The sequence below is a fragment of the Rhinichthys klamathensis genome, unplaced genomic scaffold, assembly GCF_029890125.1.
Source record: "Rhinichthys klamathensis goyatoka isolate OS25496 unplaced genomic scaffold, OSU_Roscu_1.1 h1tg000959l_1, whole genome shotgun sequence".
In the NCBI taxonomy this organism is placed as follows: domain Eukaryota; kingdom Metazoa; phylum Chordata; class Actinopteri; order Cypriniformes; family Leuciscidae; genus Rhinichthys; species Rhinichthys klamathensis.
In genome coordinates this window covers 83,503-227,681 of record NW_026607277.1, presented here as the reverse complement: position 1 = coordinate 227,681, position 144,179 = coordinate 83,503, and the positions used below count along the sequence as shown (strand labels likewise).

Genomic DNA, 144,179 nt, shown 5'->3' with positions numbered 1-144,179 from the left:
AAACTGATTTATCCAGGTGTGCCTGGCCTCAGTAACAATAACCAGGCACACCTGGATTAATCAGTTTGTCCAATAATGGCAGACAGGAAATAAAGGAGCTGGCTAAAGTTCAGGAAGTAGTGCAGCTGTGCATAAAGCCAATTGTTTTGTAGCCTAAAAGGTTTTTTTTTTTTTTTTTTTTCATGTTGAGTTTTTCCTGCATTTACACCGTTGTGACCAGCAGGGGACGCCAGTGTGTGGCGATTTAAAATTGATTCAAAGTTTAAAAAAGTTTTGTTTCTCCCATTACTAAGACCATTGTGTTGGTGCATTGTTTTTTCTTTTTGTTAGATTTAGGAAAGGGTGATAAAACTAACAACGTTTTATTAGTTATTTTGGCTTTGTCATGTCTTTCATATTGCACCCTTTTCCTTAGATGGGGTGCAGCACTGAGCTATAAAAGCCTTATGTATCAAATATGATCCAAAAAGCTTTGCAAACTATTTTTAGTTTGTTTTTGTTGTTTTTTTTTTTTTTTTGTCTAAAGGTTCAACAAATTGTTCCAAGTTTAAAATGTGTGTGTGTGTGTGTGTGCCTGTTTAACTATATTTTGGGGGCAAATTTGTACCCAGAAGTGACCAAAACCTCCATTTAGGCGTCCTCATTTGTAAATCTGGTATAGAAAAATAAAGTAATTAAAAGGGTTTTTTTAATGCAGAAAGTTGTGTGATGGGTAGGTGTAGGGGTAGGGTTGGTGTAAAGGGAGAGAATATACAGTTTGTACAGTATAAAAACCATTACATCTATGGTTGTCCCCATTTAGATAGCTAAGTAAACGTGTGTGTGTGTGTACCTTGTGTATCCCAGAGCTCTTGCGGTCTCCAGCGCAGTGAGGCTGCGTATCCCTCTCACACAGTACAGCACAAAGTCTGAGTCTTCTTTGTGAGGCTTTGTGACGCCGTAGAGCTCTCTAAACTGATCTGGGCTCAGTCTGAGGGCCTGCTCCACCTCTCCCACTACATCAACAAAAGTACTGTCACTCATGAAGTGTGTGTGTGTATAGAGCTGAACTGTGTGACTTACAAGGAATATTGGTTGCTCCTGGAATGAAACCTGCTTCCAGCTCATGCGGCTCGCGGACATCGACGAGCTGGACGCTTCCAGTGGACATCATGAGCTTCAGCTGCTCGTACGTCACCACACCGTCTGAAACACACGACGCGTGAGTGTCCACAATCTACTGCTGATCATTCATATCCAGTCTGTTCTATCTATTGTATATGAAACAGTCATTACACACTCATCACTGGGTATCTGATATTTTGGTTATTGATAAATCCAGATATATGAACTACAGCTCTAAAAAGGTTCAAGTGATTTGCCAAAACTATATTTCAAACCTAACAAATTTTTTGGGGGGATGGTAAAAAAAAATTCAAAGAAGCCTCTTCTGCTCACCAAACCTGTATTCATTTGATCAAAATCACTGTAAAAACAGAAATATTATGATATATTGCTGCAATTTATTTTCTACTTAATTTATTCCTGTGATGAAAGCTGTATTTTCAGCATCATTACTCCAGTCTTCAGAGTCACATGATCCTTCAGAAATCACTCTAATATGATGATTTGCTGTTCAAGAAGCATGTATGATTATTATTATCAGTGTTAAAAACAGTTGTGCTGTTTGATATTTGTCCGTTTATTGTTTTAGGATTCATTGATTAATAGAAAGTTTAAAATAACTGTATTTAGCCTATTTAAAATAGAAAAATCTTTTAAACATACACTACCGTTCAAAAGTTTGGGGTCAGTGAGAATTTTATTTTTATTTTTTGGAGGAAAGAAATCAATACTTAATTTGATCGAAAGTGACAGTAAAGACATTTATAATGTTACAAAAGATTCTATTTCAAACAAATGCTGTTCTTTTGATCTTCCTATTCATCAAATAATCCTAAAAAAAAAAAAAAACTGTACAATTGACAGACCAACAACTGTTTCAACATTGATAATAATAATAAATGTTTCTTGAGCATCAAATCCTCATATTAGAGTGATTTGTGAAGGATCATTTGACACTGAAGACACTGACACTGGTGATGCTGAAAATTCAGCTTTGAGAAAAGGTCCCCATGGAAATGCCCCGCTGAAACCATTCTGCCACGGTCCATGGCTGCAGAGCTGTGATACAGGTCTGCGTTACCTTTATCAGCTGGCGGCCCGTGGTCCACGCGCGGTGAGACACACGGCTCTTCAACCAGAGCTGAAGCGAGCGCATGCGCAGTAACCCCAGCTGGAGCACCGCGGAGGCTGAGGCCATGTAACCCAACGCCTTCTGAAAAGTTTTTAGCGGTGTGAGTCTGTTCATCTGAAAAGATGCGGCAAGACGCTGAACACGGCGCGCACGCTGTGTTGACAGACGAGCCGTCAACGTGACCGAGTCTAGCTCTATACCCAAGAAGGAGATAGTCTGACTGGGTTGTAGTGCGCTCTTTGTCCAGTTGACAGAGAGGCCCAAAGCTTTCAGATGGTCGAGGAGAACTGTATGATGAGACAGTAGCTCTCTCTGTGATTGTGCCAAAATCAGCCAGTTGTCCAAATAGTTCAGTATTCGCAGCCCCTGACTCCGAAGGGGGGCGAGCGCCGCGTCCATGCACTTCGTAAATGTGCGGGGTGCTAGGGACAGGCCGAACGAACGGGAGGACGGTGTATTGATAAACGTGGCCTTCGAAGGCGAAACGTAAGAATGGCCTGTGAAGGGGATTTATCTGAATCTGAAAATAAGCATCTTTCAGATCTAGTAAAATGAACCAGTCCCCCTGGCACACGTGCGCGAGGAGTTTTCTCATAGTGAGCATTTTGAACGGTCTCTTCATGAGAACTTTGTTCAGAAATCTGAGGTCTAAGATTGGTCTGAGGCCGCCGTCTTTCTTTGGAACCAGAAAATAACGGCCGTAAAACCCTGACTCGCTCATAGCTAGAGGAACTCTCTCTATAGCCCTTTTGCACAATAGTTTTTCTATCTCTGAACCGAGCAGAGTCACTGCTTCTGGGTTCACAATAGTTTCTAGCCGCGTTTGGAAACGTGGAGGGCGGCGGTGAAACTGTAAGCGAAACTTTGACGGCGGTCCGGCCGTGGCGGGAGAGCGCCGTCTTTTCCTCAGCTGTGCTAGGCAGACTTTGAGTGATCAGGTTTCAGCGTGATCCTGGGCCGAGGCCCCCAGGGAGGTGGCGGTCTGTGGCGGCTGTCAGAGCGAGAATGAGGGCGGCCGCACTGGCGTCGCTGAGAAGTCTGAATGTGCTGCGCTGGGGTGGGGCTCGTGCAGGAGGCTGGACACGTGAGCGGCCAGCAGAGGAGCTAGCGCGACGAGGCAGAAAAAGATTCATGGCCTGGGAGGCTTTCTACACTTCGGAGAAACGGTCAACGATACCCGTGACACCAGATCCGAAGAGGCCGGATGAAGAGAGCGGGGCATTGAGAAAGGCGGCGCGCTCAGAATCTCCCATGTCGGCGAGTGTGAGCCACAAATGTCTTTCAGACACACAAATGGCGGCCATGCATTTCCCCAGGGCTTGAGCAGCAGATTTTGTAGCGCGAAGGGCGATGTCCGTGGCACTCCTCAAATCCGCGACTGAGGGAGGATTTTTTCCGCTCTCGTCCCATTCACGAAGTAAATCGCCCTGTAGAATCTGAAGGAAGGACATGGAGTGGAGTGCAGAGGCTGCTTGGCCGGCGGCTGAGTAAGCGCGGGCGTGAAAGCTCGGAGTCGCTCTCCAGGCTTTAGAGGGAAGCACAGGTGATGAGCGCCATCTCGTGGAAGGCGGGCATAAATGTGCGGCGACCAGGTCCTCTACAGGGGGAATGGAAAGATAGCCCTTTTCTGCGGCTCCGTCCACAACGCGAAGCGGGCTGGAAGAGTCAGAGCGAGTTCTGCCAGAGAGCGGGGCATTCCAGGACTTCGTGAGTTCCGCGTGCAGTTCAGGCAGGAAGGGCGCGGCCCGTTTAGTGACGGGAATCGAGCGCTGGCGGAAGTAGCTGCCGTCCATACGGTTGATGGTCTGCTCGGGGGGAGGGGACCAATCGAGCCCGAGGCGTTCGACGGCCTGTGAAAGGAGGCGCACTAATTCCTCATCGATTCCAGCGCGGGTCCCAGAGGATTCTCGGGCCGAGGAGGCGTGAGAAGCGAACAAGTTTCCTTGAAGTCCGCGGCGTCATCGGAGGCGACAGAGCGGCCACTCGGCGGCAACTGTACGTCCGGAAGCGGCGGAGAAGGAGAGCGGGAGGCGACAGGCTCCGGCGGGATGAACGCTTCCAGCTGGGGTTCCGGCGGCCTCTGAGAGCGGCGTTTCTTCTTCCGCGGCAAGTCAGAGGCGGCGCGGAAGCAACTTTAGTGGCCTGAAGTCGAGCCCGCAGGGTCGACAACGGCATCTCCTCGCAGAGAACGCAGCTGCCATCGGCGAGGGCGAGCTCGGCGTGCTCCAATCCGAGGCAGTGAGCGCAGATGACGTGACGGTCTCCAGTCTCAAGGGGAGCGCGCCAAGAACCGCAGGAAGATTTACGAGACATCTTTACAAAGACGCTCGGCTCTTTCAGATACAATACAATACAGGAAGCTTTTTCGTAAAAAGGATACAAATCCGTCGGATGGCGCTAGCTCGCAGGACGGCTGAAGGTGGCGAAGACGGCCGGCTTCCTCAGTCTCCCAGATACTCGCTAGAGTTGCCTTTTCGACGACGGCGGCTTCTCTCAGGATCAGTGTAGCCTCGCTGAAGAGATGAAAATCAGTGTTTACAGCCTGAGAGGCGAATTTATACTCTCTGACCACGCCCGTTTTGGCGGGCTCTGACGTGATGAGAGCATTTCAGACTTTCATTGGCCGAGAGTTCATTCGCGTCTCCTCATAGGCTTAAGCAGTTCTCTGTGAGCGAACCAATGAGCTGCTAGCTAGCCCGCTCATGGTCTGCTGCAGCTGAACTGCGTTGACAATGGATACAAAATTATAGGATAATTTTTTGGCTTCAATTTCTCAGAAAAGATTAATCTTTCCCGTAGCGTAAGCTAGCTTACGCAATACGAGAGTACCTCTCGTAAGAGAACAGCAGTATACGCGCGCAAGCGTGAACCACTAGTGTTTCTTCCACTAGCTCATGGCCTCAAGGGGCCGCGCGAGGATGGCATCCTGCACGCTCACTGTGCAGAAACGCGCCCGTGCGTGGATGGCATTCTGCGCGTGTATACTATTTTTTTTTGCCCTCGTATCCTGTGCGCGAGTTTTGAGACTAAATAAACGACGTAGGGCCGTTCACATATTGTGTCTTTTGCGCTCTCAAGGTCGCTATTTCAAGGCGCGCGGCAAGCGCGTTCATAATTGAAGCGATTTTTTCCAGGCGCTGTGAGATGAAAACTCTTCAACTTTTCAGAATGCCGCAAGCACACCGCATTTCATGTGACAAGAACCAACCACCATTGAAAGCTCAGTAAACATGAAGGATGGGGGGTGCACCCAAACACCACCGGTGTTTTTCTCTTCTCCGTAAATAAATCTTGTAGCAGAGCTACAGAAAGCGTTTTGCGGTGGTGAAAATCTATTAGGTACTACTTCTTTTTTTCGTTGTGGAGAGCGCAGTGCATGGATGCTTAGCAACGACAGACGCCACGGAAAAATCGGATCGAATTTTACTATTAATAATAAAAGATAAGCTAATGTGCATTAATGTCAAGTAATTTTTTTTTTTACTCATTCTTTTTATAAAAATGATTTAAAGGCTGAAATATGGGAGGTTTATCTTTTTACACCTTTTTGTGTGAAAAATGATTTAAAGGCTGAAAGTGAACATATTTACTATATGTGTCTAGGGTTGGGCCGGGGATGACGGGTTGGTGGCAATGTAAGTATCTGGATATTTTCCGCGGGGCGAGGCCTTCGATTACCTCTCTCTTTTTTGACCATACATGTGTTTGCATCCCTGTAAGTTGCTGTTTATAATATTCGAGAAGAAAGTCTGTCTAGCTTTGCCTAGTTCCATATTAAAAGCATGGATGCTGTCTTTGTAGATGTTATAATGGACTACAAGTTTTGTCTTCCGCCACATGCGCTCTGCTCTTCTGCATTGTCTTTTCATGTTTTGCACAGCTGTTGAGTTTCTCCAAGGTGCTTTTTGTCTACCACTATTTTTCCTGACTTTCACAGGAGCAATATCATCAATTACACTTTTAATTTTTGAGTTAAAAGATTCAAGGAGAAAATCAACAGAGTCAGCAGATATGCTTGGTTTTAAAGATATAGCCTTCATAAATAGCACACTAATGTTCTCATTTAAGCATCTCTTCTTGACAGACACAGATCTAGCTTCAATGGCAGGAGAGATCAATATATCAAAGAAAATACAGAAATGATCAGACAGTGCTACATCCTTAATAACAATCGATGAGATGTTTAGACCCTTACTGATAAGTAAAATCTAGAGTGTGTCCACGATTATGTGTGGGTCCATGTACATGCTGAGTCTGATCAAAAGTTTTGAAAACAGTTTTGATTTCTTTTGCCATATTGGTTTCTGCATTATCTATGTGAATGTTAAAATCTCCAGCAATGGCAAAACAGTCAAACTCAGAGGAAATTGTTGATAACAGTTCTGTAAAGTCCTCAGCAAAGGCTGGAGAGTATTTTGGAGGCCTATAAATAAAATAGTAAAATACGTGGAGCACCTTTTAACACAATACCCAGATATTCGAAAGACGGGTAATTCCCAAATGATATTTGCTTACATTGATAGACATCTTTAAAAAGAGCAGCTAAGCCCCCGCCTCTCTTACCCGCTCTGCAAACACTCATAAAAGTAAAGTTAGGAGGGGATGATTCATTGAGGACTGTTGCACTGCTGCTGTCTTCTAGCCAAGTTTCATTTAGAAACATAAAGTCCAGGTTACATCTGGGGATTGTGCAGGAGAGCTCAAAGATGTCTTCACGGACATCTTTAATATGTCTCTGAGCCAGGCTGTTGTACCTACATGCTTTAAAACTACTACAATAATACCAATTCCAAAGAAATCAACCCCATGACTATCGTCCAGTCGCACTGACTCCTATCGTCATGAAGTGCTTTGAACGGATAGTCCTGCAACATATCAAACACATTATTCCCCCTTCCCTGGACTCTTTCCAGTTCGCATATCGGGCCAACCGATCCGTCGATGATGCAGTTTCTGTTGCTCTTCATTCAGCTCTCTCTCACTTGGAAACAAAGAACTCTTATGTGAGAATGCTTTTTATAGATTTTAGCTCGGCTTTTAATACCATCATTCCACAGCAGTTAATACAGAAACTGGAACAGCTTGGCCTAAACAACTCCGTGCAACTGGTTGTTGGACTTTCTTACTGGAAGGCCACAGGCAGTTCGGGTTGGTATAAACACATCGAGCACCATCATATTGAACACAGGGGCCCCCCAGGGATGTGTTCTTAGCCCCCTGCTTTTTACTTTGCTAACCCATGACTGTTCACCAATGTACAGCACAAATCGTTTAATTAAGTTTGCGGATGACACAACTGTGGTGGGTCTCATCAACAATAATGATGAGACAAACTACAGAAATGAAGTGTGCCAATTGGCCAGGTGGTGCAGTGAAAACAATCTCTGTTTAAACATAGAGAAAACAAAGGAGATTGTTGTGGACTTTCGGAGAGCTCATACCCAGCACCCTTCCTTGACCATCAATGGTGTTGCTGTGGAGAGAGTAAGCAGCACCAAGTTCCTGGGTGTGCACATAACAGAGGACTTCTCCTGGTCTACAAACACCACATCACTGGCTAAGAAGGCCCAACAGCGCCTTTATTTCCTCCGCAAACTGAAGAAAGCTAGAGCCCCGGCACCCATCATGTACTCTTTTTATCGTGGTACCATTGAGAGCATCCTGACATGCTGCATCACTGTGTGGTTTGTTAATTCCACTACTCACAACCAGAAAATGCTGCAGCGTATAGTGAATGCAGCCGGAAAAATTGTAGGTGCTACATTGCTTCCCCTCAATGATATTTATAACTCACAACTAACCAAAAAAGCACTCAGCATAATGGGTGATTCCACCCACCCCTCACACGGCTTTTTTAGACTTTTACCATCTGGGAGGAGGTTTCGGAGCCTGCAGGCCCGAACCACTAGACTGACAAAAAGTTTTATCCACCAGGCCGTCAGGAAATTGAACTCTCTTCCTCCTGCCTTTTTAGTACTTCCCTCTTTGCACTGAACTTTGACTCTTTTCATAATAGCAAATGGGTATGCACACATGTATATATTCACGCATACATATAAGCATGCATACACACATGCACATACACACATACAAACATGCGCACACACATAGATGCATACATACGAACACAATGCACAAGACACTTTAAAACATTTTTTTGCTGCTTTTATACTATAATTTATTGAAACAATCAGGTGCCAAATGTTTGTATTTTGATTTTATATATAATTTTTGATTAATTGTCTAGTGTTGTGTTAGGGAGTTTAACACCATGGGTCTGACTGAAACGGAATTTCAATCCTCTTTATGTTCTGTACATGGAGTAAGAATTGACAAATAAATTGAACTTGAACTTGAACTTATATGTGGTTATTAAGTCGTTGACTAGAAGTGATTTATTTTTAAGTAAGCGGATGTTTAAAAGTGCTAACTTAACAGTCTTACTTTTTATCCCCACAGCGATCTTAGTTTGGCGTGTAATAGGCACCAGATTAGATGGGTTTGCTGTACGGCTTTTGAAGGCCTTAGATTTTCTAGCATGTAATTGAACAGCAATAGAGAAAGATTCAGGCACACTGGGTTCCCGCTTGTTTTGTAAACATTTAAGAAAGTTACTGTTATCATAGCGGGGACCCGACACATATCACTGAGAGTTGGTATCAGTTGTTTTTGGTTCACCGCGAGCCGCTGGAGGATGGTGTGGGCCCTGGCGCTGTGGCAGAGGCCGAAGAGCTCTCACAGGAGGAGGAGGGCGAGCTGGGCCCGCAGGCTTTGGTGGTTGTGGGCCCTGGCGTTTTTTGGTTGACATCTGGCGGCTTGCAGCAAAAGAGTGGGATAGTTTGGTTCCAGCATACACCAGTTGTTCCATTTTCTCTGAGAAGCACAGAAGTGGAGTTGCTGGAGAGAGGGATAACGTGTCTGGTGAGAGGGGCTGTTGTTCTGGTGTTATCGGAGGCTGTAATATGCTGTCCTGTATTCCCTGGCTGTTTTCCAGAAAGTCGTCCTTGGGTGCTGAAACTTCTAGCAGTTCTAGTATGTCACAGTCTGTTTGTGGTGAGCTCTGTGGGCAGGGCTCAGCTGAGATTGTGTCCGTGAGCAGAGGTTGTTGTGGCGGAGTGGTGTTATCATTGTCCTTGTGTGATGTGTCAGCCGCATGTCCATTCAGGTGCAGAAGTGAAGTCCTGTGGTCATTCATACTGTGTCCAGGTGTGTGTGTGCCATTCAGGTTGAGTGGATTGGCACACACTGCAGAAGGATGATGGAGGGAGAAGTAGATATTGTCCTTTAGCACTCGTCTTGAGCCAAGTTTGTTTGGGTGGAGCCCATCCTGTTGAAACAGTTGCCTCTGACTCCAGAAAAGATTGAAGTTGTCAATGAAGTTCACTCCTTTTATATTGCAGGTTTTTTGCAGCCATGTGTTAAGCCCAAGCAACCGTGAAAACCTGTTTGTTCCTCTTGCTGGGAGTGGTCCACTGATGAATGTCTGAACTTTCAGTCTTTTAAGTGTTTCAAAAAGTTCATTGAAATCCTTCTTAAGGAGTTCTGACTGCTCTTTATGAATATCATTCTTCCCCACATGAACAATGAGTCGATTTGCAGTCTTATGTTTCATCAGAATGTTCTGAAGTTCCCTGTTTACATCAGAAGTCGTTGCTTGTGGAAGGCAGCACGTAGTTGTGTCCCTGCTAATAATGTTTCTTATTATCGAGTCACCCACTATCAGAGTCCTGGGCTCGGCTGCGCTGTGAGCTGAGTGCCGCTGTCTGCTCGACCTTGAGCGCCAGTTAGCATTAGTGTTAGCTACTGGCTTATTCATTCTGTGTTCGATTACTTTCATCACATTCAGGGATTCCTCATTCATTAATACTTCAAATCTGTTCTCAAGATGTATAGCCGGTGGTAGGAGACCAGTGTTTGCAATCCTTGTCAGAGCCGTATCTGGGGTAGAGGATGCTACTGCGGCAATGTGTGATGCTCATGACAATCTGATGTCTCGAGTGCCTTTGGGTTTTGCTCCCTGTTTGTGCCATCGATTTGTAAGTCGATTGGCTTGTTTCTCTACACTTAGTATGGCCTGTATTGGAGCACTAGATTCATGGGACTCACCGGCTGTATGCTGAGGGCGTCCATGACGAAGCTCTGTTGTGTGTTCCGTCTGGTTTGGTGGTCCCACAAGTAACTTTGTTTCAAGAACTGCAATCCTTTGTAAAAGTCTGTGGCAGTTAGTGCAGCAAGTAGATTCCAGAAGAGGCATTTTCTCTTATCCTTATGAATGTAGGCAGTTGTGTTTTCTCTTCCCCGTAATGTAAGCTTTCAGTGGGAGGCTGGTCGGAGAAAAGAATTCTGCTTTTTTCTAGTAATCAAGCGTTTGAGCACTGTGCTGATTTGCTGAAGTTAAAATTAGGTGATAAAAGGAAATAAAATATAAAAATATAAACGATAGAGCAATAAAAAATATAAAAGCGATAGAGCAAAGTGCGGAGCAGTAAGCAAGAGCGTCCGAACAGTAGCTGAGCAGGAAGTTGTCTAAAAGATCTGGTTAAATCATTTGATTGAACAAGAATTCTGATTTTCTTCCAAGAACATGTTGCACAAGTTGTTAGCACTATTTGAAGACCAGGAGCAAAACATTACCGACAGAAATTCAAAAACAAATTGCCAAAATACTAATTTCGTGGATCAACCACTGTCTGTAATGTGGATTGTAATTTGTAATCGACCTGTCATTGGGACGACTATGAAGGTAAAATTATGTCTAAAAGAATCGCATGCGCAGGGTAAGATTTGTGAAAGTGTGCATAATGGTGTTAACCGAACGCGAATTTAATTATTTGCGCGAGTAGATTACATGCAAAGTCAATGCAAAGACGCGAATAGACGCATCATTCACGCCGGGCGTTGCGAATGACGCGAATTGGGCGACGCGTTTGCCGCGAATGTCTTCCGCGCAAGTTGAAAAATTTGAACTCGAGCGAATGTTCAAGCGTCTAACTAAACGCGATAGACGCGTATTTGACGCTCTATTCGCGTTCGGTGTGAACACACCATAAGATTGCAAGCGTAAATTACATTTGCATGCGCAAGAGAAGATTTGTAAAGGTGTAAATTGTGTTTCAAGCGTAAGAGAAAAAAAAACTGCAACATTTTGCTGGTTTTCGCAAGTGTAATTAAGGTATTGTGAAACTGCAGCTTCACGTTAACGCAAAATAAACATTATCTGTACTCTTCTGACTTCCATTTTTCCGCGCTTACACTTTTGCCACGTTTATTTCGCCTAAATACGGCCAAAATCATTGCCTGTGAACAGATTTGCAACTGTAAACAACAGTTTAAAGAACTGCAAACCGGATTGAAAGTGTAAAACCAATCTGTAGCCGTAAAAAATAAAATGTTGCACTTGTCTAAATTACTTGTTGTGTGCGTATAGGGACGGGTAAATGCTCCCGAAGTAATCTGGTTTGCACAGTTCCGAATTCTGCGCTCACAGTTTCGACACGATTCTCTCACTCACTGAGTTTTGCAAGCGCGAAGAGGAGGGCGGGTCCACCTTCATCATGTAGCCAATCAAATGAGCTTCTCACTGACACTCGATTTACTCTGATCTGATTGGTTCAACAAACACGCCAGTCACCAGAACACATTGTAGAAAAGGCCACCCCTTTGAATTGGACTCTCCCGATCTCCCCCGCCTCTGTTCGTGAGTTGGACTGTGCGAGAAAAGTTTCGGGAGAGTTAAGAAGTCAGATCGTCTGAATAGAGGATGTTTAGACGTGTTTATAGTGAATAACAGTTAAGTTCGATCGAAGTGCTGTCGTTCAAGGATTTAAAGATTATGTGTGTGCGTGCAGCTAATAGTAAGTACATTTGCATATTTATCGCATAATATGTCCGTGAGGGAGATTGAAGAGCGCTGTCGCAGCATTTTATCTGAGTATTCATATTGTTGGTTATGTTTGCACTTTGTATTGTCACTTAAATAGCAAGTTATCCTCCTGTATTGTTATCAGCATAGTGTTGATATATTCGTATGTTGTGTGGACTTCGATTGGGTCTCGGGGAACATGTACGGGCATGTCTATCGGGCGCGTTAGATGTTTTCGCTGTTAGCACTGCGTGAATTAGACATATAGTGTGGAAATAATCATTGATACAGAATTATAAATATATGTATATTATCATATTGCTTTATTTCTTTAAGACCCTTTAACCTTGTTGATTATATTTATACCAGTATTGTAATACTGTTGTAGATCTGTGATTTGTAATTAGGTTTATTCATATTCTGTATATTGTTTGTTGCAGAACCACATATATGGTCACATACATGGTCGCATACATGGTTACATGCCTGACCTTTGCACAATAAAGCATCTACAAGAACCCCCTGGTGTGAGACATACTGTTCTAACCGGACAACCTGTAGCCGTTCAATTAATCCGAACCAGAAAATATAAAAGAGTGGTTAGCAGTTTTTACATGGTCCTTCGAGCCGGATGAGTGGACTGCTACAGCTATGTCTCATCCAGGAAGAGAAACCCCTGTCGCACGACCAAGGAGACGAGTTTACCCTCCAGCTTACTTCGAGGATTATGAGCGCAACCACTGTCGTCTAACTACCAAGCTGTACAGGAGGATGAACCGCTAAGTCTTACAGGTCATTCCAGATCCACTTCACCAGTCAGTCAAGCATCAGATTGTTCAGAATGGAGATTGACTGACCGCTGGGACAGCACTGCTGTAAAGCTGAGAGAAGAGAATGCTACATTGCAACGGCAAGTGCAACAGTTACCAGAGTTTACAGCCATGTTTGAAGAGATTAAGAGGGAGAACGCAGCTTTGCAACAACAGGCCAGCCAGCTTCCTGAGATCATCACAGCATTACAAGAGATGCGTCAACAGAATGCTGTACTCTGTCATGAGCTTCAAAGTCTGAAATCTGAGTGTAGAGCTCCAACTGAGTCAGTCACTTCACCAATGCCATCACCACGGTCTTACTCTCCAGCAGTCAACATTACGACTCCACAGTCATACCGCCCAATAGCAGCCCCACGCTCCAAGTTGCCATCACCTGCTGTTAAGAGACAGCCATGCTCAGCTGTGCCAGGAGAAAGCTCAGAGCTGAATGAGGATCTAAGAAACATGAACATTTCTTCCTCCTCACAGGAGAGAATCCCTTTTACAACACAGTACAGTGACCCACCACAGATCAGGTATGGCAACTCTACCCCGTATTCTCTTCCACCTCAGCTGCCTGATTATTTGGTTCCATCACAGGACTTTAGGAGGCCAGCTCATGCAGAATACAGTTCAGAGCATCTCTTCCCCTCATCTTCCAATGAGAAAACTTACAGAGGTCCAGCCCCTACCATCCCATTCCTTACGTCTCCTGACCCTAGGGAGTTTTCAAGGCTGAGAATTGCTTTGGAGAACATCCTGCCTGATGATGCTACAGAACACTTTAAGTTTCAAATCCTCACAGACCATCTGAAACTAGAGGAGGCCCTCCTAGTGGCAGACTCTTACAGCAATTCGAGATTTTCCTTCACGAACACTATGAGAGCTCTGACTAAAATGTATGGTCAACCTCATCAATTAGCCCTGCAACGAATCTCTGAGCTGATGGATGGATCCAACATACGCAGTGGAGATGTTAAAGCCTTTAGGATGTTTGGACTGCAGGTACGCTCTCTTGTCAGTATGTTGCAACAGCTGGGCCACAAAGGTAAAGTAGAGCTGGAATGTGGATCACATGTTTCTCGCCTTCAGAGTAAACTGCCACATGACCTTAGGTCTAGTTTTAAAAGATATACTCACCCACTGCAAGTTGCTATTCCTACACTGCTAGACTTTGCAGACTGGCTGGAATACGAGCTTCAAGTGCAGGAGGACACTAGTCAGTATACATGTCGACCGAAACAGGATTCCTCTGCACATATCAGAGAGGTGAGAAGAGAGCCTAAGCAGTTTCGCAGACCAACTACAGTTCTCCTTGGGACTGAAAAGTCACCGTCCACACTGATGTCGTCAGCCACGTCTAAGCCAGATCCAGCCCGAGCAGAGAAGGGAAAGGCCTTTTGTCCATACTGTGACAATAACAAGCATTATTTGAATAGCTGTGATAACTTCAAGCTTCTCAACAAAGACAGGAAGATAGACTGGATAAAGACTAAAAATCGATGCTGGCGTTGTGGTCGTGGACATCAAGCAGCCAACTGCACACTAAAGACTCTCTGTCCAACTTGCAACAGGAAGCACCTTCTGGTACTGCATGAAGTCAATGATCAAGTCAAGCCATATCAGCAGAACGCAGTTCCGTCTAGTGCTGTTTTGTATGTTGACCGCTCAACGTCCGGTAGCAAAGTGCTTCTTAAGGTGGCAAAGGTACTAATTCGGAATGGTAATAGGGCGATTGAAGCTTATGCTGTGTTGGACGATGGATCAGAGCGGACCATCATTTTGCATGATGCAGTAGAGAAATTGGGACTTGTGGGAAAATCTGAGGACCTTATGCTTCGCACCGTGAGACAAGATACCCAGGTAATTCATGGAGCAGCAGTGACTTTTACGGTGTCTCCAACTGTTAACCCCAGCAAAGTCTACAAGATCGGTAACGCCTTCACAGCCAATGTACTACCCGGTTTCCGGTGAGAGTACGCTGTGCGCGCTTTGCTGCCGCTTCTCGCTTGAACTTTTTGTTGTTGTTTGTTTGTTTTCGCGTCTACTGTGACATCTTCCTTGCTGAACTGCTGAACTGAACTTGCTGAACTGTCGTTTGCCTGGACTGTATTATTGTAATTTCCCTGTGGATTTTACTTTGGATATCGCGCGGATACTGATGACTTTCCAACTCATCACTCATCCAACTCACACTGCTCTGTCTGTTTGCTGATCTTCGCGCTACCCCACTGTACCTTCTATGTAGGTGGCTGTGTGGATTACCACATCTCCTCCCGGTGTCGGCCGAATCCTTCCTGCACTGTCGCTGGAACATTGTTGCTTTGCCACTGCCGTATCAATCCGTGGATTAATGTTACAAACTTTGCTACAAACTTGCTCCTCCAGTTCTGTTTGCCACTGTCCGGCACGCCTGCTCTTCCCCTGCATGAGCTCTCTTCCTATCTCCCCTCACAGTGACTGCTACAGAGGTGAGTGTGTTTCTACCCGCTTGCCTCTTTGTTGTCCTCAATCTGTTCAGTGGTTGGCGTATTAAACTGCGCTGATTACATTGCGGACTGGGTTGTGTTGTGAGCCTGGTTGGCTAACATGTAGTATTAGCGTGGTGTTGCTGTGTCACTTATGGTAACTTTACTGTGTCGATGTCATGTTTCCCGCTGGCAGCTCGATTAATGTCCTCGCAACTCGCCTTATGCTGTGCTTGTGTGTTTTTTGTAACTTGGAAATGGAGCCAGTTTACACCTCTGCTGCTCTCAAACTTTATCGCTGCCACGCCCCCCTAGAACCGGCGCTGTATAAACACTGCTGTTCGCTTGGAATTATTCGGCGTCCACGTTATGTTCATCGCTTCAAAAGACAACCGACTCTTATCTTTGGACATGATGCTCAAATCCCAACTGTTTACACACCCGATCGTTGCCGACGATATCAGCCAAAGATCAGGGGAATTAACTTTGACAACCTTCGTCGCCCTCCTAGGCTGCCTCCTCCTGCCTCGTCATCATGTCAGAACTTTAACATTGCCCACCTAAATGCACGCTCAATCACAAACAAAACGGCCATAATAAACGATATCATTGTGGACAAAAAATGTGACTTGTTTTGTCTCTCAGAGACCTGGCAACAACCCAGTGACTGCATTAATTTAAACATGCTGACCCCCCCTGGCTACTGCTACTTATCCAAACCTAGATCTGTAGGGAGAGGGGGTGGGTTGGCTGTAGTGCACCGCTCAGATCTGACTGTTAAAGAACTTAGGCCATTTGAAGTGACATCCTTTGAATATATTGCTGTGAAGGTTGTTTCTACTCCACCCCTTATACTATTGCTGATCTACCGTCCCCCTAAACCATCTGTACATTTTCTGTCTGAATTGAATGAACTTCTCACTGTTATTTCATCTCTTTGTTCGGCTATGATTATGTTAGGGGATTTTAACATCCATGTGGATATAAATTGTTCTTACACCTCAGAGTTTAACTCTGTATTGAACTGTTTTAGTTTGACACAGCATGTTGACTTTCCAACTCACACTCATGGCCACACTTTGGATCTGCTCTGCTCCACTGGTCTGAATGACATCTCTGTCTCTGGTTCCATCTCTGGTGTTTCTGACCATAAGCTCATTGAATGCCGCTTTCATATGATCACTCCTCCTCCCTCCTCAGAGAAAACAGCTATTACAAGTCGTAACATTGGGTCAATAGACCACAGCATGTTTGCTGCCTCTATACAGGCCTCGCCACTGTCTGACCTTGACGAGCTCTCGTCTGCGGATGACTTGGTTGCTCTGTACAATGGCACCCTGACCAGCCTGCTTGATAGCTTAGCGCCAGTTAGGACTAGACTTGTACCAGCAAATCGTACATGCCCCTGGTTCACCCCTGAGCTCAGGCAACTTAAGGCCGCTGGCCGCCGTCTCGAACGGCTACATAAGAAAACTGGCCTTACAATCCACTCCATGCTTTACACCGAACACACTCAGACGTATAGGGATGCCCTCGATGCTGCCCGCTCAAACTATTATTCATCACTCATAACCTCCTCTATGTCCAGGCCTAAAACCCTGTTCAGGACCTTGGACAAACTCATTAAACCCCCTGTCACTGCCTGTCCTAAGACCCCTGAGCAGTGCCAGGCCTTCTTACACTTCTTTGATGACAAAATTAGCCAAATCTACCAATGCTTCAACCCAAATGCTATCTCTCACTCTTCTTCTCCTTCCTCTCTGGGCCCTCAGCTTTCCCATTTCACTCCTATAGACTCCCTCACTGTCACTGACATTATAAATAAGTCTAACTCCACATCGTGTCAGCTTGACCCTGCCCCCACCCCTCTACTTAAAACTTGCATCACATCCTTATCTGAACCCATTGCATTTATTGTAAACACCTGCCTCAACTCTTGTGTTGTGCCTGCTGCCCTTAAGACTGCTGCAGTCACACCCATTCTCAAAAAAACGGACTGTGACCCCACATCACTATGTAACTACCGCCCTATCTCCAACCTCCCCTTCCTGGCCAAGGTATTGGAAAGAGTGGTGGCCTCACAACTACACACCTTTCTGAATCACCATGACCTGTATGAGCCTTTTCAATCTGGTTTCCGTTCTTGTCACAGTACAGAGACTGCCCTTCTGCGCATCGTTAACGACCTTCTACTGTCTGCTGACTCTGGTTCACTTAACATTCTCATACTCCTTGACCTTAGTGCTGCCTTCGATACCATCAACCACAATGTTCTAATCACCCGTCTGTCTGCTATTGGTGTTTCTGGTACAGCCCTCATTTGGTTCCAGTCTTACCTCTCCAACAGAAAGCAGTTTGTGACGCTTGGTCCTCATCAGTCTTCCAAGTCCCCTGTCACCCGTGGTGTCCCCCAGGGTTCGGTACTTGGGCCCCTCCTCTTTCTCATATACATCCTCCCTATTGGCCCGATCATACGCAGCCACGGTCTTAAATTCCACTGTTATGCAGATGACATCCAACTCTATTTGACCACTCACTCTCCAACTGATTCACCACCGTGCTCCCTCACTGACTGCCTCTCTGACCTAAAATTATGGATGCAAAACAATTTTCTTAAACTCAATACAGATAAAACTGAAATTCTGCTGATTGGCCCTAAAAGCATCCTTTCTAAATCTCCCCGTCTCACTCTCAATATTGATGGTTCATCTGCCCACCCTACCCCTGTTGTCAAAAACCTTGGCATTTTGCTTGACTCCACCCTTAGCTTTGATCCTCATATCAAATCACTCACTAAGACTGCCTTCTTTCACCTCCGCAACATTGCTCGCCTCAAACCCTTCCTCTCTGTTAGTGATGCACACACTTTGGTTAACTGCTTCATTATGTCCCGTCTAGACTACTGCAACTCACTTTTCCTTGGTCTCCCTGTGAAATCACTTCAAAGGTTACAATATATTCAAAACTCGGCAGCCAGACTCCTCACCCATACCAGACGATCAGCACACATCACCCCCATTCTCTACCAACTCCACTGGCTACCAGTTCCATCCCGGATCAAATACAAAGTACTACTACTCACCTTCAAAGCGCTCCATAACCTTGCTCCCCCCTACATCCGCGACCTCCTGATCCCGTACACTCCATCACGCTCACTCAGATCCTCTGACCAAAATCTCTTGGCTATCCCCCGCTCCAGACTTTCCACCCTGGGTGGCAGATCCTTCAGTGTCTTGGCCCCCAAACTCTGGAACAGCCTCCCTCAATCTCTTCGTGACTGTCCTTCACTTTCCCTCTTTAAAGCTCATCTCAAGACCTTTTTGTTTAAGGAACATTTTTCCACACCAAACTCATAGCTTCACACAGATTACTTGTCTTTGTTGTATTGTTTTGGTTGTTTCTGGTGTGTATACTTGTCTTTCCATTATGTAAAGCGACCTTGGGTTTGAGAAAGGCGCTATATAAAATAAACTTATTATTATTATTATTATTATTACTTAGCCTGGCAGAACATACTCACCCAGTCAGTGTGCTGCAAAGAAAGTTCAAGCATCTTGCCGGGTTACCACTACAACATCTGAACAAGGTGCAACCCGTGCTTCTCATTGGCTCTGATTGCCCACACCTTATCACACCTATACAACCAGTCAGACTGGGGCCCCCTGGTGGTCCGGCAGCAGTGAGAACCCGTCTGGGATGGACACTGCAGGGTCCAACTCAAGAATTGAGCAGTCATCTTTCCTCTGATCAATGCTTCTTCACCTCACTGCGGCCTGTCAATGACCTTTATGCAAACGTGGAGAGACTGTGGCAAATGGATGTTCTACCTTACCAGAGTGAAAAGGTGATCACCAGGTCACGCCAAGACAATGAGTGCATTCAGCTTCTGCAAGAAACTACTGTGAGAGTGGATATTGCTGGTGTTCAACGATATGCTACTCCTCTGCTCCGTGTCAAGAACATGCCTCGTCTCTGTGCACCTAAGGAAGCGGTTCTACCCCAGTTAAGAGCAATTGAGAAACGACTTGAAAGGGACCCTGATCTGGCTGCAGTATACCAAGAGGAACTAACCAAGCTAGTACACGCTGGGTATGTTGTAAAACTCAATCAGGAACAGGCGAACAGAACAAAGGAAGCCTGGTACATCCCGCACCACATGGTGCAACATAATGAGAAGAATAGGGTGGTCTTCAACTGTTCATTCTCATACCAAGGGCACAACCTGAACGAACTCCTACTACCTGGTCCAACACTTGGTCCGTCACTTCTGGCAGTTCTTCTGCGTTTCCGGGAGCACTCTATTGCCATCAGTAGTGACATCCGTGGTATGTTCCATCAGGTACGCCTCTTGCCAAAGGATAAACCACTGCTGAGATACATCTGGAGAGATATGCAAAGAGACCGAACCCCTGATGTCTACGAATGGCAGGTACTGCCTTTTGGGACTACTTGCAGCCCGTGTTGTGCATCTTTTTCTCTCCAGAAGCATGTAATAGATCACAGCCAGCCTGGAGAGGACACACGGATTTCGGTGGAGAAGTCATTTTATGTGGACAATTGTCTTCAGAGTTTTGCTTCCCGTGACATGGCCAAGAATTTGGTTGACAAACTTTGCAGCCTTCTAGCATCTGGTGGCTTTGAGCTACGACAGTGGGCTAGCAATGACCCTTCAGTCATCAGCCATCTGCCAGAGGATATTCAATCTCAGAGCAGCATCCTCTGGGTCCGTGAAGGTCACCAAGAGGCTCAGGAATCAACACTTGGCCTGCATTGGAATTGTCAATCTGACACTCTTTCGTATAAACAACGCAAACCTGACTGTCAAGTGCCCACAATGCGAAGCATATATAAAATTCTTGCTCGCCAGTATGATCCACTTGGCTACATTGTACCATTCACCACTCGAGCTAAGGTGTTAGTACAGAGGTTGTGGGACAAAAGGAGGGAGTGGGATGACCCACGGCTACCAGAAGACCTAATAGACTCTTGGAAACTCTGGGAGAGCGAGTTGGAAGGCCTGCAGCATATCACTCTGCCCAGATGTTATTGTAGTAGGGAACTAGACTGTTCCAATAATAATAGGCAGCTTCATGTCTTTTGTGATGCCTCAGAGAAAGCCTACGGATCTGTGGCTTACTTAAGAACAGAGAACCCTCAAAGTATAGTGGAGGTGGCCTTTGTAACAGCCAGGTCTCGGGTTGCCCCCAAGAAACAACAGAGCATTCCTCGTCTGGAGCTGTGTGCCGCCCTCACAGGGGCGCAGCTCGCTAAAGTCCTGAAGACCGAGTTAACATTACCACTCAATAATGTCACTCTATGGTCCGACTCAACTACGGTACTGACTTGGCTTTTATCAGATTCCTGTCGCTTTAAGGTTTTTGTGGGGACCAGAGTGGCAGAGATACAGGACTTAACTGATTCTGACACCTGGCGTTATGTACCATCAGGTGACAACCCTGCAGATGCCATAACGAGAGGGAAGTCTCCCTCTGATCTCAACAGAGACAGCATATGGAACCAAGGTCCAGCATTCCTCAGACAACCAGCAGGAAACTGGCCAGAGATGCCACCATTAGCTCACATAAACCAAGACAGTGAGCTAAAAAAGTCAACTTTCTGTGGACTGTTAACCTCTACTCTGCCACTGCCAGATCCTCAGCAATTTCACACATTCAAAGACTACTTAAAGGCTCTTATGCAATCATCCAACGAGAGCCTTCCCCCTGTTGCGACTGCAGAGGAATATAAAGAAGCTGAACTCAAGGCCCTCCGTCAGATCCAAGTAGATTCCTTTCCGGAAGAGGTGTCTCATCTGCAATCTGGTAAACCTCTACCAAGTAACAGTAGACTGCTGTGCCTAGCTCCTGATCTGGATCCTGATACCCATCTCGTACGTGTTGGCGGTCGTCTCCGACAGATCAGTGAATTAGAAGAAGAGACTGTTCATCCTATTGTTCTTGACCCACATCACCCATTAACCAAGCTGGTCATTAAAGATTACGATGATCGTTTGCATCACCCTGGACCAGAGAGGGTATTTGCGGAGCTCAGAAGGAAATACTGGGTATTAAAAGGACGAGCGGCAGTCAGACAACATCAGCGCCAATGCACTGAATGTCAAAAATGGAGGGCTAAACCGCAACCCCCAAGAATGGCTGATCTCCCACCAGCAAGGTTGAGAATTCACCAGCCAGTTTTTTATTCGACTGGCATAGATTGCTTCGGCCCTTATCTCATAAAGGTGGGACGCAGAAATGAGAAACGTTGGGGGATCATTTTCAAGTGTATGACCGTCCGTGCAGTGCATATTGATCTTCTCGCAAGTCTGGACAGTGATTCATTCCTTATGGCCCTTCGTCGCTTCATTGCTCGGCGAGGCAAACCCTTCGAAATCCTTTCAGATCAAGGAACGAATTTCAAAGGTGGAGAAAGGGAAATTCGTGATGCCTTCGCAGCTCTTCAGCCTGAACTCCAGGCTCAACTGGCAAGCCAGCAAATTAGGTTCACATTCAATCCACCCAGTGCACCACACTTTGGTGGATGCTGGGAGCGGGAGATTCGATCTTTGAAAACAGCCCTGCAGGTGGTCCTCGGAGCACAGACTGTAACTGAAGAAGTGTTGCGGACTGTTCTCATTGAGATAGAGGGTCTACTGAACGCTAAACCAATTGGCTATACATCTTCAGATATTGCTGACCCAGATCCTGTTACACCCAACATCTTGTTGATGGGGCGGCGGGACGCCTCACTTCCACAGGTGACATACCAGGATTCCGAACTCCTTAGCAGAAGGAGATGGAGACATAGTCAGCTGCTAGCTGATCACTTCTGGAGACAATTCATTCGCAATTACCTACCTAGTCTTCAAACCAGACAGAAATGGATGTCAGAGAAGGACAATTTACGGGTAGGCGAAACCGTCATGATTGTGGATCAGCAGCTACCTCGCGCACTGTGGCCTGTGGGAAGGATAACACAGGTCTATCCAGGGAATGACAAACGAGTCAGATCAGCTGAAATCACAGTAAAGAACAAAGCTTACACTAGACCAGTGACCAAGATCATCAGTCTACCCCCTCTGCCTGAGTAACCTACCGATAACTCACCACTTAGCACGGCCTTTTAGTTGTTCAAATTCACGTTGTGAATTTGGGGGCGGCTGTAGAAAAGGCCACCCCTTTGAATTGGACTCTCCCGATCTCCCCCGCCTCTGTTCGTGAGTTGGACTGTGCGAGAAAAGTTTCGGGAGAGTTAAGAAGTCAGATCGTCTGAATAGAGGATGTTTAGACGTGTTTATAGTGAATAACAGTTAAGTTCGATCGAAGTGCTGTCGTTCAAGGATTTAAAGATTATGTGTGTGCGTGCAGCTAATAGTAAGTACATTTGCATATTTATCGCATAATATGTCCGTGAGGGAGATTGAAGAGCGCTGTCGCAGCATTTTATCTGAGTATTCATATTGTTGGTTATGTTTGCACTTTGTATTGTCACTTAAATAGCAAGTTATCCTCCTGTATTGTTATCAGCATAGTGTTGATATATTCGTATGTTGTGTGGACTTCGATTGGGTCTCGGGGAACATGTACGGGCATGTCTATCGGGCGCGTTAGATGTTTTCGCTGTTAGCACTGCGTGAATTAGACATATAGTGTGGAAATAATCATTGATACAGAATTATAAATATATGTATATTATCATATTGCTTTATTTCTTTAAGACCCTTTAACCTTGTTGATTATATTTATACCAGTATTGTAATACTGTTGTAGATCTGTGATTTGTAATTAGGTTTATTCATATTCTGTATATTGTTTGTTGCAGAACCACATACATGGTCACATACATGGTCGCATACATGGTTACATGCCTGACCTTTGCACAATAAAGCATCTACAAGAACCCCCTGGTGTGAGACATACTGTTCTAACCGGACAACCTGTAGCCGTTCAATTAATCCGAACCAGAAAATATAAAAGAGTGGTTAGCAGTTTTTACACACATCTTTATCTTGATTTGGCTCTGAAATGTTCTCATTGCTGAAATGGTACTTTTAATGCACACATACATTTAATACACCATAACTGATTGATCATTCTCTCCCTTTTTCTTATCACTCTCTTACTCACATTTTCTTTCATTGTTTGTTGCTTTATTTTGTTGTATATACATTTATTCCTTGTAACGTTAGTCACCGGTAAACCTATACGTAGTATTCCTTTATATTAATTTATTGACTCTGTCTGTTGCTCATATTACAAAGTCCCTTAAATATTCGATATTTACATTTTACATTTACATTTAGTAATTTAGCAGATGCTTTTATCCAAAGCGACTTACAACTGAGGACTAAACCAAGCGAGTCATCGTGAAGAGGCAAAAGCAACGCAAGAAGTGCTCAAAATACAAAGTTCAGACATTGCTCGGAGTAGCATAAGACAGATAAGCGAGGATTTAAAGGAAAAGGAAAGATTTTTTTTATTTTATTTTTATGTTAAGTGCTCACGGAGGAGATGAGTTTCCAGTTGTCTTTTGAATGCTGTCAGGGTCCCTGACAGCATTCAAAAGACAACTGGAAACTCATGACTCAGGGATTCTGCATTCCGGATGAGGGTGGGCAGATCATTCCACCAGCATGGTACCGTGAATGAGAATGTTCTGGAGAGTGATTTTGAGGCTCTCTGTGATGGTACCACGAGCCGTCGCTCATTGACTGATCGTAGGCTTCTGCATTTTGAAAGGAAATAATTTTCTGCTACTATGCTATACTGTACTTTTGTTTGTCCAATTCCATTTTATTGATTTTTATTTTAAGTTGTATTATTGAACATATGGACTTTTAAATGATGAAAAGATGGAAAAAGAACATTTAGTTGAACATTAGTTAATTTTCTGCACATTTTTGTGTAGACTTGTTCTTTTTTTAGGCTTCTTCTGGTCCCGGATCCCTGGTGTTCTTTCCACCGAAGCTGGATTCCTGTCTGTTCGTCCTGGTGCCTGGTTCCCTGGTCCACTGCCTCAACTAACAGCGCTGCAGCGGTTCCATTGGGTGGTTTGATATGGACGCTAAGTATTGAAGGGGTGGTTGGACAGTTAAAATATTTGAGTGCACTCAAGGTTAACTAATTTTTCTTTTGTTTTTGTTTCTTGAGATCTCAAAGGTTGTGGCTGATTTGTTAACATCAATGGTAGCCTACTAATGCTGTGTGAACTGAACTAAATATTGAATTTTGAATAAGAAAATAAGAAAAATAATTTGAATACGAACTACATTCAAACTTTAATCTATTGTCCTGTGCTTCCTTTGGAGTGGAATCTATGAGTCTTTTGACCATATGATTAGTACATAACCCACCTCCTCATCGAATCTAGATTTAGATAACTCCTACAATAGGTTCTTAGCCTTGCCTATAAGCAGAACTACCACTGTAGGGTTACAGAAAGAAAGCGTATTCCCATGAAATAAAGCGAAAATGAGAGAGAGTTGGTTCTGTCTGTAATCCCAGCACTCACACACACCGGTATAAACTATAACAATACAATTCAACCAGTTCCACGGGTCTCTGAGGAACGTAAAACCGTGACATCTACATGTTTTCTAAAGTGGACCAGCGTGATTATTTCACGTCTTGCCGTGATACCAGGTTGGGTGAAGGGTGGTTGCAAATGGTCCTTACAATATTTTGTACAGTTATACCTGGCCACACATTTGCACTTCAGAGCTAAACACTTTTCTTTTGCAGGGGAAATAAAAAATACAATATCATGTGAAATATTTTGTGCAAGTATTTGTGGGTTTTGTTAATTTAATTTTTAAAATGCTCCTCTCGTGAACACTGACTGAAGAAGAGAAACTGTACAGGTTTGTAATGAAGTGAGTTTGAGATGAACAAGATTTCAGTTCATATAATACATTTTGAAAATACAGTCTGTATATTGAGAAATGTTTTAAAACATACATTTAGACAGTCAGTATTAAAATAAATGAGTCGTTCACGGCACGCTTTACATAAAAAACGGATGTTTCCTTTTAAAAGAAGTCATTCAGACAGTCAATTACATCTTACAATTTGAAAAATTAGTCATTTTACATTATTTTACTTCTTGTTTTTTAAAATATTGGAATGAGGATTTTAGAAAAAATTGATGTTTATTATTATAGCATACATTTTTTTAGTAAGTGAATGTGGTGGTCACATCTTCATATAAACACACTGACACATTCACTGAGGGTTTGAATATTGAGTTTAATATTGAGGAATAAAACAGTTTTCAATAGTTCCTCTATACAGTATGGCAGCTCATTGTGTGTCAGTTATTATATCAGACAGACTATATTCTGCATGCGGTTAGAAGTGTGTTCGGAAGGGGATCAGAGGGTCACTGCAGGGTTTAGGGTACTGGACTCTAGTCACAGACAGTCCCCCTCCATCGCAGGGGAGATCTTGAAATATCATTGCATGAACGCACACATGTTCTCCAACGTCCACCTGACAGAGAGAGAGAGGGAGAAATCCACATGGATTTATAATTGATCTCTTCCATGTAAAAGCCTGTTCACATTGATAGTGACGTAAACACATTCATTTTGCATGAGAGCAAACAAATTCCCTCAAATTCTGCTACACAGTGACATTGCCGACTAGATTTGGGTGTCCAGCAATGCTGCAATATTGAGAAAAGTTTTCTCTTATACAAATGCAGAGAAACTTTATGCGATTTGATGAATTTTAACTTTCAGAGAGGACAGAAAAATTAGTGGACACATCACATCCATTTAGGACACACTGCCAAAGTTGGCTTGTTGAAATTGGAAATACAAATTGTGCATTGGAAGAGTTTCAGTGATAAAAAAAAAACATCAAACTCAAAATCCATGAAAAACAAAACTCATTTACCTTGACCAGATAGTTTATTCCTGCCACAATCTGAAACCTAAAGCTTTTTGGAATGAAAACAGGAAAATTGGTTTGAACCCTCTTCTCTATGTCTGGCTTCACCTGAATAAACAAACACACATTTTATATATTCATCTATATATATATATATATATATTTTTTTTAAGTGTATTACTCTCTGGGAGTTACATCTATTATTCAGAAATCAGAAAACTCATGTGAAATGTTTTGTGACTTTGAGTGAAAAGTAAAACAGTCATTTTAAAAATGACAATTCATTTCCCCAACACATTTGACAGCATCGAAATAGATCATTTTACTAGGCTATGTTTTAACAAAAACACATTTACTATTTACTACATGAGTGATTTTCTGTCTCCTACCTCAATGCAGATGTTCTCCACCTCTTCAGTGACAGGCATCACTGGGCTCCATCCTCCAAGGATTGACAAAAACTTGATTGACAAAAAATGTATAATAAAAAAAAACTTGACACTTTAAAAAAATATGTTCCACAGAAGAGCCACACAACTTTGAAACAACATGAGGGCGACATATTGTTATTTTTGAATGAACTATCCCTTTAAAACAACCCCCCAAAAAACTTACTGTTTTTCGTATTGTATTTAGTAAGCAAAATACAAAGCAATGTTTAACAGTTTAGAGATTCTGAGATAAAGAACTACTACAAATAATAAACATTGTAAAAATATCTCATACACACACGTGTGGTTCGCTATCTTTGTGGAGGCTTTCCATATACGTAATGTTTTTATACTGCCCAAACTGTATATTCTGTCCCCTTACACTAACCCTAACCTAAACTTACCCATCACACACAACTTTCTGCATTTTTACATTTTCAAAAAAAAACTTATTCTGTGTAATTCATAAACTTTAGTACCCATGGGGACCGCTAGCTGGTCCTCACAATGTGGGTGATCTCAGGTTTAACTATCCTTGTGGGGACATTTGGTCCCCACAATGTAACACAAACACACGATCGTCTTGTAGTCTTACCCTTTTGAGGTCTGTCTGTGGTGTGACCTGAGAAGTAACGGCAAGGGCACAGAGCAAAACTCCCAGCAATCCCAGTATGGTGGTTGGCATGGCTACGGCAGAGCTCAGTCGGAGTGTGTGTGTGAATCTGGGCCTCGAGGGGTGAATTCTGAGCGGAGTCCCTCAACACACTCTTATATAGCGCAGCCCCCCGTTACATAAACTCACACACTTAAAGCTTGTACCTTGGAACCTGTTTCATGGTTTGCGTTCTCAAGCCACCAGGAACTGTTTTGTGTAAATGAGCGGCGAATCGCATTGTGGGTTTTCTGTTAGAACAGCGTTGTGTTAGCGGCCCCTAAGTTAATAACTAATGATCATTGCGACGGAAGTGAATCAATCAAACCTAACTTTAGCTGGACAATAACTTTATTCTAGAGCTGCTGTAAAGCCAAAACAATCTCTGTTACTTTAATTTCCTATTATCACTGTAAAGCTATCTATATTGTTAAAAGCACAATATAAATGAAGGTGCCTTGACTTGACACACACACACACACGAATGCACACATATAGTAGCTACCTAACTGTTAGCTACGACTCTCGAGATAGTCTAGGGGTACAGGGGTCTAACATTTAAATGAAATTAAAGAAAAATAGGTATAGCTACAAAAATTATAAATATGAAGACCGCTTCAGCACTAGCTTCACGATCGAGTCCCGAGGTGACCGTGGCAGAGCGGCACGCCCTGTGTGACAACAGTTCACCCCGGCCTGCTGCCAAACCCTCACCGACTGAGGGGCCATGTATAAAGGGCTTGCTTTAACGGAGCTCAGTGAATTTCATCACACTCAGGTGTTGAGAAGAACTGCTCCTGAAGCTCTGTGAACTTATCACACTCAAGTGTTGAGCAGAGATGCTCCTGAAGCTCAGTGATCTTCACATGTAGTGTTGAGCAGTGCTCCTGTCTTGTGCGCGCATGTCGCTTGCACCTACTGTGCTAAAGTCAGGAGTGGAACAGGTCTTGATACCAACCAGACCTAGTTCCCCTCGACAGCCTTCCTGACTTCCCCTGAGTACATTTCAGGGACGGGGCATGATGACACCCGCGTTCAACCCCTGGATGCGGAGGTTCAGGTGGCTACTGCAGGAATATGTGGTAGTTACCATCACTTCGGCGAGCACTCCCTGAAAAGAGGAAGTTGTGCTTACGCCCAAATAGAAGTGGAACCTATTCGTTGAGTGAGTCTTCTTTCCATTGAGAAGATCCTGAGTGCGTTCGATCATTTCAGTGCTCTCTTTCCTGCAAGATGGGTTGGAGTAAGCTGTTTTCCTCCACCCTCAAAGTGGTGTGCCTGTTTTACTTGACGCACATCATGAAGCAGAAGCATGGGAAGCACGCCCTGAGTGTCAGGTTCCTGATGGAACAAGGATATATGAAGAAAGCCTTGCGCCCCTCTTTGGCCATGTCCACACTAATACGTTTTCGTTTGAAAACGTATATTTTTCTCTCCGGTTTGGCCTTCCGTCCACACTGAGACGGCGTTTTAAGTCAATGAAAACGTGGCTTTTGGAAAACGCTCTCCAAAGCGGATAAATTTGAAAAAGCCGTTTCGCGTTGTAGTGTGGACTGTGTAGCCGGAGGTATTTGAAAACGATGACGTAAGTTTAGTCATGTGATCCATGTTGTACCAATAGATATTCGTGTTTACCGGTATTGTGCCTGTTATGTGCTATTCACTTTCACACTGTTGCTAAAATATGTTACTTTGTACACTCTTCATATCACAGTCCTGCACAGATGACAGGAAATGTACTCACATTTGCTGTCCTGCGGGAAAACATGAGAGCGGTTGCGTTTTAGACCAAACATATGGTGACTGAGTGTGACCTGGACGCATCAGTGATGGTGAGATATTTTACTAAATAAAATTATCCTGTTAGAAGAATTGCGTGATAACTTTATTATTTATTTTTCCATCTGTATCATCTCGGTGAGCTTTTGTGAGGTTTCACGCATGCACAGTAAGGTGAATTTAGACATGTCTCATCTACACTGAAACGTCGGAAAACGCCTGAAAACCCTAGTGTGGACGGAGAGCGTTTTTTAACGAAAACGCTGTTTTCAAATTTATCCGGATTAATGTGGACATAGCCTTTATCGTCTTGGGCCAGCCCTCCTACGGACTGGATACGTTCGCCATTTTGCTCAAGTAGAGTTCCCTTAACCGAACCCTGTTGAGTTCCTCCGCACCCCTCCGACATCGGACGTGGCAAAACGCCCAGTGTTAGGCTTACCATTTGTAAGCAGTGTGGAATCTGTGTTAGGCTGGGTCCATATGTTGCAATCCCTACAGTGATCCCAAATGTGTATTCTTCCACGGTACGTCTCCCAATGGTGAGCCTGTGTCTTCCCAGGCTCTGCCGTCACTGGTCGGTTGAGTCTCCCCCCTGTCTAGGCTGGAGCCACCCCAGTGACGTTCCATATGTTGTACTGCCCGGTATCCGCCCAGTTCATATGTGTATTCTCCACGTTACCTCCCTTCGGGCAGAATGTGGCTTCCGCAGCGTCCCTTCCTTCCTTGTCAGGGAACGCTTTCCCAGTGGTCCTGTAGGAACAGCAGTGACTTCCCTGGCCTAAAGCCCTGTCCCTTCTCCACCTTAAATTGCAGGGGGCTCAAGAGGCTTTTGTCTAGGCACTGGAAGGTGGCAGCTTTAGTGGCGTTTTCAATGGTTGATCCCATTTCAGTCGACGTCGACTACGTCTGACGTTCTCAACAGAAAGGGAACGTCCTGGTCCATGCAACTGACCATGAAGGAGGGAACATAGTCCCCTTGCCACTACCGCTGGACCACCGCTGACTCCGAGTTACGCTCAGCTCCTCAGCGAAAAGCAAATGGTGCGTGCATCTACTTCCGTATTTATACCCGCGTATGCAGGGCGGAGTGTGAGATGCATATTTTGCACGCCAATGTGCATCGGCTCGCTCCAAGATAATCGAAGACAATAGGCTCCCTAGCGGGATCCCATTTCAGTCGACTACATCCTCCGTTCCCTCCTTCGTTTTGACTGGAAGGAAGTAAGGAACCACGGACGATGGTTTACAATGGTGTGAAGCCTACATTTAGCAATAAAAACAAGGATGCTTTTTTTTTTATTAAGTCAAATATCAGATTAAATCAAATGTTGAATAATGTAGCGCTTACAGTTTTAAAAAAAATAATGACAAATGAAGAAAAAAACAAGCTCCAGATTGGCAGAAAGAAAAACGTGGTGCAGACACGAAATATACTTCCTCTAGAAATACATTAGATTGAAAATCGTGCTGAGTGACACGAAAAAGTGGAAATTCGTGTTCACGATCATGAATCAATAGACTAAATTTCGTGACTATGTCACGAACTGCCGTGAGACTGGGTTAATTGTACAACAGTTGGCACAGAGCCTCTTAACCAGAGGCTACACACACACACACACAGGGGTCCAAATGTCAGAGATTACTATTAAAAATCTACTATTGCGCAAAAAAGGTTCTTTCAGCATATTGGGATGTTCCAAAGCATCTTCAGCGTCACTAGAAAAATGTCTGACCTTCTGTGCAGACTCACATGAGTAAAGACACTCATTTACATGATTTACGTTTCATTCATCACCTAAAAATAGTGCATGTCCTAACATTAGGTTGTGTTACATTAATCAAAATAATAAACATTTCAGTGATAAAAATGTAACCAACAAAAACTTTGTAGAAAAAAAATATTATGCCAGCTTTTTAAAGAGGGTGACATCGCTAATCCAAGACATCAAAATATGTTTCCAAATAGTTAACAAGTTAAAAAGTCATCTGGCTTTTAATTTTTAATTTACAAGAAATATGTGATTGAATTCAACGACAACTTTGGACCAAGAGGTTTTAATATGTGACAGTCCCATAAACAACAGGTGTGATCTCCTGTACCGTGCATTTGAAGAAGAGATATGAATGAACTGAATTTATTAGGTGTGATTTGCAAGCGGTCTAAGATATTTAGCTTGTCCTATTATATATATATATGTATATATAGCCCAAAGTGTAAATCATTTAAATGCTGTTTTGTTATTAGAGTCTGTTAATACAGACACTTAATTTTGAATCATATAATTTATATCACCCGCTATATAATTCAATTTGAACATTTTAGGTGGTTTGGTAAGCTTGCAGAATTGAACTAAAAGCTTGTGAAAGTGCTGCAGAGTTACTTATTTTACCATCTCACCATGTTTCTAGCCATATAGAGCATTGTGTGTTTTTCAGAAAAAGTTTACATGCATTAATTCATGCCTGTCAAAAACAAACATAATACTGGGTGAAGTTATGCAGGCTACCATATGAGAAAGCAATAGAGAATGAGAAAATAAATTATCACCACTGAAACTTTATTATGGTATCACAGATAGCTTACATTCATAAAAATGATCAAATTAAATTTTAAAAGACCAAAGCAAACCCGAAGTATAATTAAAACAAACAAACATACAAACAAACTCGCAATACTCGCGTATCTTTGCTCGATGAAGAATGAGTCAACACAATGAATGTCTCTGTTGCTGGATGTCGTGAAGTTCGAGAGTTTGAGAACCTCTGCTTTGGTTATTTTTGAAAATGTGCTGAAAAAGTAGCTTGTCACCAATTCTCACAACATATCACATGCACATTCATTTTAAATGATTGAAATTAGGTGAAGATTTTTTTTATGAATTTTAATTTTTTGCAGACCATAAAGTTCATGTAAGCTCTTGCAGAAACAGCATTCTGAATTTCACATATTATTTTGTAAATCCTGTTATTATACTCTTCTTCCATCATCAGTGTGGTCAATGCTCGATCAGGAATTCACCGTCTTATCGTCTATTTCAGAGTGTGTGTTTCAGTTAGTTGGAAAAAACATACATGAGCAACAAATCATGTGTCGCTCGGTCCATTTATGGTGACAAAATCATATTAATGATTTAAAGCATTCAAAGATGTATCATTCAAAGCATTAAAGCTGCAGAAGGGAGTTTTGAGAAAACGTTGACTTAGCCTGAAAATTTGAACAAGCACAACTTCCAGGTCCCACCCCCTTGCTCTCTGCTGCGCTACAGCCCTCTCTCCACAGCTCGTCCTCCACAGCGGAGCCTGTCGTGAACGCGCAGGCTAGTAAACAGGGCCACCGATAACAGCGGATAAAAAGTTATGTGGCACATTCACTAATAGGGACTAAACGTCAATAATATGCTTTACATTGACTATGGCCTGCCCATACTTTGACTACAAACTTGGTCCTCAAATCATTATGTATTTTGCAATAGCCTACATGTAACTTTATAACGTTGCACTCTTTCTATAAGTTATAAATAGCTAGTAAGATAACGTTAATATAACGGTAACTAACGTTACAGTATGTAAGTAATTATTCTAGCGATATATAATGCTAGATAAGGTGTGCTAGTACATTATTTCAGCAACATGACAAGCCAGTGAATTAGCAGGTTTCAATTGTTGCTTAGCAGAGTGCGTGACATTTTATCTACATGTTATGCGGCTAGAGTTTTGACACCGAGTCAACTGTGTAATTCTTTCTTTTTCGCTTGTTTATCGTCATCGGTCTTTTTCCCTTTACCTCTTTGTTTTATGAGCAGGTGTCACTCGAGAATTGGCAGTTTAGGTTGTTTCTCCGTCATAAGCACAGCTGCAGCTCGCCGGCAATCTTGAGTTTGAACGACGGCTCGCGCTGTGCAAGAGAGGGGTGTGATCAGCGCGTACACGAGCGTGATTGACAGTGCTAAGACACTCCTCTCGGCTCTGATTGGTTGTTTCTGACCGGGAGCGTGTATTTCTTGCAAATGGCAATAGGACCACTGGGAGGAGCCAGAAGAACTTGATTTTTACACAGATTATCTGTCTCATATTCTACTGTCAGGACATAATGACAGTTTTAACAAATACATGTTTTCAAAAGTTACCTACAGGAGCTTTAAAACAAACAAAGTCTATCATAAACAATCCAATATTTATTGAGTCTTTGTGAAATATATAAACACATCTGTTAGATTTGATGAATACATTTTTGGTCTCTGCTGTAATTTTAACAGTCAAGTGCCGTATAAATTCATAATCATAGTCTTTTAGGTCCTTGACGGAGCTGAAATAAGCTTAATTCCTCTGTTGTCAAGTTTCATGCTCGACTCTTTCTGTTCACAGATCTTCCCGCTGAAGCCACTCGCTGAATCCTCCAGCGTAATGACGGGCCCTGAGAGACACACAGAGACACGGATGCCTGACTTTAGTGTCTGTGAGTCAGTGAGGATGAATCCAATGAATAATCATGACTTGCTTAGGTTTTCCTGATTACCGGATGAGGATTTAAATAAAAAAAAATAAGTAATTGCAATATTTACAGAGCTTTTTCTAACCAATTAAATCATTTTTAGAGCAAAGCATAATTGATCAGGCCATTGACCATTTCCAGGCCTGACATTTTTTGTAATTCCCTGATATAGCCAGGTTTTCAATGATCAAATGAAGAAAAACAAACATAAGTCATAATTGTTCAAATGCATTATATTCATACAACCATTTATACATTAAAAAAATGGAGGGACACCATATCATAGAGGGAAACTCTCTTAATGAACCCTATAATATCAAATTTGAATATGCAAAATATAATAACATGATCAAAACTCGATCTACTACATTCCTTCTGTGGTCTGATTGATAGTTTATTATTTTTAGCAAGTAAAAGGCCTTTTAGTAAAATTGTACAAAATATATCAATAATAACTTTGATATTGTTAGTAATATTTGAAGATGAACAATTACTGCACTGTAGTAGTTTAGGTCAACTTGATAATCCATTCGATATTAGAAAAATCCTGTTAAAATGTGAGTCTCACACTCAAATATGATCATTAGGCTTTTAAGGAAAGTTTATTTGTTCATCTCTGTCATCTTTGAATTATGTGTTTTAAAACTACAGAGCTTTGATCATAAAACTTTTTTAAAAGCATTTAAATATCATCTTACTAAGACATATTATTGACAGAACTGATGTTTATATGCATTTTGATTACAAGTATCTGCTGTACTGTTATGAAGATCTCATTGATTTACATTACAAGCATCAGAATTTCATCTTACTTTTTGGCCTTATAAATAATCAGCATCTGCAGCAAAATGAGAATTTCAGCAGCAATTGTTAAATGTGTTTTTTTCCTCCTGAAGTGTGAGATCCATATTCTCACTATATCATGAGTGTTATGACCCTATGGTTTGTTTATGGGTTTTGTTTTCTTTGTAGGAGCATCTGATTGGCTCCTGCAGGCTGATTGATGCTGTGTCCTGATTGGTGCACTGTACTTTAAAAAGCACATCATCACTTCCTGTAGAGACAGCTTGTGTTGTGAGCAGAGAGAGTTGCATTGGAGGCAGAGTTTGTATGTGTGTGTGAGAAGAGAGTTTTAGAGACTGTGAGTAATGATTGTTTGTGTTTGGTGTATTTGCTTATTTTCTGACACTGATTTCAGATTGCTTTCTCAATTTGTCAATAACACGTGGCTTTGTAAATATATTGTAAATATTGAGGATTTGAAAGTAAGGAGTGGCATTTGTTTATTGTAAACTTTTCTGGCGAGGCAGTTTAGTGACGGGCACTTTTGAAACGCGCTTCATGAAGATTCAAAACTTTTGCGAATCATTTGTTTTGAACCAGTGAATCGAAAGTGTGTATCAAGCTGCCAAAATCACATGGCTTCAGTAAATGAGGCTTCATTACGTCATACTTTTTGAAATTTCCATAATCTCTGTGTACGTTGTAGTTATAGGTCTCTTATTGATTACTGAAACTGATTAACCAAACTCTCCATAGAACAAGCCCAACAATTCAATGAAATGACACATAAAGACAATTCATATTTAATGGTATATGATGATTGTTGTATCTAATAGATTACCTTAAATAAAACATCTGCAATTGTTTTGTAGCCTAAAAGGTGTTTTTTTTTTTTTTCATGTTGAGTCTCGCTGCATTTACACCGTTCTGACCAGCAGGGGACGCCAGTGTGTGGCGATTTAAAATTGATTCAAAGTTTCAAAAAGTTTTGTTTCTCCCATTACTAAGACCATTTTGTTGGTGCATTGTATTTTCTTTTTGTTAGATTTAGGAAAGGGTGATAAAACTAAGAACGTTTTATTAGTTATTTTTGGCTTTGTCATGTCTTTCATGTTGCACCCGTTTCCCCAGATGGGGCGCAACACTGAGCTATAAAAGCCTGATGTATCAAATATGATCCAAAAAGCTTTGCAAACTATTTTTTGTTTGTTTTTATTTTTTTTGTCTCAAGGTTTAACAAATTATTCCAAGTTTAAAATGTGTGTGTGCCTGCCTGTTTAACTATATTTTGGGGGGCAAATTTGTACCCAGAAGTGACCAAAAAATCTCTTTAAGGACCTCCTCATTTGTAAATCTGGTATAAATAAAGTAATTCAAGTTTTTTTTTTGTGTTTTTTTTTTATGCAGAAAGTTGTGTGATGGGTAGGTTAAGGGGTTGGGTTAGTGTAAAGGGAGGGAATATACAGTTTGTACAGTATAAAAACCATTACATCTATGGTTGTCCCCATTTAGATAGCTAAGTAAACGTGTGTGTGTGTGTGTGTGTGTGTGTGTACCTTGTGTACCTTGTGTATCCCAGAGCTCTTGCGGTCTCCAGCGCAGTGAGGCTGCGTACCCCTCTCACACAGTACAGCACAAAGTCTGAGTCTTCTCTGTGAGGCTTTGTGACGCCGTAGCGCTCTCTAAACTGATCTGGGCTCAGTCTGAGGGCCTGCTCCACCTCTCCCACTACATCAACAAAGGTACTGTCACTCATAAAGTGTGTGTGTGTGTGTGTGTGTGTGTGTGTAGAGCTGAACTGTGTGACTTACAAGGAATGTTGGTTGCTCCTGGAATGAAACCTGCTTCCAGCTCATGCGGCTCGCGGACATCGACGAGCTGGACGCTTCCAGTGGACATCATGAGCTTCAGCTGCTCGTACGTCACCACACCACAATGTTATAATATACATAACTCAACTTTCCGTGGACCAATACAATGCAATTTGGTCATTGTTTAAGTAAACATAAACGGCACGTTGAAACCTAAAGTGTCCATATATTGACATATGAATATCAAACTGCGCACTATACAGTCCTCCCATATAAACCTAACAAAGAATTAAGTGTAATGCAATGTGATGTATGCCTATAGTGATAACAGTCAAGTCATATTCTGCTGATTATTTCTTTATTTATGTTTTATTGTAGAACCACACACATAGGCTACCTCACACAGAGGAATGTGTGTTCTAAACTGAGACGAATTCTCAAGGTGATGATACACAGCAGTGGCGTAGGCAGAAATTGTATTTTGGGTGGGCCAGTGAAAATGTGAGTGGGCCTATAGTTTTTCCTAGAAAAAAAAAAGACTTAAATAATAATTAAACCTTAGAGAGTAGAAAAATTCATAGACAAAGTGCAAAAACAGTTACACCTTTATTTTGCAATATTCGGCAAATCATCATGTTCAACCAACAGAGCTTAATAAAGGCTGGACAAACCAGTATAGACAAATAACCTGTCTATTTTATTCAGGCTAGTCAGCAGTGCAAAGATAGTTCACCCGAAAATAAAGTAAGCTAAAATAATAATATCGCAGATAGATCGGCGGGTAAACCCGCGTCAGGCTGACCGGGAGAGAGGGAGCAAGAAGCAAGAACCACCAGCACCTGACTAGCCTTCTTGTGGGTTAATGAGTCTGAAGAACTGGGCTGGGTGGACTCGGAAGATGAAGGCAGTAGCGTGTCTTCTTCCTCAACTCTTGCTTTTTTTCAAATAGCACATTAAAGAAAGTTGTTTAGCCATTATTGTGGCGCCGGCGCCGCTGAGAGTTTTCCTGTCGGAATCCCATAGCAACCATAGCAACCAATAACGTTCCGGAGGGAGGCTTTCTACAACTTGCTTCAACAGTTCCATTTTATTCGGAAAACAAATTAAACACACACAGCAGTCAACAATAAATCAGGTATATATTAATATATTTTATTAAATAGATTTGAATAATAAAAATAAAATAAAAATGTATTTTTATCAAACTTGCCTGGGCGGGCCAGTGAGTAATGTGGGCGGGCCAGTGCCGCCCTGGCCCAATACTGGCTACGCCCCTGATACACAGGGCAACTTTTTGAGCAATGTTGCTGGGCAATCTTGGCGAGCGATTGTTGCTGGCACTTTCCCATTGAAAATGGGCAATACATTTCTATCTGGATAATTCAGATCGGGCGTGGGCCCTGTCTCATCTGGTTGCCTGTTGACGGCAACATTGCCCAGCAACATTGCTCAAAAAGTTGCCCTGTGTATCATCACAGTTCATTGGAATAAACCTCTTTGAATCAGCCTGCCCTGATCCATTCCTGTGTTCTGATCGGCACACCAACCCAGATAGCAAATGACATCTGGCTTAGTTGTGGCCCACATCTCTCTCTTCTGGCCCACATGGAATGACGGCGATGACTAAACCTGAGTGTGGCTGGTGTTATATATTTTCTAGTTATTTCGGATCGAACCACACAGACACCAGATTTAACTTCCATCCATCCTTTATCTCTACTTTGTACGTGATGACGTCGATGACGTCACATCAATACACAACATCCCCCCTCTACTTGAATATGAACTTACCCCAATTAAACATTCACATTTTCTTACAGATTAAGACCGTTAAGAACATTCAAAGTACAAGTAACACTGTACATCTTGATAGAACATCAGCAATGCTTTCTGAACAGATGCACCCATAGACAGTAAAAGAAATGGACAGAGCCATCTCATTGGAACTCAGTTGAGTCAAACTAAGCTTGATGACGTGAGCAACCTATCTGACAGACGTTAATCTTCTAGTAGCTGTGCCAAGAGGAATCTGAATCATTCCCTTCCGAAACTTGCAGAGCCGGAGATCGTGAGTATTAGCTGTCCATGAGCTTGCAGCAGGAGCAGCTTTACAACTCTCTATGGGCTTCTCCCTTGACTTTATGCCTCGACGTCCCCCCGATTGCGCGCGAGTTTCTACTTCTGTCTATACGGTAATTTCTGTACAGCGCGACAGAGAGTCGAGTGGTTATGACGCAATCGTTAGCCTATTTTTACTAAATCTGTTTCTACGGGGCCATAACGTAACATAGAAGGTAATGGAGCCTTTTATACATTGTCGTGTTTCTTTAGAAATAAATAATGGACAAATGGAGTCTTTAAACGCCTCAGATGTAAAGTTATTCGCTGTCAAAGTGACGCCAAAATGAATGGGATTCAATGGAAATGCTAACGCAAGTGAAGTTCTGCTACAAGATGGCGGCACCCGGCCGACTTCAACTTCCGGTCGATGGATTACCCCCTTGGATGCACCGCACCACAACATAACTCTTAATCTGATTTTTACTTGTTTTCCTTCTTACATAGCATATCCTTTATCAGTCACTCAACAACATAGTCTCTAAACCTTTCAGGCAATTTGATTTGTCTCTGGGGTCTGCAAGGTTTAGGAATCTGTTCCTCTCTCTGAAATGTTTCACAGTTCCCTTTGCATTCCTCTGCACTTCCCTTTTGCTCCTTATCATTACTTGGCTCCTGAGCACATATCATCTCACCATCCAATGTTTGTGTTTCCGCAGACAGAAACTTCTTGACAAATGTCGTATTCCGTGCGTACTTTGCTCCAGTGGGTGACTGAACAACAACGCTGTTGGGTCATTCTATGAAAATGGTGGCTTTTTGAACAGACAACTTTTAAAAAATGTAATTCTTTTTTTTATACCAAAACTTATAGTCAAATAATAGTTAACCTCTTAACATTATAAATCAACTTAAATGACAGCTTAATGTATTTTTATATTTTTACTACATTACATAAAAAAATGCTTGAGCTGCCTTTTTGTCACTGGTGTTACCTATATTTTAGATGACAATTCAGGCTTTCCAGAATGTAATTTGACCATTTAATTTGCATACATAATCAAAGACAGAAAAAGTTAATGTAATATAAAGAAATTGTCTTGATTAGTAATAATTTGCTTTAACCAGGTATGTGTAAAGTTCTATTGTGTGACATTTTTCTATTTCTATTTTCATTGTGTTTTTTGTTGTAACATTAGAAATAATTGAGGTTGAGTGATCAAAATTGAATGATCATATCCTTAAAATGCTTACTAATGAACGCAGCAACAGTTAGGTAGATACAAAAACCATATTCTATAAAACTGGGCTACTCTGATGCCAGAACACCAATATCCCATGCAGTAACACCAGTGACGCAATGTAACACCAGTGACGCAATGTAACACCAGTGACGCAATGTGAGACCAATGACATAACATAAGATTATTTAAAACAAATTTTTATCAATTTATTAGTACTATTTATTGTTGAGGCTTTTATGAAACCTTATGTTAAGAAAAACGTTAGTGGTGTTATTGATTGTCACTGGTGTTATCGTCATGTCACTGGTGTTACCAGCAGCAACAGTAACACCAGTGACGATAACACCAGTGACAAATCTGCAGACAAGATAACATATCTAAGATGGCTACCACAGTAGCTCAAACCACACTTCTTAAATTGTAAATAAATCACTTAATCATGCAATTTGAACAATTATTTTAATCAAATTTCCTTTTCCCTTACTATAATCTGTAGAACACCAGTGACACATCTTAAGTCCTCGCATGAAATTATCAAATTATTTATCAAATTGCTAAAAGATGAAGAGAGAGTGCAAACTCACCATGTGCTTTTCAAAACAGCCCCGCCTCCAAATTAACCTTTGACCCAGAAAGAAGTTGGCAAGTATGTTGCATTATTTCAAAGTAGTGGTTTTTATAAATTGTAACACCAGTGACATGAAATTGCGGGACAGCTATTCCCTGTAAATTATTTATAATATTTAGTTAATATTTTAGTTTTTTAAGTTGTCCACTAAATAAATATACTACTTTCCTTTGTATTATGACATTTAAAGGGGGAGAAAAATATATTTTTTAAATCAAAATACGTCACTAAACCACGACTCCTGACCAGAGGGACAAGCCAATTTCATGGTACTGACCGTGTTCTACAATATATTAAAAAAATTGTTTGCAATATAACTGTCTAACAAATGTTTTATTAACAATAAAACACTTCAATTAAAACAAAAAACATATATTTGGTGTCATTATCTAACATTTTTAAGTGTTTTTCCTGGTGGTTAAGGCCGGGACAGGAAAGCCACCATTTTCGTAGAATGACCCTGTTACCTTCTCTGCGTATAACCTCGTGAGGAGTGCTGTGAAATGTTGTTGTGAATTTGTCTGTTTTATCCTGTCTCACAAGCACCTGATCTCCAACCTCTACGTCTGATGTCTTAGCATCTCGTCTGTGGTCTGTGTATATCTTGGCTTTTCCTTTCTGCTCCGCGTCTTTGTCTCGAGCTTCAAGGTCACTATGTGGAGTTGTGATGTCTGGTAACTTCCCTCTGATCTTCCTCTGAAAAAGAAGTTCCGCTGGGCTTTTGCCCGTTGTGGCGTGTTGTATGGACCTGTAGACAGTCACATATTTGCGTAGCTCTCTTTTCCAATCCTGGCCCGAAGCATGGGCAATCCGTACTCGTTTCATCAGTGATGCGTTTTGTCTTTCCACTTCTCCATTTGCTTGCGCCCACTTTGGAGTTGTTCTGATATGGTGTATTCCGTTCTCCTGACAAAAAGCCTGAAACTGACTAGACTTGAATTGTGGGCCACAATCTGACCTGATCGTTAAAGGAAGACCGTGCCGACTGAAAATGTCTTCCAAACGGTCAATCACTTTTTCCGCTGTTGTTGACTTGAGGATTGCATATTCATAGTACCTGCTGTAATAGTCGACAACAACCAGAATCGAATGTCCATCCGGTAAAGGACCAAGTAAATCTGTGGCTAAGTTTTGCCATGGCCCTTCAGGCATCACTGTGGGCGACAGTGGTTCAGGAACATCTGGTTTCGCTACCAGCTGACAACCATGACATGTCCTCACAAGTCTCTCTGCGGCCCTGTCCATTCCGGGCCACCAAACCTTTGTTCTCAGGTGTTGTTTTGTTCCTACCACACCGAGATGACCCTCATGTGCCAACTGTAATGCTCTTCCTCGCAGCGACTGTTGCAAAACAATTCTTGTTCCTCTGAGTATTATTTGGCCAATGACACATAGCTCACCTGCAATATGTCTGTATGCAGGACAGTCATCAAAACAACCTGTTTGAATAGCAGTTCTCAGTCTCTGTAATTCCACATCATTTGCTGAGATCTGCTCGACTTCCTTGGTGGTCAGGGCACTGGGTGTCGCACAAACTGCTATAAACCGCACATATTCCTCTGCTTTATGTGTGTGCATCTCACCTTTGGCTGATGGGCCCAGCAGACGTGACAGAGGATCTGCGATGTTGTGTGTTCCAGGTATGTGAATCACACGGAAATCATAAGGCTGTAATCTCAAGACCCACCTTTCGATTCGTGCTCATGGTTTTGAGCGAGGGCTATAAATTGCTTCCAATGCTTTGTGGTCTGTGACGAGATCAAACTTCCGACCATAAACATAAGGGTGCAATCGTTCCCATGCCCAGACCAGAGCAAGTGCTTCGCGCTCTGTTTGCGAATACCTTTGTTCGCACTCTGTCAAGCTCCTGCTCACATAGCAGACAGGAACCATTCCTTCACTTTGGTCCTGAACTAGTACTGCTCCAACGCCCTTTGGTCCAGCATCAGCAATGACTTTAGTTGGTGCGTCCTTGTCAAAGTAAGCCAGTGTTGTGGCCTCGGCCAACTTATCTTTGAGAGTTTTGAAAGCTTTCTTCTGATCAGTTCCGAAATGAAATTTGGTGTCTTTTTTTGTCAGTCTGCGCAGAGGTTCTGAGATGCTCGCAAACTGAGGTATGAAGCGGCTACTATAGCCAGCTAAACCGAGAAAGCTTCTCACCTCTGAAACGTTTTCAGGCTCTCTTGCCTCCACAACTGCTCTCACCCTCTCTGCCGTCGGGCCTATGCCTTTCACTGACAACAGCATGCCCATAAACACCAATTTGTCCATGTTAAACTGGCACTTCTCTACATTCAGAGTCAAGCCGCAGCTTTCCAGTCTCTTTAGTACTGCATGCATTCTTTTCTCATGCGACTCTTTGTCAGGTGCATGGATGATGATGTTGTCTGGTATGTTCTCTACTCCTTCGATGCCAGCTAGAACAGTGGCTATTTCGTGCTGGTGCTGCTCACTTCCCGACGACACTCCAAACACCAGTCTTTTGAACCTATATATGCCATTATGAACGGCAAACGTGGTGATGTCTCTTGATTCCGGGGTCAATTCCAGCTGATGGTACCCGCATTTCAGGTCTAGTTTGCTGAAAACAACTGACCCATTCATTCCTTGCAACAGTTCATCCACTGTGGGGATCGGGAACCGCCCACGAATGATTGCAGTGTTTGCTTGTCTCATGTCCAAACACATCCTTATTTCCCCATTCGCTTTGGGTACAATGACAACTGGGTTCACCCAAGGGGTTGCTCCATTGACTTTTTCGATAATGTCCATGTGGAGCAGCTCATATATTTTTTCCTCAACAGCCTCTCTGAGGTGGAATGGGACATGCCTAAGGGGCTGTGCAACTGGTGTCACTGTGCTGTCTATGTGCAGACTAATTTGTTTTGTGTTTAGTTTGCCTACTCCACAGAACAATTTGGGGTACCTCTGCCGTATCATGGACTTCACATCACTCACCACTGCAACATTAGCTCCAATCCTCAGCACTCCTAATTTAACTGCTGTGTCTTTTCCGAGCAGTGGCTCCCCTCTCCCGCAAATAACTGTAAACTCAGCTGTTGTGCCGCGTTTTCCGATTCCGACCTCACACCAGAAAATTCATTTCACTGGTAAGGGTTCACTTGATGAGTATGCATACAGTTTTTTTGTCTGATTTGGCAGAGCTGCACTTTATATTTTTTTCTTTCAGCATTTCCCACGTTCCTTCATCCACTATGTTGCTTGTTGCTCCTGAGTCAACTAACATGGGTAGTCTGACACCTCCAACTGAAAATGTTATTCTGTCCATGTTGCTCTCTTCTCTTACAACAAATGCAAAGTCTTGATTTTTCACATCTGATTCAACTCTTTTCACTGTCTGTCTTACACTTTCCTTTGTTTTACACATTTTTGCAAAATGATCTCTTCTATTGCACTTTCTGCATGATTTTCCACGTGCGGGACATTTATAATCTTTTGCAAAATGACCTGTCTGTCCGCATCTGTAGCAGGATTTGTTTGAATCAGCTCTACTTTTACTACATTGCATTCGTTTTTTCTGATCTCTCACTCCTTTTCTGGACACAAGACTCACCGTCTCTTTCACTTCAGTGTCTGGAGAAATGTGCAACGCCGCCATCTGCAGTTCAACACGTTCGCACTGCGCTGCGATTTCCAGAGTGCGAGCAAGTGTCAAAGCCGTTCCTTCCTCCAGCAATTTTCTACGCACGTATTCAGAGCTGCACCGACTCAGAACAGCATCCCTAATTTGATTGTCTTTATCAGCTCCGAAATCACAATCTTTTGCCGCTTGCCTTAAACATGTGCTAAACTGTTGCACGGTCTGTCCCGTTTTCTGCTTTAGCTGATAAAACGACTGTCTTGCAAACGCCGTGTTTACCTGAGGCACAAAGTATGCGTTCAGTGCTGTTACTACCTGCACGTAATCTGTTGGCCCTCCTGTGTCAGCGAGTGTAGAGAAAATGTCCTGCACATCTGTCCCAGCGTGATGTAAGAGCAAGTCTCTCCTTCTTTGCTTTGTAGCGTCAGGTGCATCGTCAGTCAGGATCAAACCCTTTCCATCGGCAAAAAGTTAGAATGCATTTAACCATCTTGTCCACCGCGGACCCAACGTGGCTGGATCACTGTAGCAGTCGAACTTAGGAACAGTACCGTCCATCTTTACCGCACGCTGTATCTCCACTAAACTTCAGTTAACTGAGATAAACTAGTCGGCGTGACGCACGTCTAACTCACCTTCAGATTTAACTAACGAGTGAGACCTTGTTGTAGCATCCTCGTCGCCAATGTTATATATTTTCTAGTTATTTCGGATCGAACCACACAGACACCAGATTTAACTTCCATCCATCCTTTATCTCTACTTTGTACGTGATGACGTCGATGACGTCACATCAATACACAACAGCTGGCAATAGCATACATATCTGGGCCTCATCTGGGCCAACCATCGCACATATGGCTCAGTTCTGGCAGCGGCAGAGGTCACATGGGCCACCTCGGGGCCACACACAGCAAGCCACAACTCACACTAAGGCCCCGTTTACACGTACATGGTTATTGTGAAAAACTGAGACATTTCCCTTCGTTTGTGCCCTTCGTTTACACGCAAATGGAGAATTCGCCTCTGAAATGATTCTTTCTATAAACTCCGGCCAGAGTGGAGATTTTGGAAAACTTCGTTTGCACGTTTGCATGTAAACTGAGAAAAACTGAGTTTTAGGCAGCCGACGTCACAGATGCGACAGAACTTGCACCTGCGTCAAAAGTGCGACCTATGTATAGTACATTTTCATTTGGCTTTGGTGATCATGGATGCATTCAGAGTAGCAGTCGCATTTGTTGGTGCAAACCCTTTTCATCTGTTTGCATTTGCAAATACAGCTGCTCTATCATGTCGAGGAGCTGTTGATGTTTTCTGGATTCTGATTGGCTAACGTGGGCTTGAGCTTCTCGTTACACTGCCACCGACAGGTCTGGCATGCTCTTGACGGCATATATACACGGGTTCGTGTAAACCAGGGGTTTTCAAACTGTGGGTCGCGACCCATTTGGAGGTCGCAGATTGGGAAGAGGTGGGTCGCGTGGGATCACTATATTAGCTGCAGCTGAATTTACGTTTCATGAGTGACACATACAAACAGGTTGCACGATGAACCAACGTTAAATAGAAATCGCTATATTGCTTAGAGCGATTTAAAGTTAGATAAATATGTCAGTATTGTGTTTCATGAAGCGCGCGAATTGTTGTGATAACAATCCCCCCCCCCCCCCCCCCCCCATTCTGTCACCTGATGGAGTTTTGGTTCCTTGCCACTGTTGCCTTGGCTTTTGGCTTGCTTAGTTGGGGACATTTAATATTCAAAAATATTATTGATCTGGTGGACGATGACGCAATTTTTTTTGTTTCTTCTAGTAACAAACTTTGTTGTATTATTTTCCTGTTATCACTGTGAAGCTGCTTTGATACAATCTGTATTGTAAAAAGCGCTATATAAATAAAGGTGACTTGACTTGACATGTGTGTGGCCCATATGACCTTTGCCGCTGCCAGAACTGAGCCATATGTGCCATAGTTGGCCCAGATGAGGCCCGGATATGTATCTGGGAAGAGGCAGGCTAAAGACATTAGAACCACCTAGAACACAATCCTACTACTTAACTTATTTTGTTAGCCTACCTACACGATGTCTATTTCTGACGTGAATAAAATATAGTGTCAAATTAGAAGTTTTAAATGCCGCTTCCATTGACATCAGTGTGTATTTTACAATCTTAATATGAATTTTTTGCTAGTATTACATGTATTTATTATATCCAGGCTTTGATCACCAGCACAATGACTGCAGAAATGCTCACTGGAGGATGGAGCACAGTGAAGCCTGTCACTGAAGAGGTGAAGAACATCTGCACTCAGGTAGGAGACAGAAAATCACTCGTAAATGTTTTTGTTAAAACACAGTCTAGTAAAATTATCTATTTCAGTGCTGTGAAATGTGTTTCTGAAATTATTTGTTGTTATTTTCTAAATAACTGTTTTACTATTCACTCAGTCACAAAACATTTTACATGAGTTTTCTGATATCTAAATGATAGATGTAACTCCCTAGAGATTATTCTTAAACAATAAGATTAATATAAAATGTGCATTTGTTTATTCAGGTTATGTCAGACATGGAGAATAAGACTGGGACCAGTTTTAAAGATTACATTCCTTTACTCTATAGGAGTCAGCTTGTGGCAGGAACAAACTATCTGGTCAAGGTAAATTAGTGTTTTGTGTTGATTTGTGGATTTTGAGCAGCTTTATGTTTTCATCACTGAAACTCTTTCAAGGCACAATTTGTATTTCCAATATCAACTGTGGCAGTGTGTCCTAAACGGATGTGATGTGTCAAGTGATTTTTCCGTCCTCTCTGAAAGTTAAAATGCATCAAGTCACTGTATAAAATAAAGTTTCTCTGCATTTGTAGCCTATAAGATGAAACACTGGACACTCAAATTGATTCTGCAATGGTCAATGTAGCAGAACTAGCTGGAAATCTGCTTGCTGTCATGGGAAATTAATGTGTTTAGATCGCTATCAGTGTGAACAGAGTTTTATATGGTAGATATATATATATATATAAATCCATGTGGATTTCTCTCTCTCTCTCCCTCTCTCTCTCTCTCTCTCTCTCTCTCTCTCTCTCTCTCTCACACACACTCAGGTCTGTCAAGAAGATAAGTGCATTCATGTGAAGATATTTAATGCTCTCCCCTGCTATGGAGGGGGACTGACTGTGACTGGAGTCCAGTTCCCTAAAACCATCAGTGACCCTCTGGAACCCGAACCCTTCTAACCGCATGCTGAAAATAGTCTGTCTGATATAATAACAGACACACAATGAGCTGCCATACTGTATAGAGGAACTATTGAAAACTGTTTCATTCCTCAATATTAAACTCCATATTCAAACCCTCAGTGTCCGTGTCAGTGTGTTTATATGGAGATGTGAACAACACCAGATTCACTTCACTTGTATAAAAAAGAGAATTTTTATTCTGAATTAACTGAACATAAATATTTCTCTCTCCAAATCATCAACAACAAAAAAACTGCTTTTTAAAATGTGACAAAACTAATGGCACTCTTAGAATGTGATGATCAGAAAGAGGATCATTTTCTCGAAAGTTTGAGAACCGGTGCTTTGTTTATATTTGAAAATGTGCTGAAAAAGTAGCTTGTCACCAATTCTTGCACATTCATTTTAAATTATTGAAATTAGGTGAAGATTTTATTATGAATTTTAATTGGTTGCAGACCACAAAGTTCATGTAAGGTCTTGCAAAGAAACAGCATTCTGAATTTCACATTATCTTATTTTGTAAATCCCTGTTATTATACTCTTCTTCCATCATCAGTGTGGTCAATGTTCAATCATGAGTTTATAGTTTAATTTTATATTTCAGAGTGTTTGTTTCAGTTAGTTGGGAAATCATACATGAGCAACATCATCTAATGTGTAGCTGGGTCCATTTATAGTGACAAAATCATATGGCATAAAAACAAACAAAGTGTATCAAACAATGCAATATTTATTGAGTCTTTGCGAAATATATAGACACATCTGTGAGATTTGATGAATACATTTTTGGTCTGTGCTGTAATTTTAACAGTCCAGTGCCGTATAAATTCATAATCATAGTCTTGAGGTCCTGAAATAATCTTCATTCCTCTGTTGTCAAGTTTCATGCTCGACTCTTTCTGCTCGCAGATCTTCCCGCTGAAGCCACTCGTTGAATCCTCCAGCGTAATGACGGGCCCTGAGAGACAACAGAAATAATGTAGCAACAACGAGAATGCAACCCACACGAGTGAAGCGTTCGTACATAATCAAACACAAGAAACTGCATATTCCAGATTAGCCCCAGGCTATGAGGCAAAATACCCTTTTGTTGTTTAAACTAAAGGGAGAACGTTGTCAATGTTTTATAATTTGGCAAGAACAGATCTGTTCAGGAATGGTGAAACAAGAGGCCCTAACAAGGAGTCACCTGACCCCTGCGACTAAACAGACTGAACCATTCAGGATCCCGAGCTAGTTTTCCCCTCATCAATTATTATAACTCCTTAAGGCTGAAAAAGTGGACTTGCATACAAAATACCCTTTGTCTTGAAGACAATTATTGCGAACTGAACCCTCACGTGGTAAACACCACGGATGCGACAAATGCTGACCATAAGGATACACACACACACATAAGGACTTTCCTCCAATTCTCCAATACCAATAAAACTCATCCCAGGACAATTCTCGATGGACTTTGATTATATGTTGTTTCTACAATATATGTGTGTGTCTCTCATATGCTTAAATGCCATACAAGTCATGTAATTGTTTTGAATATTAGAGATACTGGAATGAAAGTGTCGTGTTTCCTATCATTATGCTCGTATGTTTTTAATTCAAAAGATGGCTTGATTGAAATCTGTGTAAAAATGTTTATGTTCTTATAATTGTAATAATGTCTAAACTGTCGCCTCTTGTTCTCTCTGCTAAGGCCTGCAGAACAATGAGACCACAGATGACACATGATTCCCGTTGAGAGGAAGGGGGGGGGGGGGGGTAGAAAAGACCCCCTTCTCAAATAATCATATAGTATCTTATTGTCCGAATTCCAAATTCCTCCTGGAGGCGGGACAAACATTTTGAGTTTAAAATCTTAGACCCGAACACAGAATCGCTCTCTGGTCTTCTCTCTTGTGATCCTCTCTCTTGTGATGCTCTCTTTCGGCAGAACAAGCCGGGTGGAGCCGACGATGGTTATAGTAACCACGTAGACGCAGAGACAAATGACCCAAATCAAGATATGGGTTAAAACAGATTTAATTGAAGCCATCTCGTCTCACTTTTCTTTCTTTTCTTAGTTTGTTTCTTTTCCGTTAAAAGTCTCGGTTCTAAGTTAAGTGTTGCTGCAAAGTTTCGTTTTAACGTTTCAACTGCAAAACCAGCTTTCAACTTCAAAGACTTTCATTCATCCGCGCCAACACACCACGTGACTGGCTGTCCAAAGTCTATCCAGGCACACGAGAAGATCAGCCAAGCAACGGACCGGGGAACCCCCTTCACGACAAAAGGGAACCCCAAAGCAAGGACAAGCAAGTACCTCCAGACTTTTAGCTCAACTTGCAGGTGCATTTTAATATCAAATTGAATTACCCGCCTAAGAAACGATAAAAGGGTGAAATTAATTATTGATGGTTCGTTCAGGTCATATCTTTTAAGTGCATATAGAAACTTGGGATCTCACCATCTAACTCCTAAAACTCATTCTTCCTCACTCTCTGTCTTTCTTCAACTTGTATGAATGCGTGTGCGTGTGTTTGTGTTATATTAGTTTTATGTGTGTTAGTCATAGGCTTATAATCAATAAAGTATTGTTTGTATTTGAAAAGAGAAGCATTACTTGTGTTATGTGCTTACAGATTTATTGTCTTGAACTTCGATCTAAGTTACCTATGCTTTGACCCTTGATTTATTTCTTAATTTAGCTGTTAGCTGGGAATTAGTCTTTCTTGGCCAAGAAGATATTATATTTCCTAGAATTAATAATTGTTTATGCTTTCCGTTCATTGTATGAACTGATAAACTGATCAAATTATTGATTTTGCTACAGTAAATTCTGAAAATAATTCAATTATTAATTATTGATCATAATCCGTTATGAATAATAATTAATTATATTTATACGTGCGTATAAACGCTACATTATTTATGGTGGAGAAAAATGCGGGAAGTTTAACCTAAATTGTAAGCATATACCAAGTAATTTATCTTTTCATATTGTGCGGATGAGAGATCCGAACCTGCGAAAGTCTGTGTGTGACGGATGGAGAGCGCGCAGCGCGCGCCCTGTTTGAATGAATCTGCTGCTTGAGAGACGCACCCCTGAGAGAGCTGTTAATCTAGTCTGTCTGCCTCCATATATGTTATTTTTATATAATATAAAATATCACACAACAATAAGGTGAGAATTGAGCGTGTTCCTCAATTTCTGAAATACCTTGATTATAGCTTACTGACGTCTGCGTGTTCCAGCGTCTGTCAAAGCTATACAGGTGTGTGTATCAGCCAGAGAGCTTAACGAAATTATACTGCAGTAATTAAAATAACTATATAAGAACGATTATTCTCCTCACAGAGCGATGAGCGTGTTCCTCATCTAACGTTATATATATTTTTATCCGATTTACAGTGCGTGTTCCACTGCGACCCGTGATAAACATAGAAGCAGTTATATTTATCTGATTGTCAATGCGTGTCCCATTGCAATCCTAGTAATAAACAGCTGTCTATGTTTGCTTGTATGTTTGTGCCTGTTCAATGAATTCTCGGGTAAACACTGCGTGTGTCCGAATGTAATTGAATAAGAGTCATTTTAAAATTGTGTTCAAGTAAAGCTTGACGTGGAACTTAACCAACAGTTAACGTTAAGAACCCTGTTGTTCGTGTGCTCAGATAAACTTGCACAGAGACGATCCGCCGAGGTCGCCATCGTTCCATCTATTATAACGCAAAGCTGTCGCTTGCTTAAAGTTAATATCACTCTTAACAAACTGAGTGAACCCCACGTCGTAAAACCAGCTAAAGCTACGAGTGGTGTATTTTTGTACAGTTTGAAATGCGCCGACATTTCCCGTAATATGATCGACTGTTACTGTACATGCATATTCTATGAACATTGTTGAAATGCGCCGACATTTCATGTAACATGCGTAACTGTTTCCTAACTGTTGCAATTCACATGTTTACCCACTAGCGTTCGTTTCGTTGCCATAGTTACGATCGTGACACGGAAGTCTTAACCAACGCTTCCGGGGGAACTCTGACCTCTCGCATGATCAGAGCCACAGTGTAAACAAACCCTTTTGGTGGCTAAGCTAGCTAGCCCTTTGCCAAGCTAACCAAAGCAGTTGTTTACAGTGAGGCCTATATGCTAACGCCTTTAGCATTATTTACGGTTATCAGTAGTATTAACCTCAATGGTTAAATAGTGTCTGTTTGAACAACGTTAAAGTGATTTAACCATTTAAACACCTTGACTTTCCACCTGTTGGTCTTTTCTTCTTTCTTATTTACCTTTCCCATATCTCACTTAACCCATATTTTCCTTGAAAAGGAAGTCGTTTGCAATTATTAATTCCTTTACCTGCATTTTCCTTGCAAAAGAAAATACTGGTTTATGATTATTAATTGTCAAATTCGAATTTGATTTTTTTTTAGGGAATTATTAAATTTAAATTCTATTTTTCTTAACAGGTAATTTCTAACGATTTCTCGATTTATTTTTAATAAATCTAATTTCATAATTTCTAAATTTTTCTTTTAGATCTAATCACTTCAGGCGGTTAAGTCTTAAACTTTGAAAGTTAAGAACTTATTCCACCAACATTTTCCCTATTACAAAATATTGTTCGACTCATACTTGCTTCTTATTGTTATTGCGTTGTATCCTCCTTTTCTCATTTATTTCAGTTGTGGTTATAAACTTAACCATTCTATTTTACTTATTCATTTACCCCTTTATTTAATTTCCCTTTCTTATTTTGTCCACTATCATTATTACTTTCTTTCATCTTCATTACCTCTTCCTTTTTGCTTGGAAGTGACACACCTGAGCCTCAATAGGAGACATTGGTATCTCACTACGAGTTTCAAATAAATCAGAGATAACCCTCTCTTACAAAAGTTTATTTGTGAATGTTTAGTTGTTTGGCAACTGTCAATTCTATACTCGTAGTTCGACAAAGGCTCCAGCCATTTGTGGATCCAATCTCCTTCCCTCCTTTCCCTTCTCACATCTTTCCGGTGCTGTCCTGCTTTATTCCATCCCATTCTTCGCACTTGTAGGGAACACACCTGAGAGAACCATCAATCGATTCAAAAGAAAGAGAAAGACAATCTTTCCAAAGAAATCATTAGGTATTTGATTTTTTTAATCAAACCCTCTCTGTTCTCCTCACTCTCCCTGCATCTGTGTACGCAATTTACAATTTGACATCTCATCCAAGATCAATTAACAGAGACAAGTGTTGAGCAACCGTCGCCTTCAAAGCATCCCTGCTGTAAGCGGCCCAACTGACGGTGTGTGGTGTCAATCCTGTCAAACTCAGAAAAGAGGTATCAGGATTATTATTGTATTATTTTTCGTTGTAAACGTAAACAATAATATTGTTTAACTTTCTGGAAACAGATTCTCTTTAATAGGAAGCATTTACGAGAAAAATAATATCTCTCCTAGTTGAGAATTTTCTTTCTTGTTTTTCTTTTTAAATTGGTTTTTAACCTCTTCCTCTCTTTTTCCCTTACTCAGTTGAGTGACGTAGTCCTCACATCACGAGCTGAAACCAGCTTTTCATTGATAGAAAATATTTATAAAAAATATTTCTCCCATTGAAAAAAAAAACCCTTTACAAATTGAGATTTGTTTTAACCTTTTTCTCTCTCTTTCCCTCACTCAGTTGAGTGACGAAGTTTCCCCATCACTAGCCTACCTGTCTACACTGAGACCAACACGTAGACATTACAACATTTCACTATTAGTGTATCGTCACTGAAACGACACTTAGCTGTTCAACCACATATAGGCTTACATTCCACACAGGTCTGTGTCAGTCTCTTCACCCAGCGTGCCAACATGTCGTGGACGACGAACCCCAGTGCCCAAAGGGACGACGTGGACGCCTGGCTCAGAGGCATTACAGACTGCCTCACACCAAAGACAATTGAACTGTTATTATTTTTAATAATAATCATAATTCTGAGAAGATTCCTGACACGTGATTCAAGCCAGAACCACAACCACGTGGAACTAACCAAAATCACCTGTTCCTTAAGTAATGCCTTCACAGCCCAGCTGAAACTAAGCGACAAGCACATCACCCACCTCCAAGAGGAGCTGACACGTGCCCAGAGCCGCATAGACAAGCTGGAAGTGAAAGTCCAGGACAACTTCAAGTGTCAGACCACTGAGTTCCTGAGAGAGCTGATGCACACTCAACACTGCACAGACCAGCTCAAAGCGAAAGCTCAAGACAAACTCAAAGTGCCTGACGAAGCGGAGCAAGAAACAAAGAAACAAGTTGACAAGCTCCAAGAAGCCCTTGCAGTCACTGAACGTGACAAACTAGAATTAAAGACTGTCCAAAAGCACCTGGTAAACCAACTCCAGTCTGCTGAACATCAGCTAGAGAAAGCCACAGCTGACATTAAAGATAAGAACTCTGAAATTAATGCTCTGAAAGACCACCTGGAAAGGTGCAGCGCTGAAATGGACCATCTGACCCAACAGCGAGATGACGCCAACGACGAGCTCTACACGGTCAGAGATGAACTCCAGCACATTTTCCAACAGAAACCAGAGCCAAGAAGGGAGAGACCTCCCTCAGCATCACCCCTGCTGAGCAGAACAGAGTCCTCCATCCAAGAACTGGCATACAGTAAAAGAAGTGAATGGCCACAACCAAAAACGTCACAGGCCTTCACCCCAGAACTCTTCCCTGCTAACAAACGAAGAGAGCTCACCCAGGCAGACTCCAAAGCTGCACAGGGGATGACCTTTAAAGATCTCAACCAGCTGGTGAAGAATATCACTCAGTTCAACCCGAACTCCACAGAGGGTCCCGACATCCAGACCTACATCAGAGATATCAACTTCCACCTAGAGGTGAGACCACATATGACTGACAGAGACAGATTCTACCTCCTCAGATCCACATCCAGTCCAGAGGTACGAAGCTTCCTAGACAGACAACCTGCTCATGTCAAGTCAAACTACCAGCTGCTATGTGAGACACTGATTAAAGAATTCACAGGCCCAGAGTCGGAACACGGTGTGTTAATCACTATGGAAACCAAACAAGGTCGACAAGAGACTCCCCAAGCCTACTACCACCGCTTTCGACAAGCCTACTTAGGTGCACATAACAAACCTGAACTTGAAGAGGATGTGAACTTCAAAACCCTCTTCCTGAGAAACCTGCACCCCGGATTGAGTCATCATCTTGGCATCATGGCCTGCCCAGGCACAATGACAATTCAACAGCTACGTGACCTGACACACAAGGCCTACATCAAACAAAAGATGAACTCAAAGAAAGGTTTGAAAACATCCACAGTGTCAAACTCCATCAGCCAAGACACAAGCCTTGCACTGGAAGACACCCAGTGGCATGACAATACCACAGTCCTTCGTAAGGAGCACAGAGAACGTGACTCCCATGCCGATGACACCTACCACACTAACCGCATGGAAATGCCATGGGACCAGCCACGCTTCTCAAGTAACCCACAAGAAGGAAACCACTGGAAACCTAACTGGACATCCAAAGGCCATCAACCAGGCATCCAAAAGCACTCCATGTGGGTACTCAACAACGAAACCCACCTTGGCACCACTCAGTTAAACACAGCACTGAGTATGCCCAAGAACCAGACAGTTTACCCTCAGAAGACACGGAGCAACTAATGAGGCAACTGAAAGTGTTCATCGGAAATGAGGTAGACATGGATGACGAACAGGATGGCGGCGATGGAACGGAAGACCACCGTTTCATCTGAAACACCTTCATAACGAACTTGACGACCACTTGTTCTACAACAACACAGAACAAAGTGGCCTCTCACAGTCAACCACTGACAAACACCCAGAGGTACCAGAAAACACCATCCTGGCTACCCATCACTCATAAAGAAACCACCAAACGAGCTCCAAACTCAAGAACCACGTGTGTGCTACAGCAACAACAGTACGCACAGAAGGTCAGAAAGTCTGTCACAACCAGAAGGCACCATCGGAGGAATGCAACAACGGACACCAAGTTTCGCACTACATCTTCACACATCCGTGCCAAACTACCTCCCAATGTCTGCCAGAGAACTTCCTGCCTTACTGGATTGACCCCCAGCAGATCACAGAGGATCCCTTCTCCCAGGCAAAGATGCAACAAGCTCATCAAAGCTAAGCCATCAAGCAAAAGGGGGGAGCAAAACAGACTGAAACAGATCTGACCATACATACATACATACATGCACTACACGACACCCCTAACATACTCACTTACATACAGAAGTTAACCACCTCTACCGTGCAAAACAGTCAACAAATATGTTTTCCCCCACAGGTAGAAACTAACTTCAGAATCTAGCTTAACAACTTAGCTACACTTACCATAGGAAACATGGTAACTACCCATCCAACAAGTACACCTGAGAACACCTCTCACTCCATCATGATACCTGACACCTTAGCTGCGCAACCGTAGTTATAAACCATATCAGGAACACTCAACTGCTTTGTTTTGTTTTACTTCTTCCTTCCTTTCCTTCTTTTATTAGGTAAAATGCCTGTCCACCCCATAAGGGTCAAGGTCACAATAATAGGATTGACACACCACTCCTATATTTGTAAGTCACCTTAAAACGAATGTGAGCCAGAGAACTCCCTGCATCATTCGTATCACAAATTGAAAGGTAAATTGGTCTAAACCTAGAACAATTTAGAAGAGAATAAAACAAACAAATCAAATTTAGTCACAAAGTTGATCAATCACCGTACCAAAACAAACGAAAATAACGGTCCTAAAATTGAATTAAACTTTATTCAACGTGATTGACTAAATTGAGAGAGTGAACCGGTTTAGGCCTAGGTAATCTAATGCCCTGCACCAGTAAAGTGACCAGTCATGGAGGTGTTGTCTTGTTGTTTGCTGTGTGTGTTTGCTTCCTCTACCCGTTTCTCCAGCGTTCACTGATGTCTTCTTCTCAACCCATCATCGAACGAAGGGGGGATATGTAGCAACAACGAGAATGCAACCCACACGAGTGAAGCGTTCGTACATAATCAAACACAAGAAACTGCATATTCCAGATTAGCCCCAGGCTATGAGGCAAAATACCCTTTTGTTGTTTAAACTAAAGGGAGAACGTTGTCAATGTTTTATAATTTGGCAAGAACAGATCTGTTCAGGAATGGTGAAACAAGAGGCCCTAACAAGGAGTCACCTGACCCCTGCGACTAAACAGACTGAACCATTCAGGATCCCGAGCTAGTTTTCCCCTCATCAATTATTATAACTCCTTAAGGCTGAAAAAGTGGACTTGCATACAAAATCCCCTTTGTCTTGAAGACAATTATTGCGAACTGAACCCTCACGTGGTAAACACCACGGATGCGACAAATGCTGACCATAAGGATACACACACACACATAAGGACTTTCCTCCAATTCTCCAATACCAATAAAACTCATCCCAGGACAATTCTCGATGGACTTTGATTATATGTTGTTTCTACAATATATGTGTGTGTCTCTCATATGCTTAAATGCCATACAAGTCATGTAATTGTTTTGAATATTAGAGATACTGGAATGAAAGTGTCGTGTTTCCTATCATTATGCTCGTATGTTTTTAATTCAAAAGATGGCTTGATTGAAATCTGTGTAAAAATGTTTATGTTCTTATAATTGTAATAATGTCTAAACTGTCGCCTCTTGTTCTCTCTGCTAAGGCCTGCAGAACAATGAGACCACAGATGACACATGATTCCCGTTGAGAGGAAGGGGGGGGGGGTAGAAAAGACCCCCTTCTCAAATAATCATATAGTATCTTATTGTCCGAATTCCAAATTCCTCCTGGAGGCGGGACAAACATTTTGAGTTTAAAATCTTAGACCCGAACACAGAATCGCTCTCTGGTCTTCTCTCTTGTGATCCTCTCTCTTGTGATGCTCTCTTTCGGCAGAACAAGCCGGGTGGAGCCGACGATGGTTATAGTAACCACGTAGACGCAGAGACAAATGACCCAAATCAAGATATGGGTTAAAACAGATTTAATTGAAGCCATCTCATCTCACTTTTCTTTCTTTTCTTAGTTTGTTTCTTTTCCGTTAAAAGTCTCGGTTCTAAGTTAAGTGTTGCTGCAAAGTTTCGTTTTAACGTTTCAACTGCAAAACCAGCTTTCAACTTCAAAGACTTTCATTCATCCGCGCCAACACACCACGTGACTGGCTGTCCAAAGTCTATCCAGGCACACGAGAAGATCAGCCAAGCAACGGACCGGGGAACCCCCTTCACGACAAAAGGGAACCCCAAAGCAAGGACAAGCAAGTACCTCCAGACTTTTAGCTCAACTTGCAGGTGCATTTTAATATCAAATTGAATTACCCGCCTAAGAAACGATAAAAGGGTGAAATTAATTATTGATGGTTCGTTCAGGTCATATCTTTTAAGTGCATATAGAAACTTGGGATCTCACCATCTAACTCCTAAAACTCATTCTTCCTCACTCTCTGTCTTTCTTCAACTTGTATGAATGCGTGTGCGTGTGTTTGTGTTATATTAGTTTTATGTGTGTTAGTCATAGGCTTATAATCAATAAAGTATTGTTTGTATTTGAAAAGAGAAGCATTACTTGTGATATGTGCTTACAGATTTATTGTCTTGAACTTCGATCTAAGTTACCTATGCTTTGACCCTTGATTTATTTCTTAATTTAGCTGTTAGCTGGGAATTAGTCTTTCTTGGCCAAGAAGATATTATATTTCCTAGAATTAATAATTGTTTATGCTTTCCGTTCATTGTATGAACTGATAAACTGATCAAATTATTGATTTTGCTACAGTAAATTCTGAAAATAATTCAATTATTAATTATTGATCATAATCCGTTATGAATAATAATTAATTATATTTATACGTGCGTATAAACGCTACAATAATAATAATAATAATAATAATAATGATGCCTGACTTTTGTCGTCAGTGAGTCAGTGAGGATGAATCCAATGAATGATCATGACTTGCTTAGGTTTTTCTGATTGCCGGATGAGGATTTAAATCATAAAAAGTCATTTAATATCAATATTTACAACGCATTTTCTAGCCAATTAAATAATTAAGAGCAAAGTATAAATGACTATAGATAATGACTCATGATTTTATTAATTTCCAGGCCTGAGATTTCAAGTAATAATTGTTCAAATGCATTATATTCATAAAACCATTTCTACATGAAAAAAGAACAGTCATATAACTAATGCCACTACCTATAAAAACAAAACAAATAAAAAATGCAAGAAAGCATAGAAAAAAAAATGTTGACATATGAAGGACACAAAATCATAGAGGGAAACTCTCTTAAATGAACCCATAATATCATATTTGATTTGCAAAATATAATATCATAAACATGATCAAAACTTTGCTGTAAAACCTGTTGTACTCGATCTACTACATGCCTTCTGTCGTCTGATTGATAGTTTATTATTTTTTAGCAAGTAAAAGGCCTTTTAGTACAACTGTACAAACGTCCCCCTTCAGCTCGTGGTTCACAATGTATTTTTGCAGTGAAATCTTTAATTTTTATAAAGTAAACGTAAAAGTAACTTTGATATTGTTAGTAATATTTGAAGATGAACAATTACTGCACTGTAGCAGTTTAGGTTTACTTGATTATCCATTCAATATTTATTAGAAAAAACATGTTAAAATGTGAGTCTCAAATATGATCATCAGGCTTTTGAGGAACGTTTATTTACTCATCTCTCAATCATCTTTGTATTTGCATTGAATTATGTGTTCTAAAACTACAGAGCTTTGATCATAAACCTATTAAAAAAGCATTTAAATATCATCTTACTAAGATATATTATTGGCAGATATAGAGTGATGACTGATGTTTATATGCATTTTATGTAAGTACTGTATCTGCTGTACTGTTATAAATATCTCATTGATTTACATTCAAGCATCAGAATTTCATCTTACTTTTTGGCCATATTAATATCAGCATCTGCAGCAAAATGAGAATTTCAGCAGTAATTGCTAAATGTAGGAGTTTTTTTCCTCCTTAAGTGTGAGATCCATATTCTCACTGTATCATGAGTGTTATGACCCTATGGTTTGTTTGTTTGTGTTTTGTTTTCTTTGTAGGAACGTCGTCTGATTGGCTCCTGCAGGCTGATTGATGCTGTCTCCTGATTGGTGCACAGTACTTTAAAAAGCACGTCATCACTTCCTGTAGAGACAGCTTGTGTTGTGAGCAGAGAGAGTTGCACTGGAGGCAGAGTTTGTATGTGTGTGAAGAAGAGAGTTTTAGAGACTGTGAGTAATGATTGTTTGTGTTTGGTGTATTTGCTTATTTTCTGACACTGATTTCAGATTGCCCTCTCAATTTGTCAATAACACTTGGCTTTTTAAATATATTGTAAATATTGAGGATTGGAAAGTAAGGAGTCTGATGGCATTTGTTTATTGTGAACTTTTCTGGCGAGGCAGTTTAGTGACGGGCACTTTTGAAACGCACTTCATGAAGATTCAAAAACTTGGCGACTCATTTGTTTTGAACCACTGAATCAAAGTGTGTATCAAGCTGCCAAAATCACATAAATGAGGCTTCATTACGTCATACGTTTTAAAATTTCCATAATTTCTGTAAACTTTGTACGGAGTAGTTTGTACGTTGTAGTTAAAGGTCTCTTATTTATTACTGATACTGATTAACCAAACTCTCCATAGAACAACAAGCCCAACAATTCAATGAAATGACACATATTATAAAGACACTTCATGTTTAATGGTATATGATGATTGTTGCATCTAATAGATTACCTTCAATAAACCATCTACAAATGTTTTGTAGCCTAAAAGGTGTTCTTGTTTTTTTGCATGTTGAGTTTTCGCTGCATTTACACTGTTCTGACCAGCAGGGGACGCCAGTGTGTGGCGATTTAAAATTGATTCAAAGTTTCAAAAAGTTTTGTTTCTCCCATTACTAAGACCATTGTGTTCGTGCATTGTATTTTCTTTTTGTTAGATTTAGGAAAGGGTGATAAAACTAACAACTATTTTGGCTTTGTCATGTCTTTCATATTGCACCCTTTTCCCCAGATGGGGCGCAACAATGAGCTATAAAAGCCTGATGTATCAAATATGGTCCAAAAAGCTTTGCAAACTATTTTTAGTTTGTTTTTGTTTTTTTGTCTAAAGGTTCAACAAATTGTTCCAAGTTTAAAATGTGTGTGTGTGTCTATTTAACTATATTTTGGGGGCAAATTTGTACCCAGAAGTGACCAAAACCTCCATTTAGGCACGTCCTCATTTGTAAATCTGGTATAAAACTAAAAAAAGTAATTAAAAGGGGTTTTTTAATGCAGAAAGTTGTGTGTGATGGGTAGGTTTAGGGGTAGGGTTAGTGTAAAGGGAGGGAATATACAGTTTGTACAGTATAAAAACCATTACGTCTATGGTTGTCCCCATTTAGATAGCTAAGTAAACGTGTGTGTGTGTGTACCTTGTGTATCCCAGAGCTCTTGCGGTCTCCAGCGCGGTGAGGCTGCGTACCCCTCTCACACAGTACAGCACAAAGTCTGAGTCTTCTCTGTGAGGCTTTGTGATGCCGTAGAGCTCTCTAAACTGATCTGGGCTCAGTCTGAGGGCCTGCTCCACCTCTCTCACTACATCAACAAAGGTACTGTCACTCATAAAGTGTGTGTGTGTATAGAGCTGAACTGTGTGACTTACAAGGAATGTTGGTTGCTCCTGGAATGAAACCTGCTTCCAGCTCATGCGGCTCGCGGACATCGACGAGCTGGACGCTTCCAGTGGACATCATGAGCTTCAGCTGCTCGTACGTCACCACACCATCTGAAACACACAACACGTGAGTGTCCACAATCTACTGCTGATGATTCATATCCAGTCTGTTCTATCTATACAGTCATTACACACTCATCACTGGATATCTGATATTTTGGTTATTGATAAATCCAGATATATGAACTACAGCAACTCTAAAAAAGGTTCAAGTGATTTGCCAAAACGATATCTATTGCTTTATTTCACACCTAACACATTTTTTGGGGGGATTGGTAAACATATTTTTTTTTAAAAGCCTCTTCTGCTCACCAAACCTGTATTCATTTGATCAAAAACACTGTAAAAACTAATATTATGACATATTATTGCAATTTATTTTTTACTTAATTTATTTCTGTGATCAAAGCTGAAATTTCAGCATCATTACTCCAGTCTTCAGTGTCACATGATCCTTCAGAAATCACTCTAATATGATGATTTACTGTTCAAGAAACATGTATGATTATTATTATCAGTGATTCATTGATTAATAGAAAGTTTAAAATAACTATTTAGCCTATTTAAAATAGAAATATTTTAAACATTATAAGTCTCTGTTATTGTCACTTTCGATCAATTTAATGCTTTCTTAAAGGTATTCATTTCTTTAAAAAGTTATTAAAACAAAATCTCTTGCTGAACCCAAAACTTTTGAATGGCAGTGTGTGTTGTATCTAAATACTTTATGGGAGCGCTTTATTTAGATCTAAACTTGATTCTAGTGGTGATGGTTTATCATTCAGGCCATCGTGAGTGTGATTGTCAAATAATGTCCTAGAAAAAAAAAATCAGCTCATTTAAAACATTAAAGAGAAAGGATATGTATATGACAATGCTAAAAAGAGGGTTGGGCCTCCTATAGAAATGTTCATTTTTTTTTATTTAATCTGTTTACCTTATATTTCTTTGTTATATTTAAATCAATATTGTGACTCCCCTGTCTTCAAAGAGTCAATTCTTAAATTCCTTATTTTGCCCTCCGGCCCTGATAAACTGCAGAGTTATCAAAAAATGTGTGTAAACTCACGGGAATCTAGATTTTCACACACAGTAAATGCTGATTCAGTGACTTGAATCCGTTATCTTCACGTGTGTCACAACTAAACCAATATACTCCCTGTGGGAAACGGGCTTGTTAAGTTGGTTTTTACTACCAATTTGTTTTCACCAAAAATAAACGTAGCGTATTAATATGATATAGTTATTATGAATATCACAAACCTGCCAAGAACACGCCTGGATCAGAATAAATAACATTTAAGACTATATTATTTTTAGACATTGTTCTGATAATTAATCATTGGCTTTAAATAGCCTATGACATCTGCATTTTTTAATTGCCATGTTATTACTTGCATTTTGCCATCAGTACCTGCTGAAAAACCAGTTTAAAGCATTTGTATAAACTTCTGAGCATTTATATTCTATATCCCTCTTTAAGGCCTACAAGTGCATGAACTTTAATGTGCAACTGTCTGGAATTCTCGATATATATTTAATGCAAAATGATCGAATCACTCTGACCTTATAAAGATACCTATGGAAGCCCTTTTCTTCCACTTAAGAAAAGAAAAATCATGCATTGGTAAATTATAATTACGACATTTAAAAAGTGATGAGATACAAATTTTCATGGATACAAAGATCCATAATTTCTAGAAGTCACAATTATGATTTACTAAAGCATGACTTTTTTCTAATGTGGTAGCATAGATCAGACTTGTTATTGCATGATGCAACATTAAACCTTTATTGGTGACCCATGAGTCACTGACCCTACGTGCAAACTCGCATGCTGTATCCTACTGTGCGTGATGTTATGTTATAATCACAAAATGATTTTGTTTCGGATATAGGCCAGTGATTATTAACTCAATACTAACTCAGAAAACTCGATACTTTACCTCTATTTAGAGGTTGGTTGTTAGATGTTTCAGTCCATTTATCGCAGTTGTCAGCTCCGTTATCACACTTATTTGCTGACACAGACAGAAGCAGGAGCGCCACGAGAGCGCGCACACCTGAACTCACGCGCATTACTGTATTCATGTCTATCTTGTCTAAGAGAAGATCGATGCGTGCTCGTGTACAGATAGAATTAAGTCTAAAAAGCGTGGACTAAAGCAGCGTATTGGTTTGACCATGTATCATCTACGACTGAGGCGAATACACGGATCTGAGTGTCACTGACAGCGTTTATTGTGAAACATGAAGCAAGTTTTTTCCTACAGGTGGCGCTCAGTGGCTCAAAAGCCGCTTTTATTTATGTGGGCGTTTTATGATTTACTGGAGATGTTTCACTATAATCGTTTAAACCTATTAATTAAAATGAGCAATATCTGTAAAAACCACGAAACTTGTCCAAAACCATTCATTCAACCGTAAATGCAATTTAAAACAAATCCTTATGTAGTAGCTAATCACAATCGACTGTGGTCGGTTTTGAATCTGAAAAGCGCTGAGATTTGCAACACTTACCTCGTGACTCTGTCGCTTGTATTTCTACTTCTGCACTGGTCTGGACAAATATTTAACTCTTTAATAATGGCGGTAAGGAATTTTAATAGCATGTCAAACGGGAAAGTTTACAATGTGTAATTAAAATGGTAAAAGTTGTAAATTCCATTGGACTTGACCAATCAGAGCGAACGCATGGGCTACTAAGTCCCGTCCCCAATTGTTTTTTTTTTTTCTGCTCATTTTTGTGCTCGTCCTCCCTCAGATTAAACTAAAAAGAAAAGAGGAAAGAACCATTAGAGATCCAATGTTATATTTCATAAATATATTTAACTTTAAAAACTAACAATATTAGCTTTATATATGACTTAGCTATATATCATGTTACGGTTTTAGCCTAATTTTATAAAACAGTTTTTTTTATCCTCCCCCCGCCTCTTCTGAACACATGGTATATTCTGGTGATGATGGCTGACTCATAGTCATATGATCTAAGCAGCATAAATACTGTAGCAGTGTCAGTGCTTTCTGCGAATTTGGACTGTCTGAACTCGCACTTTTTTACCTCTCGACACCGATCAACGACACATTATTGCAATGGCCACCAAAATGGTTGTTGGAGGGCTCTCCGAGGAGAAGAAAGCCACTCCAGAGGTGCAGAAGATCTGTGATGAGGTGAGACTGATTTTTTACTTCTGTTTTGATTAGGGCTGGGGTAAACGATTATTAATTAAACGATTAGTCTGTCGATTATTTTATCGATTAGTCGACTAATCTAATGACTAATTGAACGATTCTTTTTTGTAACATGGAAATTGCAGGAGTGCACATTCAATGCACAACAATTTTGATCTGGTTCTTACAGAGTATCTACACTGTAAAATGTTTGGTAGGCTACTCAAATGAGCCCTATCACACTTGGATGTGGTGCTCATTTTAATGTTTTCAGTGCTCATAAAAAACATCTGGACTGATTTTTCGGTTTTGTTGACGGGGGTGGGGTTTACATGCGCTTCATAAGGCACACACGCACACTTGCACACACACGCAAGGTCTCTCGCTCTCTCCCTCGCTGCCGCGCGCTACACGGTTTGGAGCTCGCGAGCTCTAGATTCCGGGAGATTTGAACTAATTTGCGGTCATCAGGGAGCCGCTATCACTATGCGGGAGACTTGGGATGTCAACTCCATTTGACAAAGAGCGCAAATAACGACACCTTTACGTTTGGGACTAAATTTGAAGTATTCCCATACCTTCGATGATTTAGTGCGAGCTGGGTTTTTTTAGGACTTTTTCTTTTGTTGGGACTTTTGCATGACTTTGTTGTGAATTCTGTGAAGAGGTTGCTGTTTCGTCCTCGATTCTGCAATGTTTCGGTCTCCCACGTGTGTGTGGCGAGCTGTACCGCCGGGAACGGTGCAAAAAAATAAATACATAAATAAAGAAGCGTCGACAAAAAAATATGACGTCGACGAATTTTTGACGTCGAAGGACGCTCCGCTACAGGCCTAGTTTTGATGGCGTAAATCAGCTGACGTGGGAGTGCACGTGATGTTTATTTATTAGTTAGTATTAGCTATTTATTAGTACCGTATTCAGAAGTTTGTACGTTATTATGCTATATGTACATACAATATTAAAATAAATAAAAAATAATATACAACTATAAACAGTCAACCACCTTAATATTTATATATTTCATTATTATATTAAATTAACTTGCATTGTGTGATGCATTATGGAAGAATGCTTTAATTTAATAGCTAGTCGTCAAAGAGACAATTATTAAACTCTCAATTTTGCCTAAACCTGATATACAGTGACAATAGTGCAAAGTTAACAAAAATGAATGCATTACTTACTTTATATACTCAGGCCCCATCCACACTACTGCGTTTTAGTTTAGAAACGGAGAATTAAAACGAATACGATCTCCGTCCACACCAGCGTTTTAGCTGCGTATTAGAATTGATCTCCGTCCACATTAAAACGACTGAAAACGCGGATCACGTGACCATTCACCAACACTGGGCATGCGCGTGCCGGTGTAAACACAACTTCAATGATAAAATGATCCCACCATGCTCTGGGTTAACCCGAAACCGACGCTCCATGTACGGTCAACGCCGCCGCTGCACACGGGAATTGTCACAGATCGCTCGAATAATAGCTTGACTCCGGCGCATGTAGGCAGTTATAGCGTTGTAAAATGCAGAATTTACTTGTACAACAGCTGCTAGCAAAGATATACGCCATGACTGATGACACCCAATCATAGAGCCGAGCGCGAGCCTCTACTACGTCATCGTTTCTAAAGTCCTCCGTTTTGACCCGTCTACACTAAAACGCCCTCCGGAGATTCAAAACGAAAAACGGGTTGGCAGCGTTTCTAAACTTCTCCGTTTTGGGTCTCCGTTTTTGCCGTTTTAGTGTGGACGGGAGGTGCAAACGTAGCAAAAGGTCTCCGTTTTTAAACGAAAACGCAGTAGTGTGGACGGGGCCTCAGTCTCTAGACTCATGAGAATCTCTATATACTCACCCAAACACAATAAATACTGACTCAGCACCACTAATCTTCAGTAGGTGTTGGTTTGAGATGGGTGTGACACGGTAATTCATCAAATACTCTGTGTGAAAGAGTTTACTACTTTTTTTTTTTTTTTTTTTTTTTTTTTTGAAATGTAGCATAAGAATATATAATAATGTAAGAGTGAATATTATATCATAGTCTGTATCAAAAGGGGGAAAATAAATTATATTTTTATAAAAAATCACTATTTGAACTTTGTCGTCACTTCAAAGTTGACAAACATTAATTTATTACTTTGTCATTGCCTAACCTCATGAGAATTTCTATATTCACACCTGAACACAAACTAATCCATTGGTTTGAGATGGGTCGGGTGCGTCGCAGTAATTCATCATACTCTGTGTGAAAGGCTTTTTCAGTTGGTTTTTGCTACTTTTTTATAGATGTAGATTAGGGGTGGAACGGTACACAGAAGTCACGGTTCGGTTCATACCTCGGTTCAGACATCACGGTTCGGTACGATTTCGGTACAATGGAGTGAAAAGCAAAACAAAAATGCAGAAGGCATTTTTATAAATGTCTTAAACCTTGTATTTTTTTAAATAAGTTTTATTAATAAAGGCATAGAACCAGTTTATTTGTAGTGCACTGACAGTAGTTTTATATAATTAGTTTATTAATTAAATTATTAAAAAGACGAAAAGACCTTGAGATATGTTTGGTAATTGTACCTGAATGAATTTAAAATTAATTTGCTATTTCAGATCAAGATATTTGTTTTCCTTCATTTTAATTAACTAACTTTATTCTCATCTGAATTATAAATAATTGATTTCCGTATAAAATAATACTACCATAAAAACTTTTGTTAACAGTTGTAGGTTACAGTTTGACAAGAGTTTAGAGCAGTGGTCTCAAACTCACGGCCCGCGGGCCATTTGCGGCCCGCAGGGTGATATTTTGTGGCCCCCTACTTGACATTAAAGTTTAATGTTAGTGCGGCCCGTCGTTGCGTGTGCCGCGTTTTAAAAAAAATATTTTTTTTTTTTATCCCTTAAAGGGCTACCATAGATAGTCTCGTGACACGGTGGGTTTGTTGTCAATAGTTGTCATAGACAACCGCGAAGTACAAACATATTGCGCCTGGAAAAAATGAGCGCGTCGCTTAAATTATGAGCGCGCTTGCCGCGCGCCTACATTTGAAATAACGAACTTGAGCGCGCAAAATATGTGAGCGCGATATGTGAACAGGCCCCTTGGCGAGCTACCACCAATCAGACCACGAGCTACTGGCAGCTCGCGAGCGACGTGTTGGAGAGAGACCCTGCCCTAAAACAATGTGAGAATAATCATTTTGAGCTTGTAATATGTGTCCAACAGGTTCATAAGAAGGTTTGCTTTGATTTGTGCAGTCAGTAATTTGAGACACTATACATGTGAAAGAATTCAATAAGACGGGCAGACATGACTGCAAATATTTGTATTTCAAAAGCAATAATTGTTTTTCTAAGTATAATAAAAGGAAATGTGCCTTCAAAAAAACAAAAAAACATTCAATATCATTAATGTGTTGTATAAAGAAAATAAAAAGGACATAAGCAAATATAAATATCACAAATATGTGTTATAGACAAAGAAAGTTTGTAAAATGAACTTCAACTGTCAGAAGGACAGCTCATAAAGAACCAATCATGTACAGAAAGGAATGTTCAAATTCAGAGGAACAGTTCAGAAGAAACGTTAATAATAAATATTGAGAAGATTGGATCAGTTGTGCTCCTTTTTTGGAATACTTGAATACTATTTTTTTGTGGAATACTTGATGCGGCCCAGCCTGACCCCGACTCTACCTCCAGCGGCCCCCAGTTAAGTTGAGTTTGAGACCCCTGGTTTAGAGTGTGACAAAAGCACAATGTTGTGTTTTATTGCCAGTGTACACAAATATAAGTAAACAATTTGCAGTTTTAATGATGTCCTGTATGGAAAAAAATGACGGAGTATGTTTTTACGTTTCCACTGTTCGATCGCCCATGCCTCTCTCTCTCACACACACACACACACACACACTGTTCATCGCGCGATTCGCGCCCGCGCCTCTCTCTCTCTCTCGCGCGCGCGCGCACACACACACACACACACACACACACTGTTCATCGCGCGATTCGCGCCCGCGCCTCTCTCTCTCTCGCACGCGCGCGCACACAGACACACACTGTTCGATCGCGCCTCTCTCTCTCTCGCACACACACACACACTGTTCATCGCGCCTCTCTCTCTCTCTCTCTCTCTCTCTCTCTCTCTCTCTCTCTCTCTCTCTCTCTCGCGCGCGCACACAGACACACACACTCCTGCATTGCAATCTTGATCGCAGCCTGTTCATTGCTGCGTTAACAGTCACACCAAAAGCGAAATTTATCGCTATTTAAGAGTTTTTTTTATTTATTTGTACCGTGTATTCTGCGTGCAAATTCGTGCACCGAACCGTGACGCCCGTACCGTTTCGGTTCAATACGACTACATGTACCGTTCCACCCCTAATGTAGATTAAGAAGAATAAATTATAATGGAAGAGTGAATATCACAAGCATGTCTGGATCAAAAGAAGATCTTATATATATTTTTATATAAGTAAATATATTTTTATGAAAATGAACTGACTATAGTGCAAAGTTAATACAAATGTATGTATTACTATACATGTCATAGTCTAGACTCATGAGAATCTCTATATACTCACCCAAACACAATAAATACTGATTCAGCACTGAATGAATGACTAATCCTCAGTCGGTGTTGGTTTGAGATGGGTGTGGCACGGTAATTCATCATATACTCTGTGGGCTTTCTCAGTTAGTTTTTACTACTTTTTCTTTCTTTTTTTAATAAATGTAGCATTATAATATATATTAATGTAAGAGTGAATATCACACACATGTCAATAGCATGTTCATGGATCAAAAGAGAGGGGGAAAACAAGAAATTATATTTTATAAAAGTGAAGTGACAATAGTATAGTGCAAAGTTAACAAAAATCTAGCCATGTATTACTTTATATGTCATAGTCTAGACTCATGAGAATCTCTATATTCACACCCAAACACAATTAAACTACTAATCTGTTGATTTGAGATGGGTGTCACAGAAATTCATTTTATAATCTGTGTGAAAGGCAGTGTTTAAATGATATCATAAGAATATATAATAATACATGGGGGAATTGAATATCACAAGCATGTCTGGATCAAAAGAGAACAGAAAAAAAACAGGAAATTATTATTTCTTTATAAAAAATGGAGCCAATTTTCGGACCAGATTTAGATGAACCACATTTGCATTAAATATGAATTCTGCATCTTTTGCTTCAGGTCAAGTCGGCTGCAGAAAATAAGGCTGGAAAGAAGTTTTCAGTTTTCACTGCCAAATCTTTCACCACGCAGGTTGTGGCCGGGATCAACTATTTTATCAAGGTAAACTGGTTTTGCCATGTTTCTGCATATTCTGTGAATGATATATGTGCTGAAGTGTATTTATAGTGTCTTATCATCTTCAGGTGGATGTAGGAGGAGACTTTGTTCATCTGAGAGTTTATAAATCACTGCCTCACGCTGGAGAAAAACTACAGCTGCACGGGATTCAGACCTCAAAATCTCAGCAGGATCGCATTGAATACTTTTAAACCTATCGCTGTCTCATTCCCTCTCTTCACATACTATACACTTCCATACTGTATAGGTTCAAATATGTGATCTGCTCAATGCTGTTACAAAACTTTTATCCAAATGTACATCATTAAAATGAACCCAATACCGTGCCTTATTTTATGAGGACGAGTTTTATATGATCTTTGTCCACTTTTACAAAAGTTGTATTGAGGTGGAAGAATTACACATGAATACGAGTCATCATTCCAGATCTGTTTTTATAAAAGATGCTGCTTCTAAAATAAAGGGAAATAAATTTCATATTTCAAGTCTTTGTTTCATTTACTCCCTCCCAAAGACTGTGCCAGTAATAATAACATCACCAGTACATTAACTGTTATTACTAAACTCAAACATATGAATTACTTTTAATAGACTAACCTGGGTACATAAACACATTTTAAATGTCATATGAAGAAAAATTCGTACAAATTTAGTGTATAGGCTATAACTTTTACGGTGTATTCTGATAAAACGAGTGAAACCGTTATCTGTTCTAAGATCTGCAACAAAATAAGAACTAGTGAGCTGTTGCAGTTAAATATAATAACTGTTTGTTTCAAGATAAGATGAAAATTTGTACAAAATATAGCTAATCATCATAACTAAATCTGAACAGTTGCACTTGCAAATTAACTACAACATGACAACTGACCACTAAAACGGGTTTCTTTAGCAAACTAGTTATCAACATCGTGAAAATCTCAACCATTAACTTGTTCAGACAAAAGGATTCTGTTTCAAACTGAGGAGGTTTTGAGTGTCATATGTCTCTCTTTCTCATATCCTGTTTCTCATCCTCAGTCAAATTCACTGATGCGTTACATGCAAACGGTTCGCTATATAAAAAGCTCTTAACTTTTGATTATAGTGTCTATATATATATATATATTTGGAGAAGCTAGAAAATCAGACTTAGTTCAATTGTAATTATTTATTTAATCTTTGAGTCTTCAAAGCAAAAAAAAAAAAAAACAGGTTTGTGTCTATTCCTGAAATATCAGCTGGAATATTAGTCTCAAATAATAATCACAATTAAAAACTTTGCAATACAGCTGCATAAATTATAATGGAGTACATCATTTTCGTTCTATCTATCATTCTTTCTTTCTAGCCGTCTATCTATTTCGTTCTGTCGTTCTATCTATCTATGTTAAGTTTGCATTCAGCTGTAGAAACTATAAAATGCTTTTTAAGCATATAAAAGCAACAGGAACATTGTCACGGGAACTTCTGAAAGACGCATGATTAATCACACATGAAGTATTACACTGAGTCACACATCACATTACACCACATCTAAACTTTTACATGTTTTACTATTATGTTACATTTTTTTTAAGCCAAAAGGAGTTAATTTATTTATACTACACTCCCTTTAGAGTTTTCCTTAAATGTCTGGTTATTCCTGGTATTTTGGGACTAAAATATGTTTTGATAATATATGTTAACCCAATGTGATTTCTTGAAAGTCTCAGATAATTAATATTTTTAAAACCTTTGCATAAAGATATTTGTGATATAGTTGCACAAATTCTGAGAGAAAATGATGGCAATGATGACTAGATGGCAACAACATCAAAGACAAAAAAAAACCTGGCACAGCTTGAAACCATAATGCATATTAAGCATAAAACAAAAAGGAACATGAGCTGCCATGTGTCTAAAAGAAAATCTTGATTAATCACACTCGAAACAATTTAACATAATGCATTAATTATGAGTGTTAGGAAATATAACATTGTTCTGTAATAGTTTTTTGGAGAATGATAAGTCCAGGTCCTCAGGTATATTATCTGTACAAAATTTTCTTTACAAAGTTAGAGTTGAAAAATTAGTTGTATAAGTTTTATATTTTTGGTGTTTTATTTCCCTTCTGTTCATTTTTGTGTAGTATAATCCGGTTATTATAATTAATGCAGTGTGTGAGTTTGACCCATTCTGTGAAAATCTTCTATAATTTTTTATACCAATACTCCATTATACCAATAACATAACATTTTTCAAAGTTACAAAAAGGTCCAAGAATGACTGGAATGACCGCTATAGATTCATAACCTGTCTCTGAAGAGCTGCATTATTATAACCTTTATTTATTTTTACCAAGAAAGAAAGCACATTGAGTTCTGGCCAAGATTATCAGCACACAACTCACGTGGGTTTAACAAATAACATTCATCCATACGTATATAGAAAACACACTGGCAAATGTAAAAAATAAAATAGGCAAATCAATACATAAGTTAGGAAAAATCTAAAAACAGATGTTTCTGTCTCCAAGTTTTTTTTAAATCACTTTAAAAATGTCCAATGAAACCAACTCTGTGAGATTCGACTTATTGTGCAGATTATTCCAGCAGAAGAGACTGCAAATTAAAATGTTTTTTCCCAGTTCAGTCCACACCACTGGAACCCACAATAAGAAAATATCCTGAGACCGAACGCTATAACTACCTACAGATTGTTTTACAGATATACACTCACCTAAAGGATTATTAGGAACACCATACTAATACTGTGTTTGACCCCCTTTCGCCTTCAGAACTGCCTTAATTCTACGTGGCATTGATTCAACAAGGTGCTGAAAGCATTCTTTAGAAATGTTGGCCCATATTGATAGGATAGCATCTTGCAGTTGATGGAGATTTGTGGGATGCACATCCAGGGCACGAAGCTCCCGTTCCACCACATCCCAAAGATGCTCTATTGGGTTGAGATCTGGTGACTGTGGGGGCCATTTTAGTACAGTGAACTCATTGTCATGTTCAAGAAACCAATTTGAAATCATTCAAGCTTTGTGACATGGTGCATTATCCTGCTGGAAGTAGCCATCAGAGGATGGGTACATGGGGGCCATAAAGGGATGGACATGGTCAGAAACAATGCTCAGGTAGGCCGTGGCATTTAAACGATGCCCAATTGGCAATAAGGGGCCTAAAGTGTGCCAAGAAAACATCCCCCACACCATTACACCACCACCACCAGCCTGCACAGCGGTAACAAGGCATGATGGATCCATGTTCTCATTCTGTTTACGCCAAATTCTGACTCTACCATCTGAATGTCTCAACAGAAATCGAGACTCATCAGACCAGGCAACATTTTTCCAGTCTTCAACTGTCCAATTTTGGTGAGCTCTTGCAAATTGTAGCCTCTTTTTCCTATTTGTAGTGGAGATGAGTGGTACCCGGTGGGGTCTTCTGCTGTTGTAGCCCATCCGCCTCAAGGTTGTGCGTGTTGTGGCTTCACAAATGCTTTGCTGCATACCTCGGTTGTAACGAGTGGTTATTTCAGTCAAAGTTGCTCTTCTATCAGCTTGAATCAGTCGGCCCATTCTCCTCTGACCTCTAGCATCAACAAGGCATTTTCTCCCACAGGACTGCGGCATACTGGATGTTTTTCCCTTTTCACACCATTTGTACAAAATTCCCTGCCGCGCGCATGCGCGAGGCGAACTTGTTCAGACTTGTTCTGATGTATGCGCAAAAAGTTTCATCCAGCAGCATCCAGCGCACGGAGTTTTTCTGGCATTGTTTCGTTCCTAAAAGTCTTTCTTCTTTGTGTGGTATTGCTGTGCGTTCATAACTACGTAAGTAAAGATATTTAATGTCATTGTAGATGGTTTTTAGAGAGTGTCAGAGCGGGATTCAGTTTATTTTACCTCAGAAATATTATTGTGTCAATATACATACAATCAGGCGCAGTGCTCGCGCGTATTCAGTGAGTCATCATGTTATATTTGTTAACGATGTTTATTCATATGGGAAAGGGAGTTGCTTGTCATGTTGATTCAAATATTCGTCTTATCGGCATATTAATAATGGTACAAAGAGCGCACGGGAGTGCTAGAGCAGCGCACACACTTTGTAATCTGACACCTCTTGTTAGCTGCAGCGGTCTGCATTTAGAGTATATATATATTTCAATACGGTTTACTTTAACCTAATACAACTTTAACCTCTCCATGTATATGTATACAGGCACTATTTGTGTATATTCTGTCATATCATGTTATCATTTATATTTATCATCCTTATTTTGTTCTCTCACAGAGACCACTGTTATATGTATATCCACGCAAACCTGTCTACGACTTGCACTTTTGTGGCTTAATAAATATTGAGAATGGACAAGTTCACTCTGGAGTAGCTGCAGTTCTTTCTAACCGAAGAATTAGGCCAGTTGAGTTCCAACCATCCCACTGCGCGCAGAATATCCCACAAATTTGGTCCTTCGAGCCGGATCGGGACATCAGCTGCGCTATGGCTACATCCAGAGATTACTATGAGGGAGAACAAGTGCCAGATCCTCGTCCAAGTCGTACCCGGCGGGTGCCCACCTACTTGGAGGATTATGTGCTTGATTATCCACTTCCACGTCATGTTCATTCTTCATCAGCAGAGGTCGCTGCAGGAATATCCTATACAAGCCAGGGCACTCCTGCTCACAGGGACAGAGACTTTGAAAATGTAAAGCTTCATCACTTAGAGGCCCGCTGGAAAGATTTAAGCAGTGAGATGAGAGAGCTTCAAATCAGAATGGACAGTGCTAGACAGGTATCTTTTGAATCTAGATCTCCTGCTTACGGACAATATGAGAGTCTTCCTCACATTGAACTAAGTAACACTGGATTAGAACCCTCTATGACTGTAGCATCGTCTCCACAATATGAGGAAACACTTTACCACGAGCCCTCTATGCAGCTGCAGTCGCAACCGAGCCTGCATCCACCTAATATAGCTCGTGTATCTTCCCTGCCTGGGCCACAGCCTCAGAGGCCATGTGCGGAACTCCGACGATCAGACTCATGGCCCCCCACGGCTGCTCAGCCTGTTCAGCCTGCCTATTCTCAGTTACAGCCACAGCATCAGCCGACTCCAGTTCACCCTGCACCAGCCCGCATACAGCCACCGCATCAATCAGCTGTTGTACAGCCTAAGCATTTTTATGTGCAACCCCAACGTCAGCCAGTTGCTATACCAGCTGCGCCAGCCTCACTGCGGTCACAGTACCAGCATATAGGGCCAGCTCCAGTTCCTCCTGTACCAGCGCAAGCAGCGATGCATCCTCAACGCCCTTATCAACCACTGCCTCTGCCTCCACCTCCTTGGCCTGGACCACAACCACAGTATTATTATCCTGTCAATCCTGTGGCACCGGGACTTATGGAAATGGCCATTGCCTCCTCCTATGGCATACCCAAACCAAAACTGGCAGTCTTCTCTTCTGGGAAAGAGAGTGATTTCCTTATGCTCAAGAAAGGACTGGACAGCATCCTTGGTCCACACAGGCATCTAACAGAGGACTATAAATATCAAGTGCTTTTGGATCATCTACCTCTACCCGCTGCTTATCAGGTAGCTAAGAGATATGTTAACAGCCCATTTCCTTACACCAGTGCCATGCAGGCTCTTGAACAGAGATACGGTCAACCAAGACAGTTAATTCAGAGCGAGTTGAGAGCTATCCTCAATGCACCAGCTATTCGACCAGGTGATGCGCAGGGGTTTGAGGACTTTGCGGCAGCTGTTAACACACTGGTGGGCATGTTGAACACAATGGATGGACCCTCTAGATACGAACTGCAGTGTGGCTCACACGTTGACACTCTACTGACCAAACTGCCTGTCAGCTATAGAGACTCATTCATAGAGTACTGTCTCAACAAGCATATAATTGTGAGCGGCAGTTCCAGGACTTACACTCTGCCTGAATTTGCTGAGTGGCTGGAAAGGAAGGCCCAGGCCATTCAAATATCTAGGCGTGTAACAGGGCCAGCGCATACAGAGCCCTATCGGCGAGAGCAGAAACCTCTTTCTTATCCCAAAGCCAAGGCAGCCACAATTCTCACAGGCAGTGAACAACATAAAACCATCAATTTGCCCTCCAGCTCCCTCACAGACACTAAAATGGCAACTACAGCTAAAAAGCGGGATCGCTTTAAGCCCTTTTGTCCCTACTGCAACAACCATGAGCATTATCTCAATGCTTGTGCAGCCTTTTGCAAGTTGAGCCACACACAAAGAGGAAGCTGGATTAAAGAGCAAAATAAATGCTGGAGATGTGGACGAGGTCACAAACAGGACAGCTGCACGCTCAAGAAAACTTGCTCTACCTGTGGAGGACTCCACCTGCCTGTTCTGCATGAAGTTGCCGTGGCTGCGGAAAACCAGAGCATACTCACAGTGAGCACAACCACTTCTCAAGTTTACTTGGATCAGGCCAGTCATTCAGGCAGAGTGATGTTAAAAGTTGTCCCAGTAAGACTTCGCAGTGGTAAAAGGTTCATGGATACACATGCTGTGTTAGATGATGGTTCGGAAAGAACAATTATCCTGCCAGCAGCAGTCAAACAACTGGGCTTGAAAGGATCAGAAGAAACTTTGACTCTCAGAACAATAAGACAAGATCTCGTTCAGCTAAGAGGAAATGCAGTCTCCTTTGAAGTATCTGCGATATCACACCCAAATGTGAAACATCAAATCCAAAGGGCATTTACAGCTGAAGAGCTCAATCTGGCTGAACAGTCTTGTCCCGTGAACTCACTGAAAGGAAGATATGGTCACTTAAGGGACATCCCGTTGAAAGGTTTCACTAAAGTGCAGCCTTTGCTACTCATAGGATCAGATTTCCCACAGCTGATCACACCAAACTGCCCAATCCGTATGGGACCGCTTGGTAGCCCTGTAGCAGTACACACTCTTCTTGGATGGACAGTTCAAGGGCCAACAACCTTTCTCCAGCAACCCTCAAATGTAAGCTCATGCCTTCACACCACATTCCTTCCTCCCATGCAAGAGTTACGTCAACATGTTGAGCGGTTGTGGCAGCTTGACCTACTGCCACAGAGAAACGAGAAAGAAGTAGTCCGTTCCAGACAAGACAAAGCTGCACTTGCAATGTTGGAGGAGAAAACGGTGCATGTTACAGTTGATGGTGCAACCCGCTATGCTACCCCATTACTTCATAAGCGAGACACGGCTAAACTCCAAGCACCACCAAATGCTGTCATGGCTCTTTTAAGAGCTACAGAACGTCGCCTTGTTAATAATCCTGATCTGGCGAACATGTATGACAACGAGATACACAAGCTTGAGCAGGCAGGTTATGCAGAGCGAATAACCAACCCAGAAGGTGTCAATTCCGGTAATTCATGGTACGTTCCTCACCACATTGTGCTGCACAATGACAAAGCCCGGGTAGTCTTCAATTGCTCTTACACCTACAATCAAATGAGCCTAAATGACAATCTACTCCCTGGTCCCACTCTTGGTCCACCACTGCTGGGAGTCCTGCTCAGGTTCAGAGAGTATACCGTTGCGATAAGTGGAGACATACGAGCCATGTTTCACCAGATCAGACTGTTACCTGAAGACCAGCCATTGCTCCGCTTTCTCTGGAGAGACATGGAAAGAGATCGTAACCCAGACATCTATGAATGGCGAGTGTTACCATTTGGGACCACCTGTAGTCCATGCTGTGCTACTTATGCCCTCCAGAGACATGTCAGAGACAACAGTGAGGGCAATGAAGATGTAGTGGAGTCTGTCCAGCAGTCTTTCTATGTGGACAATTGTTTACAATCTCTTCAGTCTCAGCATCAGGCTAAAAAACTCATTGATAAAATGAGAGCATTATTAGCATCTGGTGGTTTTGACATAAGGCAGTGGGCTAGCAATGTTCCCAATGTGATTGCACATCTACCCGCTGAAGCCAAATCAGTAGGCTGCGAGCGGTGGCTTTCGGCAGACAAAACTGATCCACAAGAGTCGACCCTCGGCCTAGTGTGGCATTGTTCCCAGGACACTTTAGGTTATAAACACAGACCTGTGTCAACAAGTGGAGAAACCTCAATGAGAAATGTCTATCGCATCCTGGCAAGCCAGTATGACCCATTAGGTTACATCATCCCGTTCACCACAAGGGCCAAAATCATGGTGCAATCACTATGGAAGAGAGTTGGAGGTTGGGATGAACCTCTGCCAGCTGACCTTTTCTCAGAATGGCATGCTTGGGAAGAAGAGCTTCCTAACCTACAGAGAATAACACTACCTAGGTGTTACACACCAGCATGCAACAACACCTCCTCCACTATCGATATGCATGTCTTCTGTGATGCCTCGGAGAAGGCATATGGCTCTGTAGCCTATTTACGGGTAGAAACGGGTAATGACATTCAAATCGCATTCATCATGGCGAGGTCACGAGTGGCACCCAAGAAGCAACTCTCCATTCCACGCCTTGAACTCTGTGCAGCATTGTCTGGAGCTCAGCTAGCCAAAACACTGAACACAGAACTTACACTTAATCTCAGACAGACAATCATGTGGTCCGATTCAACAACCGTATTACACTGGATACAGTCTGAGTCATGCAACTACAAAGTGTTTGTGGGCACGCGAATCGCAGAGATTCAAGACCTCATTGGATATGAGAACTGGAAATACGTGGACTCGAATAACAACCCTGCCGATGATATAACCCGGGGTAAGACCCTCATAGATCTGTCCCAAACCTGCAGATGGAAGCAAGGTCCAGAATTTCTGCACCAATCTCCAGACCACTGGCCAATCCACCCGTCAGTGTCAGTAGAAGATTCAGAAGAACTCCGTAAATCCACATTCTGCGGTAATGTCACAATCAGTCATGCCTCTTTACCTGATATAGATAACTGCGAATCATGGGACGATCTCATCACGACCACATATCAGTCTCTGCATGGTTCGGCAGCACCCCCTATGTCTGCCACAGAACGCATAGAGACTGAAACTGCTGTACTCAGACGTGCACAGACTGAAAGTTTTCCTAAGGAAGTGCATGCCCTTAAATCCAATAAATCGGTGCATTCAAACAGTCGATTATACTCCCTTGCTCCAACTTTGGATCCTCATCTTAATCTGATACGAGTGGGTGGTAGATTACGCAAAGCAGCAACACTGCCAGAGGATGCACTTCATCCTATTGTGTTGGCCCCAGAACACCCCATAACAAAACTGCTAATCCAAGACTTTGATAACCGCCTGATGCACGCCGGTTCAGAAAGAGTCTTCGCCGAGCTAAGACGAACCTATTGGGTTCTCAGAGGCCGCCAGGTGGTAAAAAAGTACCAGAGACAATGCGCTGAGTGTCGCAAATGGCGTGGCAAGCCCATTGTACCTAAAATGGCTGACCTGCCTGCCTCCCGTCTGAGAATTAGTCAACCTCCATTCTGGTCCACGGGAGTTGATTGTTTTGGTCCCTATGTAATCAAAATTGGCAGACGACAAGAAAAGAGATGGGGCATAATATTTAAATGTCTCACTACAAGATGCGTACATCTCGACTTGTTATGCAGCATGGATGCAGATTCATTTTTACTAGCCCTCAGACGTTTCATATCAAGGAGAGGAAAGCCCTTTGAGATCATCTGCGACAGAGGCACCAACTTCAGGGGGGGAGAGCGTGAGCTCTCTGAAGCCTTTACTGAAATGGAACCATCACTCCAAGAGCAACTAGCCAAACAAAAAATTTCCTTCCAATTCAACCCACCTCACGCACCTCACTTCGGGGGAGTATGGGAGAGGGAAATTAAATCAGTCAAAGCTGCCCTCCAAGTTGTCCTGAAAGATCACACCGTCTCGGAGGAAGTCCTTACCACAGTATTGATCGAAGTGGAAGGCATCGTAAATTCAAAACCCCTGGGGTACGTATCATCTGATATAGCAGATCCTGACCCTATTACCCCCAATTTGCTGCTCATGGGGCGGCGGGACGCCTCCCTACCTCAGGCTGTGTATGGACCCAGCAATCTACTTGGACGGCGCCGCTACAGACACAGCCAAGTGATCGCCGATCACTTCTGGACCCAGTTCCTCAGAGACTACCTACCCAGTCTTCAGCTTCGACAGAAGTGGCAGAACATCACACCAAACCTAGCAGTCGGTCAGGTTGTATTGATTGCGGACTTTCAACTTCCCAGAGCAAAATGGCCTGTCGGTAGGGTGACCCGAGTCCTACCAAGCGACGACGGTGCAATAAGAGCCGTCGAAGTTGACATCAAGGGCAATACATATGTCCGCCCTGTTGCTAAACTCATTGTGTTACCTGAAATGCCTAAAGTTTAGTTCTTAGCACCAGTAGTTAATTTCGGACATTTTGTGGATTTACAAATTTCCTGTGTAAATTTGTGGGGCGGCTGTACAAAATTCCCTGCCGCGCGCATGCGCGAGGCGAACTTGTTCAGACTTGTTCTGATGTATGCGCAAAAAGTTTCATCCAGCAGCATCCAGCGCACGGAGTTTTTCTGGCATTGTTTCGTTCCTAAAAGTCTTTCTTCTTTGTGTGGTATTGCTGTGCGTTCATAACTACGTAAGTAAAGATATTTAATGTCATTGTAGATGGTTTTTAGAGAGTGTCAGAGCGGGATTCAGTTTATTTTACCTCAGAAATATTATTGTGTCAATATACATACAATCAGGCGCAGTGCTCGCGCGTATTCAGTGAGTCATCATGTTATATTTGTTAACGATGTTTATTCATATGGGAAAGGGAGTTGCTTGTCATGTTGATTCAAATATTCGTCTTATCGGCATATTAATAATGGTACAAAGAGCGCACGGGAGTGCTAGAGCAGCGCACACACTTCGTAATCTGACACCTCTTGTTAGCTGCAGCGGTCTGCATTTAGAGTATATATATATTTCAATACGGTTTACTTTAACCTAATACAACTTTAACCTCTCCATGTATATGTATACAGGCACTATTTGTGTATATTCTGTCATATCATGTTATCATTTATATTTATCATCCTTATTTTGTTCTCTCACAGAGACCACTGTTATATGTATATCCACGCAAACCTGTCTACGACTTGCACTTTTGTGGCTTAATAAATATTGAGAATGGACAAGTTCACTCTGGAGTAGCTGCAGTTCTTTCTAACCGAAGAATTAGGCCAGTTGAGTTCCAACCATCCCACTGCGCGCAGAATATCCCACACCATTCTTTGTAACCCCTAGAAATGGTTGTGCGTGAAAATCCCAGTAACTGAGCAGATTGTGAAATACTCAGACCGGCCCGTCTGGCACCAACAACCATGCCACGCTCAAAATTGCTTAAATCACCTTTCTTTCCCATTCTGACATTCAGTTTGGAGTTCAGGAGATTGTCTTGACCAGGACCACACCCCTAAATGCATTGAAGCAACTGCCATGTGATTGGTTGATTAGATCATTGCATTAATGAGAAATTGAACAGGTGTTCCTAATAATACTTTAGGTGAGTGTATGTCTGAAGATATAAAGGAAGCAGTGCCAGGACAATTTTATAAATAAGAACATGCCAGTGTTTTAGTCTACGGATAGACAAAGCAGACCATCTAACACGGGCTTACAACTCACAATGATGAGTGAGTCATTGCATTGGCCACTGCACAGAATGCTGAGTCTGTCACATTAAGTGTTTAATCCAGTTTCATTTGATTAAATAGATGACATCACAATGATTCCTTTGCTCCGAAAACCTTTGTATATAATCTCATCCACACATTTGTGGACCACTGTATTTGATCAATAGGTGTCGCTCTACAGTAACAGTATTTATTCAAAGCCTGTTTGATCAATTATGTGCAAATGTTAAACTGTTAAGATGTCAAGAAATTTTTTAATAACTAAATATTTATTCCATAAATGTGTTTATTATTATTATGTTTTTTTACCATGGTCTGTCTGAATACTTAATTCTGATTGGCTGAAAGGGGCAATAAAATTGTTTAAAGGTGCCCATTGCGCAACATTTCATGTTAAAAATAGCCGTTTTTCTAACCCATACATGCTTAAACAATTGCCTGATGGGCTGAAAGAGCCCTTCTCTGATCACTGTGATTGCCTCTATAATCCTGTACAGTAAAATAAATAAGAGGGATTCGGGACGGAGTTTGAGACTGGGCGTGACGTCACGCGCGTTCACGCTCCCCTGGCTATGTCTGGCAGGTTTGTGTATTCGCCGCCGTTCTCCGTATCAGCGAAGATAACTCGAGCGACAAAACTTTAGTCAACTTTCGACAAAAGTAGAAGATGGATTCTAAGAGACCGGCTTGTAGTTCATAAACCCCAACGCAAACTCCACGTAAGACAAAGAAAAGAAAACTTTTGTCTAGTGCCTTAAAAAGGGCCAAACTGGAGTCAGACAGGCGTCGGAATAAGACGAGAGTCAACATCGGAAAGGCTTTCAACAAATGGAGAGATCTCCGGTCTGCTCTAGGGCTCAAACGGGATCCTCAGTTGGCTTTTAAAAAGTAATAACTTATATTGTTAATGGACGTGTTTCCATAATAATACAATCATAAGTGGATACAGTAAACACATAAAACAGTTCAACATGGAGATAGATGGAAACAAAAACCGAAGTTTACTACTACCCCCGTTTTCCCCTCACACGTAAGTGTTTAATTTACTCAAATGCCTTTCCTTTCATAGATTTAAAATGACTTGCAGATTTATAACTTTATTACCTCTGAAGACATTATGACTGTAAACAAAAGATTTGTGCGGCTGATGCTCCTTTAATTATGAACAGCTCGTGCAAGCGTGTATGCGTGTGGTCCATGAGCGTACACACCTCTGGTTGCAGTTTCGCTTGTCGCCAGAGGGGGCATAGTTCTGCAAAACTCAGAGACTTGCGCAATGCACCTTTAATGCGCAGGTAGTCCCAGCAAGTTTGATCACCGTTCAATACTAATGCACTGCTTTTATAGAAGCACACACGTCATTCGTACACAGAGATCAGAGATGCATTATATTTCTCAGCAATGAGGGGGTCACATCACTGGTTTTGAATTAAACTTACAGCTTCATCGTTTATAGAGAATTTGAATGTATTCAAATAAATGCTATAATTCATTCATTCAAATAAATGTAATCTTATACACTATTTTATCTCTGGGTTTGATTCAAAGCGGGCAGAATGCTGGATTTAACTGACAAAAATAACCAGGAATTTTACTTCGGCCAAATATAGAGCAGCAAACAACAGCTTGCAACTTGTCATTTGTCAATGCTGGCAAATGGCCATGGTCTAAAAAAGCGATTTGAATGCACTCGCGCAGGTCTGTTAAAACATATATGGTGAATTTTTGGCCCACATGTGCTCAGCCATGCCATATCAGGCCAGATGTGTCAGCTATCTGCCACATTTGGCCCAAAAGTTCTTGCTATCTGGGTTGCCTCCACCCCATGCATTATAATTGTTTAATGCACTTGTTGTGGATTATCCCTTATAGACCAGTTAACATGTTATATAAGAAATATATACGTGTATATGGGGTAATGAAATGATTTTTGGAACAAGTTAGTGGACAAATCTGGTATGTTGTTCTTTCTCTAGATGATCTGAAAGGCTATACAGTACTAGTACCAGCGTCATAGTCTCGAGGCTGTGGGAAGCTCTGGCTTTCATTGTGTGTCAGTGGACTGTGATATATACACTCACCGGCCACTTTATTAGGTACACCTGTCCAACTGCTCGTTAACACTTAATTTCTAAGCAGCCAATCACATGGCGGCAACTCAGTGCATTTAGGCATGTAGACATGGTCAAGACAATCTCCTGCAGTTCAAACCGAGCATCAGTATGGGGAAGAAAGTTGATTTGAGTGACTTTGAACGTGGCATGATTGTTGGTGCCAGAAGGGCTGTACATGTACATGTACAATACATACTTCACAAATAAGGTGCGAGTTCGGTCTTTTATATCACTGTAGTCCATTAAGCTACGTTAAGCGCTTTGTCCTGACCGAAGGGGAATCTTTGAGTATGATGAGGTATTGAGGGAAACAGATTATAATCCCGTTCATTGTAGAAAAAGCTGATAACATGTAAGGCTACACAGGGAAAGTAACAATGAATGAAACATAAAAACAGCTTTTGTGCCTTTATCATCTTTTCCGCATATGCATGCTCATATTGTTGTAGATGAGTTTTTATGAATGAATGGCTTGCGCTAACCAGAGCCATAGAGGGAAAGAGTTGCGACACGCTTTGATGTCGCCGCGACGGCTGTCACGTGGTTCTTTAAGCCCAATAGTTCCAAAACATACGCGGGCTGTCATGTTCTTCTATGGACAGACAGCAGCGATTGCATTATTAAACGGTAAATATAAAATAAAACACACACCCAAGTACTTTTTAAGCTGTTATTGCATTTTGTTAATGTCAGTTTTGCATTTGGAGAGGCAGGGTGACAACTTAGATAAGTTTATAGGCTATATTTTTGGAGGGAAACGCTAGTGTTCATGTTCGCATGGGTAGTAGCACTGGCTTTAGCGGATCTAACTTAACTTTTCCATGTCATTCATCTGATGATGGACGTCTCATGATATTTATTTTAGCACAACTGGGCTGTATTAGGCTATTGATTCCCGTGATCTTGCTTATAAATTCCGATTCAGCCATTAGCCTACCTTCGTGATCACGCAGAGGTCTGCAGTCCGTTCAGAACTCCAACCAACATAAAATATAAATAATTACGCACGCTGTGCATGTACAAATGCATGATTTAGGAGGGAAATAGACTGCTCCCATAACGTAGAAAGCAACGACTATATACAGCAATGTTCGGTAAATATTCAACCGAAAAATATTCTTCATAAAATTAAACCGGAGAGATAGTTAATGAGTGAATTAACTATGTTCCTAAATACATATAAGCACATATATGCATAACCCTAACCCATTTAAATAAATTAATTGTGTGTGTGTGTATGTATATATAATTTTATATATAGGCTATATACACTCACCGGCCACTTTATTAGGTACACCTGTCCAACTGCTCGTTAACACTTAATTTCTAAGCAGCCAATCACATGGCGGCATTTAGGCATGTAGACATGGTCAAGACATACCCCACCGGGTACCACTCATCTCCACTACAAATAGGAAAAAGAGGCTACAATTTGCAAGAGCTCACCAAAATTGGACAGTTGAAGACTGGAAAAATGTTGCCTGGTCTGATGAGTCTCGATTTCTGTTGAGACATTCAGATGGTAGAGTCAGAATTTGGCGTAAACAGAATGAGAACATGGATCCATCATGCCTTGTTACCACTGAGCAGGCTGGTGGTGGTGGTGTAATGGTGTGGGGGATGTTTTCTTGGCACACTTTAGGCCCCTTAGTGCCAATTGGGCATCGTTTAAATGCCACGGCCTACCTGAGCATTGTTTCTGACCATGTCCATCCCTTTATGGCCACCATGTACCCATCCTCTGATGGCTACTTCCAGCAGGATAATGCACCATGGTACAAAGCTCGAATCATTTCAAATTGGTTTTCTTGAACATGACAATGAGTTCACTGTACTAAAATGGCCTCCACAGTCACCAGATCTCAATCCAATAGAGCATCTTTGGGATGTGGTGGAACGGGAGATTCGCATCATGGATGTGCAGCCGACAAATCTGCGGGAACTGTGTGATGCCATCATGTCAATATGGACCAAACTCCCTGAGGAATGCTTCCAGCACCTTGTTGAATCTATGCCACGAAGAATTGAGGCAGTTCTGAAGGCAAAAGGGGGTCCAACCCGTTACTAGCATGGGGTACCTAATAAAGTGGCCGGTGAGTGTATGTATATATATATATATATATATAAACATATAAAATATTATTAAAAATATGATATATTATATACATCAGTTACCGTAAGTTAGCTAAAGTTAGTGAAGTGTTGGTCACGTAACCTATAGCTGCAATTAACCTATTATCTTCCAATAAACATTTACTAAAACTGGCTACATAAAATATAACTACAGACTAGATTCACGAGAGGTCGGCTAATGTGTGTAAAAGTAAACAAATACAGTAATTTCATTAATTTACCAGCAAACGTACTTCGGAAGCACTGACAATGAATGGGGTTCAATGGAGAAACTATCAGTGTTTGGAACTATTGGCCGCTCCATGACACGCGTTACTTCCGCATTCCAAAGTTCCTATGGCGGTCTATGGGAGTGTCACAACTCTCTCTCTCTCTATGGCTCTGGCGCTAACTGTTGCTCTGGTCTTCGTCAACAACACGCGCTTGCACCCCCTGCTGGCAAGGTCGACTAACAGCAGATGGAGATTATGCTCGGTAATCTACTGCTTTTACTGCAGCTCCTGGATGTCAACGTTGAATTTACTGTCGAATTTGAACCACAGAATTTGTGGAAGCGAAATAAAATGGACAGAAAACCGCCTGTTGAATATTATAGGTTGTATTTTTAATTAGTTTGAATATTTTGGAAGTGAAATATGAAAGGTGAATTTTTACTAATGAAAATGTGTTTGAAATTTTTTGATTTGAAATATTCACAGCTTAAATATTCAACCATGCTAAATTTCAGCCTATAAAAATGCAAGCCCTAAAAATACAATGCATTAAAATACAAGCAGGGTTAATACAATGCATATTTTTTTCATTAGTACAATTCAACAGGCTTATTGTTTCAAAAACATTTGGCATTATTTTACTTCCATATTCGCGGAATTGCAGTCATTTTTTCTGTAGCCACTCCGAAGTCCGAAAGAAATCTTTTGTATTTTACAGCGGGTGAGTCTCCAGTTGTCACTGGTGATTGTCGTTTGAACCTTTCTGGATCCGCCATCAAATTGATAAGTTTAATTATATCAAGTGCTGTGAGAAAAGACTATAAATCTCCACCTCCAACATCCTCACACTCAATACACCCTACTAGCCGAGACTCTTCTTTATGTGTACAGATGTGTGTGCAGGTGTGTGTACAGATGTGACGTAATGACGCAAAGACATGCTCGAATCTCCCGCTGAAATCCACCAGTACCACTGGAGTTAAAAACATTTTTACAAGCTTACCGCTTTGAATCGAGCTAAGCAGAGAGTGTTGAACACTGGCTGGTTATGTATTTTCTCAAATATGTATTTTGGATAATTTTTAACCCAAAAAAGTTACGGAATGCAGCTTTAAATAAGATTAATAAAATAATAAAAGATTTCATAATGCAGTTAACTACCATTAACAAATGGAGCCTTATTGTTAAGTGTTACCAATAAATCCAGCATAAATATTTATTTATAGATTTAGTATAGAGTTAGTTTAGTTTAGAGTTGTTGAATCAGGTATTTGGGAATCAGGTAATCAGCTCAGATGGCGAGTTAATTCCTGCAAACAAACAGTCATACTTGTTCTGGTTTATCTGCATCTCAAGCTAAATGTGTCAGTATATTAAAAACAGTTACAGACAGGCACTGTTTGGTTATTGCAGTTTCTTAGAAAACTGTTGTGATAGTTTGTACCGAAGGCGTTTCCGTCTCCTATAGGCTAAACGTATAGGCGTATCTCACGTCTATAATAAGAAACAGCTGTAAAGAACAAATTCCCCAGGTCTCTTTATATGGGGTAAACCTATAAAGTGTCCTGCTGGGATTTTCATAGTTAAGGATGTAAATACCATTCATTTAAAACTCACAATAATTGCACTATTAACTTCATAATTACTGCAAAAATCTCAAAATGGAGAGCAAAAACAACAGTCCAAATGCTTTTGCAGCTGATAGAGTTGATAGTGTGTGTGTTTAAATGTGTTTTTGTCGTGCATGTGAGTGACTGAGAGGTTTACACTGTAAACATTGTGTTTTCAATGTAAAATGCTGACATTGTTCCCTGTTCCAGGTTCCAGAACGGCCCAGAGCAAGAGAGAGAGAGATACAGCAGCTCTTTGTGTTTTATCACCCTGTTTGTGTTTTGCAGTGATGTTTTTTTTCTTCTAATTATTGGTGGCTCTTTTCTACCTTTGAACCACACATGGAACATATTAAAAGACAACTATTTAAAGTTTTTTTTTTTTTAAGAGCTTGATAAAAATGACATTTCAAATAAATGCTGTTCTTTTGAACATTCTATTCATCAAAGAATCCTGAAAAAATGCATCATCCGAATCATGTGACCCTGCACAGAAGGTCCGACATTCTTCTATTGACACTGAAGATGCTTTGAAACATCCCAAAATATGCTGGAGAACCTGATCATCAGGATCGAAAGAAAGAAAAGAAAGAAAGAAAGATTTCCAATAGTAATCTCTAACATTTGAGTGTGTGTGTGTGTAGCCTCTGGTTAAGAAAGAAAGTAGCACACCCCCTTGCAAACCTCTGTGCCAACTGTTATATAACAAAGCTGTTAAAAGAGAAGGGGCCTTAAACGCAACATTATGCCTCTGTGTGTGTGTGTGTGTGTGTGTCTGTTTATGAGAAAGGGCCCTAAACTCAACATTATATATGCCTCTGTGTGTGTGTGTGTGTGTGTGTGTGTGTGTGTCTGTTTATGAGAAAGGGCCCTAAACTCAACATTATATATATGCCTGTGTGTGTGTGTGTGTGTGTGTGTGTGTGTGTGTGTGTGTGTGTGTGTGTGTGTGTGTGTGTGTGTGTGTGTGTGTGTGTGTGTGTGTGTGTGTGTGTGTGTGTGTGTGTGTGTGTGTACTGAAAAGTGAGAACTGAATGGATGACATTGAGATTTATGTGTGTGTGCTGAGTATCGGGGAACTGCACAGACATACAAGTGTATTAGAGCTTTGTGTATGTGGGTCTACATATCTGTACTCTGGAGACAAATAATATCAATGAACTTGATATAAAAGGGTATGTGCTCATTTAGATGTGTGTATTACGTACTATATTTTGAAGTGCTTTCTGGTGTGTGTGTGTGTGTGTGTGTCTACATGTTTTCTATCCCAGTGGGGACTTAAACCTGAATGCACACAGACTCATGGGGACTCGTGTCACTGTGGACCTAAACTGAGGAAACAAGCTTATAAGTCACACAGAATGAGTTTTATTTATTTATTTATTTTATGTAAAAATGCAGAAAGTTTTGTGTGACGGGTAGGTTTATGGGTCGGGTTAGTGTAAGGGGACAGAATATACGGTTTGGAGAGTCCCCACAAAGATAGCCAACCGGAAGTGTGTGTGTGTGTGTGCGTGTGTGTGTGTAAGGGGCGTGTGTTTATGTAACGGGGGGCTGCGCTATATAAGAGTGTGTCGAGGGACTCCGCTCAGAATTCACCCCTCGAGGCCCAGATTCACACACACACTCCGGACTGAGCTCTGCCGTAGCCATGCCAACCACCGTACTGGGATTGCTGGGAGTTTTGCTCTGTGCAGCTGCCGTTAGTTCTGAGGTCACACCACAGACAGACTTCGACATCAAGGGGGTAAGACTGCAAGACGGTGATGAGAGGAGGAATGTATCTAGAACATATGTATCCCGCAGATTTGTAATGATTCAGGGACATATTAAGAGACCAGAATATCCTTAACCCTCTGGTGCTCGTCACGTGTCAGTCAAAAATGACCGGAATTCATTTGTTTATTTCAATGGAATTAATGTGCTATATTTTAGTTCCAAAATGTTTTTTATTTAATATTTTGTATTTTGGGGAAATTTTGTGGTACTAAATTATATTTACGCTGTATTTATAATCCATTAATTCACTTTTTGAGCATATACCTGAAAATTAAATTTCCAACTTAAACTGTCGTAAATCTTGAATGTTTAGAGCACAGACTTCAGTTTGATCTCTTTTCAAAAACTTTTTAAGTTTCAAAAAGGGAACTTAAAAGGGAAAATACAGAATTTTACGTTTATTGTTATGAAAAATGTGAAAAAATACTATCTTAAATATTTATATGAAATATATTGTATCACAACTTTCTAAAATTGTGAGAAAATCAAAGTTGTTTTCAAAATTTGAGCCTGATATTTTTAACCATGAGGAGCACAAAGGTGACTATTTTTTTGAGGACCATTTAACCTGTTAAAATCATGCCCATGATTTTGTGTGTGTGTGTGTGTGTGTGTGTGTGTGTGTGTGTGTTCACATAGCAAGTGCGCATAAACCTTTACCAACTTTTGTACCATTCTGATGAAGAATTTTTTTTTTTTTTTTTAAACAAATGTAACATTTTTCAGTCAAAAATGACCAAAGAGCACCGGGGAAATGTTGTTGATGTGTGTGTCCTTCATATAGGTGGCTGGGAAATGGTACCTGATCGGTTTTGCCACCAATGCCGAGTGGTTTGTCACCCGTAAGGCGCACATGAAGATGGGCATCGCCGTGCTGACACCGACCGATGAAGGAGATCTGGAGATGGCTTATTCCAGTCTCAAGTAAGACAAACTGATCACTAAAAATAAGAAACTATGAAAAAAACTTTCTCATGATTGCACATGCAAAGATTTTACCCATTTGTCCTGTCTTCCCAGATCGGATGGCACATGCTGGAAGATGAACCATCTCGCTCAGAAGTCTGCTGTTCCTGGAGTGTTCAGCTTCCGCAGTGACCGTAAGGAAGAAATGATAGACATGAAATGCAGTGTAGTGGTTTATACAGGACTCAAATGAGAAATTAATGTATCTTCAACAGGCTGGGAGACTGATAATCACATGTCCATTGTTGATGTGAAGTATGATGAGTTTGCTTTGATCCACACTGTGAAGACCAAGGCCGGCTCCTCCACAGTGCTCGACAAACTCTACGGTAACACACATTCACATTAACTTGAATATGTTGCAAGCTGTGAATTCAGATTTTTTCATTTGATGGTCTGGTTCAGCTTTGTTTTGCATGGAAATAACTCAAGGGCTTTTCACACTGCGCTCGTTTTCAAATCTTTCCTGACATTTAATATGATATCCACTTCAAACAGTAGCCTGCAATGCTCATTATATCTTTCGTTGACTTAATAAGTAAATCCACTTTACCAGCAAATTACTCTTCGACGGCGATGCCATAGAAATATCCAGAGCTACCGCGAAAAAGGAAGTTCAAACGCAAAATACTAAAGATGGCTGCGCGCTTGTTTCTCTGGCGAATAATGTATCGTATCAGCGTTTGAAGGGGAAAATGTAAAACGGTGGCGGACAACACGAACAGACCGTTTCGTTCTTACCTTTGTAGTCCTAAAAGTCCATTCAGAAAAGACACTTGATAGTGCAGTCGCCATCGGCAAAGTGTGTAATAATATGAGAACGCGCATTGTCAGTGCAGGTCGCGTGCGCTTTCGTCCAATCAATGACTACGTTTACATGCAGCCAATAACCCGTTCAAAACCGGGATATTAGCAATAACCCGGTCGCGAACGGCCATGTAAACACCGGCAAAAACCCGAATATGCTCATATCCCGGATTTTAAAAACCGGGATATTATACCTGGGGTACCCCTTTTCTAACCCGAATTTTTGGTCATGTAAACGCGCATCGGCATATCCCCATAGTGATGTGTGTTCTGCGCATGTTCTATTCGCAAGGAATCTTGGTCTTTTGAGTAGAGAAACTTCTCGGCGCATACAAAACCCCGCGTGCAGTATACCGGAAGTAAACATGGCGAGACGCAGCACGGCATACTTTTGGAGCGAGGTCAGTAACGTTACCAGCACCAAAGCGCAAACAAAGGCGATCGCTATCTGCCCCGAACTATTCATTATCCGCGTGCTGCTGTTGTTGTTGTTGTCTTTGGATACAGGAAGAAGAATCGGAAATGACGCATATTGCGTCTTAAGGTTGTCCTTGTCCGTACGTCCAGACGCTAACCGCGCGTCGCGTTTACATCGGGATATTGCAATTCCATGTATACAGGAGTAACTCTCTCTGCTCACGCATGTAAACGGGTTATCCCTAATGTTTCAGAAACCCGAATAGTGACCTTAACCCGACCATAACCCGAAATTTGGCTGCATGTAAACGTAGTCACTGACACTGACTGAAAACGCAAATATGCAAATGAGGACGTTAACCCAGGGTTTAGGATTGTACAGAGTAAAACGTCACCCCTATTAATACCCATGATTAATTGTTAATCAATTAATTGTTGCTGTTTTAACTGAAAGCAACTTGCACTGACAGATCTTAAAATATGTTAGTGCCATTGTTTTGTCTCAAGAAGCACACCGTGTTTATAAAATCTACTTAAATGTCCTAATTCAACTAAGGCCTAATCCTGGCTTAATCTAAGCTCTATCTGTGAAACCAGGCCTAAATGAGATAAAAGGCATTGTAACTCATGTGGTGTACAGAAGTAAAAATGCATTTCCTGAACCATTGTGCCCTTGAGCAACACACTTGCAGTAAACATGAAATCCAAACTAAATCTTTTTACTTCCTCGTTCCTCTACTGTCAATTAGTCATGTTATTCTTTCATAAATTTATTAAAACTCTGAAATGACTTTCTAGTAGCACTTTAAAACAAGGTCCCATCAAAATGCATTAACTAACAATGAGCAATACATTTGTTACAGGCTTATTTCTTATCTTTGTTAACATTTAGTTGTTATTTTTTGTTAGTTCATGTTAGCTCAGGTATAACTTGATTTTAATGTATTAGTAAATACTGAAATGAACATGAACTAATATTAATAAATGCATTAAAAGTATGTATCATTGTTAGTTCATGTAAACCTTATTGTAAAATGTTTGTTGTTGAACATCATGTTACGGAAGTAAATGGATTATGAATGCCCTTTCTAATCTAACTTAAATTTCAGCCTGTAATGTGTAGGCTGCTGTAAAAAACAAGATCAAAAAATACAAATATTTACTAAGGTTTGCATTGATTCTGGCTTAAGTTAGAATAGTTTTGGACGTTTCGATGTGCTTGTACTGTTTTTGTAGGCCGAACACCCGACCTGAGCCAGGACGTCTTGGACAAGTTCACTACGTTTTCTCTGGAGCAAGGCATTCTGCCGGAGAACATCGCCCTCCTGCCTAAGAATGGTAAAACATTGTGTGTTTAGAAAGCAAGTATCAGATGAATAACCTCTTCAGACCTGACCTGACCATCTTTTCTCTCTAGACGAGTGCCCTTGATCTGCTGAGTTGAAGATCCTCTCTGATTCCTGACTCATGACTGTAGTGAAACATTTAGTGTGCCCTCTAGTGTTACACTCTCATATCAGTCCCTTTATCCCTCATTTCTTCATGAGTTTGGACCAATAAAATCTTTTTTGAATCTCGGTTATGTGGCTTTTTTAATGTTCTTTATGTTCTTCACACTAAGAAAAAATGGTTGTTTTAAGAAAATTCACTATAAAAGGTTCTTTATTGGAGCCTAAAATGCTTCTATGGAATCACTGCGAAAAAACACCATTTGGAACCTTTATTTTTACATTGCTTTAACTCAACGTTTTTTAAGCTATACAAGATTAAACTAATTTTAAGTCAGTTTAATGTCATTTAATTTGAAATGACTTAAACATCCAAGTTGATTGTACTTAATTTAAGGTAATTTTTTATTTTATTTTAACAGTGTAATTGATTTTAAAGGTTCCAAATAGTGTGTTTTAAATTTTCATACTTCCATGTATTTCAATCAGTTTGAACGAGTAGAATAAGGCTGTCTTGTTTATGATCTTCTCTACCTTTTTTTCTTCAATTTATGCATCAATATTTTTGAGAGCAACCGTACATATGACGGTTGGTACTGTGCCACTGCAAATCCTTTTATAATTAATGTTATGACAGTGGCACAGTACCAACCGTCATATGAGAAGATCATAAACAAGAACAGCCTGATTCAACTCGTTCAAACTGAATGAAATACTGAAAAAATGAAGAAACACATGGAAGCATGAAAATTAAAAACAACCATTTGGAACCTTTATTTTTAAGAGCGTTTGATATTATGATTACTTTTAAAATCAGTTACACTGTAAAAAAAAAAAGAAAAAAGTTGCCTTAAATTAAGTACAATCAACTTGGATGTTTAAGTCATTTCAAATTAAATGACATTAAACTGACTTAAATTAGACCAGCCTGATTCTACTCATTCAAACTGAATGAAATACTGAAGAAGAAAAATAAGTTACACATGGAGGTATGAAAATTATGTAATGAACAAAAATACAAATCATTAGTGCTTTTTAAAGTGGTCTAGTCCAGCTCGTCTGTTCAAAATATTTGACTGGTACCGAATTCATATTAATACATAAATAATAAATCACTTCACAGTAAATAGCTTTGGCTAAAAGCATCTCCCACATGAATAAATGTAAATTGGAAGCATTTACAAAAAGACCTTGAACCACACTTCCATAATGAACAGAGAATGCAGGAAAATACTTTGCCTTTTATTTCCTTTTTTATCCTTTTTAAACAAATGTGAAGATACATCCATGACAACACAAAGTTCTGAACTCCACTTTCCAAAGTGTTTACATCTACACTCTCTCTTTACAGATCCGTCTACAAAACAATAAGTTATAGTCCCACAGATTCCTACTTACATTTAACTATACAACAAAATTTAAACGGTGACCAAATAAATATCTGCAGTATAAAAATGATCACAGGGAGAGGAAGAGTGACCGATTCCCTTCCCGACCAATGGCATCGTTTGAGCGAGAAGAACGCGTGGCCCTTATTACTAATGGTGCTGTTCAGACACAAACAGAGGCTTTTTCAAGTTCCTTTGGAAACCTCTAGCCAATCACATGCAAAGCTGGGTATGACATCATCCATCACAGGTTAGTGGACTTTTGATCCAAACTGATTCAATTAATGTTACATACACACACACAAAACAGAGCATTTCCAACATGATTTGCCTTGTCAATTCCAGTTTTAGTTTGTCTTGGTAACTGTAAGGGATGCCAGCTTGAGAGAGGTCTGACGTCGACTATTAAAGGAGAACTCCGGCGCAAAATGAACCTTTGGTCTAATAAAACATTGGCACCTAGTCAACCGTTCTCTGAGATTTGTTTTCATGATAATCGAATGTAAAGAGTTTTATGTCTAAAAACTGTTTAGCATATAACGTTAGTAATGGGGGCATCTATTAAGTAAAAAGAAATCGCTAGTTTATACCACTAACAAGACTCAAAATAGCCCCACAGGAACACAGTAACATAATGAGGGTCCCTACATGCAAAACGAAGCATGAGAACTTTGTAAGTGTACAGACCGTTCAATAAGAAGATATTTTATGAAGACAGTCCACTTCGTGTATACAGACAGGAGGCATCTTTGGAAAACAGTCTCGACTAATCAAACCACGAACGACGTGCTAAGTGAGCTGAACAGTATGAAGTTCAGTGAACTTCTGAACTGTATGAATGGCGTTCGTGGTTTGATTAGTCGAGACTGTTTTCCAAAGATGGCTCCTGTCTGTATACACGAAGTGGACTGTCTTCATAAAATATCTTCTTATTAAACGGTCTGTACACTTACAAAGTTCTCATGCTTCGTTTTGCATGTAGGGACCCTCATTATGTTACTGTGTTCCTGTGGGGCTATTTTGAGTCTTGTTAGTGGTATAAACTAGCGATTTCTTTTTACTTAATAGATGCCCCCATTACTAGTGTTATACGCTAAACAGTTTTTAGAGATAAAACTCTTTACATTCGATTATCATGAAAACAAATCTCAGAGAACGGTTGACTAGGTACTAATGTTTTATTAGACCAAAGGTTCATTTTGCGCCGGAGTTCTCCTTTAAGACAATTAGTAAGTATCAGGAGGCTATACTGTGTGTGTTTGCATTGGCCGTATACATGAACATGGCCAAACAGTATCATCACTTGAACGGTCACTCGAAGGGTTAAAGGTGAGAGGTGATTGGCAACGGCAAACATATCTGATGCATTGCTTTGAGAATAAACCAGGAAACTCTGCTACACAATCATACACACAGAAATATGATCATTTCTAATCTTTTTGTAGTTAGACTTTTTAAATGAAAAATACTGCATGCTGTGTACACTGATGAGAGGAACGTTTGGCCTGATACTGTCAAATAGGGTCATCGAAAATGCTTTTGCAAGACATGATTGGCAAACTGAACATTTAAAAAAAAAAATATATATATATATATATATATATATATATACACCAAAATTAAGTCAAATTTCACCCCAAAAACAAGAGATTAAAATAATCAGTTATATTTTGAATCTATTTGAACCATTAAGTTTTGCATTTTGACACTGAAAATAATTTTTACTCATATTTTTTTATTTATTTTATATAACAGTAGTGAAAATTTAAATACCAATATTTGTATTGCAGTAAAATATTTGTATATTTTATTTTACAGTAATGAAAACACTATTTCAACATGAACAGGTGGTATTTTTAACTCTTATTTAATTCGAAGATTGAGTGAGAAATCCATCACATAGTCCTATATTCAAAAAGCATTTCAGAGAGTTTATGCGCTCAGAGGATTTTAGTTACAACGCAATTGATGACAGAGTGAACGCAAGACTCAAAAATGCTTCAGGAATATGCACCTGATCCCAGAGGCTGGATGTACATATTAGTTTCATCTGTTAAGGTACACAACCAAACATAAAACGTCTAAAGTTAATGGAATAGTCCACCCAAAACAAAAATGTAATTTACTCACCCTCATGTCGTATGCTGTTTTGTGTACTAGAGAAGAGAGGAAAATTTCAGTGTATAACACCTTAAATTTGGGGTTGTCGTCACAAAAATGTATCACGACTTCAGAAGATCTGGAATATAGAGCATAAAGTCATAAAGACTATTACTATGGTGCTTTTTAGAGCATTTATAAGAAACATTGGTAACACTTTAATAAGGTTCATTAGTTAACATTAACTACGTTAGATAGCATGAACTAATAATGAACTGCACTTAAACAATTTATTAATCTTTGTTAATGTTAATTTCAACATTTACAAACACTTTATTAAAATCGTGTTAACATTAGTTAATGCACTGTGAACTAACATGAACAAACAATGAACAGCTGTATTTTTATTAACTAACATTAACAAAGATTAACAAATACAGTAACAAATGTATTGCTCATGGTTAGTTCATGTTAGGTAATACATTAACTAATGTTAACTAATGAACCTTATTGTAAAGTGTTCCCAAAAAGTTTAATATTTATATATACATTATCATAAAATTATCAATTTTATTACGAAATTCAAACAATAAATATCGTTTTAAATGTGTGACGTTACATATCTGTGACATCACCCAGGCTAGTGCCTGGCGGCACGTGAACCGATAATCTACCAATAGCCTACCAGTCGTTGCACCCTCAACCCCACACACTTTTTTACACACTTAAAAAAAAAACATTTTTGTTGCCAATTAATCTTCTTTAGTGATTCTTCTGTCTTCTTTTTCAAAATAGTTATTTTTAGGGCCAGAGGTTCCAGAACATGGCACCTGGTGGGATCTGGTCTTTACCACCAGTCCTTGCTAAATCTCAGTCTCTTTAATCAGACATATCTTTGTTGGTGGTCTTTCCAATATATTGTTTTTTGTCTAAAGGCCTTGTGCATCTGCTTTCGTCTCCAGTATTCTGCCAATTAACCAGGAGCCCCGTGGTGCAGTGGAGTCAACCACCACAACTATGTCACCTGGAGCAAAGTTCCTTTTTACCTCTGACCACCGCTGTTGTTCTTGGAAGTACTCCTGTGTCCACCTTTTCCAGAAGAGAACTGCCATGTATTGCACTTGTCTCCATCTGCGACTTAGTATAAGTCCTCTTTTACAAGTCCAGGCGGTAGTATTGGCTTGGTTTTCAACAGAAGAAGCGGGTTTGGAGTGAGTGCTTCCAGGTGCACCTCCTTGTTATTGTTTTCCAGTCTAAGATATGTTCCTGCATAATCAGTTTGTCTGGCAGAATAAACGGTGCTAGAAATCCTAAAGGGTCGTATACAGAGCCAACCATGCAAGATGGCGCGTCTGGTGTATGCTTGTGGCTGTGCAGTAATTCTGAACATGAACACATCTGTTTCAACGCACCAGTGCAATTCTAGTGCTCTTTCCATCGGCAGGTTGTCCCTGTCCAAATCCAACTCTTTTGTCTATTTGGTTCTGTTTTCTTGTGGATTGGATCCCAATACTTTATGGCTGTTGCTGATCCACTTTGACAATATGAATCCTCCCTCCTGGCAGAGACCAGTCAGGTCTCTTACCATAAGAACAGCGTCCTGTTCTATGGACATGGATTTTAAACAATCATCAACGTACATTTACATTTACATTTATTCATTTAGCTGACGCTTTTATCCAAAGCGACTTACAATTGCTATATATGTCAGAGGTCGCACGGCTCTGAAGCAACTAGGGGTTCAGTGTCTTGCTCAGGGACACATTGGTGTCTCACAGTGGATTCGTAAAAGTTGTTCTTTACGGTGTCTATAACCTCTGGGTGGAAAGTGAGTTTTGTTATCTTCAGCTGTCTTTCTTAGTGCATAGTTTGCACAACTCGGTTATGACACTGCTCCAAAGAGGTGTACTTTCATCTGATATTCGACGAGATCCTGCTGCACATCCCCATCAGGCCACCATATAGGAATCAATATGTTTTTCTGACACTTTGACCTGGTGAAACATTGCTTTGACGCAGGTCAATGCCCGCGTCTATTTCATGAATTCTGACATCCTTCAAGTAAGCCCATTGAATCAGGTCTTCTTGTCCGGGAATGTTGAGCTTGGAAACAGGCATGGTCTTATGTCTTAATACATTGGACCGTTGTATGAAATCATTTTTGTCCAGACTTGATATCTCCAAACCTGAGATATGATGACTGGTCACAGGTTTCACTTGGTTCATTGTACACAGAAGAAAACTGGCTTTTTGTCCTGTTACATGCAGTCTTCTCATTAAGCTTTTTGTGCAGAAGGTAGATGAGCTTCCATGATCCAAAAATGCATAATTTTTCAACACTGTCTTCCTTGTAGGTCTTTACTTGTACTGGAACAATAGAGAAGAGACAGGCTTCTTCATCGGCCCCAATATGCCCACGTGTATGAGGTGAGAGAACAGCATTGCTCCAAATTGATTTCTCATTCAGTTCTGTTTTCTTTCCCATGTCCTTTTGTTCAATGTGAAGTATTTCAGGATGATTTTTGTTGCACACGTCATAAGTCAAACGACTATTGCAGTCTTTGCTCATGTGTCCTACCTTCAAACATCCAAAACAGACTCCCTTTTTCTTTCAGAAGTCTATTTTTTCCCTGTGCATCTTTTTCCAGGATTTGGCTTCTGGGAGCTCCTTTTCTTTTACAGAATGGTTCTTTAAATCTGTAAACATGAATTTGTAGTGTTCTGTGAATGAATGAATAAAAGTGGACACCGCACCAATGTGTGACCATCTCTATCACAGAACAAACAGGAATTTTGAGAATTAGTTGCAGATACATTTTTCATTCCATTTGTTGTCATTTTTTCTTGTTTTTGTGTTTCTACAGGTGTTACAGTAGTTGCAAAACTGCTTCCTCTTGGTCTCAGCTTTTCTTTTGCTTTGACAAAGGTGGAGCTTCTGACAGATGTAGTTGTCTTAGCATCCTGGATGTTTCCAAAAAGTGGATTCGACAATATCTTCACTTGTCTCTCAATGAAGTCTACCAAGTCAGAGAAACTAGCTCGACGTCCATGTTGTTCCTGGAGCTGACATGCCCTATTCCTCCACAAGTAAGTTTCAGAAGAATGGTCTTCATACTGGAAGCAACATTCAACTCCTCCATTTAGGTGAGCTGTTCCATTGCATTGTAACAACCTCTCATGAATAATGAAAACGCTTGCAGTGCTTTCACATCCTCTGGCTTGATCGCCGGCCAGGCAAATACTTTGTCCATGTATGCTGTGGCAATCTTATGTTCATTACCAAAATGTTCTTTAAGTAGATCTTTTGCTCTTTTATAGCCCTTAGCTGGAGACAAATGTTGGCAGCTGTGGACTAAATCTTTTGGATGCCCTCTGGTGTATTGCTCTAGGAAATGCAGGAGTCATCTGTCTGTCTTTCCACTCCTCTCTCAGATGCCCTGATGAAAACTTCATATTGCAATGGATCACCATCAAACAGGAATGTCTCTTGGTGGTAAAGTAAGAGAGATTTTGTTGAGCGAGAATAGCTGTGATGTCACTTTGCTTCTGAATTATGTGATAGATATCACCTTGATTACCATCATTAAATGCAGGTTGTTGTGTTAGATGAGTCATATCCTGAGCTCTAACAGATGGTTTATCAGCTCTTTCTTTCGGTCGAACAACCTGTTGCTGGGAAGGAGATTCAGTTCCCATCAACACATTCTGTCTGTGTTGCACATGATCAGGTAAATAGGTGTTTGCATATGGATTTAATTTGACTGATGTTTTCTTTTGAGCAGTTCCTTTTCTCAAATACTTTTTCTCATTTTCTCAAAAAGTTCATCCCATCAGATACTCTTGAGCTGTTTCTTGATTCCATTGATTCAAGTACATTGATTTTTGCATTGGTTGCTGCCAGTTCAGTCTCTAGTTCCAGTTTTTCTTTCTTCGTTTTCAGTTGTTCTTCCTGTGCCTCAAGGTCATGCTTTTGCAAGGCGGCAACCCGTTCCATGAGATCAGCCTTTTCTGCCTGAGCTTTAATGCAAGCAGAGGATGCTGAAGATGCACGTGATGAAGAACTTGATTTGTGGTTTGATTTAGGTTTTGACTGTGTTTACACTTTTAGCAATGGTGTGTGTTTTATGCCATCCAACCTCTGAAAACCACTCTTTTACATGCTGTATAAAACCATCAAAAGTTTCCATTCTTTGTTGAAACCAGTGACTTTTGTTTTTCAAGTTCATTTTCAAGCAGTGGTAATTTCACCAATGAATCATGATTTCTTTTGGCTTCATCACAGATGTTGATTAATTTAACCCATTTAGATTGCACTTCACTTGCATTCTCCTTTAATTTCATGAGCTCTTTCAGCAATTCTATTGACTTCATAGCTTGTTTACATTTCAAGTTTCTTGTTTTCAATGAACATTTAAACCTTTAGCAGTGCGTTTAATAACCCTTTTTTCTTTTTCAGAATCAAGTGCAACATCGCCATCTTGTAACCGAACGTCAGACTTGACAATAGACATTTGTATTACTTTTAGTGTGATCCAACCACACGCCGATGGCAGAATGTTTCAAACAGCTGATATTGCTGTGACAGTATATGTTTCAGTCAACGAAATCTATTAGTGTTGCAGTTTCTGGTCACTGTTTCATTGCTTTTCTAATAAAGCTTAATGTTGCACTCCGCCTGCGCGTTGTCGTTCGGCGTTTCCAATCAGCTCCGCACAGGTGGCGTCAATGTTCCGTTGTTCCCGTGATTGGGAGTGGCGGCGTCCAGTTTTATGTAAGAAAACAATCGGTTCTTCCGTGAAACAATCTTTATCCAGTACCAATACTTTTACAGGCCAGTTCTCACTTAATGTGATGGAAATCTTTGACTTACTGTACCCTATAGCCTTATTTCCAATATACTTATCTTTGCCATCTGCAGTTAGTTAGGAGTGAAGTTTTTACGCAGACACACGATTTTCCAGAGATTATTGCAGAAAATAGTACAAAACAGATGAACATACCGGTTGATTTTCTTATCTTCTTTCCAGTTGTTTGCGTGTATTCTCTATATGGATTCTGATCTGTATGTGCTTCTATGCCCCCCTATTCACAACAGTGTGCATCTAATCACTGCCACCCAGTGTCCAAAATACTAATATATCCAAAAAATAAAATATCATGCCAACAATAAACAAATGGCTCCTACAGTTGCAGTTAAATATAATAACTGTTTGTTTCAAGATGAGATGAAAATTTGAACAAAATATAGCTAATGTTCACTAAATCTGAACAGTTGCACTTGCAAATGAACTACAACATGCCAACGTGCAAGCCAGATGCCCACTAAAACGAGTTCATGTTTCTTTAAATTTTGACATTGCAGTGCAAATTAGTTATCAACATCCTGAAAATCTCAACCATTAACCAGTTCAGACAAAAGAAAAAAAAACAGGATTCTGTTTCAAACTGAGATTTTGAGTGTATAGGCTATCTCTTTTTCTCATAATCCTATTTCTCATCCTCAGTCTTCGCCGATGCATTACATGCAAACTGTTCGATATAAACAGCTCTTAACTTTTGATCACAGTGTCTATATTGTTTTATGGTGCATAATCTTAAACACCTTTTTTATTTTATTCTCAGGTTAGGTTAAGTAAGTCAAATCCGTTCTAATCAATAGCCTACGTAGGCCGATTTAAATTAATACTTACAGTAATTAGGTTACAGAAGACTTCTCCGTTGTCAGTTCAGCTCACTCTTATCGTAAAGCTGAAACTTATTGGCAGACGAGCTTTTTGATTTCAGTTATTCATATATTTTTCTTTATTAAATAATTGTTAGCTAGTTTACATACGAAGAACTAATATATAAAATAAAATAAAGTAAATCACAAATAAACAGTTTATAAGCTTTAACTGCAGAAGGCACAATAGAAAAGGCATCTAACACTGGAAGGCGGTCCGGTTAAGCCCAATTTATACTTCTGCGTCGAACTCACTCCGTACCCAGCAAACATTTGGACGTGTAATGACCGTTGAAAAGACGTCCGTCCGACACGTCCCGTTATGGTTGAAAAATAGTTCCAAAATGGAAGTTGAACCGACGTCTTTTCTGGCCGTGAATTCCACGTCTTTTCTGGCCGTGAATTACACGTCTTTTCTGGCCGTGAATTACACGTCTTTTCTGGCCGTGAATTACACGTCTCTTCAGCGCGTCCCTGGACGTCTAAATGCGTCATCATTTGTGTGTTTAAATGTGTTGCTGCATAATTTAAGTGTATATAAGCCTGCATTTAAAATAATCACACACATTTTGTGTAACATCGTGAAAGGCAATCAAGTCTTGAGGTTTACACATCTTGACAAAGGTTTTAAAAAGTTCCAAAATTGGTCCAGTCAGACGGACCTGACCGTCAATAAAACGTTTCAATCACGTGTACATCACAAACAAGAACACATTATTTGTGGACATAAGAAAAAAAAGCATGTTCTGATTTAGCAAATTTTATTGATCTTGAACAGCGAAAATGTCTCTTAATATTTTTTCAATGTTTAACATTTGTTAACCAAACTAAAATACCAATTACAAAATACTGAATTATTATATAAAGGGATAGTTCACCCAAAAATGAAAATTCTTTCATTTACTCACCCTCATGTTCCAAACCTGTATGAGTTTATTTCTTCTGCTGAACACAAAAGAAGATATTTTGAAGAATGTTTGTAACCAAGCAAATAGAGCAACCATTGACTACCATTATTTGAGAAAGATTAATGGGAAGCGATATCTTGGTTACAAACATCTTTGTGTTTAGCATAACATAGAAAGGTATACAGGTTTGAAACATGAGGTGGAGTAAATGATGACAATTTTCATTTTTGGGTGAACTATCCCTTTAAACACATTGTTTGGCTCAGTTTTTGTATCCACCAGCTGTTCCTGGAGCGTGTTTCAGGTGTTCTGCCATTGCTGCATCAGTTTCAGAGTCTGTAGCATTTGGGCTCCACCTCTTCACAGCATCTAAGGGAAGAGAAATATATATATATATATATATATATATATATATATATATATATTAGGGGTAGAACGGTACACAGAAGTCACGGTTCGGTTCATACCTCGGTTCAGACATCACGGTTCGGTACGATTTCGGTACAATGGAGGGAAAAGCAAAACAAAAATGCAGAAGGCATTGTATTTTTTAAATAAGTTTTATTAATAAAGGCATAGAACCAGTTTATTTGTAGTGCACTGACAATAGTTTTATATAATTCGTTTATTAATTAAATTAATAAAAAGACAAAAAGACCTTGCGATATGTCTGGTAATTGTACCTGAATTTAAAATTATTTTGCTATATTTCAGATAAATATATTTGTTTTCCTTAATTTTAATTAACATTATTAATTAACAATGTAACATTATTCTCATCTGAATTATAAATAATTGATTTCTGTATAAAATAATACTACCATTAAAAACGCATTCGATTTTCTTTTTTAATCAATGTAGAATGTGTAAGATTAGTGCTCCGAGGACAAGAAATGAAAACCAATGCGATATGATGAATGTCCAAAAGATGGGACCCACAGACTGTTTTGAAATGGAGTTGAATAAATATGTTTTGCTTTTAAAACAGTGTGTGTGTGTGTGTGTGATTTTGGTTGGGTGACAGTTGTAGGTTACAGTTTGACAAGAGTTTACAGTGTGACAAAAGCACAATGTTGTGTTTTATTGCGAGTGTACACAAATATAAGTAAACACTTTGCAGGTTTAATGATCTGTATGAACAAAATGACGGAGTATGTTTTTTATGTTTCCACTGTTCGATCGCGGCCGCGTACGTCTCTCTCTCTCTCTCTCTCTCACACACACACACACACACACACACGTTGTGTTTTCATGTTTTATGGGGACTTTCCATAGACATAATGATTTTTATACTGTACAGACTGTATATTCTATTCCCTTACACTAACCCTATCCCTAAACCTACCCATCACAGGGAACATTCTGCATTTTTACATTTTCAAACAACATCACTTAGTATGATTTATAAGCTGATTTCCTCATGGGGACCAAAAAATGTCCCCACACGAACAAGGATTTCGGATATTGCCATCTTTGTGGGGACATTTTGTCCCCATAACGTAGGGTTTACCAGGCCACACACACACACACACACACACACACTCCAGCATTGCAATCTTGACATCGCAGCCTGTTCATTATGTGGTCACACCAAACGCGAATAGAGCGTTAAATTCGCGTCTATCGCGTCTAGTTCGACGCTAGTCCAAAGCGAATAGGACGCGCGTATAAGCCAACGTTTGAAGTGAACGCGCGTTCAGAGCTAAGCCGATGGTACAGATTATGTGTCCCTAAAGAACCCGCGTATCTAACAGTAGTTCCGCATTACATTAATTAATTTCCACGCGAGTTTTATTTATTTTTATACCGTGTATTCTCCGTGTAAATTCGTGCACCGAACCGTGACGCCCGTACCGTTTCGGTTCGGTACGAATACATGTACCGTTCCACCCCTAATATATATATATATATATATATATATATATATATATATATATATTAATAAATAAAATTATAAATTTGAGGTAAATGATATGCACTTATTTTCAAAATATTTTTATGGTCTACAGCTAAATAAAATAAAAAAACATGGAACAAGATGAATGAATCATGAATAAAACATTAGAAAAAGGTAATCAACATGCATTACATTTTATTTTATTGTATAAAATATGTTATGCTTTATTTTTAAAGCAGTTACTGGAAACATACATGTTAAAATCCAGCTAAACATTTCATTCCATTTCAGATAATTTACTTTCTGAAAGAAACTCTCAAAAGGCTACATTAATAAGTTACAGTAATAACTTTGACTGTATCATTAAACAATATACTTGGTATACCGTTGTTGTATACGTTCAAAGTTAATATTAGCCTACTGGCTAATTTTAGCCAAACTCAGTAAATTTCAGTTGACAATGTGGGCATCATTTCTTTCTGTTCATTCATGTCACACAAGTAAACCTCAAGCACGTTAATCTAATACAAAATGTACTTACCAAACAGTAGATTTTTAATAATACTATCGACACAACTCCATCCTCTCCTCGTGGTTGTTCAAAGTTCTAGAATCTATGAGAACGCGTTAACATCTCGCGAGATAATCTATCCTATCGCGGGATTTTGTTGTATTGCGAGATTTTTTGTTCATCTTGGCAGCACAGTTTATGGTTTGGGCACATCCAATTCAGACATAAATGGTGACCGGGTATACTGTTTTTGTATATAAATACATTACATAAAAAATAACAACGAAAACATCAGGTAGGCCTACAACAGGTTAAAATAATGACTAAAATGCAGTGGCTTTGCAATCACTTGACTATACTGGGCATTTTGTGATTATAATATATAAAAACAAGATAAAGTAGATATATGTTCTTTTGTATATAAATTGTGTATTTCATAAAGATATAACAGGTTAAAATAATGACTAAAATGCAGTGGCTTTGCAATCACTTGACTATACTGGGCATTTTGTGATTATAATTTATAAAAACAAGATAAAGTAAATATTCATTTGTATATAAATCGTGTATTTTATAAAGAATTATAATTCCTGATAATTTGTTTCTGTCTTGCTACTAGACGTGCAAAAGACGTCAGTGGACGTATAGTATTCACAGCCTGACTAGACGTGTAAAGGACGCCAGTGGACGTCTTCACAACCTCTTAAAAACTTCATGGGCAATTACATTAATTATTGCAGTATTAACCATGCGAGGATTAAGCGCAGATTTTGCATATTTAACAAGGATTTCATAGAGGGTCGTCCTCTCACCCGATACACTAAACATAACTACACGTAGCTAAAAGTTAAAATAACAATTATACATGCCACTGTAGACATGTACAAATGTATCTGAATGCATTTTTAGGAAATGTTCTGTGTTACATATTTTTACCGATTTATGACGTCTGGCCGCAACTATTTTTGGCCATGGGACACGACGTTGCCGTCGGACCAATGTTTGCTGGGTAGCTACGTCGTACTGTGTGTAGCGCGCGTACCCTTCGGTGACGTGCACCTCTCCAAAAAATGTAACAACGCGTCAATTCTACGCGGACGCAAGCGCTGTGATTGGTCTGCTAGAACCCCTCCTTCGGGTTTCACACACACCCTCTGCATGTGTAATTGCGCGTCAACGCGGACAACGACGCAGAAGCATAAATGAAATCCAACGCGTAGTGTATAGGCTCCGGCGCAGAAGTATAAATCAGCCTTAACTCGACATTCCTTCTCAAGTCTTTTTATAGACCATCATATTTTCTGACAGTTGGAAAGATACATTCAGTCCTTTACAATTTGTCCAATCCGAAGCAGGCACGGCGCCAGGATTCCAGGGGCACGTTCAAGATCACAACGGTGCGCAACGTTTTGCTACGGTTTCCGGGTTGAACGTCATGTTTCATGGAAACGGCGTGCACCGGTGTGCAACGGGGTTTGAGATACGTTTTCTCTTGTTTGGTGGGCGTTTCAGAACTGCAGTCCAATCAGCAGCAACATGTATATAAAGCACACGGTATTAAAGAGAACTCGCACAATGGAAGTAATTTACAAATGTGTTCGATACGCAACAACTGAGAGGATATTAGAAGACATGTTTGTCGTAAGTATTATTGTAAAAATATAGGATATCAACATAATGATGTAGTTGTTTATATTTTTAGCTTCATTGCAACCCAGCAAACATTGGTCCGACGGCAACGTCGTGTCCCTGGCCAAAAATAGTTGCGGCCAGACGTCATAAATCGGTAAAAATATGTAACACAGAACATTTCCTAAAAATGCATTCAGATACATTTGTACATGTCTACAGTGGCATGTATAATTGTTATTTTAACTTTTAGCTACGTGTAGTTATGTTTAGTGTATCGGGTGAGAGGACGTCACCTGGCGACGTTTTTTCCACGTGCATTTATAGTCCATCATGACCCTCTATGAAATCCTTGTTAAATATGCAAAAGCTGCGCTTAATCCTCGCATGGTTAATACTGCAATAATTAATGTAATTGCCCATGAAGTTTTTAAGAGGTTGTGAAGACGTCCACTGGCGTCCTTTACACGTCTAGTCAGGCTGTGAATACTATACGTCCACTGACGTCTTTTGCACGTCTAGTAGCAAGACAGAAACAAATTATCAGGAATTATAATTCTTTATAAAATACACGATTTATATACAAATGAATATTTACTTTATCTTGTTTTTATAAATTATAATCACAAAATGCCCAGTATAGTCAAGTGATTGCAAAGCCACTGCATTTTAGTCATTATTTTAACCTGTTATATCTTTATGAAATACACAATTTATATACAAAAGAACATATATCTACTTTATCTTGTTTTTATATATTATAATCACAAAATGCCCAGTATAGTCAAGTGATTGCAAAGCCACTGCATTTTAGTCATTATTTTAACCTGTTGTACCTGATGTTTTCGTTGTTATTTTTTATGTAATGTATTTATATACAAAAACAGTAATATACCCGGTCACCATTTATGTCTGAATTGGATGTGCCCAAACCATAAACTGTGCTGCCAAGATGAACAAAAAATCTCGCAATACAACAAAATCCCGCGATAGGATAGATTATCTCGCGAGATGTTAACGCGTTCTCATAGATTCTAGAACTTTGAACAACCACGAGGAGAGGATGGAGTTGTGTCGATAGTATTATTAAAAATCTACTGTTTGGTAAGTACATTTTGTATTAGATTAACGTGCTTGAGGTTTACTTGTGTGACATGAATGAACAGAAAGAAATGATGCCCACGTTGTCAACTGAAATTTACTGAGTTTGGCTAAAATTAGCCAGTAGGCTAATATTAACTTTAAACGTATACAACAACGGTATACCAAGTATATTGTTTAATGATACAGTCAAAGTTATTACTGTAACTTATTAATGTAGCCTTTTGAGAGTTTCTTTCAGAAAGTAAATTATCTGAAATGGAATGAAATGTTTAGCTGGATTTTAACATGTATGTTTCCAGTAACTGCTTTAAAAATAAAGCATAACATATTTTATACAATAAAATAAAATGTAATGCATGTTGATTACCTTTTTCTAATGTTTTATTCATGATTCATTCATCTTGTTCCATGTTTTTTTTTTTTATTTAGCTGTAGACCATAAAAATATTTTGAAAATAAGTGCATATCATTTACCTCAAATTTATAATTTTATTTATTAATATATATATATATATATATATATTTCTCTTCCCTTAGATGCTGTGAAGAGGTGGAGCCCAAATGCTACAGACTCTGAAATTGATGCAGCAATGGCAGAACACCTGAAACACGCTCCAGGAACAGCTGGTGGATACAAAAACTGAGCCAAACAATGTGTTTAAAGGGATAGTTCACCCAAAAATGAAAATTGTCATCATTTACTCCACCTCATGTTTCAAACCTGTATACCTTTCTATGTTATGCTAAACACAAAGATGTTTGTAACCAAGATATCGCTTCCCATTAATCTTTCTCAAATAATGGTAGTCAATGGTTGCTCTATTTGCTTGGTTACAAACATTCTTCAAAATATCTTCTTTTGTGTTCAGCAGAAGAAATAAACTCATACAGGTTTGGAACATGAGGGTGAGTAAATGAAAGAATTTTCATTTTTGGGTGAACTATCCCTTTATATAATAATTCAGTATTTTGTAATTGGTATTTTAGTTTGGTTAACAAATGTTAAACATTGAAAAAATATTAAGAGACATTTTCGCTGTTCAAGATCAATAAAATTTGCTAAATCAGAACATGCTTTTTTTTCTTATGTCCACAAATAATGTGTTCTTGTTTGTGATGTACACGTGATTGAAACGTTTTATTGACGGTCAGGTCCGTCTGACTGGACCAATTTTGGAACTTTTTAAAACCTTTGTCAAGATGTGTAAACCTCAAGACTTGATTGCCTTTCACGATGTTACACAATATGTGTGTGATTATTTTAAATGCAGGCTTATATACACTTAAATTATGCAGCAACACATTTAAACACACAAATGATGACGCATTTAGACGTCCAGGGACGCGCTGAAGAGACGTGGAATTCACGGCCAGAAAAGACGTCGGTTCAACTTCCATTTTGGAACTATTTTTCAACCATAACGGGACGTGTCGGACGGACGTCTTTTCAACGGTCATTACACGTCCAAATGTTTGCTGGGAAGTGTGTGACATTTGGTATAGAAATAAACAATGCATGTAAAGTGCTTTTCCTAAAAATGAGAAAGAAAATACAGGGTATTAATAAAACAGTATGAACAACAAATAAAGTCAGTAAGTGAGGCTAAATAGATGTGTTTTAGTCTTTATTAGGTAAGATGTGCTTCCATTTCAGTTTCCACAAATCCCTTCACTCGATTGGGATGTTCTCTTGTGTTCTGGGCGGCAAGTGCAGTAACTGTAACATCGGGCATATTTTGTAGTATTAAACATATTTATACCGACTTCATCAGGCTCCGAAAATTCTTCACAAAGAACACAAAAAGCCTTCTCAGCTGCCGTAGTTGCAACTCTTGCGTCATCACAACAGTGCGTTCAACGCATCACCGTTTCTGTTTAAAAAACGTTCTGCAACGTTTTGTCGGCGCTGAACGCAGCCCAGGCTTGGATGGGCCAGACCAATTGTGGGTGGGCCTTAAATTAAAAACCTTATCCAATCACTGTTTAACCTAATAAAAATTACTGACTAATATATCTGTACGTAGGCTAGATTTTAATAGCTTGATGCTCTTTAAATATTTTGTTGCATTGTTACAAAGTTTCGGTGCAAAGAAGAGCGCTTTGGAATCTCCATTACGCATCATACCTGGGCTGCGTTTCCCGATAAAAGAAAAAGCGGTGTTCTTTATAAAAGAAGCACTTCAGAAATAGTTGGAATTGCATTTATTAGGACTCATGGTATAGGCAGAGGCGCTGCCGCCCTCCTAGCAACGGCGCTGGTCGCGCTAGCAGCGATAGTTGTAGGCTACTATAGCGGGTGGCAGAGACGAAGATGTGCTAGGTGATGTGGATATCAGCTCTCCTTCATCTCCTGGTTGCAGCGATGACTCAGAGACTGTACGTGCGCGTTTAAGGTACCTAAACAACGACTGTTGCAACATTGTCCTTTACTGGAAATTATTTTCACACTTTCACAAGCTAATGATAAGCGCTGACGCTGAAATATTTCTGGAGACATGGTGTGGGTAAAACATTTTTTTGACCACTTGAGTTTTGTTTTGTAGAAAGACTTTTTTTTGTTTAAGATTTTCGTTTCGTATAAATTGTATCTTAATTTTGATCAAAGTTTTATCAACCAATTGCCTGTATTTAAAAAATCAGAAGCAGCAATATATAGCAGACAATGTAATAAGGCGCCGGCACGATCACTTGCATTGCACGACAACTGGAGCATGTTTCCGCCACAGAGAAATAAAAAAATGTAGCCTAATTGCGATTTTTTAATCTCACAATTCTGACTTTTTATCTCAGAATTACATGATAAAGTGGCAATTGCAGGTTAGCTATAAAGTCAGAATTGCGTGATATAGGCCTAAAGTCGCAACTGTATGTTATTAAGTCAAAATTGCGTGATATAAAGTACGATAAATATAGCTTGAAATTCTGACTTTTTTTCACAGAATTGCATGTTTATATCTCGCCATTCTGACTTTATAATACGCAATTGAGAGATATAAAGGCAGAATTGCATGATATAAAGTCGCAATTGCGTGTTACAAAGTCAGAATTGAATTGTGAGATATAGCCTAAACTATTCTGGGTTTTAAAAAAAAAAAAAAGCATTTGCGACTTTATTTCACGCAATTCTGACTTTATAACACGCAATCGCGGCTTTATTTCACGCAATTCTGAGTAATAAAGTCAGAATTGTGAGATGTAAACTCGCAATTGTGAGATAAAAAGTCGCAATTATCTTTTAAAATGTTTTATTCTATGGCGGAAACAAGCTTCCATAGTAGGCCATAGCCCATAGCCTGTCCTATTTAAGTAGCCTAATTAAATTAATATAAAGGGGTGATTTGCCCACTAATGGCTTAAATGAACAACTAGGGGAAAAAAATAGTCGGAGGCCTTATTCCACCTATCTTGGAAGTTCGAGCCAGCAGGGCAGTCTGGGTTGAGCGCGCGACCCTGCGGAATGAGTGAGCAGAGCGGAATATTCAGAAATGCGCTCTCTGCTCACATGCTCTGATCGGAACAAACCCGAACACTGTCTGCTGAACTTGAACATCAAAATAGACATAACCAGCTTTTTAAAATTGTTTTTAAAACTAAACATTTAGATTATTTTAGCACAAATTATGAGCTTATTGGCGATTTTTTAAATAATTATTGACAAAAAAATGTGAAGAAAAGTTCCAGCTTTTGGAAAATTGTTTTTAAAACTAAACATTTAGATTATTTTAGCACAAATTATGAGCTTATTGGCGATTTTTTAAATAATTATTGACAAAAAAAAATTTGAAGAAAAGTTTTGGGTGGGCCTGTTGAAAAGTGGGTGGGCCTAGGCCCGTCAGGCCCACCCATAAGGCCGTGCCTGATCCGAAGTCTTGAACTGTCATCAATTCTGGAAACCCCTTTAGGACCTTTGCACATAAAGCCTTCCGTCTCTTTATCCTTCTTCTCCGGGCTGCGTCCAGTCTGCAACATATCAAGCGGTAATACTTGCATTCTCTTACTCTTCAGAAAAAATCTTTCTAATATGTCCAATTTTCTCTCTACTTTACTCTTTTACTTAATAAATGCTTACAACATTCAGTGTGGTGTTTTATTTCTTCATAAACCAAATTCTAAATAAATGCTTTTCAACATTCAGTGTGGCGTTTTCTTTTATAAACCATATAAATGCTTTCAACATTCAGTGTGACGTTTTATTTCTTCATAAACCAAATTCGTAATAAATACTTACAACAACAATTGCAGTATTTTCTTTATAAACCACTTTACAGGCTACTATATGGTTACAATGATTATTACAAGTGTCTTACATTATATAACACTTTCATCATATAAAGTTAACATTGTGGTTAACTATAACTATTGTGGTTATTGCTTATCAAGCTGTTTTATTCTCTTTTTTTCTCGCTTGTAAAGCGCTCTGAGAATTGACTTTTAAAAGCGCTATACAAAATAAAGTTGTTATTATTATTATTATTAACTACAACACATCAGTACTTTATACACAAAAAGGCATAATTATAATACAATAATTGCATATTCCATAACAAGAGAAGCTATAGAAAATCAGACTTATAGTTCATTTGTAATTATTGGATTTATTTAATCTTTGAGTCTTCAAAGCAAACAGACAGTTTTGTGTGTCTATTCCTGAAATATCAGCTAGAATATTAAGTCTCAAATAATAATCACAATTAAAAACTTTGCAATACAGCTGCATAAATTATAATGGAGGACATCATTTTCGTTCTATCTATCATTCTTTCTATCTAATCGATCTATCTATCTCGTTTTGTCGTTCTATCTATCTGTTAAGTTTGCATTAAGCTATAGAAATAAAGTGCTTTTTAAGCATAAAAGCAACAGGAACATTGTGTCACGGGAGCTTCTGAAAGACGCATGATTAATCACACATGAAGTATTACCTCGCCTCGCTTAGTCACACGCACCACATCTAAAATTTTACATGTTTTACTATTTTTATGTTATCATTTTTATAAAGCCAAAAGGATTTCATTTATTTATACATTCCCTTTCGAGTTTTCCTTAAATGGTTATTCCTGGTATTTTAAGATATGTTTTGATAAAATATGTTAACCCTAACCCGAAGTGATTTCTTGTAAGTCTCAGATAACGAATATTTTTTTAAACCTTTGCATAAAGATATCTGTGTTATAGTTGCACAAATTCGGAGAGAAAATACTAAATGGCAAAAAAACAACAGCTTGAAACCATAAATGCATATTAGGCATAAAACAAAAAGGAACATGAGCTGCCATGTGTCTAAAAGAAAATCATGATTAATCACACTCATAAATCAATTTAACATAATGCATTAATTATGAGTGTTAGGAAATATAACATTGTTCTGTAATACTTTTTGAAGAACGGGTCCTCAGGTATATTATCTGTACACAATTTTCTTTACAAAGTTAGAGCTGGAAAATAAGTTTTATATTTTTGGTGTTTTATTATTTCCATTTTTTAATAAACTAAATATTTATTTTATAAATGTATTTATTACTATTATAATTTTACCATGGTCTATCTGAATACTTCATTCTAATTGGCTGGAAGGTGTGCAATAAAATCATTTAATGTGCAGGAAGTCCCAGCCCATTTGATCACTGTTCAATATTAATGGCTACTTTCATAGAAGCACACACACACACACACACACACACACACACACACACGTCATTCGCACACAGAGATCAGAGATGCATTATAGGCCTACTTCTCAGCAATGAGGGGGTAACATCACTGGTTTTGAATTAAATTTACAGCTTCATCGTTAAAGGGGTCATATAATGGTACATGCACTTTTACAAGTTGATTGTACTGAAATGTGTGTTGGCAGTCCCTGTACACAACCATCATAAAATGATAAAAATCCATCCAGTGTTTTTGTTTTAATCTCCTTATATGTTTTCCCCTGTCTCAAATCGAGCCGTTCGACCGTGTGACGTCACAAGCTCGGAAGCCCCTCCCACGATTGTTGATTGACAGCATCGTTTCAACACAGACCCGCCCTCGCTCGTGAGAGCTGTCATTAGGCTTGTTTGAGATGAGCAAAATATGCGCAGAACCGATCACCGGTGATCAGCGCGAGATGCATGCCTGTTAGAAATGTGTCCGAGAGCAGTCCGCCTTGCTCTGATGTCATGCAGAGTGTGTCAAAAAACTCTCGCCGCAAGGCGCACGTGTCGGATTCTGCAGTCGCGCGCAGTTTCTCTCCACCGACTGCGCTGATCAAAAGCACGATGGGAAACGACTTGCTGACGACACAGCTTAATGCTCATTGGTTTAAACAACCGTGATGTATTGTTCTCTTTTAAAATGTTTGATTTTAAAGCTCTGATATCATGTTTTATGTGTAGAAATTATGTGTGGATATCCCCAAACTCTCTGACAGTGCATCTATGTGATGTAATGTTTTAAAAAAAATTAAAAATAAAAACACATATCTGTATTAAAGAAAAAATGATTCATAAACATGTAGGCCTATTTAAAATGGAATTAAATAAGTGCTTTGGGTGTCTTGTTCATTATATTTATTTTCATATTCAAGCAACAAAACTTAAATTACATCCAGTTTATTAGCAACACCGTGCACGAGTGTGAAACCCGTGAATCCCGCGATATCCTCCTTTGATCTCACAGGTGTCTGATCCACTGCGAGAAGAGCGACCCGTCCGGCTTGCCTGCGCTTTTTTCACTCCTCCTCTCACTGCAGCCGCCTACTCTCGACTACATTTCAGGCGAGGCAAGGCGCATCTCAAACAAGCCTATTGATAGTCTGCGCGGACCGGCGCGGTCATTGTTGATATGCTGGAGCACTGTCTATGAGCAGAATGGCGTCTAAGCGATTGTGGTGTTCTGTTCTTGGGTGTAATAACGAACACAGTCATTTTAATGTTCCTAAATCCGAACCGCTGAAGACGCAGTGGCTGAGTTTTGTTTTCGAAGGGAATATTCCCCACGAGCAACGTCAATGCTCTTATGTTTGCCGAATCATTTCTCACCAGACTGCTTTATAAACAAGGATCAGACAGTATAAAGCTGGTTTTGCTAAGAAGCTGCTCATGAAAAAAGGATCGGTACCAGCTATTCGTGTTCCTGCTGCACCTCTAGAACAACTGAAGTGAGTGTAACGTTTTATTAAACTTTATATTAATATTTATATTAATCTTTGCAAATCGCTAGAGCACGCTTCACAATTAATGAGTCTAAGGTTTACACTCAGGGTACATTACGGCATGTTTTCTATGTATGATGTTCTCAATATAATTCATAATCCCAGGTTTATACTGAACAACGCGTTATGGTTATTGTGTTATTGTGTTACAAACGGTGTAGCACAGAACAGAGAGGTGAACAGTGAGCAAAGCTCATTATCATGTAAAGGCATATGCACTGAAACGGCGTGCTGAAAACAGAGCTGTTTTTGACCAAGTAAAATAAGTGTTTTCTTACAATACTAATGAGAATTTGTAATTAAAGTATATTACAAATTTTTAATTTAGACCCTAAAGAATCATTCTAGCTTGTACAAAAATGGCATTATATGACCCCTTTAATAGAGAATTTGAATGTAGGCCTATTCAAATAAATGCTATAATTAATTCATTCAAGTAAATGTAATCTTATACACTATTTAATCTCTGTGTTTGATTCAAAGCGGGCAGAATGCTGGATTTACCTGACAAAAATAAGCATGAATTTAACTTCGGTCAAATATTGAGCTGCAAACATCATTAACAGCTTGAAAAATTGTCATTTGTCAATGCAAATGACCATGGTATAAAAAAGCAATTTTACTCTGCTTCGCGTCGCACAGGTCTGTTAACATATATGGGGAAATTTTGGCCCACATGTGCTCAGCCATGCCATTTCTAGGCCAGATGTGACAGCTATCTGCCTCATTCGGCCCAAAAGCTCTTGCTATCTGGGTTGTCTCCACCTCATGCATTAAAATAGTTTAATGCACTTGCTGTTGAGGATCCCTTATAGGCCTAGTTAACATGTTATATAAGAAATATATATGTGTATGTGGGGTAATTAAATGATTTTTGAAACAAGTTAGTGGACAAATCTGATATATGTTGTTCTTTCTCTATAGATGATCTGAAAGGCTATACATGTACTAGTACCAGCGTCATAGTCTCGAGGTTGTGGGAAGCTCTGGCTTTCATTGTGTGTCAGTGGACTGTGATATACAGTATATACTTGATATATATATATATATATATATATATACTGTATATATCTCAAGTATATGCATGAGTCAGGAGCCAGTCTCATGCAAACTACCAACACTAAAATCTGACCTTTCCTTTGGTAATCTGGAAAGGCAACAGGACGTTTTAAAGACTCAAGTAGAAATGGAAATGAGCATTTTTAGGTAATAAAAACAGGACCCCATGTGAAATTTAAATACTGAAAACTATACACATGCATTAACTTAATACATGAACTAACAATGAGCAATACATTTGCTACAGTATTCATTAATCTTTCTTAAGGTAAGTTAATAAAAGTACAGATATTCATTGTTAGTTCATGTCAGCTTAAATCGATTCAATATTGATGAAACTATAAAGCCGTTATATAAAATCCATTAAAAAAGTATTTTAATGCATTATTTTATGCCTCGTAATGCATGGTCTCATGAATAATTGTATAATACGTTATATACTTGTCTATTCATTGCTACATAGAACGTATGCATTAAAACACATGACACACAACTATTTTCAGATGAAAGGAATCTGCTAATACTGATGGTTGGTTACAATTATTTATGGAAAGAAATAATGCATTTTAACTTGCATTATTAATACCTTTATAATGCATTATAAATCAAGTGTAACTGATACAACTTTTGATTTAAAAAATGTATTAGTAAATGTTAAAATTACCATTAAATACGATTAATAAAATAATAAAAGATTTCATAATGAAGTTAACTACTACTAACAAATGGAGCTTTGTGTTATCGATAAATCCAGCATAAATCTTATTGTAAATATAGTATAGAGTTATTGAATCAAGTAATCAGCTCAGATGGTTAATACCTGCAAACAAACAGTCATACTTGTTCTGGTTTATCTGCATCTCAAGCTAAATGTGTCAGTATATGAAAAACAGTTACAGACACGCACTGTTTGGTTATTGCAATTTCTTAGACAAATGTTGTGATAGTTTGTACCGAAGGCGTTTCCATCTATAGGCTAAACGTATAGGCGTATCTCACGTCTATAATAAAAAAACGGCTGAAACAAATTCCCCAGGTCTCTTTATAAACCTATAAAGTGTCCTGCTGGGATTTTCATAGTTAAGGATGAAAATACCATTAATTTAAAACTCACAATAATTGCACTATTAACTTCATAATTACTGCAAAAATCTCAAAATGGAGAGCAAAAACAACAGTCCAAATGCTTTTGCAGCTGATAGAGTTTATAGTGTGTGTTTAAATGTGTGTGTTTGTCGTGCATGTGAGTGACTGAGGGGTTTACACTGTAAACATTGTGTTTTCAATGTAAAATGTGTCACGAGCTGGTTGAAGCAGGAAAGGAAGCAGGATCTTAATTGCAGCAGTGTTTATTTAAACAAACTAGAATACTCAGAAACTGGATACAAAGGAAACATGAACGGAACAACCAAACATGTATAGCGACAACCAGGGCCGGTTGCCCTAGGCGAGATTAAGTTTTGCGCCACGCAAAATAAAGGAAACTTTCATAATTAGTTTTGTTACTTGGGAAGTAACCCAGTGCCACCAATTAAACAAAGCAAAACAAAACGAATGGGCCGATGTAGGCCTACGAGTTTTATGGGCCACTATAGACAAAAAAAAAAAAAAAAAAAAAAAACTATGAGATGAATCGGCCCAAAAAGCATGTCGGCCCAACGGGAATCTCCCGGTAGTCCCGATGGCCAGCATGCCTGTGCACTAGGGCTGCACGATATTGGAGAAAAAAAATACATTGCGATATTCATATTTTATTTTTCTGCGATATGAAAACAATTTCACCAGATGACTTTGGAAAGAATGAATCATCTGAATGACTGGGGTGAATTTGTAATGGAGTAAATCATAGAAACTATTATTGTTAACTAATGTAGTTAACTAGAGTTTAATAAATGGAACCTCATTGTAAAGTGTTACCGATTTGTTATGTCTCGTGAGTTCAGTGTTGGACAGATCCGTTGTTTTACCATTCATTAAATTGAATCGGTTCAAATGAGTCATTAGTTTGCGAATTGGAGGTGTCATTAACGGACCACGGCACACGTTGTGTGATTATCCCGGCAGTTAGGACATCGCACAAGATTTGTCTCAACACAGAAAACATTTCATCACTGGATAGATTTTTTGTTGTTGTTGTTTGTTTATTGAAAGTGTGGTTTATCTGAATGTGTGGGAACGCTTTTCAGAGAAGATTTTTCTAGCACAATTTACAACCAGCTGTAGTTCAGGAAAAAAAATATCCGAATGCTTCACGTGAAACTTCGGTCTTCCGACCTTTTACCATTGTGTATTTTCAAAGATATTCAGTCAAATTAATTCATTAATATGCACGAGGGAGGGAGAGAGAGAGAGAGCAAGACAGTTTGAAAACGGTGAAAGTGCGCATGATTGAGGAAATGATTGACAATAATCATCAATTCAATCTAATAATCAGGTTGACAAGTAAGGACGACACTAGAGGGCACTAACAACACATTTGTCACCCTAGGCAATTGTTCGCCTATACTATAGCAATCGCCGGCCCTGGCGACAACGACAGACAAGGAATAGACTGAAACACAGGGCTTAAATACACTGAACAGATAAGGGCAACGAGACACATCTGGAACAAATGAAGTCATCACAACTAATTAACAAGACAAACGTGGCGGAGACGACCCTTCAGGCGGCCGTGGCGGAGAGGACCTTTCCGGAGGCCGTGGTGGAGATGTATAGCCCCCCCACCCCCAAACTTTTCTTGGGCGGAACCATGGGCTTATGGACAGGCTCAGTGACAGGTTCAGGGACTGGCTAAATGGTCGTGACGGTGGTCACCTTGGCCGAAGACGAGGGTTCGGGTGAGGCGGACATGATGTGAAGCGCAGGCTCGGCAGGACTTACGTGAACAGTATCTGGCTTGGAGTGCATGACTTAAGTGAATCAGCAGGACCGACGTGAAGAAGCTCAGGTTCGGCAGGGCTGACGTGGAGTGAATCAGAAATGGCGGCCATCAGGAATGGAGGCTCTGGAAGGGTGGTCTCGGCGGGACGAGACTCTGGAAAGGTGGTCTCAGCGGAACGAGACTCTGGAAGGGTGGTCTCGGCGGAACGAGACTCTGGAAGGGTGGTCTTGGCGGAACGAGACTCTGGAAAGGTGGTCTCGGCGGAACGAGACTCTGGAAAGGTGGTCTCGGTGGGACGAGACCCTGGAAGGGTGGTCTCGGCTGAACGAGACTCTGGAAGGGTGGTCTCGGCGGAACGAGACTCTGGAAAGGTGGTCTCGGCGGGACGAGACTCTGGAAGGGTGGTCTCGGCGGAATGAGACCCTGGAAAAGGGGTCTCGGCGGAACGAGACCCTGGAAAGGTGGTCTCGGCGGAACGAGACCCTGGAAAGGTGGTCTCGGCGGAACGAGACTCTGGAAAGGTGGTCTCGGCGGGACGAGACTCTTGAAAGGTGGTCTCGGCGGAACGAGACTCTGGAAAGGTGGTCTCGGTGGGACCAGACCCTGGAAGGGTGGTCTCGGCGGAACGAGACTCTGGAAAGGTGGTCTCGGCGGGACGAGACTCTTGAAAGGTGGTCTCGGCGGAACGAGACTCTGGAAAGGTGGTCTCGGTGGGACCAGACCCTGGAAGGGTGGTCTCGGCTCAACGAGACTCTGGAAGGGTGGTCTCGGCGGAACGAGACTCTGGAAAGGTGGTCTCGGCGGAACGAGACCCTGGAAGAGTGGGTTAGGCGGAACGAGACCCTGGAAGGGTGGTCTCGGCTCAACGAGACTCTGGAAAGGTGGTCTCGGTGGAACGAGACCCTGGAAAGGGGGTCTCGGCGGAACGAGACTCTGGAAGAGGGGGTTAGGCGGAACAAGACCCTGGAAAGGTGGTCTCGGCGGAACGAGACTCTGGAAGGGCTGTCTCCTTTTCTTGGCTGTTGCAGAGCCCAATGGTAAATTGAAAACCATTGTGGAAAAGTACCCACTCTACATAGTCCTGGAAGCTCCCTCGAGGCCCATCTCCGGGCAGGCGTGCTCTGATCTCTGAGTAAAGACCCGCCCGGAAAAACATACAGAGGCTGGTGTCATCATAAGGAACGAAAGGTACCAAATCCAAATACCTCTGTGTGTGGGCCTCAAGGGACAGATCCCCCTGGGAGAGTAGGAGAATATTTATTGCTGTTAGATCCATTATTTGATGTCTGTCGTTCTGTCACGGGCTGATGTAAATTCATGTGAATGCGTGCCTTGAATCATGTGACACTCTGCACATATGTCTGTGTCTGTGTGTGTAAGGGACGTGTTTATGTAACGGGGGGCTGCACTATATAAGAGCGTGTCGAGGGACTCCGCTCAGAATTCACCCCTCGAGGCCTAGATTGACACACACACTCCGGACTGAGCTCTACCGTAAGCCATGACAACCACCGTACTGGGATTGCTGGGAGTTTTGCTCTGTGCAGCTGCCGTTAGTTCTGAGGTCACACCACAGACAGACTTCGACATCAAGGGGGTAAGACTGCAAGACGGTGATGAGAGGAGGAATGTATCTATAACTTATTCATCCCGCAGATTTGTAAAGATATAGGGACATATTTAGAAACCAGATTATCCTTAACCTTCTGGTGCTCGTCGCGTGTCGCTCAAAAATGACCGGAATTTGTTTTTTTATTTCAATGGAATTAATGTGCTATATTTTAGTTCGATAATATTTTTTTATTTTATATTTTGTAATTTTAGGGGATGTTGTGGAACTAAATTATATTTATGCTGTATTTATAATCTATTTATTCACTTTTTGAGCATAGACCTGAAAATTTAATTTCCAACTTAAACTGTCGTAAATCTGGATGTTTTAGAGCACAGACTTCAGTTTGATCTCCTTTAAAAGACGACACTTGGCAGATTATTGCTGAAGTGAAACTTCAAAAGGGAAAACTTTTAACAAGAGAACTCAAAAAAGTTACAGATTTTTTCGTTTATTGTTTATATGATTTTTTTTTTTTTTTTTTTTTTTTTTAAATCTCTAAAACTGTGAGAAAATCAAAGTTGTTTTCAAAATTTGAGCCTGATATCTCCAAAAATTTGCTTTCAGTAAGATTATGTTTAGGCGCAGTACCAAATGTTTCCGCTAGATGAATCTCGTCTCCAATTCATTTTCAATGCGCTCATGTGTGACTATTTTTTTTACCATTTAACCTGTTCGAATCGGTTCGAATCACATAGCAAGTGCCAAAACCCTTACCAAGTTTTGTACCATTCCGATGAAGGAAAAAATAAATATATATAGGCTACTAATTCAGTCAAAAAAGAGCGAAGAGCACCGGGGAAATGTTGTTGATGTGTGTGTCCTTCATATAGGTGGCTGGGAAATGGTACCTGATCGGTTTTGCCACCAATGCCGAGTGGTTTGTCACCCGTAAGGCGCACATGAAGATGGGCATCGCCGTGCTGACACCGACCGATGAAGGAAATCTGGAAATAGCTTATTCCAGTCTCAGGTAAGACGAACTGATCACTAAAAATAAGAAACTGAATAAAACTTTCCTATAATTGCACAATTGCAAATATTTTACCCATTTGTCCTGTGTTTCCAGACCTGATGGCACATGCTGGAAGATGAACTATGTCGCTCAGAAGTCTGCTGTTCCTGGAGTGTTCAGCTTCCGCAATGACCGTAAGGAAGAAATGATAGACATAAAATGCAGTGTAGTGGTTTATACAGGACTCAAATGAGAAATGATATTTCTTCCACAGACTGGGAGACCGATAATCAAATGTCCATTGTTGATGTGAAGTATGAGGAGTTTGCTTTGTTCCACACTGTGAATACCGGCTCCTCCACAGTGCTCGACGAACTCTACGGTAACAGCACCAGCATCAACACACCTTCACATTAACTTGAATTTGTTACAGGCTGTGAATTCAGATTGGTTCATTTGATGTTTGCACTTGGTCTGGTTCAGCTTTGTTTTGCATGGAAATTTTACCCGGAGTTTATGAAACCCTGTTCTGTTTATAAAACCCCGTTTAGTGTCGGTTTTGTGGTGTTAACCCTGCATCTCAATGCCAAATGTGTGCAGTGCGATATGAATATTCACATGCTTTGGACAGTCACTGAACACTGCAGACTTTATGTAGCCCCGCCCCTTTTCATCACTGCACTCCTTGTGTTCTGACTTCCGGTTTGTATCTTATGGATTTATGAATTAACCGCTTGTTTTCAAATCTTCCCGGTACTGACATTTGATACTTTTTTACATCCACTTTAAACAGTAGCCTACAATGCTCATGATAGCTTTGGTTAGCTATACAATAATCCACTTCACCAACTAATTACTCTTTGACAGCGATGCTATAGTCAGGGCTGCCAACTCTCACGCAATAGGGCATTTCAGAATGTTTGTAAACAGGCACCAAGATACTTCCGGGTGGCAGAACGAGCGGCTTCTACTGACCAATTGAAGAGATCCAGCTAGCTACTGTAAACTGTTACATAGTTAAAATCATTGTTGTTGACCAAAGTTGAAACGATGGCGAAAACGTGTTGTGGTGTTGCGCCGCCAGATATAGCCTACAGCAAAAGGTGTAGGGTTTTATCGATTTCCTTCAGAAAAAAAGTAAATCTATCCAGCGGAACCTGTGGGTGAGGAGGTTAAAGCGAGTGGACGTCGTCAAAAGTAGTGCATGTTGTCTTCTTTCTTTGCGCTTCCCGGCCCGACACATTAACTGTAATTATGAGCCCAATTTAAACCCAACCATTTTTAATACGTGGGTCGTTATGACTGACGTTCTCAACTACTTTCTGTTACTTTCTCCCGCCCGCAACATTTATGTTTTGTCCCGCTCCCGCCCGCAAATAGACTTTTTTTTCTGTACCTTCAAATGCTTTCAAGTTAGCCTACGTGTCGCCATCATACACATCAGCATAAATGCTCCTGATAAATTATTTGTTATTAAATAATAACACACAAACCACTGTTATAACATAAAAGCAAGCAGGCTACTGCGTGCATGGTTTGGCAATGACTGAATGCGCTCAAAGTGCGAGCTCCCTTAATAATTCCTAAAAAGCTGACATCAGTTCATCGCGATCTCACACATCTCTGTTATTATCAATGAAGCTGACTGCACAATGAATCTTTCATAATATAGGCTATACACGTTGTTTGTTATAATTAGAGGATTTGCCAGCATACAGAATTCAGGTCTGAACAAAAAGTCAGTTTTGAGCAGTGAGGGGAGTCTATCTTAAATGCTTCTGATTGGCCATTGCGTTCAAGAAATCAACACATATGTCTGTGATTGGCTACATCGCTCAACGCTGCAAACATGTTATAAAAAGAAACTCAATCTGTAAATCGTTTCTATTTTGTTTTAGTTGTTCTTGTTGCTTTTCTACAACAGATGAATAAAAATGTATTCGTTTTTATATGTTTTATTCATAGATATTTATAGTTTGCGAGAGTCCCGCGAATCGTTTTATTCTCCCGCAATCCGCACACACAGAGTGAGTGCATTACCGCCCGCGCTCGCACTCGGCCATCAAATAGTCCCGCGCCGCACTCTTTTGCGTTGGGAGTGCACGTTTCTAGATCAAAGAATCTAAGCTCTAATGATCATGTTAATAATACCAGCTGGGAGGGCTCTCTGTATGTTTACAGCATTAGTGAGATTTTTTTTTTTCTTGAGAAAAATTAAAATGTATCTAGGCCTACCTAATAATTATTCAAATGAATCGATATTGAATCAAGATGTCAAGCAATAATAAAAACAGTAGCCTACCAGTCATTGTAGCCTACCATGTAGCTAAGCATTGTAACATCTTGTCACTAAACTTAATACAATTTAGTTACCAAATGTTTTGACAATCACAACTTATTGTGATGCAAGGTGTTTTGTCTCAATGCACACCAGTAATGTTTTTTTCTAAGGCACGTTTATAAAAGTCCTAATTGAACTAAGGCCTAATCCTGGCTTAATCTAAGCCCTGTCTGTGAAACCAGGCCATAATGAGATAGTAGGCGTTGTAACTCATGTGGTTATGTGATAGGTTATACTCATGTGGTGATACAGAAGTAAAGATGCATTTCCTTAACCATCCCCATTGTGCCCTTGAGCATCACACTTGCAGTAAATACGAAATCCAAACTGACTCGTTCCTTTACTGTTAATTAGTAATTTTATTCTTTTTTAATCAATCTAGTAAAACTATGAAATTACTTTCTGGTAACACTTTAAAATAATGTCCCATGACTCCCATCATAATGCATTAACTAACAATGAGCTTATTTCTTATCTTTGTTAACATTTAGTTAAACTGTTCTTTTTCATTCATGTTAGCTCAAGTTATCAGGTAAAACTTGATTTTAATAATGTATTAGTAAGTACTGAAAATCACATGAACTGAGATTAATAAATGCTTTAGAAGTTTGTCTCATTGTTAGTTCATGTTAACTAGTGTTAACCAATGGAACCTAATTGTAAAATGTTTCTTGTTGAACATCTTATTCCTCTCTGAAACATCATGATTTCTGTTTCTAATTTAACTTAAATTTCAGCCTGGAATGTGTACTGTAAAAGACATAAGCTGAAATAACTAAATTATTTAAGGTTTGCAATGATTCTGGTTTTAGTTGGAATAGTTTTTGACATATCGATGTGCTTGTACTGTTTTTGTAGGCCGAACACCCGACCTGAGCCAGGACGTCTTGGACAAGTTCACTGCGTTTTCTCTGGAGCAAGGCATTCTGCCGGAGAACATCGCCCTCCTGCCTAAGAATGGTAAAACATTGTGTATATAGCAAGCAAGTAGCTGATGAATAACCTCTCCAGACCTGACCTGACCATCTTTTCTCTCTAGACGAGTGCCCTTGATCTGCTGATTTGAAGATCTTCTCTGAATCCTGACTCATGACTGTAGTGAAACATTTTAATATGCCCTCTTTTACACTCTCATATCAGTCCCTTTAACCATCTTAAAGTTCTTTTCATCATTTACTATCATTTCTTCATGGGTTTTTGGATTAATAAAATCTTTTTTGCAACTCTGTTATGTGGCTTTTTTATACTGTATTTTAAGTGTATGTTAGTCTCATGATCTCAATTCTTTATTGGGATCGATGGTTCCATAAAGAATCTTTCACATCAATGGAACTTTTCCATTCCACAAATTTAGTGAAACAAGTTTTTCAGATCATTAAAATGTTCTTCACACTAAGAAAAAATGGTTGTTTTAAGAATATTCACTAAAAGGTTCTTTGGTGGATCCAATGTATGGAAGCAAATAAGAGACAACTACTTGAAATTTAACAGCCACTGAATACTTCGTTTTGAAATATTTTATTTTGAAAAACATTTATCTGAATTTATTTGCTCTGAATTCACCCCTTTGAAATTTTTACTTTGGAAACCATGTAGCCTATCTGAATTTATTTGTTTCGAATTTACCTCTGAAATTTAAACATGAAAATTCTTGATTTCCATTTTAAAAACCTGAATTTCGATAAATATTTTTCAATGCTCACAAATTCAGATACAAAATATATATATATAAACTTACAGAATTTCAGATAAAATAGATTCAGATCTCAAATTCGACTGCTCAAATTCAGATCGAAAAATTCATGTTAAATATTGACGTGGTAACATCCGGGCTACCCCCTTCGCTAATCCACGCCCTCCCTAGTTACTGTTGCTACGTCTGTCAAGCTTTCCCGCCTGGCACGTCTATTACAGTGTGTATGCAGCGGTGTCAGGCATTCCCAATGAGATAGATAATTAGTAATTTTTGGCGAACATGTGAAATATCTGAGAGAGCAAGACAAAAGGGACTGCAGTGTGCATTCGAGGGATATATCCACATCATAATATGCCACTGATTAGATAATAATTTCATAAAAATTGAAGCTAAAAGCCTATAGCCTAGTCCCAGCGCAAGCAGCAGCGCCTCATACGCTGACCATTCACACGGGAAACACACAAATTGAGGAACAGCTATGTTCGTGCACAGCAGGGTAAGTGAAATGTGAAAATAATCTAATAATTATAAATCAAACAGTTTATCCACAAATCTTGTGGAATAACACTAACACCGGGAGAGCCGCGATCGGATTAAGTTAAAGTTACTCAGTCAGGGGTAGTAGGCCGTCGATTAACAAAATGCTGAAATATATTTTAAAGTATGTCAGTGAGCCTCCGTCTTGTCTTTAATCGTCTTATTTTACTTTAAAACATATGCATTATGAACAAAGAACCGTCACTATCTCCAAGCAATAGGTGTTTTTGTTAATCCTGTGGACATGTAGTTGTGAATGGGGTCACACACTGCTGGATCCACGTCCATCATTTCTCCCCTTGGCTTTTAGATTTTCGGTAAGGAAAAAATGTCCAAACTTTTAGGATACCGGGTATCAGATTTGCACAATCCATACGCACAACACTTCGGCATGTTTCCCTCACTCGAAACCTAGCCAGACCTCCCGCGCCTAGTTATGGTTGCTAAGACACAATTGACCAGTGGCGGTTTTCGGGCGTGGCTTAGCGAAGGGTCAGCCCGGATGTTACCATTGTAACATCCTGACTGTATGTCCAAAAAGGGACACCGTAGCCCTCGGGCAAGTCTCGCGAATCTCGCGAGACTAGGTGTCGAGGGTGGTGGAATAATAGTAAAAGCGCACAGTTCGAGTGGTCCGTGTCTGGTCCAGTTATTATATGTAAAATATGATTTAGCCAGTGAGCAAACATTGCATGGTGTCAGAGTAGAGGCTAGCACCCACGTCCGACACAGAAACATGGATAGTTTCGGCGTCCCAGCACCCAAGATGGATTGGGAATCAGCTAACTTACCAGAAGGGTGGCGACGTTTCAAGCAGCACGCGGAGCTAATATTCTCCGGACCTCTACGGGAAAAACGTGAACAGGACAAATGCAGCTATTTCCTCTTATGGATCGGGGGAAAAGGGCGCGACATTTTCAACACATGGACGCTAACAGACGAAGACGCGAAGAAACTACAAACATACTACGATAAGTACACCGCGTATCTCACACCAAAGTCTAACCCGATATATGCAAGATATCGTTTCCACGAGAAAACGCAAGGTGATGGGGAAACCTTCGAACAATTTGTCACAGAATTGAAGCTGTTAGTAAAGGACTGTGGATACCCCAACAGTGACGAGATGGTGCGAGACCGCATTGTTTTCGCTACAAATTCACCGCGAGTGCGGGAGAAGTTGCTCAGCCACGGCGCGGAGCTAACGCTAGATCAAGCCATCGACATCGCGCGATCACATGAGCTAGCACAAGTCCAACTCAAAGAGATGGTGGGAAGCAAATACCCCAACAACGACGCGGTACGACGCATAGCCCGAAGACCGGAACACAGACAAACGCGCACGAGTTACAAAGCCAGGCCGAGAGAGCCCGCCACAGCTCATAGAGAATGTGATAGATGTGGCGGCCTGCATACCACCAAAGAAGGCGCCTGTCCAGCAAAAGGAAAGCAATGCATGAAGTGCAAAAAATTCAATCACTTTGCAAAAGTCTGTAAGTCAAAACTACACACAAACACACACACAAGAAAAGTGATTCACACCATGGACGAAGACACTGAAGATGAGCAGGTAGAACTTTTTATTGACGGACTTACAAGTGAAAACACAGGAAAATGTAACGAACAAGCTTATGCTGAAATTAATATCAGGATCCCAGAAAGTTAAATTCAAAATTGACACTGGCGCACAGACCAATGCAATTCCCGTACACACATTTGAAAGACTGTTTAGAGATACTGCCGTAAAACCAACCACCCAAAAGATCTCCGGCTATGGTGGTGATTTCCTGAAAGTGAAGGGCACCTGTCGTCTAAAGTGCAAGTATAAAAACACCTCCATCGTGCTCGAATTCTACACAGTAGACACCAAAGCACCTCCCATCCTAGGGATGAGAGCTAGTCTAGACCTCAAGTTAATCAAACTGATACTGGCTGTGGCCGAGGAAGAAGCGAAACCATGTACAGACACAGACAGCCTCCTTAAAGAATACACAGACGTCTTCCAGGGCATAGGAGAGTTTCCAGGGGAGTGCAACCTCCATGTCGACCCACTCGCCACACCAGTAGTATACCCACCACGAAGAGTACCGATCGCTCTGTGAGACAGACTGAAAAAATAGCTCGACAATATGGAAGAGAACAACGTAATTTGCAAAGTGACAGAGCCCACAGAATGGGTTAACGCCCTCGTAGTCGTCAAAAAACCCCAGACTGGCAAGCTGAGAGCCTGCCTGGACCCCAGAGACCTCAACAAGGCAATAAAAAGGCCCCACTACCCCTTGCCGACTCTAGAAGATGTCACCACAAAGCTCGCCGGAGTGCAGTACTTCAGCGTCCAGTACGCTGTACAACGTCTTCCCTGTTAACGACATTTAATACCCCTTCGGCAGATACAGGTTCCTGAGGCTGCCGTTTGGAATCAACTCAGCCCAAGACGAATTCCAAAGGCGTGTCGACGAGACATATGAAGGTCTCACAGGTGTAGCTGCCATTGTCGACGACATACTCGTCTTCGGTGAGACAAAGCTTGAACACGATAACAACCTCAGGGCCATGCTGAAGCGCACAAGAGAAAGAGGGGTAAAGCTAAATCCCGACAAATGCCAAATAAGTGTATCAGAGGTCAGCTACTTCGGTCACACGTTCTCGCGAGAAGGCGTCAAGCCAGACCCGGCGAAGGTGAAAGCGATACGAGAAATGCAGCCACCCACAAGCAGAGGGGAGTTGGAAACCATCCTCGGGATGATTAACTATTTGGCCAGATTCGCACCACACCTCTCCGAGATAAACGCACCACTACGCCAACTGCTGAAGCAGGACAGTGAATTTTTATGGGACAAAAATCACGACAAAGCATTCACGCAGACGAAAAAATTGATAACAGATCACCCTGTGCTCGCGTACTTTGACCCACAAAAAGAACTCAGACTCCAAGTAGATGCCTCAAAATGCGGCCTCGGCGCTGTCATGCTCCAAGATGGAAAACCCATTGCCTATGCTTCCAAGTCACTCAACAGCACCGAAGTGAACTACGCCCAAATATAAAAGGAACTGTATGCAGTTTTATTCGGCTGTAAGTGTTTCCACGAATACATGTATGGCCGGAGTATGATTGTAGAATCTGACCACAAACCTCTGAAAGCAATCCTCCGAAAACTGCTGGCCGCAGCACCACCGCGGCTACAGAGGATGATACTACAGCTTCAGAAATATAACATTCACATCATCCACAGGCCTGGAAAGGACATCCCAGTGGCCGACACCCTGTCCCGGAAATCCATCGAGCACCAAGACAGCAGCCTCATGGAAAGCATGGAAGCACAGGTACATACACTCATAAGTACTGTTCCAGTGAGTGACAGAAAGCTACTGGAGATCAAGGACGCAACAGCACAAGATGCACAGCTTACTACACTCAGAAAAGCCGTGCAGAACGGATGGCCTGATGAAAGGAGGAAATGCCCGCTCGGCATCCAGGAATATTGGAACCACCGAGATGAGATTTCTGAGATGGAAGGAATACTTTTCAAAGGTGTGAAAATCATAGTTCCCCAGAGCCTCAGAAGAGACATGCTCCAGCGCATACACGCAGGACACATGGGTGTGGAGAAAAGCAAGCATAGAGCACGAGACCTCCTGTTTGGGAAAATGGGAAAACAAATAGAAGCAATAGTAGAACAGTGCTGTATATGCCAGGAACGACGTGATGCTAACCACAAAGAACCCCTGTGGTCACATGACATACCCGAGAGACCATGGCAAGTGGTAGGCACAGACCTCTTCACATGGAACACTCAAAACTTCATCGTCATTGTAGACTACTACAGTAGATTCTTTGAAATGGAGCAACTCACGAGCTGCACCTCACTTGTAGTAATCACCAAACTCAAGTCCGCGTTCGCCCGTCACGGCATCGCAGAGACAGTCATCAGCGACAACGGACCACGCTACAGCTCTGAGGAGTTCCGCTGCTTCGCAAACGCGTGGAACTTCACCCACACCACCACAAGTCCACGCTACCCACAGAGCAACCGCCTTGCTGAAAAGACTGTCCAGACAGCAAACCGCATCCTGGACAAGGCAAAAGCCGGAAACACAGACCCCTACCTCGCTCTGCTGGAGTACAGGAACACTCCAGTGGACAACCTCCAGTCACCGGCCCAGCTTCTGATGAGCCGACGACTACGTTCCATACTCCCAGCGACCAGTAGGCATCTGCAGCCACAGGTAGCACCTCAGAAAGCTATCCAAGACAGACGGAAGGCGTGCCAACACCGCCAACAAGCATACTTCAACAGAGGCACCAAGCCATTGTCTCACCTACCTGCTGGCACACCGATTCGCTTCCGTCAGGAGGATGGTTCCTGGAGACCTGCAACGGTAACACAACATGCACACACACATAGGAGCTACCACATCCAGACAGAAGATGGACAAACTCTACGACGCAACCGTTGGCACCTCCGCGAAAGCAGAGATGCTCCAGACACTAAAGACACACAGCATACAGAAACACACACCAATAACACACAGCCACCACAACCTGAACCTGCGGACCACCCGCAACCAACAAAAGCCCAATTACACAACAAGGTTTGGCCGCATCTCCAGGCCAAGACAAGTCCTTGACTTATAATGTAAAGGGTGTAGGCGGATCGCTGCCCTAAAAAAAAAAAGAAAAAAAAAAAGAGAGAAAACGTGTTTACAAACCTGTTACTTACCCGATACCTCGGAAACACTGTGAAATCAGTTTGACTGACTGTTCTGTCTTTTCACAACTAGTTCACCTTCAGGTTACTTAAATCATACAAAAAATCAAAACATTGTTTCTGACTAGAAAACTAATGTCTTATCTACATCCACGTCTTATGTCATTTAAATGCTGCCCGTACTTGTTTACATTACAGCAATGACACTAATGATGACCACAGACTGTACATGTCAGACTGCTTATATATGCATTAGCACAATTGTTATGTTCACGGAATTAATGTTGCGTGTGTTTAGGTAATGCCATTTGTTTCTTAAGAAGGGAGATGTAACATCCTGACTGTATGTCCAAAAAGGGACACCGTAGCCCTCGTGCAAGTCTCGCGAATCTCGTGGTGGTGGAATAATAATAATAAAAGCGCACAGTTCCAGTGGTCCGTGTCTGGTCCAGTTATTATATGTAAAATATGATTTAGCCAGTGAGCAAACATTACAACCATGTGAATATTTAACTTGAATTCTTTGATCTGAATTTGAGCAGTCGAATTTGACATCTGAATCTATTTTATCTGAAATTCTGTAAGGTGATTTTTTTTTTTTGTATCTGAATTTGTGAGCATTGAAAATTATTCATCGAAATTCAGGTTTTTAAAATGGAAATCAAGAATGTTCTAATTTAAATTTCAGAGGTAAATTCAAAACAAATAAATTCAGATACATGGTTTCCAAACTAAAATAATTTCAAAGGGGTGAATTCAGAGCAAATAAATTCAGATAAATGTTTTTCAAAATAATATATTTCAAACCGAAGTATTCAGTGGCTGTTAAATTTCAAATAGTTATGTCTCTTATTTGCTTCCATACAATGATTCTTCTATGGAATCCCTGCAAAAAAAATAAGAGTGTGAGTGATACTATGATTACTTTCACTGTAAAAAAAAGAAAGAAAAAGAAAAAAGTTGCTGCCTTAAACATCCAAGTTGATTGTACTTAAAAACAATCAACTCTTTGTTGCTTTTAAACAAATTGATGCATAAAGTGAAGAAGAAAGGAAGACCAGACTAGCTCTACTTGTTCAATCTGAACGAAATACTAAAATTAAATCACATGGAGGTATGAAAATTATGTAATAAACAAGAACAAATAATGTTTTTTTTTTTCAAAGTTGTTTAGAGTCCAGCTCTTCTGCTGCTCAGTCTCTTTATGAGAAACAATTTCAGTCAGGTGTGTCCAAAATATTTGACTGGTACTGTATTCATATTAATGCATATAAATAATAAATCTTATGGACTTCACACACAGTAAATAGCTTTGCATCTCCAACATGAATAAATGTAAATGGGAAGCATTTACAAAAAAGACCTTGAACCACACTTCCATAATGAACAGAGAATGCAGGAAAATACTTTGCCTTTTATTTCCTTTTTTATCATTTTTAAACAAATGTGAAGATACATCCATGACAACACAAAGTTCTGAACTCCCCTTTCCAAAGTGTTTACATCTACACTCTCTCTTTACAGATCTGTGTACAAAACAATAAGTTATAGTCCCATAGATTCCTACTTACATTTAACTATACAACAAAGTTTAAATGGTGACCAAATAAATATCTGCAGTATAAAAATGATCACAGGGAGAGGAAGAGGCCCGGGAACGTTAGGAGGAAGTGCTTCGGTCAGCGAGCGCAGTGACCGACTCCCTTCCCGACCAATGGCATCGTTTGAGCGAGAAGAACGCGTGGCCCTCATTACTAATGGTGCTGTTCAGACACAGAGGCTTTTTCAAGTTCCTTTGGAAACCTCTAGCCAATCACATGCAAAGCTGGGTATGACATCATCCATCACAGGTTAGTGGACTTTTGATCCAAATTGATTCAATTAACGTTACATACAAACACAAAACAGAGCATTTCCAACATGATTTGCCTTGTCAATTCCAGTTTTTAGTTTGTCTTGGTAACTGTAAGGGATGCCAGCTTGAGAGAGGTCTGACGTCGACTATTAAGACGATTAGTAGGCATCAGGAGGCTATACTGTGTGTGTTTGCATTGACCACGGCCACACTTTGAACGGTCACTCGAAGGGTTAAAGGTGAGAGGTGATTGGCAACGGCAAACATGTCTGATGCATTGCTTTGAGAATAAACCAGGAAACTCTGCTATCACTCTATCATACACATACACACAGAAATATGATTATTTCTAATCTTTTAGTAGTTAGACTTTTTAAATAAAAACTCATACTGCACGTTGTGTACACTGATGAGAGGAACGCTTGGCCTGATACTGTCAAATAGGGTCATCAAAAATGCTTTTGCAAGACATGATTGGCAAACTGAATCTAATATAGTGATTAGAATTCATATGGCTGAATATCAAAAAAAAAAAAAAAATAGTAAAATACACCAAAATTCTCAAGTCAAATTTCACCCCAAAAACAAGAGATTAAAATAATCAATTATATTTTGAATCTATTTGGACCACTAAGTTTTGTATTGTGACACTGAAAATAATTTCTCATATTTTTTATTTTATTTTATTTTATATAACGGTAGTAAAAATATAAATACCAATACTTGTATTGCAGTAAAATTATTTTATATTTTATTTTACAGTAATGAAAACACCATTTCAACATGAACAGGTGCTATTTTTTATTCTTATTTAATTCCTATGATAATGATTCATTTTCAATGGGGATATCATTACTGTAATCTAAAAATACTTACTGAAATACAATCCTTTTATGCTAATTTAAATACAAATCAGAACAGAAAATACTACCATTATGTTTTTGTTTATCTCTCTTGATTGTTGGGTTAAAAATGACCCAGGCGGGCTCTTGACATGACAATTACCCATTTAGTCAACATGTTTAGTAAGTTCTGTGGTCCCATACATCCAAATGAAATGCATTTAAATCAACTCACAACATGAGAAAACATTTACCCTTGCGTGATTAAAAGAATTCAAGCTTTTTTAAAATGAAAAAGGGAGCATCTGGTCTCACATACCCAAGATGCATTGCTGCAGTCTCATAGAGCTATTCTATGAGTGTCCTGACGTGGGTTCAGCATGCGCTCAAAATGACCAACAATGATAGGAAAGTGAAGGCAGAGAACTGTGTTTAAAACAACTTTGTTCTGGAGGTGAATGGACTTGATCCAGCAAGTTAAAACTAAACTAAAAAGAAATGCAGCAGTAAGACAACTAGTTCTGCATAAACCTTAAAGGAATAGTTCACCTAAAGAAAAATTCTATCATCGTGTATTTTCAAAGAGATTTTTAGTAAAATGTCCAAAAGTCTGTTTTTCATATATATATATATATATATATATATATGTATATAATATAGTGACTGAAAAGCTCCAAAACGGACAAAAAAAGCAATAAAAGTAGTAAATATGACTTTTATGTTGTTATATATATTCCAAATCTTCTGACTTCTAAGAAACAGAGCAGAAGTTAAAGGGATAGTTCATAAAAAAAAACTAAAATACTGTCATTTACTCACTCTCAACTTGTTCCAACCCTGTATTAATAACACAAAAAGACATTTTTTTCTGGTCCCCATTGACTTCCATTGTATTTTTTTCTACACTAGAGAAGTCAATGGGGACCAGAAACTACTTTGTTACAAACATTCTTCAAAATACCATCTTTTATGTTCAATAGAAGAAACAACTTAATGCAGGTTTGGAACAACTTTAGTAAATGACGACAATTTTTATTTTTGGTTGAACTGTCCCTTTAAATCACATGAAAGCCTCAATTTTGAGCAAATACTGACTAATCGTGACCATTTCGGATTTTTTTTTGGTCTTTTTATGAGCTTTCCCGTCACTATAATGAAAACAAAAGCTTAATGGGAAAAAACATGAATGCGATTGTGAGTAAATGACTTTTTCACTTTCAGGGTGAACTATTCCTTTCAAACATATTAGTTGTTACAGAAGATGTAGTTGTTTGATTCTTCAACAGATCAGTCATGATAAACGCTTCCTGCTATCATTACAGATTTGAGAGACCACACATTCCCCATTACCCTGTCCTGATCATACTAACATTGCAAAATAAGACTGAGTTTTTAGTGCCTATGGAAAACAGCCTGGTAATTTCCAACGTTTTTCTGAACATTAAAAACATTTCCTGGTGTCATCTGACAACGTCCACGTTTTTAAGCAGGTATCAAGCAGACGGACATGCTAGTAAAGTGCAAGATTGAGTGAGAAATCCATCACATGGTCCTATATTCAAAAAGCATTTCAGAGAGTTTATGCGCTCAGACTATTTTAGCTTGATGACAGCAAAACTCAAAAATGCTTCAGGAATATGCACCTGATCCCAGAGGCTGGATGTACATATTAGCTTCATCTGTTAAGGTACACAACCAAACATAAAGCGTCTAAAGTTAAAGGAATAGTCCACCCAAAACAAAAACGTCATTATTTACTCACCCTCATGTCGTATGCTGTTTTATTTCCTAGAGAAAAGAGGAAAATTTCAGTGTATAACACCTTAAATTTGGGGTTGTCGTCACAAAAATGTATCACGACTTCAGAAGATCTGGAATATAGCGCATAAAGTCATAAAGACTATTATTATGGTGCTTTTTAGAGCATTTATGATAAGAAACATTGGTAACACTTTGCAACAAGGTTCATTAGTTAACATTACGTTAGATAGCATGAACTAATAATGAACTCCACTTTATTAAAATCTTGTTAACATTAGTTAAAGCACTGTGAACTAACATGAACAGCTGTATTTTTATTAACTAACATTAAGAAAGATTAACAAATACAGTAACAAATGTATTGCGCATGGTTAGTTCATACTAGTTAATACATTAACTAATGAACCTTTTTGTAAAGCATTAACAAAACGTTTAATATTTATATGATGCATTATCATAATGTATTAAATTAAATATTAAGCCAATATAAAATGCAAAAAAAGATTAAACGGTATATTCTCTTTTTTTAAATTAACTAAAAAAAACTTTTACATTCCTTGGTAGAAAGAAAGTCATGCAGGTTTTACACAACATGAGGGCGAGTGAATGACGACCCTTTAAATTTGAGGGTGAACTGTTCCTTTAAGACTGCAGACCATGTGATCATTAAGCATAAAGCACGTTCATATGCACGCTCTCGCATACAGACACACACACACACACACACGTGCGCGCTGCTATGCATGAAAGGTCTTTGTAAGAGTTTCTAGCATGAGGGATTTCAAATCAATGGTCGTTTAGTGTCTTTATGGAAGTGAGCGGAGGGAGAAAACGAAGGTGTTCATTCTCCCGGCACCATGTCTTTATGATGTCTCATAATGTGCTGGTTTTTCTCCGAAGGCCTCCGGAAGCCCTTCGAGCAGTACTGACAGCGGTGAGGATAGTCTTTAGTATGGATGGAAATAACGTGTCTTTTGAAGCCAGACGCGTCTCCCGTGCTGTAGTCGCAATACTGACACTGATACACACGCCTTTCCCGCGGACCCTTGGAGCCAATGGCTTTCTTTACCGAGGGCGCCGCTAACTCCGCCGCCCCTATAGTCCTCTTGGGGGCGCTCTTTTCTGTGGGCGGGGCTTGTGGTGGCGACGACTCGGAAGTGGGCGGAGTCGGTTGTTGCGACGTCTGTTGTTGCTGTTGCTCCTTCGTGTGAACGGATAAGATGTGCCGGCTGAGTACGAACGGGTCTGCGATCTTAAAGTTGCAGTGGCGGCACTGGTGCAGTTTCTTGGCTTTGTGCGACGCGGAGTGTTTCTTAAGCTCGGACGGCCGGTGGAAGCCTTTCCCGCAGATGGCGCACTTGTGCGGGTAGTCTTTAGTGTGCACGGAAATGACGTGCCGTTTCAGGTCGCTAGAGTTGGAGCTGCGATGGTCGCAGTGGTTGCACTGGTGTCCGCGAGCGTCCTCGTGTGTCGTGGCGTGTTGCGTCAGCTCGTCCTCCTCGGCGAACGTTTGACCGCAACGCTCGCAGCGGAACGGAAGCTCGCGGCTGTGCTTCGTTTTCACGTGCGTTTTTAGGTTCGACGAATCGGCGGATTTGTAATCGCAGTACATGCACGAGTACGGCTTCTCGCCGGTGTGCGTGCGCATGTGTTTTTTTAGCTCCGACGGGTGGCGGAAACCTTTCCCGCATTCCACGCATATGTGCGGGAAGCTCTTACTGTGAACGGCCAGCAGGTGGCGATTGAGCAGCCCTTGCTCGGCAGTCTCGTAATCGCAAAACTTGCATTTGTGCGTCTTCGCCGTGGCGGCGGGAGGAGAGGGCGATGCGATTGCCGTGGGCGTTTTCTGCTCGCGGTGGTGGTGCTGGAGACGGTGCGAGAACAGCGCCGCCTGCTGGTGAAACTCTTTACCGCAGGTCTCGCATTCGAACGGCGCTTTGTTGCTGAGCGCGTGGACCTCCATGTGGTTGTGCAGACTGGCTTTTTTGTTGGTGGTGAAGTCGCAGTCCGTGCACTGGTACTTTTTGCGACTCAACACGTCCTGGTGGTGGTTGCGAGTGTGTCGCTTCAGGAAGCCGCGGGATTTGAACTTCTTACCGCACAGCATGCAGGGGTAGACCGTCAGAGGCTGTCCGTACGGACCGATGATGATCGCTGGGGAGGAATGAGAGATACGGACAGTGAGAGGATGAAGGAAAATCAGTTTTATAGCTGACATTATGCAGATAGAACTAAAACTATTAAAAGAAGCATTTATGTTAATTGAAATCAATTTGAAATCAAATATATTAAATTCAATTAAATTCACGTTTATTTGTATAGCGCTTTTCACAATACACATCGTTTCAAAGCAGCTTTCCAGAAAATGGTCCACATTATACTTTAGAGTGATCTGTTATCAGAGGAAACTGTCCAAGTTATGTATTTTCGAAATGTACATATACAAATCACAGTTAGCTAAAAATGTATTAATTTAAACTGTGTAATAATTTAAGGCAGAAACAATGAGCTCATTGATATATGCATTACATGAAATACAAACTGAACAAAAATGTTGCCTTTAGTTAGAGAACTAAAATTACTAACTGGAAACTGGAAATAAATAAAAACACACAGAAATAAAATAATTAATTCATAAATTAAACAGTTATATAAAACGACAAAACCACATATGAAAATGAAAACTGAATATATATATATATATATATAAATAAATAGTAGTAAAATAACACTAAATACAACATACAAATTAATGATGGCAATCATTTACTTTATTCAATTCCACCAGAAACCTTTTAAAAACATGTTAGTTACAAATGGTCTTATTTTTTATCTTTATTTTATTCTTATAAGGTAAAAATTCATATATTTTTACTAAGGCTAAATGTATATTTCTGCTATAACTGGTCACATTTCTTTTCACCATAATTTTTAATTTCACTCGATCATTTTAAATGGTCCTGCAGTGCAAAAGATAAAAGTATAAACATCCCATGTAATCTCTTACTTAACCAACAAAAACTGACTGTATAGTAATAATTAAAAAACTTGAAAAAATGCTTTTCAAAGAGTTTCAGTGCATCACACTATAAGACATTTCAGGTATTGAGAGATTTTGACACACTGTTAAGACTCTCATATGCTCCATCCACACAAAATATTTATTTATTTATGAATGATGTTTACTTTTGACAACACCTCAGGAAGATTTTGGAACTGCTTGACTAAAAAAGCTAAAATATAACCGTTAATTAGGTGAAAAAGACAGTTAATGGCTGATAACACTGATGATCATATCAGACAGTATCATATAGGTGTGTGTGTGTGTGTGTGTGTGTGTGTGTATATATATATATATATATATATTACACACACACAACACAATATAGGCACCACCACTGATAAATGTGTGAAGTTATTGGTCATTCCACTCGTCAGTCAGTTTCTACTGATAACCATATCAATAATTAGTGTACATTTTAATTTGCTCAGTGAATTATAAGTACACATTTAAAAGAACTTTATTAAATGAATAGAGAATTCTTATTCTCTATCATTAAATCATCTTTAATGATCAGACACTAAAAAAATCTGTTGACTACCAATCAGAATCAGAATCAAATTTGATTTTTTTTTACTTATATTATGCCTTTTAAATTCAAATGTAAAAAAAGTAAAAAAGCTTTTGGCTCGTCTCCTGAGGCCACAAGAGGACGCAATGAGCAAAATATTAATGCACCACATTAAATTGTTTATTTAAAGCAATTAAATAATATGGCTGTCTGTAAAAGTGCATAGCATTTAAGCTAACGTTTATAAATCGATTATAATTTAGTAAATTGCATAAATAATTATGAACAAAACAGCATATTTTAATACAAAAAGCCAAAGCGCTGATCTAGCGCCTGTTTACATAGAAAACAGTGGAAAAGTGTTGCAGAAAATGTGTTCTGTGTGAACGGTTAGTTCTGGTTTCGACGTAACCGAGATCTTCTCTGCATTGAGCTTCTCTATCTCTGCAATGTTTTGAATGAGCGACGTATCAGCGCCACATCTAATGGGTTCAACTGGATAGGCAAACAAAAACATTAAAACACAACAATGACTCTTGCAACATCACATCTCGCGTGCCTTTGATAAGCTGATGCACACCTAAAGTTCAAATGCACCGTGTTTGCATATGAATGTGGATTTTTATCTGACATTTGACGAATATTCGAAATTCGAATTTTAATTTGGCAGCCCTAAATCATAACAACAACTAAAAAGCTTAGATTTTTCTGCATATAAAGACTTCAATGGGGGTTGAAGGTCCAAATGTCAGTTTCAAAGTCTCTACACGATCCCAGCTGAGGAATAAGAGTCTTATCTAGACAAACCATCGCTCATTTTAAAAAAACAAACATTTGTATACTTTTTAACTACAAATAATCGTCTTGCACTACCTAGTGTTTACAAAGTGAAGGTGCAAAGACTAAATCAAATGCCCTTTACAATAAAATAAAATAAAATAAAATAATAAAATAAAATAAAAGGTAATACAGGATGATTTTAAAGTTGGAGGAGAAAATGTAGTTTTTCGCCCAACCCTACATTTTTGAACGAGAACACGCGTGACCTTTAAACATGATTATGTGATGCGGGAAGTGTGTATATATATATATTTTTTTTTTATATGTCAGCTGGTTTATCTAGATAAGACTCTTATTCCTCGGCTGGGATCGTGTCGAGTCTTTAAAGCTGCACTGAAACTCACATTTGGACCTTCGACCCGTTGGACCCCATTGAAGTCACTATATGGAGAAAAATCCTGGAATGTTTTCCTCAAAAACCTTAATTTCTTTTCGACTGAAGAAAGAAAGACGTGAACATCTTGGATAACGTGAGGGTGAGTAAATGATCAGGATATTTTCATTCTGAAGTGAGCTACTCCTGTAAGCAGTCAGTGGCTGGTGTGTGTGTGTGTGTGTGTGTGTGTGTGTGTGTGTGTGTGTGTGTGTGTGTGTGTGTGTGTGTGTGTGTGTGTGTGTGTGTGTGTGTGTGCTAATACCTGTCTGGACCTGTCGGGGTTCAGCTCGTCTCTTCTTGCCGTGTTGCCGGTTGAGTTTGTCCAGTGCGTCCGACTCGTCGATGTGCAGTAACGCGCTCGCTGCACCGTTACGGTTCTCACAGCCCTCGTCCGCACCTATGACATCAGCATATTCAAGAATGATTTATGACTAGAAGAAACATCCTAATGAATGCAAGATCACAACGTTATTGTCCTTCTAAATGCTCATATCAGTCAACCACTATAATCAAACACAACATGAGAGCACAGTAAGTGTATGTTTCTGCAACACAGTTTCTACTTCCAAACATGAAAAGCTTTAAATGCCAGAAAAAAGATATGCATAATTAAACTCAGATTAACCAGCACTTCCATCACATTTGACATGAAGGTTTCTAGTGTCTGTCCAGCACATAAAAGAAAGGGTATTTTGACATTTCATCACTGCTGGGTTGACAATATCAATTTCCCGATTTTAATTGAATTGATATTCCAAGAATCGATCTTTTATTCAATGCTGTTTTCATCTGATGCGCGAACATAACTTCTCTAAACATTATTTGTAAGCGCCTGCCATCCAATAAATAAAAAACATACTTTTTGCTTTGTTGATATGAAAAAAGTGTCGCAAATTCGGTCAGTTTTATCACGAAATTCAAACAATAAATGTTGTTTTGATGATCTTTAATGTAGTGTGACACTTTACTTCTTTATTTAATGTATGTTTGAATAAATCCGTCATGACAGTCAATGTTTAAATGTTTATATTTAAAAAAATGAATTTGAGTAGAAACAAATATATCATAAAAAAAGTTGTTATTATTAAAGACATTATAAACACTGTTATAAATATGCAATTTAAATGTTTGTATACAAACCAGTTTTAATTTGAGAGTTAATTATTATATCTAAAAATAAATGGCAATTGAATTTAGTAGTTTGGACTTTTGAGGTGTTCATTTTAAACTTTAATATTATAGAATTATACCAAATGACAGGGTTCCCTGTATAGTTTACAGCATTAGTTGAGATTATTTTCCGTAGAGAAAAATTTACATGTAGTGTACCTCATATATATTCAAATTGAGAATGAAACAAATCATGAGTCAATACATTTCATAATTCCTGTGTGCATGCATGGTGTTGTTTGTAGGCAATAGACACTAGCTTGTTTAAGTTCCTGTTTTCCTACATGATCTGGGTTTGTGTAATGAGGAAGCGTTTCGAGTGTCCTGACCGTATGCAGCTGCCCACGCCACAGGCATGAAGTCCTTGCTCAGGGCGGTGCCATCATACGGCCTGTCATGAGGAACCGGCTCCTCGCCTCCAACCACCACCTCCATGTACACCTCATCCGAGAGCTTAGAGCCTCCTGCACACACAACACACACATGGAACCAAACAAAAACACACCGAAATATTCAATAACAGTGTCGAAAAATAAAAAATAATGTTGGCAAAGACACCATCCACATAATTAGCATGTTTCACACCAATTCAATCCTTCAAATCAAAGTTTCATCTTTGAAAACATATTGAATTTGTAGCTTAGTAAATCAAACAGGAGTACGTTTGGGACAATAATAACTGGTTCGACAAGTTCCCAGAAAGTTACATAATTTGACATTTGCAGAACAGAAAGAACGAAGCGCTTTGAGCCGAAACTAAGAGGCTATTTGAGCTTTTGCAGCCAATATCAAGCAAACGTGTTATGAAGAGCATAGCTAAAACCTTAAAGCACAGTGTGAATTACTTTATACCAGTAATGCTATACATCACAATATAGTTATTTATGCTGGAAATTTAAGTACTTAAAATATTAAAGGCACACCGTGTAACTTTTGGCCAAAAGAGTTGACGCATATGAGTTATTTTAAATGATTCCTCAGGCCAATATACAGCGCTTGACACTATCAATGCTCCGAGCGGGGCTGCCCTCTTGAAATACCGCCTATGTAAGTTTGGAGAAGACGGACCGTCTTTGGCCAGGTCATGTGACCTGGAGAATGCCTGGAGAACGTATCGCTTTACGACCGTCATGTGACCACAGGCTCGGAAGAGTCAAGGAAAAGAAAACGAGAAACTGACCACGTGAGAAAACCGGACAAGAGTCTCACTCGGTCAGGCTTTCACTTAAAAAAGGACAAGAATGAGCATCAAACAGAAATAACCAGGGGCCACACCTTATTTCCACTCGTTATTTTACGACAGTACAAGTACTCCACAGCGACTCTAGGGGTCGCTGTTTGACAAAAAGGGAATTCCTACATAGTGCACTTTTAAATAAAATAGATTTTAATACAAAATTGTATCAAATAATCATGTATGAATGCCTGTTTTTGGATAATCCATTGAAAAAAAATACTGAAATAATAAACTGTTAACTGGTAGAAAAAAAATTATGTCAGTTAGTAGTCTAGGCAATTTTTTTTTGTTTCAGTTTGTGGAATTACTAAAACTGAAATAAAAATAAGACTAAATTTTTTTTTAAATAAATAAACTAGTAAAATAGCCTGTTGTAAGCATGTCCATTTATTGTTATATTAACATGCTAAGTAATGATTTTGCTCCACAACCATAAACAACAAAACTTTGTGTTGAGCTTAACAACACCTCATATATTCAATGCTTGCAATTATATCTGCCTCTGTATAAACGTCAGACCTGATGCCAAATTTCTACTGTTGCATTGTATACATACTAGGGGTGGGCGCTATACCGGTATGAACGTGACTACCGGCATTATGTTGTACCATGATATGAATTTTGCGATACCGAGAATACCGTTAGATATTCATAAATTCAAATTTTGTAGTTATATTGTTTTGTTCAATTTGGTACTCTTTACAACGTTAAAATAACACTACTAATGACGATAGAAAGTCGAGGCTGAACTTAACCTTTTCCTCTTGTGTCCACAGAATCAACACCGGCCGCCACATAATGCGTTTCGTTATTATTATTTATTTTTTTACGCCATTTAAAACACGCAGTGTATTCGTTCTCTGTCACTGTGACAGTGTGTCACTCCGTCTTGTCACACACGCGCCTCTCGCACACACACACACACACAGCGTCTCTCTATGAGGCGCCGGACGGGATAAAAGCGAAGCGAACTCCGCGATCGACAGCGAGAGAGACCGCGTGTGTCCGAGCATTAGTAAATTGATACATAGTAATATATAATTACTATATAAGAGGTATGGAAGTTCGATAAATGGACAACAATATATATAAAAACAACAATTAAATTCTCACCACTGAATTAGCAGGATGTAGCCTACTTCTCTCTTTTGGTCAGTATACAAAAACTTCTCGGTTAACATAATGTTGTCTTCAATTAGGCCTAAGTGTCAAACCTCTCTGAAATCACACTATTTCATATTTATTGATTATAACGTATTCAATAAACCAAACTCCAGTGTTACTCATCTTACGAATTATTAACGAAGGAATTATTTGACCCCCGCAAAATAAAAAGTGGAAAGAGATAACTAGTGAATTCAGGCCTACCTCATGTTGCACGTTTGCACTTTTTGAGAAAAACAATGGCACAATAAAAAAAAAAATTCTGGTCTATGTCCAATCAAATCCCTCACCTTTTTCTAGTAATAGGGTTAAAATACATATTTTGCCTGTAATTTAACTAAGGTGTACTACAATGTGATTCCAATTTTTTTCTTCTCATATCGCGATATAATATCGATATCGTCCGGACAGTTAAAAATATTGTGATATGAATTTTTGCTCATATTGCCCACCCCTAATACACAGTCATACCGCCCAGTCCTACTGCAAACGTCACAGATGCGTTAGATAATCAGTCTCTCACCATCAGTCTGTGTATGATGACCGTCTCCCACAGACATGTAGACCATCTTCTCTCTCAGCGGACGAATCACAGGCTCAGCCAGAGCGACGGCCTCGTTCTCACTGAGGTCCACCGTCTCTCCTGCACACAAATCAAGCATCACACAATTACTCGCCGATCTGGTGTTAATAAATGACACACAGAACACAGATAAGGGCTTTTTAGGG

At 40.1% G+C, this 144,179-nt stretch overlaps 5 protein-coding genes and 1 long non-coding RNA gene across 8 annotated transcripts in view; 2 read left to right on the top strand and 4 right to left on the bottom strand.

Moving 5' to 3' along the window:
- Positions 1–7,203, bottom strand: part of LOC130078703 (thiosulfate:glutathione sulfurtransferase-like) — a 9,619-nt gene extending 2,416 nt beyond the window's left edge. The window contains exons 1-3 of the mRNA XM_056244301.1: positions 7,021–7,203; positions 1,063–1,216; positions 833–995 (exon numbers count right to left, since the gene is read on the bottom strand). Of these exons, the coding sequence (XP_056100276.1) occupies positions 833–995; positions 1,063–1,216; positions 7,021–7,203 (500 nt within the window). The remainder of the gene's footprint in view (positions 1–832; positions 996–1,062; positions 1,217–7,020) is intronic.
- Positions 7,204–33,287: 26,084 nt separating this feature from the next.
- On the bottom strand, positions 33,288–63,099 carry LOC130078706 (thiosulfate:glutathione sulfurtransferase-like). Its single transcript, XM_056244303.1, has 5 exons — positions 62,963–63,099; positions 62,731–62,930; positions 60,713–60,835; positions 60,483–60,645; positions 33,288–33,546 (listed from the first exon to the last, which is right to left on the bottom strand). Exons 1-5 carry the CDS (start codon positions 62,968–62,970, stop codon positions 33,492–33,494), a joined length of 549 nt encoding a protein of 182 aa, XP_056100278.1. The 5' UTR covers positions 62,971–63,099; the 3' UTR covers positions 33,288–33,491.
- A 695-nt stretch (positions 63,100–63,794) lies between these two features.
- On the top strand, positions 63,795–69,775 carry cst14b.1 (cystatin 14b, tandem duplicate 1). The gene is made up of 3 exons (XM_056244312.1): positions 63,795–63,958; positions 69,179–69,280; positions 69,364–69,775. The coding sequence occupies exons 1-3, from the start codon at positions 63,881–63,883 to the stop codon at positions 69,487–69,489; spliced, it is 306 nt and encodes a 101-aa protein (XP_056100287.1). The 5' UTR covers positions 63,795–63,880; the 3' UTR covers positions 69,490–69,775.
- An 18,771-nt stretch (positions 69,776–88,546) lies between these two features.
- On the top strand, positions 88,547–124,800 carry zgc:153704 (Lipocalin-like). Of its 2 annotated transcripts, none has more exons than XM_056244311.1 (6): positions 88,547–88,719; positions 89,536–89,675; positions 89,772–89,851; positions 89,933–90,046; positions 124,550–124,651; positions 124,731–124,800. In XM_056244311.1, exons 1-6 carry the CDS (start codon positions 88,624–88,626, stop codon positions 124,742–124,744), a joined length of 546 nt encoding a protein of 181 aa, XP_056100286.1. In that variant the 5' UTR covers positions 88,547–88,623; the 3' UTR covers positions 124,745–124,800. The 2 variants fall into 2 exon arrangements, with proteins under 2 accessions (XP_056100286.1, XP_056100285.1); XM_056244310.1 differs by lacking the exons at positions 124,550–124,651; positions 124,731–124,800 and adding exons at positions 92,178–92,279; positions 92,359–92,470 and having other exon boundaries at positions 88,548–88,719.
- Positions 124,801–132,027: 7,227 nt separating this feature from the next.
- On the bottom strand, positions 132,028–133,159 carry LOC130078713 (uncharacterized). Its single transcript, XR_008805957.1, has 2 exons — positions 132,874–133,159; positions 132,028–132,842 (listed from the first exon to the last, which is right to left on the bottom strand). It is a non-coding gene; the product is annotated as an uncharacterized LOC130078713 (long non-coding RNA).
- A 2,453-nt stretch (positions 133,160–135,612) lies between these two features.
- Positions 135,613–144,179, bottom strand: part of LOC130078707 (zinc finger Y-chromosomal protein 1) — an 18,178-nt gene continuing 9,611 nt past the window's right edge. Inside the window, exons 5-8 of one of the 2 annotated variants that reach the window (XM_056244305.1) lie at positions 143,974–144,093; positions 141,379–141,513; positions 140,142–140,276; positions 135,613–137,245 (exon numbers count right to left, since the gene is read on the bottom strand). In XM_056244305.1, coding sequence (XP_056100280.1) covers positions 135,933–137,245; positions 140,142–140,276; positions 141,379–141,513; positions 143,974–144,093 — 1,703 coding nt within the window. In that variant the 3' untranslated portion in view covers positions 135,613–135,932. The remainder of the gene's footprint in view (positions 137,246–140,141; positions 140,277–141,378; positions 141,514–143,973; positions 144,094–144,179) is intronic. The other variant, XM_056244304.1, reaches the window with a different exon arrangement.

Coding starts and splice junctions, on each gene's coding strand:
- LOC130078706 (XM_056244303.1), bottom strand. Junction 60,836..62,730: donor CAACCAACCTCTAAATAGAG/GTAAAGTATCGA, acceptor TGTGTGTTTCAG/ATGGTGTGGTGACGTACGAG. Junction 33,547..60,482: donor AGAGCTCTGGGATACACAAG/GTACACACACAC, acceptor TGTGTCTCTCAG/GGCCCGTCATTACGCTGGAG.
- cst14b.1 (XM_056244312.1), top strand. CDS start 63,881: ATGGCCACCAAAATGGTTGTTGGAGGGCTCTCCGAGGAGAAGAAAGCC. Junction 63,959..69,178: donor TGCAGAAGATCTGTGATGAG/GTGAGACTGATT, acceptor CTTTTGCTTCAG/GTCAAGTCGGCTGCAGAAAA. Junction 69,281..69,363: donor GGATCAACTATTTTATCAAG/GTAAACTGGTTT, acceptor TATCATCTTCAG/GTGGATGTAGGAGGAGACTT.
- zgc:153704 (XM_056244311.1), top strand. CDS start 88,624: ATGCCAACCACCGTACTGGGATTGCTGGGAGTTTTGCTCTGTGCAGCT. Junction 88,720..89,535: donor CAGACTTCGACATCAAGGGG/GTAAGACTGCAA, acceptor TCCTTCATATAG/GTGGCTGGGAAATGGTACCT. Junction 90,047..124,549: donor AGTGCTCGACAAACTCTACG/GTAACACACATT, acceptor CTGTTTTTGTAG/GCCGAACACCCGACCTGAGC.